The 131446-nt window shown below is 35.1% G+C and overlaps 1 protein-coding gene across 1 annotated transcript; it reads right to left on the bottom strand.

Moving 5' to 3' along the window:
* Nucleotides 1-875: 875 nt before the first annotated feature.
* Nucleotides 876-87316, bottom strand: LOC149780760 (uncharacterized). Its single transcript, XM_089936228.1, has 19 exons — nucleotides 87238-87316; nucleotides 86724-86838; nucleotides 78870-78938; nucleotides 61664-61752; nucleotides 61016-61211; nucleotides 59412-59644; nucleotides 51164-51316; nucleotides 45512-45712; nucleotides 43516-43680; nucleotides 41937-42215; nucleotides 37314-37425; nucleotides 36561-36742; nucleotides 36278-36382; nucleotides 33656-33786; nucleotides 31423-31540; nucleotides 30163-30292; nucleotides 23240-23437; nucleotides 19781-19938; nucleotides 876-6231 (listed from the first exon to the last, which is right to left on the bottom strand). The coding sequence occupies exons 1-19, from the start codon at nucleotides 87286-87288 to the stop codon at nucleotides 6046-6048; spliced, it is 2871 nt and encodes a 956-aa protein (XP_089792354.1). The 5' UTR covers nucleotides 87289-87316; the 3' UTR covers nucleotides 876-6045.
* Between the last annotated feature and the right edge of the window lie 44130 nt (nucleotides 87317-131446).

Raw genomic sequence — 131446 nt, forward strand, 5'->3', positions numbered from 1 at the left:
ATCTTGGATATCCTTCTGGGGAAAAAATAGCTTAATTCCTCCATGTAAAAGATAACCCATTCTCATAATTACAGAAACAACACAGCCAGGGATTCCTAGACTAGGGACTCTTATCTACGGTTGATAAGATGAAGATGAAATCTTACTTACAAATGTTTCACTGGTGAATCCAGCAAAGATAACAGGCTGTGTTAATTGATCTAGTTGGGTCTGGTGGCCTACTGTGTTGTTGCCACCTGCCTTATCAGATTCAAAGTTTGTCTTTGCGATGCTAAGTATTCAAGTTAAGAACTTTAGAAGGATGACTCTGCATGCCAGCCAACAGCTTGTACAATATCTCGGATCGAAATGTTTTGTTCAAATGTGAGGCTCACAGAGCTGGCTCTAATCTCATCAGCTGTATTCTTCATGAGGCAACTCTGATCTTGAAAGATCTTAGAGTACACGGAGCATACAACCTACTTCAGCCATGAAACAAGGACTTGAGTGGTGATGTCCTGTTTTCTGGCCTTCACCAGGAGAAAGAGGCATTTGTGTGTGCCATGACATGTCTCTGTACGTTTCAAGTAGTGCTTGAGAGCACAGACAGGATCTTGCATGGCTACTGCTCTCGACTTGTCTATGGAAGAGAGGGAGCAAATGACGACTATTTGGTTACCGATGGATGGTAACCAGTTTTTGCTACAAAACCTGGTTATGTCACTGAACCATTTGATATGAACTGAAGACAGCTATCTTACCCTGCATGCAGAAGCTAAAGCAGTCAGGAAACATGTCTTGTATGATAGTGACTTTAGTGAAATGTTGGCTAAGATGCTCAAACTTACCTGGGTTGAGCCATGTTAGAACCCAGGACAGATTCCACTTGGGAAACAGTGTTAGGGATTTCAGTCGATTGAGATCAAAACTGGCAAAAAAAATCTGCAAGGTCTTAATCATGCCCAATGTCATATCTGCCATGATATCAGAATGTGTCCAATATCATAGAATGGTAGCCTTTGATAGTGATGGGGGCCAACTGTTTTTCCTCAAAGAGCCAGAGAAAAATTGACCAGTTGATGATTGAGGCACTCAAAGGGATGATGTGATGGATCTGGCATCAGTCCCTAAAACATGCGCCACTTCCCTTTATAAACCTTTAGAGTGAAGGGTCTTCTTGCTCTGAAGTTTCACTCCATGATCAAAGGTTTAAATTGTTTGTCTTGCATGGTTGTCCTGGTAAGAGCCATGTGTGCAGAAGATGGTCTGGACAGGGATAGAACATCCTTGACCGTGGTTGCATAAGAAGATTCAGGTTGGCCGGGATCTTCCTGGGTAGATCTATCACCAAATCAAGTAGATCGGTGACCCAGGACCTGTCCCACCTGAGAGGGACAATAAGAATCATCTTGCAATTCTGATCCCGTAACTTCTGGAATACTTCTGGTATCAGGACTGTGAGAGGGTAGGCAAAGGCCCACAACCCCTCCAAACTGACTGACAGCGAATGCACAGCTCAGGCTTTTGGGTCTGGAAATGGAGAGACTAAGGTGGGTAACTTGTCATTCCACCTCATCGCAAAGTGGTCGATCATCCTGGTCCCCAAAGTGTGCAGATCTGAGTGAAGACCAATGGGTTGAGAGACCATTTTGTGTAAAGGTCTTGACCTCTCCTGGATAGAGTGTTGGCCAAGACATCAGGTCTGCTGGGAATGTTTCTGACTTATATGTTGATATGGAGACTGTCGCACCAATGTAGAAACTGCCAAATCAGGACACACAGGTGAGGTAATTTGGTGCCCACCCACCCCCAGTGGAGGAGATAGTTCATCACTACCAAGTTGTCAGACATAATGACAATCATTTTGCCTGAGAGTTGATCTTTCCAGAAGTGAAAGGCCTTGATGAAAGCTTTCATTTTGAGGAGAATGATGTGCACAGGCCGCTAACCCTAGCTTCCACATCCACTGACATTAGTGAAGTCCGGCAACAGGCTTGATCAAGGGTGCAACTTTGTCAGCAATGGCATCTGTAAGGGGTGCATAAAAAGGTGGCCAAGTGGGATCTGATGGTATATGCTAGTACAGCTGGACTGCTGGTGTTGGCTGGACATGTGATGTCGGGATGGCCAGTAATGGTACAGCAGTATTAAGAGTTGGATCCAATGAATCTGGCATGAACCCCATGTGCCCTGACTTTCAGGCCCTAAGGCCATGCTCAGACATGTGGAGGGACTTGTGGACTGCCTAAAATTGGGGAATACTCCACAATGAATCAGTATCGCCAACAATGAACCATTGGTTGTCTTCCTTGACTTAGTCCATCTTTCCTTATCTTCATAGCTAAAAGGACAATCGCTTGGAATGTGCATTCCATGTGTATAGTAAACAATCCTCCTGAACAATACAAGAAGAGAAAACAAAGCATAGATTAGTAGATTAGTATGTGGCTAACTATCAACTAGCATAAACTGGCAAATGACTAATTACCTAAAACAGAAACTGCGACTTCCACCAACTACATATTATAGACGCTGCATATCATAAAAGTGTAGACATATTATAATCAAAACAAGAGTCATGGTAGAATTCCATACTCTGAAGTTGCATATAAATCATTTAAATTGACATCTGCAGAAACGACACAAAAACACAAATTAAAGCAGAAACTAGTAACGTATTGAAATGACTAAGTCACTAAAACGCTGTCGTAACTAACACAGCAGTGAAAGTGTCCATGGTCCTGTTATGAACTTATGCACAATGCTTAGTTAATAATTAAACCATAATTTTATGAAAACAGCATGAAATATGAATAAACTAAGCATAAATATCAAACAGCACTTCAGAGTTTTGCCAAGAAAAGCTCCATAATGGATGGAGTACGCGAACACAGCCAAAGGTACGCTGACTCAGAATGACCTTGTATAAGATCAACAATAGCGTGGTGGGATGGTGGTCTTTAAAAAAAAGTCTCGAAATGTGTCAAAATCACACAAAAATTGGCAGAAATTGTAAAATAATGCATACAACATGCAGTAGATCGATAAATTCACACAATAAATCCAAAATGAACATTGGATGGTCCCATAGGGATACAAAAACGGCTGGATTGTTGGAGGATAACTGAATGATGTGTAATCTGTACAGCAGTGAAGCTAAAAACTGGTGACACCTGGTGGTATCAAGTGTAGGTAATGGGCAAGAGCTACTGCCCTTTGTCTATTTATAATAGGACAAGATGTTTTCTTCTTTTAGTATAGCTTGATTTGCGAGGTAGCAATCTAAGAATCTTAACGTAACATGATTGGGTAGTGTATTTGAAGGAGAAATTTTGGTTCATGTGTCACAAAGAAAAGCTATATAATGCTTCTTTTGATTTCCAATTCATCACAGGTTTCTCACTTAAACCGACTGTCCTTTGATGACAGCAAATAGAGCAATTGCCTGATCCAGATATTGTTTTTAATGCATGAGCAAACTAATATAGGTGTATATTTTAAGGCAGTGGTGATTTAATTTATAGTATGGAATCTGAGTGGGAACAATATACCTGTAATTAAAAATTTTGTTGCACAGTACACATGAAACAATCTTGACAATGAAATAATAATATTAATAATAATATAATAATAATAATAATATCTGGTTCATGGAATTTGCTCAAAAACTAATTTTAAAGGCAAACCTGTGCACATTGGTCACACATGTGCAAAGGCCAGTTTTGCCTCTTCGTATGGCTGTCCTATGGTGACAGGTTTGACTGAAATTCAATCGATCATACAAAAAAACAACTACCTAAACTATAAAAAAGTTACTAATAACCTGCATGTAAACCCTTTAAATTAGAAATATCTACACTTACTGTTTGGATTTACAAAATATGTATCATGTTAGCAGTTTTGAATTTGCCTACTGTAAAGAGAATTTGTTTTTGGTATAAATATGTAAATAGCAAGCCATAATTTTCTCAAAATTGGCAAATTTCCGGTCAATTTCAGTTATAGAATTACATATAGAATACTGCAAGTAGTAATTATATATCATATAATTTTAAATTATGAAAATGTAATGGCAAGAATTTTTTTATATACAAATATGACATGAAACAATTTGATTTTTAGTACATAAAATAACTTAACATATCACACAGTACTTCATATTCTATACAAGACAATACCCCACATGCCAAAGCTACCATGTATAAAGAAATTTCTTTGTAGCTTAATTTTTGCAATTTTTTGCAACCTTATCACAAATTGTACAATTTTAACTTAATGGAATGAATGAAATATCTGGAAAATTGCAAAATCACAAAAATTAAACAATAGTTTTTTTAAAATTCAAAATTGGAAATTTTTGCAAATTTAATCATGCAAACAAAGATCCATTTATAAGACTAACCGCTAATAAATATTCAGCAAAACAGTCAGTTTAGTCTGTGATCAAAGATCATAGTACATGTCACATGAATTATATTATCAACACAGTACATGTCACATGAATTAAATTAACACAGAACATATCACATGGATTATATTATCGACACAGTACATGTCACATGAATTGTATTATCAACACAGTACATGTCACATGAATTGTATTATCAACACAGTACATGTCACATGAATTATATTAACACAGTACATATCACATGAATTATATTACCAACACAGTACATGTCACATGAATTATATTAACACAGTACATGTAACATAAATTATATTATCAACACAGTACATGTCACATGAATTATATTTTTATCAACAAAGAACATATCACATGGATTATATTATCAATGATCACAGAACATATCACATGAATTATATTATCAATGCAGTACATGTCATATGAATTATATCGTCAACAGTACATGTCACATGAATTATATCAATCAACAGTACATGTCACATGAACTATATTATCTGTAAAATTCATTTTAAAAAATGGGCATGCGAGAATAAAGGTATGTAAAGTCATAATTTGTGCTGTAGTGATTGATGGAATAACATACATTCTTCAAACTGCTATGTATATTGTTCACAAATGCTGGTAAAAAGGAAGTAGTAAATTTTTCCTATTTTAGTTTTTACTTGATTTAGTAACCTAAGTAAACTCTTATAATAGTGCAGGTTAGTGTTTATTATTTATGAAAGAACAACACATATCAAAAGTAAAAACAAAATTAGCACATAAAAACCCACCATTTTATTGAAAGTAAACTTCCCTCTATTTCATTTTATTTTAAAATAAGATATTAGAAGCAGTGATAAAATAACACCGAAAATTCAACATAGATGTTCCTTGAACCAGGTTGCAGTTTTTAATTCCAAAATATGGTTGAAACTAATAGCATGAATTTATTACATTTTTATCCAACTTTCTGATAAGCAAAATTTAGTTTTTGGCAAATGACTCAAATGCTGATGTCACTTACCATTCAATAGGCTAAATAAGAGATTCATTTGACTATCTCATGACAAAAAGGAAAGGTAGGAATTTCTGGTTGTTAATGTTTTGCAGAAATAGTAGAACTGGCAAGTTTGAATGGGTGACATTTTGACTGCAAATTCCACATTGCAGAAAGAACTGTTCAGTAAAAATAACCTTAATCAGTATTGTGACCCAACATTAATTATCACATCTCCTTAAACCCAATGTTTATCTGGACCTTACTCTTATAAAGCTGTCCAGTACATTATAATTCACAAGAAATCTGCACACATAGTCCAAATGAGCCTGAAAAGCAAACAGAAAATGATTGCAGAAAGTAGGTTCAGTGAAACCTGACTTAACAGACACCTTTGTACAAAGGACATCCTTATGAAGCCTGTTATTTTCATTTCTGACCTCTTGAGTGTCCTTTATACACAAGCTTCACTGGAATCGGAACCTTCCCTTCCAACCAAGCTTCCATAGTGTTTTACAGTGTTTATCATGAAGTAAAAGTTCTTGCTCAGAAATTACGAAGTTACTCCTACATTCTTTCCTCATAAGTTATTATTTCTAGCCCAAAGTGGGTCTCATCAAAGTCCCAAAAGCCTAAATGTAAATCCTGCATCATGGACTCATTTCTTCCACCCAGGGGTGGATTTGTGCTGTGGAGTTGATGGTTTGCTGGAAGAAGAAGGGGTCTTTGGCAGATTCTGTGAGGTAATTCTGTGTGATATCGCCGGACAAGAGGTGTCTCTTTGTGGGGCAACTTTGTGAGGTGTACCAGGACCAGACGAGGACTTCTGTGGAGTCTTGTCAACCTGCATGAACAAAGAAAAAATATTAAAAACTAAAAATCTGCAAGTATCAGCCATTAAAATAAATATAAAATAGAAGTGCAAATAAAATAAAACTTGTTCAGCAGATTGAACAAACAACAAAAATATGCTTGAAAAACAAATGCACGTGCAAATGAAAGAAAGACCTAAAGTAAGATCAAACACAGGTATATGGGAAGTAGCCTACTGGCCAATAATATTTCCATATAAACAATGTGTGAAAAGAAAGAATTAGTGGAATGCAGCGGTGTTGCTAGATAATTGGAAAAATCTATTTGATTTTGGCTTATGATTTCAACCAAGAAATTAGCAATTAAAGAAAAAATCACTAAAAAAAAATAAAATTGAAAAAATATAAATGAACAGACATTGCATGATATTTGAAGCAAGTATTAAAATAGAAAAATTTGTCACATTGATTACTTAAATTTTTTAAAACAAAATAAGCAATTATAAATGAAAATATATCTGAATAATTCATGAATTTTAAGAATCATGTGCATAAAAAACTGAACGAGTTATATGCTATTTTTGTAGTTAAAGTACGATCTATTTATGTAAGTGAAATATAAAAGACCCATACAAAATTAGACCTGCCTACAAATGCAAATAAATAACCAAGGCAAAATCAAAACATCAATATTTAAATACTGGACAGCATGCAAAAAAAACAACAACTAGACAAACAGTAAAGCTGAATGAAAGCAAATCACAACTTACTAAAATACAAGCTTGAAAGCAAACTAAGAGGCATGCAGCTTAAACGTATAACTACAGCAGTATAGATGTTTATTTATAGGATGCTAAAACATAGATACCCAACATTGCTGTTGCCCTACCAATATGGAATAGCATCAATGTAAATTCTTTGAATCTAAGGACATACAATAAGCCGTTATATTATAATTAACATATGATGGTAAATGTAGTAATTCTGATTTATTTGTAAAATGCTGAATTCTGTAGCCAGAAAACATGAAAGCATTTGCTAAATAATGCAAATGTAACGCAACAGTCTAGGTCATACAAATATAATCAATTCTTAGGAATGTTATTCATCTGAGAATATTGTTGTTGTTGTTGTTGTGGGGTTTAACGCCATTTTTTAGCACATGATAGGCTATACATGGCGGCCAGTATTAATATTGGAGGAAGAACCCGGAAAAACCCAGGAAAGAACCACCAACCCACGAGAAGCTACTGGCAAGCTTTCTCACATACCCACATTGACCGAATCTGAGACTCAAACCCATGCAGAAAGAGGTGAGATGGCAGTGATCCATAACGGAGAGCGCTTCAGACCACTTGGCCACTCAGGGCCCCCATCTGAGAATAAGTGGGCTGGTTGAAGGGTAATGGTTAATAACTGACACAATATGTTCACTTCATTACCACTGACTACACAATATTAACACATTATATGGACAAATCCTGGATTCGGTTTATTTTTCATGTATTTCTAATCATGATATTTATCATTTGTACAGTTATTTCTAATCATGATAATTATAATTCCTAAAATTATTTTGATTTATGAGAATTATTATCTGTACTATTTCTAATCATGAGAATTATCATTTGTATTTATTTCTAAACATGAGAACTGTCATTTGTAGTTATATTCTAATCATGAGAATTGTCACTTGTACAGTTATTTCTAATCATGAGAATTATCATTTGTATAGTTATTTGTAATCATGAGAATTATCATTTATAGTTATTTCTAATCACAAGAATTGTCATTTGTACAGTTATTTGTAATCATGAGAAGTATAATTTGTAGTTATTCTCATCATGAGAACTGTCATTTGTACAGTTATTTCTAATCATGAGACTTGTCATTTGTAGTTATTTCTAATCATGACAATTGTCATTTGTAGTTATTTCTAATCACGATAATTGTCATTTGTAGTTTTTTCTAATCATGAGAATTATCATTTGTATAGTTATTTCTACTCATGAGAATTATCATTTGTATAATTATTTCTAAACATGAGAAATATAATTTGTAGCTATTTCTAATCATGAGACTAATAATTTGTATAGTTATTTCTACTCATGAGAATTATCATTTGTACAGTTATTTCTAATCATTAGATTTATAATTTGTAGTTCTTTCTAATCATGAGAATTGTCATTTGTACAGTTATTTCTAATCATGAGAATTATCATTTGTAAAGTTATGTCTAATCATGAGAATTATCATTTATAGTTATTTCTAATCATGAGAATTATCATTTGTACAGTTATTTCTAATCATGAGAATTATAATTTGTAGTTATTTCTAATCATGAGAATTGCCATTTGTACAGTTATTTCTAATCATGAGAATTATCATTTGCACAGTTATTTCTAATCATGAGAATTATCAAAATATAGTTATTTTTAATCATGAGAATTGTCATTTGTATGGTTATTTCTAATAATGAGAATCGTCATTTGTAGTTATTTTTAATCATGAGAATTGTCATTTACAGTTATTTCTAATCATGAAAATTGTCATTTGCATAGTTATTTCTAATCATGAGAACTGTCATTTGTATAGTTATTTCTAATCATGAGAATTATAATTTGTAGTTATTTCTAATAATGAGAATTATAATTTGTAGTTATTTCTAATTATGACAATTTTCATTTGTACAATTATTTCTATTCATGAGATTTGTCATTTGTACAGTTATTTCTAATCATGAGAATTATAATTGTAGTTATTTCTATTCATGAGAATTGCCATTTGTATATTTCTAAACATGAGAATTATCATTTGTATAGTTATTTCTAATCATGAGAATTGTCATTTGTATAGTTATTTCTAATCATGAGAACTATAATTTGTAGATATTTCTAATCATGAGACTAATAATTTGTAGTTATTTCTAATCGTGAGAATTGTCATTTGTATAGTTATTTCTAATCGTGAGAATTGTCATTTGTATAGTTATTTCTAATCATGAGAACTAAAATTTGTAGATATTTCTAATCATGAGACTAATAATTTGTAGTTATTTCTAATCGTGAGAATTGTCATTTGTATAGTTATTTCTAATCGTGAGAATTGTCATTTGTATAGTTATTTCTAATCATGAGAACTATAATTTGTAGATATTTCTAATCATGAGAATTGTCATTTGTATAGTTATTTCTAATCATGAGAATTATAATTTGTAGTTATTTCTAATAATGAGAATTATAATTTGTAGTTATTTCTAATTATGACAATTTTCATTTGTACAATTATTTCTATTCATGAGATTTGTCATTTGTACAGTTATTTCTAATCATGAGAATTATAATTGTAGTTATTTCTATTCATGAGAATTGCCATTTGTATATTTCTAAACATGAGAATTATCATTTGTATAGTTATTTCTAATCATGAGAATTTTCATTTGTATAGTTATTTCTAATCATGAGAACTATAATTTGTAGATATTTCTAATCATGAGACTAATAATTTGTAGTTATTTCTAATCGTGAGAATTGTCATTTGTATAGTTATTTCTAATCATGAGAACTATAATTTGTAGATATTTCTAATCATGAGACTAATAATTTGTAGTTATTTCTAATCGTGAGAATTGTCATTTGTATAGTTATTTCTAATCGTGAGAATTGTCATTTGTATAGTTATTTCTAATCATGAGAACTATAATTTGTAGTTATTTCTAATCATGAGAATTGTGATTTGCACATTATTTCTAATCATGAGAATTGTCATTTGTTTAGTTATTTCTAATCATGAGAATTATAATTTGCACAGTTATTTCGAAGCATCAGAATTGTCATTTGTAGTTATTTCTAATCATGAGAATTATCATTTGTACAGTTATTTCTAATAATGAGAATTGTCATTTGTACAGTTATTTCTAATCATGAGAATAGTCATTTGTTGTTGTTGTTATTGTTGCTGTAGGGTTTAACACCATTCTGCAGCACAAGATAGGCTATACATGGCGGCCAGTATAAATGGTGGAGGAAGAACCCGGGAAAGAACCACCAGCCCACAAGAAGCTACTGGCAAGCTTTCTCACATACCCAAATTGGTCGAACCCGAGACTCAAACCCACACAGATAGAGGTGATATGGCAACGATCTGTAACAGTGAGCGCTTTAGACCACTCTACCACTTGGGGCCCCCGAATAGTCATTTGTACAGTTATTTCTAATCATGAGAATTATCATATGTATAGTTAATCATGATCTCATTTAAAAGCCCATTGATAGTCCTTTAATTTTTGGATCTTCAAGTGGAGGTGTGTCATTATTTGAAAGTCCTCTAATATTTGGATCTTCAAGTGGAGGTGTGTCATCATTTGACAGTCCTCTAATTTTTAGATCTTCAGGTGGAGGTGTGTCATCATTTGATAGTCCTCTAATCTTTGGATCTTCAAGTGGAGGTGTGTCATCATTTGAAAGTCCTCTAATCTTTGGATCTTCAAGTGGAGGTGTGTCATTATTTGAAAGCCCTCTAATCTTTGGATCTTCAAGTGGAGGTGTGTCATCATTTGACAGTCCTCCAATTTTTGGATCTTCAGGAGGAGTTGTGTCATTATTTGAAAGTCCTCTAATCTTTGGATCTTCAAGTGGAGGTGTGTCATCATTTGATAGTCCTCTAATCTTTGGATCTTCAAGTGAAGGTGTGTCATCATTTGATAGTCCTCTAATCTTTGGATCTTCAAGTGGAGGTGTGTCATCATTTGACAGTCCTCTAATTTTTGGATCATCAAGTGGAGGTGTGTCATCATTTGACAGTCCTCTAATCTTTGGATCTTCAAGTGGAGGTGTGTCATCATTTAACAGTTCTCTAAAGGAAAACCATTTAATGAGGGGAAGGGCTGCAGTTTTTGTTCCAAACAAGGATAAAAAAAATTTATACCTCAAGATAGATCTTTTTACAAAAACTAATACGATGGATAGAATTACTTCCTTTTTCTACAAGCCTGAGCAAGAGTTCTTTTCAAGCTATATGGAAGCAAGAAGTTCTTTTACCGTAAAATATTCCCAGCCTGTCTCCCCTGCCCACCTCTAAAATTAAATGGCCAGTTTATGTGATCTAGCATTCAAGTCTGAATGCAGTTTCATCCCACTGCATCAGCTTTACCAAGAATCTCTTTTTCTGCATGGCACTAACAACTTAATGGGGACGATATTGTAGATGTGATTAATAAAAATTTAATATCTAACAATTTAAAGTTTTTTGTTTTAGCTTGTCCATATTAATGTACAAGTGAAGAAGGCAAGATAAAAAATCCACCTGAATATATCAAATTATATATCAGATCTGAATATTATAAATTGAAAGATAATCCCTACAAAGCCAAAATTTAGCATGTGATGGATTTTGCTTAGTTATATATTGTGTCAGATCGTTGCAGTATGCTAAGGATTGAAGCATTGGGCTGAGTACTGTTTAATATAGCCAGAAGGTTAGAGGAGAAACAGGAGATGCACCACTTACAACATGATGAGGAGCTACAGACTCCATCCCCCTTAACTCCGGCTGAAATTCAAACATTGTAAATGCGTAACTTAAGCAACTATAGTACGGTAACCTTCTCCCCCTCCAATTTATGCATATAATGCATTCCTGAGAAACTGCGCATATGTCAAATTTGTGTGACTTATTGTGAATTTTCCCATAGGAAAGATTAGAAAAGTGAGGGGTTGCAGTCCATAGACGTCACATTTCTGACACCAAAGGTACATTTCTGACACCAAAGGTACCAACATAAAACCTTTTTTTAGCCAATACTTTATTCATTAGGCCATCCAAAAAATACTTTTTTTTATATGTATGTTTGTTTACATTGTAAGAAATGCACACAAAAAACACAAAATGGACAATCTTCAATCCATCCATCAAGGAGAAGCCGAATCTTCATCCCAGTAAAAAAAATGGCAGTTCCAGCTTTGGATCCCATGATACACATTTGTGTATATACATGAATTTACACATGTCTAGGTGTGTATTTCTGTCTTTTGTGTTTATATTAATCTGAGTAAACGCGACACTTGGGTAAATTCGAATATGCGTAAATCGGGAGTTAACCTGTCTTTAAAGATCTCTGGTATGAGACAACAATGTCTTTAGAGACCTGATTTTCAGAATATAAATTTACTTATCATATAGTTTTATGACCTGTCATGAGAGACCACCTGTCCTGAGGGACTGATTTTTGGACAGAAGAGGTGATCGCCTGTCCTGAGGGACTGATTTTTGGACAGAAGAGGTGATTGATCAAAACAGGTTCTACAGCAGCATATGACTTAAAATTTCTCCTCAGCTTGGTGAAAGGACACAACACATAAAACATAAATGAAATGAAATAAAATTATGATTTTTTTTTATAGTCATGTAACATACATCATAACACTAATTTCAGGTCATGTAATGTATACCATAACACTGTTTCAAGTCATGTAACATTTATCATAACATTGTATTAAGGTAATGCGACATACGTATCATTGTAGTTAGGTTATGTAACATATATCATACTGGTAACACAGTTTTCAGGTTATGTAACATATATCATACTGGTAACACAGTTTTTCAGGTTATGTAACATATATCGTTATAGTTATTGTTGTTATTGTGGGGTTAATGTCATTTTTCAGCATAGGATAGGCTATACATGGTGGCCAGTATAACTGGTGGAGAAGAACCTGAAAAAACCCTAAAAAGAACCTCTGATGCACAGAAGCTACTGACAAGCTTTCTCACATACCCACATAAGTCAAGCCCAAGACTCAAACCCATGCAGACAAAGATGAGATGGGAGTGATGAGTAAAGGCAAGTGCTTTAGATCACTCAGCTAGCTGGGGTACCTACATACATCACAACACTATTTTCAGGTTATGTAACATTTATCATAACACTGTTTCCAGGTCAAGTAACATATAGCAATGTTTTCAGGTCATGTAACATAAATCACAACACCTTTTCAGGTCATGTAACGTACATCACAACACTGTTTTCAGGTCATGTAACATATCACATCACTACACTGTTTTCAGGTCATGTAAAATATATCACATCACTGTTTTCAGGTCATGTAACATACATCAGAACAGCTTTCAGGGAACAAAATGTAGTTTAATTAGATCTATTCTTCAACTGATAAGCCTGACTGGATGATAAGGACAATAAAAACATCGCTGATGATGATGATGATAATCTTGATTATGACGATGCACAGGATAAGCAGGACAAAAGTTAAAAAGACTGATTTTTTAAAAAGTCATAAATAGCTGATATCATGAAATGTGGCCCTGAAGCAAGTTATACTAATTAGATATGGCACTTTACAGGGAAACCAAGCTAAAACTTGCTTCATGTATTCAGTCCATATAACATGGTTATGGTCTTTACTCCAATTTCACTTTTTCAAATGCAACAGTGCTGGAAAGATTCTTTGACTTTGTTACTTTACAACTGCTCTGGTGGCCTAGTGGTTAGAGCATCCATCTTGGATATGGAAGGTTGTGGGTTCAAACCCCAGCTGAGTCATACCAAAAACACACTCACTTTAAAAATTTTTGAAACTATGCATACATATTTGAAAAATACACATTTTTACAGTCCTATAACCGATTCATGTAATGAAGTAGTCTTTCAAACTGTCGAATTATGAAATCAGAAAATGCTACTAGATGATACAGCTATCCATATCAGATTGTTGAGAAATGAACAGCTATGTATCATTCATTGGTACATTATAAAACTATATGAGGTGAGGACATTTTACTGATAACAGAGATTAGAGTACCCTAATATATAAAAAATTGTCAAATTAAACAGTGATTTAATTTTTTAAAGACTTTGATATTTGAACATTATGAGTTACTCAGGCCAAGAAAATCAATAAGCATATCATTCATGTGTTTTTTTGTGAAAAAAAGTAGTCCTCAGTCCTTGTGGCTGCTGTTGAATAGTGTGAAGTGATTTTAAGAATTACTGTAAATGTGGAATGCTTGTGGCTAAAGATGGAAGGGTAGGAATACACAATTTTTCTAGCTCAAACAGATTTCAAGTAGCTACTCTATGTATTGCAATAATGTGGGATTGAGTGCAACCCTTTTCTCTGTGGCAACAAAGCAGAAAATTCCATAGCATACTGGCAACAGTGACTTGAATGGTGCAGGATGTATCCAAAACTAGCTAAAATAAACTCAAAGCTGATGGCTAGCAGATCACATGGATGGCTTATTTATTGTCCATTAAGTCAAAAATTGACTACCAAAGTATTACATACATAGGGTATCCCCATAGTCAACTGACTACCAAAGTACTATATACATAGGGTCTCCCCATAGTCAATTGACTACCAAAGTACATACATAGGGTCTCCCCATAGTCAACTGACTACCAAAGTACTATATACATAGGGTCTCCCCATAGTCAATTGACTACCAAAGTACATACATAGGGTCTCCCCATAGTCAATTGACTACCAAAGTATTATATACATAGGGTCTCCCCATAGTCAATTGACTACCAAAGTACATACATAGGGTCTCCCCATGGTCAACTGACTACCAAAGTACTATATACACAGGGTCTCCCCATAGTCATTTGACTACCAAAGTACGTACATAGGGTCTCCTCATAATCAAATGACTACGAAAGTACTATTTACACAGGGTCTCCCCATAGTCAAGTTACTTGTTCAGAGCTGTGACTGTCATAGGTTTCAAAACAGGCCGTAATCTGCAACTGTGCAGCACTTGCCTTATTAGTGTTGTTTATTTCACTGTGGTGATAAAGGCAGCTATTGCTAGCTCACTCTGAACCCAAAGTAGGTGCTACATATTCTAGCTTTTTGTAAATCCGAATCATTTACAGTAAAGGTACATATGCTCTTTCTTTGCAATTGTTTGTGAAGTGTCAGTGAAAATGGTGATAACAGTGTCCATTCTGTTCATTTTGTACACGAACAACAATTTGATGATGATGAAGGGATAGAAACATACACAATTTCATGAAGCTCAGGACAAATAACAATTCATGGCAGGCAACTATTGCTCCGAATACAAAAGTCCATTCAGGCAACCAAAAGTAATATTAAAAAAGGATTATGTTAAAAATTAAAATGGAAATTTATATGTTTTCCAACAACAAACATTTTATCATTAAGCTGTCCTTACAAGAGGGTGCCCAAAAAATATCCATGTAATTCAGTTTCTGAGTGTTGGCCAATTGCTACTGGTAAAAAGTCACACTAATCCTTTTGTGTCAGATACTTATAATCTGTATCGTAGTTACCACAGTGAAAAAAGGAAATTGTTTGACTATCATCTAGTTCTGATTTTAAATAGATAAATGTTCCAACTTGTACTTTTAATTAGATGGACTGATGGCGAGTTATTAGAACTGTGTGCGATTTTGACCAACTATACATATGAAAAAGTTGAATAATTTTTAATACAGCAATTTTGAGGGAAACTGAAGTAGTTTACATCCTAAAATGAAAAAAAGTGTGTGCCAACCAAATCTTCAAAGCTGACTGCCCAGAGACAACTATGGATTTTTATAAATATTCTACCAATGTGACGATGGTTGTGGCAGTTGCATTGGTGAAGGTGGTAGTGCTTGATATAGTAGAAGGAGAAGAAGGCAGAAACTATAAAAATAAAGATAATGATCAAGGTAGCTTCTGGCTAGATGATGATGATGATGATGATGATGATGATGAAAGATCTAATGTACTTCTGGTAAGAACAAATCTAATCCACAACAAGGTGATTATAATTTAGAAGACATAAGGCTTCTGAATCTTTCTGATACGTAGGTGATTGATTGGGTGAAAATCCAGGATCAATAGCGGTGTTCCAAAACCTTTTGTATCAAACAAAAGTAGTTCATGGTAACCTCATTTTCCCTGTAACCAGAAGTATTACCTCCACAAAAAAATAAACGTAAATCAAGTTTTAAGAATGAGTATGCAACAGTCTTAGAGAAACTGAAATAATAATAAAAACTTGACATGGACACCAAAAACATCAAGGTTGTCAGAAAAGTAATGCCTATGTCTCACTTGTGCTTTGCAGGCAATACAATAATAATTGGGATGGGAGAGATATTTTCAGACTCCTTCCTGCAGCAAAATAACCCCAAAGATTTCTTCATTTGGTTAGAATTTGTTCCTCTTTACAACACTAAAGAATGGGTACTCAAGAAGAGAATTCCAATTGAAATAATTTTGACTCACTTCTAAGACACCCACAGACCCAGTTCCATTTTTTAAAGGCAATGAGTGTGATGAATGAAAACAAAATCTAGAATGAATGAATGAATGAATGAATGAATTATAAAATTCATGAATGAACAAATGATAAGTCTTCTGACAAAATGAATTATGGAGAACAAGCTAGTTAAATCTTCTACTCTCTGAGGGCTGAAAGACAAATACAATTTTTTAGTTTATAAAGGAAAGTTTTAGGTTGAAGGTTTTTGGTTCAAATGAAAATCCGTGTAACACAAGTATTCCACAAAATGTGCTTGCTCACTTGTGCACCATATTAAGATACATCCAACAGTATATGACTTGTAAAATTTTCATGTTGAGTCTTAATACTGACACTAGTGATGGGAATCAGTCAGAATTTCATAATCAATAATCGGTTCTTCTCAACGAACTGATAATCAATTATAATCAGCTACTATGAGCAGATTTAATTTTTGTTTGCTATAGTTATATCTTTGATCAAGAGTTCAAAATGTTAATAAATATACAGGAGTAATCTCTTTTAATGACATGAATATTTTAACCTGATTGTTATGTATATCTATATTTTTTTTGTAACTCCTGGTACATGATTTTATTTAATTTTTGTAATTGTTATTCATGGTTATAAACTGTATCGAATATCTTTTGCTATAATCTGTGTACATGACCTGGCTCTGTTAAAAATACAAATTGCAGCAGATCTATAAATAGATGTTTACGTATGTGTTTACAATGGATAATAATTTAAATAATAAGACTTTAAATGGCGCCTATGGCATAATTTCTCAGTAATGATGGGATTTTGATGTTTTGAGAATAATTCTGTAACTTACCATTGGGTGCATGGGGCCCCAAGTGTCCGAGTAGTCTAAAGCACTCATCATTACGAATCACTGCCATCTCACCTCTGTCTGTGTGGGTTCGAGTCTCGGGTTCGGCCAATGTGGGTATATGAGAAAGCTTGCCAGTAGCTTCTCATAGGTCGGTGGTTCTTTCCAGGGTTTTACCCGGATTCTTCCTTCACCATTTATACTGGCTGCCATGTATAACCTTTAATGTGCTGAAAATGGCATTAAACCATAAAACAACAACCATTGGTTGCACTAAGTCACATGAATAGGCCCAATTCGATGCAAAATAACTAGTGTATGCTGTCACATGGGGTATATTGTGAAATAAGTTGCAATATACTGTGTATATCAGGAGAAAATTAACATTTCAGATTTGTTCTAATTTTTGGAGTCATTCAAACTTATTGTGTTCCTGTTGCAAGTCTGCAGATGACTGAACAGCTTAATCATGTAATCAGGACTATATATTCCTAAATGTGAAAGGCTGCACGTATAGAATATGGCATGGTTTTGTATTTGTAAGTTGTGATGGGAATAAATAATTCAAATCAACTTTAATGGATTGGAAGACCTATTTAGCTTACCATATACACAGGAATTTTACCAACCTTTGTGTTTGCATGCAACAAAAAAGTAGTTTCCCTTTACATAAACCAATTATGGAGCTTCACAATGAATTATCTTATTGGTTGTCTCAACCAACCAATGATCGAAACAATCAATTATCTTATTGGTTCTCTCAACCAATCGATGATCAAATATAATCAGTAATTGGAACAACACTGACATTGCTTCCGCTGTTGCCAGTGATACATTGTATTTGTATCACATACCTCAATATAAGGTGGTCTCAGTAAAAAGTGCTATATTTTATGACAACATTATAATGAGTGAGTACTGTATCTCTTGTCCTGGATGTTGTTAATGACAACAAAACAAAAAGGACTAAAAGACTGGACAATATTCATTGCAGCCAATAACATACTTATTTGTTTTTGCTCCTTTTAAAGCACAGAACATCCTTCAACAGTCATAAATGAAATGGATTAAACAAAGTTTGAGAGTGTGAAAAGTGATAATGATGAACTCTTTTAATTACTCTAGGACATAATTCTGTACAGACAATGTTTAGCACTACAGCATCTTTATATGTACATTTCAACGCAATGACAAACAATCCAGGTTCAAGAGGTTAGCAACACAATTTTTTGCAGTCTAGCCATCAACTGGAGCAGATAACAGTTTGACAACAGGCAAAAGAAACAACTTTCAAAGCACAATACAAAATATTATAAAACCAGAAGACCATATTGAGTCCAAGATCAAATAAAAAAATATAACAACCAAAACCGTAACAAAATTGTAAACAATGATCTCACTGCTGCTGTATTCCATTAATGTGGGCTCAACATAAAAATACCATCATCTGCCCTATTCTTTTTATATGTTTTTCAAATATACATGTAAAATATGGCAAAAATCTCTGATCAATAAAAATGAACAATAAAAATAAAAAACAGAACCATAAAATCTACCTGAAAATTTCATTATTAGCATAAGAAAAGAAATCAGGAAGAACAGCTCCCTCATTTGTCAGTTAGGAAGCATTAATGTACCCAATATATGGATGGTATGTCTGATTGTTAAGTGATATAGAGTGTTAACATGGTGCAAGATGGTAACATCAACCAAGACAGATTAAGTATGATTTCCTGTAATAGCTCTCTATTTTCCTGCTATATATTCTTTTGCAGACATTCTGTCTCTTTTGGATCCTATTCAAACTGCAGGTATACTATATTTATATGTTTGCAGTTTTACAATACAAGAAAGAAAAAAAAACCATTTAGGTTTACAAGGATATGATCAGCACACAGATATGTCTGTTTACTGTTGATTCATTTATTTTTGTGGGTTTCATTTTCCCACATTTTGCTACCTTATCGGTATATACAATTTTTGACGCAACACTGAAAACAATCTTATCAAAGACAATGACATTTTACATTAGAGTGATAAATTAATTGTTCTGTAGTAATCATTAATTCCACAAAAAAGTATGTATGTACCATATATACTAACTTAGAAGTTGGGTCCAACGTAACAAAAACCAGACCTTGATCCACTGTTACATAATGCACCAGCAGATCAGGATCTATGTTGTTTGTTCTATTGATTACTTCTAACAAGCTGCATGAATTCAGATCTGCCAGCACATTATGGAATGGCTGGTTTGGGTCTATGTGGTCAGCAGTTGGATCTGACATCTACATGAGTATATACAATATCCCGAAAGATAATCCATGATATACATTTTTTTTGTTGAAATTTCTGAAAATTTCTTAACCCTTTCCTTTGTGGCCAAAGTCTTTATGCAAGGTAATGATTTCATGGGAGTTAGAAAACTTCTCTCTCTACCTGTTTCTCTTTAACCAACCTACCATCCTCACCTCTACATCACCGTTTTCCAACTTTTCCACCTTCCTAGTGGCTGCCCCTAGTTCCACATTCCTGACTCTCTGTGCAAAATTGAGGGAACAGATTGACTCCCCTTCATTCTTTCGTACTGGAGCAATTTGGACAAGCATCAGGGTCTTGCTGTCTCCACCTGAATGAAAAGAGTAAATTAAATCCTTTGAAGCATGTGGAAAATGTATTAATTTTTTTCCTGAATAACTTTCAAAAATTAACTTTTTCGAAGCAATAAGTATGACAATCACATAAATATTTTCAAACAAATAACATAAAAGTTCCTATCTTGTACATTTTTTTGTTTGCCTTTTATGTTCAATAGTATGTCCTATCTCAAAGATTTCAAAGTTATTTAATTTGGGACCTAAGTCAAATCATAACATATCTTTCAGATCTCTTTTTTTTTTTGACTGCTCCAGTGGCCTGGTGGTTATAGCGTCCGCCTCAGATGTGGGAGGTCGTGGGTTCAATCCCCAGTCAAGTCATACCAAACAAAAATGGTACTAACAGCTGCCTCACTGGGTGCTCAGCATTAAGAGGTTAGTGTTAGGACTGGTTGGCCTGGTGTTGGGATAATGTAATAGGTGGGACATCATGCTACATGTCTGCGGCATGATGCCCCAGTGCTAGACATCACTGTAAACAGCCACACTGCAGACATTGTAGCGATATGACTGAAAAATTGTTAAAGCTACGTTAAAAATCCAAATCACACACACACACACAGATCTCTTTTTAATAGTTGGTGATGCATAGAAAAGTCTTATAACATATATGCCAACCCTGCCACACATTCCTCCCCCCCCCCCGGGGTATAAGCGTAATTATTGCTATTATAAGTGGCAAAAAAACCGTAATTCAGGCCTAAAAAGTGTAATCTCTATATTACATGCCTGAATTATAGCTCATACAAATAATAGTCATTATACTACTAACCTACAATTGCAGCTGGTCAAAATTCTTGTCACAAAGGACAAAATTAATATGGATTAGAATCAGAATACAAGCACAAAATATACTGAAAAATTATTTATATACATCACTCAAAACTATTCTACATGTGTGAATTTCGTTGAATGATTGTGAACTGAAATCTACAATGAGGTCAGGTGCTCAGATTGCTGTCTTACATTACTCTCATATTCTTCTTTTAAAGTTTCTAAAGAGGTGTTGATTTGGTATTTTTTCTGATCTGACATGTTTGGAAGTTTGAAAAGATCCATCTGTTCTAACAATTTCCATCATATAACATCCACATCTCACACCCTAAAGCATTTCACTTTAACATCTGGCACCATTTTCTTTAAAAGTATAGACTGGTTCACAAGTTCCCTAGCTTATCACTACAATGAATCTGTGAGGCAGAGTTCACATTTGAAGAAACCCATCTGTTTTCTTGGAAATGGGTCATATACAGTTGCTATAAATAGCAAATAAGGAAAGTACATTTATGATATTCTCATGCAGGAGTCACCTTTTTAAGAATATTCTAAAATTTATATCAGTAAAATTTGATAATAATAAAAATGATAACTTTATTGCTTGATTTTCATTTAATTTTTTAATGTACCAAAAAGGTGTAATCTAAATACAGTCTAGTGTAATGCATAATTCAGTACATAAAAGTGTAATGATTGTGCCTAAAGAGTAATGGTTAGTATGTATGTAGTGATAATAACTTTAATATCAAATTATATAGATGATATAACATTTAGGTAGCAAATTAAGAATTATCTTGAAAAAATGTGAAACTAAACTCATATAATCTGAGGTCAATCAGAAAATGAAACTTAGAAATAGTTATTCTTCAGAAAATAGATAATTTTTAGTGAGAAAGTTGAATCAAAAGCATGTATTCATTTTTTATGTACCAATGAACTCACATCTAATAAACTCCAAGAAAGCCATGGTAGCTCAGTTTGGAAAGTGTTGCACTCATAATCCAAGGGTCATGGGTTGATACTAACCCTCACCACATGGGTTGGCTGCCTTGACATATCCTTAAGAAAGGCACTTAACGGCCATTTCCCAGCAGGATGCCAATAATTTGTTAAAAGTGTCATTAAAACCAAGAAAAACAAGACGAAATCCAAAGGACCAGAAAAATGTATTTGTCAAAGATTCTCTATAATATGAGTATTACCCTCACCATCTTGCACATCACCTTTTCTATTATGCTAAATAACCTTACAGTGCTGGAGCGCCGTAAAGCCACAATCAATCAATCAGTGTTTAATAAGAGGTCCAGAGAACCTAGTGTCTCACCTGAATACATATAGTTGTTAATACAAACCCTGTATCCAGCTTGCATGAACTCTCACACCCAAATATATCACTGTTAACCATAATGCTCATGTAGGTGGGGCAGACAAGATGGGAATTCCTCACGTATCAGTGTATCAACTTTAGACCTACTGTAATATACTAAAACTTCAGCTAAATGCTGCTAAAAAATGCAGAAGATAAGTAGCTTTCACAAAATTAAGCAAAAGACTTTAACATTGTTTTCAATAATTAATGAATCTTTCTGCAAAAGAAGCAAGTCAGAAACCCCAAGCATATCAGTGTATAGACCCATAGTAATATAATCCTAAAGTTTCAGTTGAATGCAGCCACTGATGTAGAAATAATGAAAATCATTAATATTCAGCAGGCAAGACAAGCAGGATAATAATTACAAGCATAAATCAGCATAAACTTTAGACCTATAGTGTTATTATCAATGAGCTTTACTTGAATTCAAGAACTCCTAGCACTACACAGCATAGACCTATAGTGTTATTATCAATGGGCTTTACTTGAATGCAAGAACTCCTAGCACTACACAGCATAGACCTATAGTGTTATTATCAATGGGCTTTACTTGAATGCAAGAACTCCTAGCACTACACAGCATAGACCTATAGTGTTATTATCAATGGGCTTTACTTGAATTCAAGAACTCCTAGCACTACACAGCATAGACCTATAGTGTTATTATCAATGGGCTTTACTTGAATACAAGAACTCCTAGCACTACACAGCATAGACCTATAGCAGTGGTTACCAACTCTGGTAGGTTGCCAGAATTTCTTTTCATAGTGGCAAAATATCAAAATTTAGAAATGTGGACATAAGGTTCAGAAAAATATTGTGTAGGGTTGCGGCTAAAAAAGGTTGTGAACACTGAGCTATAGTGTTATCATCAATGAGCTTAACTTGAATGCTGCAACTTATAAAGAAGATATCAACTTTCAAAAATTTGTATGTTTGATGCTCTAGCTGTGTCTTAAAACCACCAATACTCTAAGTCTGTCTTAAATCCATTCCACAGTATATGAAACAAATACAAAAAGCTGCCACATCAGCATGTTGAAGTCAACAGGTACATGATCACAAGACAAAGCATGTAGTAATGCATGAAAACAAATGACATCTTCTAATTGTTATACACTCACCAAGCGAGTCTTGCAGCAGATAGGTCAGTTTGGAGTTACGGTAAGGGATATAACTCTGTTTGGCTCTGAGAGCTTGTATGACATCTCCCAGGCATGCCAAGGACTTGTTGATGCTTTGAGCCTCTTTCAGCCTCGCACCATCTGCACCAGACTTGCTGACTCTTTCTGATCCAGCAAGATCTACCAGGTTCAATTTGCCTGATAAAGAGAAATAAAAATCTAGTTGGGCAGTCAAAAGAAAGACCGTAAATGTGATAACCTCCAAACATAAAATCTCGAATTATGTTAAAAAATATCGAAATATGAAACATCTGACATTTTTATTGGCATATCAATCTTTCTAATTTTTCCCACATTTAACAAGTATTAAGTATTAGCTTTTATGAAATTAATTGGCTGAGATGACCTGGATGTATTGGCAGGACTCAAAACCCTTACTCATCAACTCATTAATAACTGGTGGCAAAGAAAGGGCAAGATGTAGTTTTTGTTTGGAGATGTAATTTTTGTTTGGAGGGTTGGGTATAAAACTAATCTAGCTACTGATATTGCATAGCTGGTAGTTTTCTGGGTGGAAAATACCCCAACAATATGACAAAACTCTGCCCTCCCATCATCGTGAACCAGAGGATTTCAGAACACTGGATTGCCTCTGGGATACCCAACACACACTGCCAATGAATGCTGCCCTTCATTCTTTTCTTAAGAAATAGCCAAGCTTAGTGAGACATCAGTGCAGGAAGGGGGAGGGGATGGAATCTGGCATTAGTAACAGGTAAGTGTTACATCATTAAAATTAGTTCTACTTGCCCAATACATTGGAATATCAATAATACAATACCTGTTTCTATTGCATAACTGAATTTGCCAGTTTGGTGGAAGGCTGCTGGTTCTAAAACAGGCGAATGAAAACAAACACAAGGAATACACACCCTCACTGCAGAGTAGAAGACTACTACAGATGAAATCAGCATGGGTCACTTTTGAGTGATGAAGACTGGGTAAAGTTAGTTCACTTTGATGAGCTAACGAGTGAAGGTACAAGGAGGACAAAGAAGCATAAGAACGTCAAAATGTGGCTTTCATTACATCCTCCAAAGACGAATGGGTTAGAAAGGCACATGCAGCAATAGCTAGAACCTCATGGGCTATAATTTTCATGGCTGGCAAAGGAGAGAAACCAACTTAATTTCCATTGACCTGACACAGCCGAGCTCTACTGAAAGGGCATGAAGCTCACTCCTTTATTTCCCAGATATAAAGTAAAGCAAGAAAACCATTTTGCTGGTAAGGTTCTCAAAGGAAACTTCACCCAAAGTTTTGAGGATGGTTAATTGAGAGACGACATACCAAAAGAAAGATTTCATTTAGACATTAGAGAGTAAGACAATGGTCTTCTGCAGCTTGAAATAACTGTCAGGTCTGCTAAGTGAGAATCTGTCACAATGGTAGGACCTTTTGAAATTCTGAGTGTTGGAAAGGGATAGTCAAAAGCCTCAGTAGTGGAAACCAAATAATGTTTCTCTTCAAAAAAAAAGAGAAGAAAATCCACTACTGCACTCACAGGGGGACAACTCAAATTGACACAATTTCTACTACACCTATCACAAAAGATTCCCCATTTAAAATGTCAGTCTCCTCCGGGATTGAATGATGCACCTGGTAACTTTGATCAAAAACTTTCTTGTGGAGAGATCATTTGAGAGGAGCCAAGCATGAAGGTGGAGAAGCTGTTGACTGTTGAGTAGAAGAGACCCACTGTGTTTCAACAGAATGTCCCTCCTCTAAGATAAGGTCATGGGGTGGTCAAAAAGCAAATCAAGAAGACTGCTGAACCATGATTGCTGGGCCCATAGAGGATGGTCAAAATGAACTGAACTGTGGAGTGATGGGAATGCATAAGCAAACCAGATGATCCCACTTCAGTCTGAAAATGTCCACTGCCCAGGACCTCTTATAGGGGGCTCAGGAAACATGAAAGATGAGCTTGTTATTTAGCTTGGTGGCAAACAAGTCCTCTAAAGGAGTCCCCCAAAGTAGGACAGGGAGTCTGCTACAGAATGTGGAGCGATTGTTCTGTGAGGACTGTCTTCCCTTTCCTTAATGGACTGTCTACCAAAATATTCTTAATGCTGGGAATATGGTGAACTCAGAAGGTAAATCCTTCAGAAGCTGCCCAGCAAAGGAGCAGAGAAAATGTGTGCCTCCTTGTCTCCACAATACACTACCACCAACATGTATTCAGAGACCATCTTTCAGCAACCTCTTATATGGTGGATGCACCCCTGAAAGACTAAGAACTTTGCCATTATTTCCATTTCCAAACTGTTGATGTGGAGCATAGACTTTTCTCTGGACTATGAACTCAGAAGAATCAGTCCTTCCAGCTCTAGATGAGTGCCCCACTTGGAATCTGATGCATTCGTAAACAAATAAGAGTGGGATTCGGGGAGGGTGGGTTGGATGCATGGGAACTCTGACCTGAAACCAGTCCCAAGTTGTCCACCAAAATCAGATGATGGTGGAATCAATTAAGAGAAATTGGAGCAGTCAAAAGGTTCTCGTGTGGTGCAGTCTGCCTAGGAGAGCCAAGTTAGCTGAGGACTTTAAGGTCTTCAGCTAGGAGAGAAAAAAGATGGGTTTTACTCTTAGCATCCCTAAGTGAGACAAGATCTTGTTTACTCTGTCCTGAGGGACATAGACTAATCCTCTATCATAGAAAACAATTATCATTACATAGACAAAATTTTGTGATGGAGTGAGGATTGATTTTTAAAGGTTGGGTAAAAGATGCAGCCTGGTCACTATGGACCAACAGCAAGACAGAACAAGTCTGAGGGGCTCTAACTGGCCTTTGTTCATCAACCAACTGTCAAAATTTTGGAAGATAAGGTGACCTAAGATGGGCTGCAACTACTCCCATGACCCTGGTAAATGCTGTGTGTGTGGAAGCTATGTCAAACTGCAGAAATGGAAATTGGAAGACCTTCCCATGCAAGCAAAACCAGAGGTACTGCATGAAGGAAAGATAAGGCTGTGAAGGTATGCATTCCGAAGATCAATGGTGGAAGAAAATAGGAAAAGACAGTAGCCATCTTTTCAAGCCATGGACTGATATGCCAGACCAAGCTTCCGAAATGAGGTTTAGTTTGGCGCCAACAGGAACCAGTGGAAAAGGTACACTCTTGCAGGAACCAAAGTTACCACAGCTGTAAATCTTTGTCTTCATGAGAGGGGGAAATGCCCAAGAACTTCCTCCATGGGCCTTGCAGCACACCCTTCAAGGGTCCAACAGCCAAGGAGCTCTAAAATGAGGCTGTTAATTTGAGGATGATGGACCCTGAGGGTGATCAGGATGATTTTGCATCATGGCTGGTTTTGAAGAGCCAGGAGTCAATGCAAGGAACCGTGTCCTTGGTCTCTCAATCCTGCCTAACCATGGAGGGGATGAGCCTTCTGAACAGAGTCTCCACCTCCATTTGAGCCACACTAGCATCTGAAAAAGCAGTTTAGTGGACCTGGAAGGGATATTATCCTTAAAGCTTTAAGCAGATACTAAGGGTTGCAGTGCATGTATTTGTGAGGTGGGGGGAAAGACCATCCCATGTTGCCTAACAAAGTCATGGCCATTGCTAAACCTTTAAGAGAGCACCTTAACAGTAACCAAGTGAAGAAATAATGAGATCTAGTCAAGAATTTCCAACAGCAAGTTTGTCCAAACTTAAAAGAAACTTTAAAGTCATCAATACCTGAAAGTTTGGGGACACAAGCCACTTGGCAAGGCAGCAAAACTAGTGTACCACTTTTTTGAAAGACCAGCTTGCTTCCTCTGCTGCCTTAACAAACAAGTGAAAGGGGTCATGGGACCCAATGGATGAGGGTACAAAATCGGCCTGTTCTGTGTCAAACTCGTGTACAATGACAAAGACAGAAAGGAGGTCTTTGTCCTGCTGCCTCCTGGAAGGCAGAATTATGTGACCAATGTCTCTCTCTTCTTTGGAAGAGAAAAGTGAACCTCAATTCCTCCCATGGGTGAAGCTGTTCTTAGCAGTGGACTCAGCAGGTGGGTAAGGGTGACTCTCCACCTGTCTAGAGCATTTGGGGGAAGAAAGTCAATCTCCCACTCCCCATTTCATGACCCAACTTCATAAGAAAATTTAGGTCCATGGAACACACACACGACCTCACCACCATGCACCCAAGGTTCAGAAGTCAATGTCTGCATGTAGGGATGGGGCCAATCACTTTTGCAATGGAAGGTCCCACATCCCATATGGATTTAAATGGATAATAAGAAAAAGGTGATGCTGATCTGATCCCCTTTCCTAATTTGGCATTTTGTAAGCAGATTCACAGTCCTGCACAGGATGAAATAGCAGTCTGGAGGGGGGTCCCATCCTGATCCGTATTTTGCTGTCCTGGTGATCAGTATCAGGTCACCAATGAAGACCAGAAAGGCTACTCAGATTAGGAAGACCTTTCACCAGTCTGAAAGACCTAGATCTGAACTCTTCCTTTCCGAGGGGCACAATCGCCAACGATTGGCCCAAGGGACTGAAAGGTTGCTGTTGACCACTCATGGAGGGGTGCATCTCACTTTCAACCTGCACTAAGCTCTGGGCGACTAGTAAGTCAATGAATAAGCAGTTACAGTGAAGTTGTTGTGACTTAAAATAATCATATAATTTGGGGAAGTCAGATACACAAACGGTGCAAAAGTTATAAAAGCAATACACAAATATTTTTTATTGTGATTAAAACCTATTAAAAGATATATTAATGTTTAATATTTGGGTATTTTAATGTCCCCAAGTGAAGGGGACAACCTGGAACTTCAGTGTAACTAAAACATTACACAGGTTTAGATCCCATAATAAATAGTCAAATAAAGATTTATATGGTAATGTATCATAAGAATCTTTAATATCACCATGACTCTGTGACTATCATATAACAATGTAGTATGGCTGGATAGCAAAACAATTGCAAATTCTAAGGTATCTGGATATTTATGGTTTGATGGCCAAGGATAAAAACAAAGGAATGTCAACTACATGTCATTTTTATTCCCTTGGAAAGTAAACAGAACAAAACAAATGAATTCAGATTTTAAACTTGGTAGCATAGCGCATACACAAAAAGAATGGAAAACATCCAAATCATAAGCCAAAGGCTACAAAGGAAAATGGATTCAAATTTGAACAACCCAGCTGCAAGAAATGTCAAAATCAGTTTGGCAGCTATAAGTAATACACTGAATTCAATGTACATGTATTGAATTCAATAAGAAATAACACCACTGGGATATTTGCAGTATGAAAAGTTCAAGAGTGAGAATATAATGTCTTTCATGATTAAGTAAATGGTCTTGTTGTTGATATGGTTCTTGCTGTTAGGGGTTTAACACCATTTTCAGTACATGATAGGCTATAAATGGCGGCAAGTATATTTGGTGGAGGAAGAACCTGGCCATCTCCCCCGAAACAACCACTAACCCATGGGAAACTATTGGCAAGGTTTCTCACATACCCATGTTGGCTGAGACTGAGATTCAAACCAACATTGATAGAGGTGATATGTCACGATCTGAAAAGGCAAGCGCCCTAGACCACTCAGCCATTAGAGGCCCTCTAAATGGTTTGGTACCTGTAAGATAACGTCACAAAATTTGCAAAACTCTCCCTTGAGTGAAGCAGTGTAGAAACTCTTGTCACAATTATAATGGTGGCATGCCCTGTAAACACTGGATATTGATGGATGACTGGAACTTCAGGCATCAAAGGAAATAGCCTGAGGGAGACTTAAAGAATCTTGTTTTGATAAAAAGAGGTAATCAATTGTTTTGGAGTTCATTCTGAGATGTGAGACATGCTCAGTAGTAGGACACCAGCTTTCTACATGTTTTAGACTTTTGGTAAACAATCGTATTGTCTATCCTTAATGAGAACTGATTGTTGTCACTGTATTGTCTATCCTTAATGAGAACTGATTGGAGTCACTGTATTGTCTCCCCTGAATGAGAACTGTTGTTGTTGTTGATGTTGTTGATGATGTAGGGTTTAACGCCATTTTTCAGCAGAAGATAGGCTATACATGGCGGCCAGTATTAATGGTGGAGGAAGAACCCGGGAAAACCAGTGAAAGAACCACTGACCCACAAGAAGCTACAGGCAAGCTTTCTCACATACCCACATTGGCTGAATCCGAGACTCGAACCCACGCAGACAGAGGTGAGATGGCAGTGATCCATAAAAGAGAGCACTTTAGACCACTCGGCCACTCGGGGCCCTGAATGGGAACTGATTGGAGTCACTGTATTGTTTCCCTTAAATGAGAACTGATATCACTGTATTGTTCCACTGAAATGAGGACCAACTGGAATCACAATACTGTCTCCCCTGAATGAGAACTGATAGAAATCACTCTATTTTCTCCCACCAAAAGAGAACTAATTTTTGATTCAGTGTACTGTCTTTCTAGAATGAGAACTTAATGGAATTGGTGTATTGTCTTCTCTGAATGAAAACTGACTGGAATTGCTGAATCATCTACCCTGAATGAGAACTGATTGGAATGAGGCCTCAGCCTCTGTTGGCATAGCAAAATGTAAGCTTTAAACAATCATGGTCCTAACTTTGGTTTTGTTACTCTGGCTATGACTGTTGATCTGGTGATAAATTAAGAATATAAAGTTATTTGTGATAAACAGTGTGCATGGTTCAAAATTTAGTTCTCTTTCTATGTAATCAATCATACAACTTTTCAAAATACAGGTGCACAACTAGTTATTTATAGGCAACCCTTGCTGATCTGTTTATGTGCAAAGCCCCAAATGGGGTGCACAATATATGTGCATGCCCATGTATATCACACTCATTGCATGTAATGTCAAACAGAAATAATTCATTGTTCTGTATACATACCTGTTGTTCTAGTTTTGGTTGTCTTATTTTCTCCAGTAACAGTGACACATAAAAGTGCATGAGAACGGCTGGAGTGTTCATTCATGTTAGTTGTTGCTGTGGCTCTGTTTTTCTGACCTACTACAAATACCTGATGAAAGAAATATAGAGATATATAAAGAAATATTCTGAGGAAAGGTATCATTAAAATAATGGATATCAGAAAAAGACATAAAATAAAACACCTTGCTAGCGAATCTATTGGAACCCCACTGCCACATAATTACCTCACTGAATCAGTAATTTGTTATATTCTTGTCCACTCAAACACTTCAGGGAATATGCAAATTCACTTACCACTAATTGTAAATTTATTTTATCTATGTTAATACATAAAATTCACTAAGGGATGCTATGCACATTTGGGGTAAATATTCTGAAGCATTAATTATTTTCTTCTTTTCAGAATTTTGTAAACTGTAAAATAAACATTTAGAAATCTAAATATCCCCAGTAGAAAGTTAATGATATGGAAAGGAAACCACTTGAATATTATAAATTCATACAATGTGCTGAATTATTTGCAGCTTATTTTTTCTTGGGTTTTGAAAATACAATTCATGGGTTTAGTGTTGTTTTTAAAGCCGGTAAATTGGGATTTTAACCCTGCCTGTTGGCTTCAAACCCAGCTGCATTAGTGGAATCTTTTAATTCTGGACTATATTTCACCAACAAAACTTAGCTCAAGAATTAAATTTAAAGTTTAGAATCCAGTGATCTGATTGACTGAAGTATAAGTTAGTATTCCACAAAGGTTTGACAAAAAAGAGGCCGATTGTCACCCTTTGAAAACGTGGACCAAATAGTGTTATCATAATCAGCCAACCTCATAATAAAAAGAAATATCATTTGCAGTCAATTCTACATGCTACTTGAATGAAAAACCAAATAAATAACCATCTTTACTGTTGGATTTATCTTCAATGATGCCTGCAACTTTGTACTCTAACAGCATAGGAGACGTAAAATTATACACTTTTATTATGTCCCTCCATCATTACAGTCATCTGTCTTTGAGACATTTCAGCATTCAAGCAATTACTTGAAGCAAGATTGAGGTAATGTAATGCATAATGCAAGGGCAGATCACCATGCTGCTTGCTGTATTGATTACTCTTAATAAACTGCATAGACCCAGATCTGCTAATGCATCATACAAATGACAGATCAGAGTCTATGCAGCTTGCAGTTGAATCCAACATATATGCAAAATTATCCCACCTTGTTGACGTCCTCCACTGAGGCAACAGTAACATAGGAAAGGCCAGGAATGTACAATCCTCCCTCTGGGTTCATCTTTACTTCCATCTTGAATGAAATGTCATCCCCCAATAAATCCCTGAAAAATAAACAAACCAGAGGAATGATTCTATTTTCCATCTGTTATGAAATATTCGTCAAATCAAAACATACCTTCCAGAATTCAATCTGAATTAAACAGGTTCATAAGAAGAAATACAACAGAAAAGAATTTTTATTCAATTTCATTAAATGCTGTACACTATTAAGTTTGATAAATAGTTTTCTTTAAAAATTCAAAAATTTGATATATCATTAAAAGAGGACTTGATTAAAGGACAAGACCGTTCAAATCAATTATAGTTATGTGACATATGATCAACTAGATTAGAAAAAATATTTTACTCTGTTCATAATATCACAAAGTGGTATATAAGGGATAATTACACGAATGACAAAATGGTACACCTCTCCCTCGATAACTTGCGCACAACGGGCTCCACAAACATAGACCACACTATAAGTGAGGCGCAAGTTACTTAGTTACCTAGGACCTCCGAAAATTGAAAAGAAATCGCTTTGACATCAAGAAAACCGTGGTGGTGGTGGGGAGCGGCGTTAGTGAACTGGGCTGTTTATTGACTGAATCCTCATTTTACAATCAGGTCGATAATAATTTTTAATAACATGCTTTTTCTAATGAAGCTGTTCATTACTCTGTTTAAATAATAAATCTGTGTATTACGTCACTGGTTTTTTGTTTTCTTGATGAGTCTGATTCCCAAAATGGTGTTTAACATTATCCTGCCAAATCAGTACTCAAGAGAGCAGGGAACTAGATTAACTGTTGATACACCATCAAACCAGATATTTGTTCTTTTCTTCAAAAACATGCAACATTTATTTTGTGAGACAATTGTCTACATCGAAACTCAATTTTTGTATTGTTCAATTAGTACAATATTGATGTTGTGATTTCATTGGAAGTAATAATGAAACTTCTTATCATTCTTGAGGATACCTCTAAGTGCCAGTTCAAGAATTCTCTGAAAATCGCTTGCCCACAATGGCCCATATCTGTGAAATCAAGCTCTTTATTGTACGAAGTATTCATTTCGCTTGGCTGCCCTGTTATCTTTGATCACCATTATTAACGAGTCGGTTAATTTAAGGTAATTTATGTTACAAACACAATAACATTTATGTGTTCAATTGATCAAATGAAGTGAATTCACCTGACAAACGACCAGAGCCACTAGATTTTAAGTTTGTAGGATTTTTGTGCCTTTTAACTTTTCTTTTATTCCACCTCTTTCATTTGATTCAAAAGACATAATTAACATGGTAATACAAAGGAGACCAGCTTTTAATTCTGTGCAACAATACAACAAATACTTCCGGAAGTCAGTTATCAAAACACAGTTGGTACTTAATTAGGTTCTCAGAGAAACAGTCATGGACATAGCTGTTACGGTAGATTGACACATTTTACGTTTAATTACAAGACGACACATTGCATTTATGATCATTACATTTAAAAGGAACTAAAACATAGAACTAGGACACAAATCTCAATTGATAATTTTTTAAAATTTAATCTGTATTTATTTATTAAAGTACTGCCTCCACTCAGCATAAGAGACATTTTCATTGGTCAAAATTTCCTTACATATCGTTAATTGTGGTGTACTAGGAATGTCATTTGGAAAGTAAATGTAAAAAACTGTATGACCTATTTTTCAATTTGACATTTCAAAGTGTTGATTAACATTTCCAGGTCCTATCTACTGTTTTCGATGATAAAATGAGCGATACATCAAAGTTTCCGTTATCAATTTTGATTGCAATTTCCGTCAAGTTCAACAAATAGGGATCACTTTTTAGGGTATTTTCTGGTTTAAAAAATGGAAGCCATGCCTGACCTCGCATTGTAAGCAGGTGCGCAAATTATCAGGGCGCAAGTTATCGAGGGAGTGGTGTATATAGTGGATAATTATACAACAAAATTATATATAGTGGATAATTACACATGACAAATAGTATACTGCAGATAACTAAAATACTGCTGTTTGAAAACTGGGGAATGGAAAAAGTTATGTTAGAAAAAGTCAGCTTTATTACAAAACAAGGCAAACTTGGAAAAATTCATTTACATGTTCTCACAATAAAAATGCTAGATCATCTTTTCATAAATGTATATAAAACTGGTAAATACCTGATCATCTCATTGTAAATCTCTAGAACACTGACAGTCACTGTGTATTCCCAGTCCAGACCACGTTCTTCAATCACGTGAAATAGTTCTTGTAATGCTCTCTGATTTATCCCTGGATCTAAATGAGTCCCCTAAACAAAGTAAAATACATTTTTTATAGTATGAGTATAACCAAAAAAAATACATCTATTTTTAACATTTAACTAGAAATTTGGTATTTCAAGCAAAGTATTTTTTCCTCCTATAAATAATGCATTTAGGACATTTAACATGCAATGACTAGGATGATTCCCACCTAGTCACATTATCCTAACACTAGGCTGACTAGTCCTAACACCTCTTAAAGCTAGGCACTAAGCAAGGCAGCAGCTAGTACCATTTTATTAATTCTTTTGCATGACTTGAACACGCGACTTCCTGCATCCAAGGAAGATGCTCTAATCACTTAGGTCACCAGAGTGATCATTAAATATATTGAAGCATGCTAAGAATCATGCAAAAAACTTTCAAAGTAATAAAAGGAACACAGAAAACACTTAGATAAAGCAAGGAATGAGGAGATAAACATTCAATTGATGTAGATGAATGGCCTAAAAAAAATGAAAAGATAATAACAAAGGCTAATTTTGATAAACGATATAGCACATGTGTAGTTTGCACAAAGTCCAAGGAAAAATATGGGAAGATACTGTAAATTCTCGCTTATAAGTCAACCTTATTTTAACGAAAATTTGATTCATGCAGAGTACGGGTGATCTTATAAGCAGGAGGTATTTTAATTTGATAAATCCTGGGGTAATGTTTGAAACTTAATATTTGCATTATATCAAAATATTGTCAATTCAAACATTTTTACATTTTTTTTGTTTTTATGCCACTTTTCCTATTTACAAATGCATGTATATGGTAAGCACTGTGTTTATGACAGTATTATATACACAATACTTGTATCTATTTTATTTTAGATTTTAATAATTTCAAAATATTACCAGTAAATTAAATTCTACACATCACAAAGTAAAGTGTCTGTTAATGTTGTTTACCATGGGTGTTTACTAGCAAGTATATTGCTTCCATTTTCATGCAAGTCCAGACAACCTTTACTTATACTAATAACTGATTTGCTCTATAAACACACAGTTTGATGCAATAAGTTCACCCTCATATGACAGCGAAGCTGTGGAAACAGACAATATTCACAATGACTAGATGATAATGGAGGATTTCAGAACTATATCAGGCAATGAAGATGAGTTCTTAGACTTTGTACACATTAGATAGTGACATTTATAGAATACTGTGAATCACAAAAATTCAGACTTAACATTCGTTTGTTTATTTGCAAGACAAGAGGAATTCACATATTACAGGACATTATGAATTGGATTATTATGAACAACAATTTCTATACTGGTATGCGACTTATAACTGATTTCATGGACTTATCATATATATTGATTTAAAATGTCAAGCATTATGGATTTTATTACATAAAAAAGGACAAATCGTAAGTAGTCTTTATTAGTAACCTGTTCCACTTATTAACTGTATTTTACACTGGTTTTGTCTTTATTTTTCCTAACTATCTTGCAAAATATATTTTGATTTATAGGTGTATCAAAGAAAATTGGTTTTTGTAGCCCTAAAATGGGGGCAGGTTGACTTAGAAATGAGAATATACAGTATTCCATATGTTGGTTTTTGTAGCCCTAAAGTGGGGGCAGGTTGACGTAGAAATGAGTATATACAGTATTCCATATGTTGGTTTTTGCAGCCCTAAAGTGGGGGCAGGTTGACTTAGAAATGAGTATATACACTATTCCATATGTTGGTTTTTGTAGCCCTAAAACGGGGGCAGGTTGAGTTAGAAATGAGAATATACAGTATTCCATATGTTGGTTTTTGTAGCCCTAAAGTGGGGGCAGGTTGACTTAGAAATGATTATATACAGTATTCCATATGTTGGTTTTTGTAGCCCTAAAATGGTGGCAGGTTGACTTAGAAATGAGGATATACAGTATTCCATATGTTGGTTTTTGTAGCCCTAAAATGGGGGCAGGTTGACTTAGAAATGAGTATATACAGTATTCCATATGTTGGTTATGACTATGGAATCAGACTGAGATCATGTTCTTTTCAATCCTGGCCCTCCAGTACTTATTGGAGGAGGGAATAATTAGCATGGACTTGTGTCTTGATAAGCTTGAAAAGGAAAGCAAAATTAAGTAGTATATTAAATTACATTCAAGAAAAAAGTTGCTCTCAAATCCTAGCAACACAATGGGTCACAGTAACATATTTTGGACCTAAAAACATATATGACATCTTGGGAGATACACATATCTTGTGTGTGGTGAAAGTAATAATAACAATAAGTCAAGAGCTCTATAGTTTTAACTTTTGACTTTAATATTATTTAACATCCTCTAACTAGTAAAATAAAAACTACTCTAAAACACTGATAAAATTCATTTATTGATCTAGCTCTAATTTTATCCAAGATGCAAATATAAAATGTTAAGTACTTTAAATATCAACTCCTTGTACAGAATATGTGCTGTTTTGTATTGATAAACCTGCACAAGTCAAGATTATGCAAGTTTGAGACAGATAACCTCATACCTCCATAGTGTATGTTTTGCCTGAACCAGTCTGACCATAGGCAAATATGCAAACATTGAACCCATCTATACAGGAAATGGCCACAGACTTCACCTCATCAAACACCTGCAATTAAAAATATGAAAGTAAGGAAATCTTTAATTCGAGTGAAGTTCATATACATACATGTAGAAAAGTACTTAATAAATTCTTCTTATGCTCCTGACAAAAATGACTCTGAAGTCGACAAACATAAAGCTTAAATCTAAACTCATTCACAGTGGGATGTTAATTGGAGACTTACTTCAGTCTGTGTGCTGTTTTCAGAGAAGACACGATCCACCTCAAAGGTCTGGGATCGGCCCTTACTGTCAACATATATCAACCCATCATCATCTCTGTCAAAGGAAATAACATTATCTGCCTGGGAACCTGTTCCATCTTCTTTTATCTTTGGACGTACTCGACAGAAAACTCGAATGTTACCTGAAGAAGTTATTGTCTCATTTATACATCATTTTTAAATGAATGAAGATAAAAATGAAGATTGTTTTTCAGCAAGGTTATTATAGGTCAGATTTGAATCTCATAGGAAAAGTTCAGTGCTTAAAGGCACATCATTTAAATAAAGTCTATTATTACCATTAGCCCAGCAAAACTACACATGAGACTAATATAAAAAAAGAACAATTATATATTCAATTTGATTAACTTCAACTTTTTACTTGGAAAAAGATAGCTCATACAGGACCATACATTAAACTACAGTTTAGCATGGAGACAATGAGAACACTGCATCTTGTGAAAGAAGAACTCTTAAGTTGAAGAAAGAAAAAAAAACAATAATAAACCTGCAGAAAAACAGTTTGTCCACATATTTATTTTGTTCTTATCTTTGTTAACATAACCTAGTCCCATCTATCAGTTTAAGTGCATGATTCAGAATCTAAAACCATTGTGCATAATAACAAAAAACCACTTGAGTCTTATCGTAATCCTTGAAATCTCCGTATCAAGTAATTTAAGGGGATACCAGACTGATTTACATGCTCTTTACCTTTCAGCTCAACCAACTCATTGTGATACTTTTTGCGTAACTGCATTTCTCTGTGATACTTTCCCACAAGTTCCTGGTTGTATGTATCAATACCAGCTACAGCACTGCAAACCTTAACAGAGGGAAGAATCAATAAGTAACTGTAGTTGATGTGTTGACTATGAATAAGTAAAGAGAGTTGATATGTTCACAATGAATAAGTAAGTACAGTCGATATGTTCACTATCAGTAAATTTAGTTGATATGTTCACAATGAATAAGTAAACAGAGTTGATATGTTCACTATGAATAAGTAAATAGACTTGATATGTTCACTACGAATAAGTAAATAGAGTTGATATGTTCACTATGAATAAGTAAATAGAGTTGATATGTTCACAATGAATAAGTAAATAGAGTTATGTTCACTATGAATAAGCAAATATAGTTCATATGTTCACTATGAATGAGCAAATAGAGTTGATATGTTCACTATGAATAAGTAAACAGAGTTGATATGTTCACTATAAATAAGTAAATATAGCTGATATGTTCACTATGAATAAGTAAATATAGTTGATATGTTCACTATAAGTAAATATAGTTGATATGTTCACAATGAATAAGTAAATATAGTTGATATGTTCACTATAAGTAAACATAGTTGATATATTCACTTTGAATAAGTAAATATAGTTGATATGTTCACTTTGAATAAGTAAATATAGTTGATATATTCATTATGAATAAGTAAATATAGTTGATATGTTCACTATAAATGAGTAAATATAGCTGATACGCATAGCTGCCAACCTTCCAGGCTCACAATTAGTGAAAATAGGGATAAAAAGTCGTGAATTAGTGAAAAATACCATGACAATAACTCCATCTACTCTGACCGTCAACACATCACTATATCAAGATTGCATTATAAAATTAAAACACTACATATATGCAGAAATATTTATTTATCAAGACATGTTACTGTGGCAGACTTGAACTTCCTCAACTGCTTGATCATAAATTTGTTTTCTAAACAGTTCAGACTTCTTGCCTGCTGGTTGATCTTGGTGACTAAAATTGCTGACAAATTTTCTGCAGCTAAGGAGGCCCTAAAGTCTGTCTTATTTTTCCTCACTAGAGAAAATACTCTTTCGCTGTCACTGTTGCTATGAGGAATGCACAGGAGCTACAGCACTTTTGGTTCTTCCATAGGAAAATTTGGAAGTGATTTTTGAGTCCAGGAACATTTGTCGGAACAAATGTTTAGCATGGTCTCCAGCTGATAAAGGTAGATTGCGTTCAACAAGAAAAGTCACAAATAATGCTTCAGCGTTGGTAGCTTGCATGTCTTCCGCCGATGGCTTAAAATATTCCAGAGCTGAAATCTGCAAATTCTTAATTTTCCCAACTTCTACATGTTTTTTGCAACCGATGTGCTTCCTCACATTGTCTCTGCGATGGCACACTGAGTGCAAAAAGCATGATGAATATCAATGTTTAATGGCAGAATGCACAGCCAATTTTTTATATATTCCAAATTAAACTTCCCTTTTTGAGCAATACATTTCTTTTTCCTTGGAGGTGAAGACATTTTCAAGATCTTACATGCGATGCTGAATGGTAACTCAAATCAGTGTTGGTGACGCATGCGCGGAGCAAAATTCTGGTTAGGCCCCAGTTTCTCTCAAAAGCATTTGTAAAACTACTCTTATACATATAGAATAAAATAGGCTAAAATGCTTGCTACTGGGCCAATTGTACTAATCGGCTGTAGATCTACTAATATCGCGACCAGCAGTACCGGACCGTTTCAGTAACTGCCAATATCATGACTAGCGCTTAACGGAAAATCGGTTATTTTATTAAAGATTTAAAATAATTGAGAATTGGAGAATTAGTGAATTTTTGTCTTGCGGCGTGAATCCGTGAATCGCTGAAAAAGTCTTGAAATTCATGCCAAATTCGTGAGGGTTGGCAGCTATGGATATGTTCACTATGAATAAGTAAATATAGTTGATATGCTCATTATAAACAAATAAATGTAGTTGATATGTTCTCTATGAATAGGTAAATGTAGTTGATATGTTCACTTTCAATAAATAAATAAGGTCAGTATGTTCACTCTGAGTAAGTAAATGTTGACATGCTTACTATTAATAAGTAAATGTAGTCAATAAGTTCACTATCAATAATATATTTTCATAACCACAGATTGTATGTCATGTTAGCATAGAGAAACTAAATTTGTGTTTACATAACTTGAGTTAAGCAGGCTATATAGTATGGCAAGAACCCATTTTACTGTACTGGCTACATAGTATGGCAAGAACCCATTTTACTGTACTGGCTACATAGTATGGCAAGAACCCATTTTACTATACTGGCTATATAGTATGGCAAGAACCCATTTACTATACTGGCTATACAGTATGGCAAGAACCCATTTTACTGTACTGGCTATATAGTATGGCAAGAACCCATTTACTATACTGGCTATACAGTATGGCAAGAACCCATTTTACTTTACTGGCTATATAGTATGGCAAGAACCCATTTACTATACTGGCTATATAATATGGCAAGAACCCATTTTACTGTACTGGCTATATAGTATGGCAAGAACCCATTCTACTATACAGGCTGTATAGTATGGCAAGAACCCATTTACTATACTGGCTATATAGTATGGCAAGAACCCATTTTACTATACTGGCTATATAGTATGGCAAGAACCCATTTTACTATACTGGCTATATAGTATGGCAAGAACCCATTTACTATACAGGCTGTATAGTATGGCAAGAACCCATTTAACTATACTGGCTATATAGTATGGCAAGAACCCATTTTACTATACTGGCTATATAGTATGGCAAGAACCCATTTACTATACTGGCTATATAATATGGCAAGAACCCATTTAACTATACAGACTATATAATATGGCAAGAACCCATTTTACTATACAGACTATATAATATGGCAAGAACCCATTTACTATACCGGCTATATAGTATGGCAAGTACCCATTTTACTGTACTGGCTATATAGTATGGCAAGAACCCATTTACTATACTGGCTATATAGTATGGCAAGAACCCATTTTACTATACTGGCTATATGGTATGGCAAGAACCCATTTTACTGTACCGGCTATATAGTATGGCAAGAACCCATTTACTATACTGGCTATATAGTATGGCAAGAACCCATTTTACTGTACTGGCTATACAGTATGGCAAGAACCCATTTTACTGTACTGGCTATATAGTATGGCAAGAACCCATTTTACTGTACTGGCTATATAGTATGGCAAGAACCCATTTATTATACTGGCTATATAGTATGGCAAGAACCAATTTATTATACTGGCTATATAGTATGGCAAGAACCCATTTTACTGTACTGGCTATATAGTATGGCAAGAACCCATTTTACTATACTGGCTATATAGTATGGCAAGAACCCATTTACTATACAGACTATATAGTACGGCAAGAACCCATTTTACTGTACTGGCTATATAGTATGGCAAGAACCCATTTTACTGTACTGGCTATATAGTATGGCAAGAACCCATTTATTATACTGGCTATATAGTATGGCAAGAACCCATTTACTATACTGGCTATATAGTATGGCAAGAACCCATTTTACTATACTAGCTATATAGTATGGCAAGAACCCATTTGACTATACTTTGATATTCTACTATGCTTTGATATTCTACTATACTTTGATGTTCTTTCCAATAACAAAGACATTAATTAATATGAATAGATCTTGTTCATAATTAAACTCATCCATGATGATATGTGATACAAACCTATATAACAAGTTTTATCATTTCAAAGTTTTATCAAAACTTCAGCGTGATTACGAGTGATTTCAGGAAGACAGAAGGTGGACAATGACACAGGGCATATCATTAGAGTTGATTGGTCTCAAGGCCAGGTGATCTAAAAATTATCTGGCCAAGGACTACTGCTACTTATCATGTTGTTAACTATTAAAATTACTTATATCTAATTTGTAAAAAAAGTTTTATTCTGAGACAAATATACAGTGTTATCTTCCAGATAAATACATTACAGGATTTCTTCTGAATGCAATCATTCTCTTGCAAATAACCACTACATAATTTCTCTTGCAAATAACCATTACATAATTTCTCTTGCAAATAACCACTACATAATTTCTCTTGCAAATAACCATTACATAATTTCTCTTGCAAATAACCATTACATAATTTCTCTTGCAAATAACCACTACATAATTTCTCTTGCAAATAACCAGTATATGAGTTACATAATTTTCAAAAAGTTTAAAGACAGGGTTTGCAAACATGTAAGAAGCAGGTTGGCTTTCAAAACAATGAAGCACATGACTGACCAATCAGGTGCCTATTCAGAGGTCTGCTCACTCCCACTGTTGGAGATAAAATGCTAGAGCTGAGTGAATCTTCCTTTTATACCCCAACCCTGTCTTGTACAATCCTGTCTTGTACACAACCCTGTCTTGTACATAAACCTTTAAATGTTGACACTGCCACTTTTGCCATAAAGAAATACTTGTGTCTTGCTCTCCACTTATGTTGGTAAGGCAATAAATCTGTCTGTAAATAAATAAATAAATATTTACCTCCGTTTTCACCTGCGATACAGTAGACTTGATCATGTGTGGAAAACTGTTGGCCTTTTTCTGCAGGAGGATAAAACTTTCTACTAACTGTGAGAAAGAGTTGTTTGTGGTATCTAGCTTCTGACAGAAGGTGCTGTGATCTGCTCGCAGTCTGTCCACCTCTTGTTGTAACTCCTTACACGCCTCTGCAATAGCAATTTCCTTCTCGGCATGTGATTGATTCAATTTCTCCTGCAGTGAAGATGCCATGAGTTCAAAATCTGCTTGTGCCACTCTAAGCTGGAAATACATGAAACTGACCAATGAACAGCCAGCACCACATTATAGCATACTCTAGAGGAATATCAATATGAAACTGACCAATGAACAGCCAGCACCACATTATAGTATATTCTAGAGGAATATCAATATGAAACTGACCAATTAACAGCCAGCACCACATTATAGCATATTCTAGAGGAATATCAATATGAAACTGACCAATTAACAGCCAGCACCACATTATAGCATATTCTAGAGGAATATCAATATGAAACTGACCAATGAACAGCCAGCACCACATTATAGCATATTCTAGAGGAATATCAATATGAAACTGACCAATTAACAGACAGCACCACATTATAGCATATTCTAGAGGAATATCAATATGAACTGACCAATGAACAGACAGCACCACATTATAGCATATTCTAGAGGAATACCAATATGAAACTGACCAATTAACAACCAGCACCACATTATAGCATATTCTAGAGGAATATCAATATGAAACTGACCAATGAACAGCCAGCACCACATTATAGCATATTCTAGAGGAATATCAATATGAAACTGACCAATTAACAGCCAGCACCACATTATAGTATATTCTAGAGGAATATCAATATGAAACTGACCAATTAACAGCCAGCACCACATTATAGCATATTCTAGAGGAATATCAATATGAAACTGACCAATTAACAGCCAGCACCACATTATAGCATATTCTAGAGGAATATCAATATGAAACTGACCAATTAACAGCCAGCACCACATTATAGCATATTCTAGAGGAATATCAATATGAAACTGACCAATTAACAGCCAGCACCACATTATAGCATATTCTAGACCAAGTAGTAGTAGTTGACACCATGTCCCTTGCAGAAATACTTGCTTATTATTATCATTTTGCAATGAAAAAATCATAAAAAGGAATTGAAAAGAAAGAAATTTTAAGTCTGGAGTGTGCAGAACTAAAACTATAATTATTAACTTGTGATTTTGTTGGTTACAATTGAACACAAAATGATTGAAGCGACAGCTCAGAATGATGTTAACCCCAGGGTCAAACAGTTTGTGCAGACAGTGGCGTTGTGGAGCATTATGGTTTTGGTGCTGCAGCACTTTACATAAAAGACACTTATTAAATCTTCTTGCCCCTCACTATGATCATTTTGCAGAATTTTGTAAACTTAGTTTGGAATTTGGTTATAAGCCTGCAAAATATGCAATTTTTGGCATCTCTGCACATGAACAAGGCCAAGATAAATAGAGGTAAACTGTATCAAGTGCATTAATGTATCAAATGTACCTGTGTCTCCAACTCCACAACCCTATCATGGGCATGGCTCAGTTTGTTGTTGCCTTCTTCATTTATTTTTGTCAGCTCCTGGATTTGTTCCTGGCTCACTGCATATTTTGCCTTCAGTTCTTCTGACTCCACCTGGACCTCCACCTTCTTCACTTTTGTAATCACCTAATGAAAAACATTAGCCATGTAATATGATAGTTTGTATGGGAATATACCTACCAATGTATCATTAATACTTGTGTCTAAATGATACAAAGAGACACATTGCAAGGTGCTAATACAAGGAAAAATTTCCTACTTTTCAAGTACATGAATTAAATATAAAAATTCATTAAATAAACAAAAAGCCCAAGTGGGCTATATATCACTCACTTGGGTAAATGCCATGTGAGGCCTAAAAACTTAATATCTATGTTTCTAACGTCATGCGAGAAAAAATGGGTGGGTCGACCAGAAGAAATATCTTTTTATCTTCATTTTTTTAACCTTCATCTGCCAGTTATGAACTGAGGTTGCATTAAATTTTTTTTATTCCTTTGAGAAAAGACCGTGTAAGGTTTACTCGAAAACACGAAATAATAGAATAGTAAAGTATGCACCCTCCATACACATACTGAAATAATTTGTTTGAATTAACTTGCTGTACCTTTGACCTAATATTAGATCGCTCTGGTGGCCTAGTGGTTAGAAGTGTCTGCCTCGGAAGCGGGAGGTCATGGGTTCGAACCCCGGTTGAGTCATACCAAAGACTTACAAAAATGGTACTAACAGCTGCCTCGCTAGACGCTCAGCATTAAGAGGTTAGTGTTAGGACTGGTCAACCTGGTGTCAGAATAATGTGACTGGGTTGGACATCATACTACATGTCTGCAGCATGATGCCCCAGTGCTAGATATCACTATAAACTGCCCCACTGCATACATCGTAGCAATATGACTGAAAAATTGTTAAAGCTACGTTAAAAATCAAAATCACATACACACACCTAATATTAGTGAAGAGCATGCAAAGGTAGCCATTGTATGTTTGTGTGTGTGTGTGTGTGATTTGGATTTTTAATGTAGCTTTTTTTAACAAATAACAATTACAAGAGCAATTGTCCTTCTAATCAATAGACCATTTGTCACAAACAGTATAGATGCTCAAAACGGGACCACAACCAGAAATTCCTATGTACTGTTACACATTCATTTAGTTAGGTCTGCTGGCTTAGCGGAAGCTCCATAGGACTTTGTATGTGGCAGTCCAGAACGCTTCCATCAAAAAGTGTATTTATTCCACCACAAATATTCATCATAGATACAGTTTTGGATCTAGCAGAAAAAATACATTCAAGTTGTCGGATATTTCTTTGAAAGGTATATTACTGGATGCAGAAACTGTGCTGGATATAGAAGTACTGATAAGAATTGAGAAGATTTACCTGTGCTGATTTGCATTCATTTGGCTACAGTTATGAACTTATTAGATGGTTTTGTGACCAGCCAATCAGTAATAAAAGAGAATATTGCATAAGAATTTCATAGGTTTATTTGGACAAGTGTGTGTGCATGTTTTGGATCTTTAACGTAGCTATTACAATTTTTCAGTCATCACTATGATTTCTGCAGTGTGGCAGTTTCATAGTCAGGTCTAGCACTGGGGCATCATGCCGCAGGCATACAGCATGATGCCCCACCCAGTCACATTATCCTGTCACCAGGCCGACCAGTCCTAACACTAACTTCTTAATGCTGATCACCTAGCGAGGCAGCTGTTAGTACCATTTTTATAAGTCTCTGGTATGACTCAGCTAGGGTTCCAAGGCGGTTGCTCTAACCACTAGGCCGCCAGAGTAGTCATTATTTAGACCAATCAGAAACACATAAAGTGATATGTTAACATGTTGTAATATAAAAAATATTAAACTGAACAAACTTTATGTAAATTGTACCAACTATAGAAAAATTCAGAATACTGTACTTTTCATGGTGTCAATTATATTCAAATTCTGTACCTCTGGTTCTTTGGCCTGCAGAGCTGTAATTTGTGCCTGGAGTTCACATATTGTATGAAGGTTCTGTTGCTTCTCTGAGAGGAGCACAATCACCTGCTGTTCCTTTTCTTTCTTCTGTTGAATGGCTGCCTCCCTTTCCACAGCCTCTTTCTCTTGGTCATCCAACTTCTGCTTCAACCGCTTGACCTCATCCTCAAGTTGCTGTTAGCCAATAGATACATACAGGTGTAATGATTTTAATATTAAGTGCTATTCAAAAAATAAGTTTGGTTGGTTGGTTCTAATGGCACTAACACATCATTGGCTACATAATGATGTATACCATGGCAATGGGAGCTAAATGTTGTTCCTAAAAACAGCAGCAGACTCTGGCTGGCACAGGCAGGTATCAAACCCAGAACCCTATTGATTCTGAGGCCAAATAAGGCTGCAATGTTTATCAAACTGCCTAAATGTACCAGTATACCTGGTTTACAATAACTGAAATGATGCCATTTAAAACATTACCTCCATTACATCTTTTATAACAGGAATCATTTTGTAAGATACATCTTTATTGACTGTATCTGACATTACAGGAAAACAGCCCTAGGATTATACTGATGTTGTTTTCTACTTTTATGTATCTGTACATCATGAAAATATTGATGATAAAATCAGATCTACTTCTTAGACATGTAATCCTTTTGACTAAGATTCTATGCGACTGCTTATGGACTAGAAACAGTGTTTACTTAAAATCAAAGGTTTTGGTAAAGGTAAATACTGAAGTTTAAAGACATTTTTATCAGCATTATCAGTCAGTCAACTTGAGTGTAATGTTGTGTAATGTGTACTATATTACATTTTTGTCAACTTCTGCATTTTCCCTACCAATGCCACATCTGATGAGAAATCAACATCAAAATAAACAACCCCTTTAAGCAAAGATACGGAAATATATAATCCAGTTAGAATGGGTACATTTATATGTTTGCTGATTTTGTCAATGTTTACAGGCAGTGAACTAAACTAAGCCATTTGCATGTGTAAATGTTGCAGCCTTAACATCTTGGTGTCATCTTGTCATAAACCCTGGGATTCCAGCAAACCCATGCCACAGAAGCAGCATTGTACCATATAAGATGCAATGTTCACACTTATCTTAATTCAACTGCGCACACTATATGCAAAGGATGCAAAAAATACATGCCTTGCTAGTGGACTAGTCCAATATGGCTGTGCAGAGTTTGCATTGTTTCTCCTTGACAATAATATACTGTGAGCTGAATATAACAAAAGGCATCCAATTGCCAATTGACATCCAGAATGAGTCAAGGCATGCTGTTAAAAAGGTTTATTTCTTCAATAGATCATCCAGAAAATTATTATTTTCTCAGAAACACTTGATAATCACTATTTAAAACAAGGTTTCTAACACTCAGAAAAATGAATTCCTTTGTCATATAGATATATGGTATTAAGTACATCTGTGATTGCAGTGGCAATGGGAATTAACAGCCATGCAAAGATATATGCTATGACAGCTGTTTCAGGCTGGTCTGGACAGGATTTGAACCCTTTATCCAATGGTTGCATGTGTGTGTGATTTGGATTTTTAACGTAACTTTAACAATTTTTCAGTCATATTGCTATTATGTTTGCAGTGTTACAGTTTATAGTGATGTCCAGCACTGGGGTGTCATGCCACAGACATGTAGCATCATGTCCCACCCAGTCACAGTATCCTGACACCAGACCAACCAGTCCAATCACCAACCTCTTAATACTGAGCGCCAAGCAAGGCAACTGCTAGTACCATTTTTTATACATCTTTGGTATGACTTGGCCAGGGTTCAAACCTGTGAGCTACCACATCCGAGGCAGATGCTCTAACCACTTAGGCCAGCAGAGTGGTCCCCAATGGTTGTAAGTCTACACTGATGACTGAGACACAATATGTAACAATTTATCATTACTGCAATGCTCTTTAAGATCAATCAACACACAAACTTTCATCAGTGTAGGACTGACACAAAGTTTGATTTGTCTACACGTAAAAAAGCTTAAGTTACACAAGATGTAACAAAAAAATTACTGAAAATATAAACTGTCACTCAGGCATACTTAGGTCAAAATTATCTAGTTTTGATATGGCAGAGTTACTTTTGCCGAGATGCATTCACATAAAATTTTCATGAGTGAAAATACACACCCTAAATCTGATGCAAGTGGGGTTTGGAAGCATGCATGGGGACTCCATTCAAAAGCCAGGCCAGATTTGACTATCAAATCCAGACCTTGAGAAATCTGGGTATTTAGAGAGAGCCTTTGCAGTTTCCATTTCACCAAAATTTGAGAGGGTACAAGTAAGCTGCCATGTGGAACTGGATTCACTCACTGCAAAGTACAAGGTCCCCAGCAAAGGAAGAAAAGGATGAGCCAACAATGTGCTAATTGCTCTCAGCACCTCCAACAAGATCAGGATCTTGTCGACTCTGTCCTGAGGGACATAGATTAATCTTGTTGGTGAGGAAATTCATCCCAAGGTAGACAATATAAGCTTTGATTTCTCTAGGTTGGGTAAACGATCCAGCCTGGTCACTGTGGACCATCAGCAAGACAGATCTAGTCTGAGGTGTCTAGTCGGCCACAGTGGATCAACCAATCATTGAAATATTGGAAGACTGGGCTAATCAGTGATATTAAATGGTCTAAACATCGACAGCACTCTTCTAAAGAAGGTAATGCACCTCTTCCTTTAATTGTATCAGATTCAACTGGAAGGTTACATGGAACCTTACCCGAGAAGAAGGATCACAAAACCAAAGCTGATATCCACCATTATGAAAGGACCCAGGCATCAACCATTATGCCAGACCAAGCCTCCAAAGAAAACTTAAGCCTGGCACCTATGGGAACCAATGAAAGAGGAACATTCTGCAGGAGGGGAGTGAGTCCCTAGGGCGGTCCACCTTTGTCATTAGGACAAGGAGAAGGTCCTGCAAACTTCCTTCCTGGACTTTCTTGGCAAGCCTTTGTGGGACCTGGCTGCCAAAGGGAAGTTTGAAATTGGGTTAATGCTTTGGCTGGAGCTGGCTTTACATAACTTTACCAATGGATCCTGTGATCAGTCAGGATGATTAAGCTTCTTGGTCGGTTTGATGGGCCAGGAGCAGAGCTAATGGACTGTCCCTATAAACAGACTCAGCAGGTGGGGGACAGCAACTTTCTACTCTCCTGGAGCATTTGGGGTCAGAAGGCCCCCCATTCTTTTTCGACCCAAGGTCATAAGAGGAAGATGTAGATCCATCATCTGCAACTTCAATCTCTCTACCAAGCAATCAAGGTCCTGAAGTCCATGACTGCAAGCAATGAAAGGGACCATCACGTCCCTGTGGTGGAAGGTCAAACATTCTGTAAGAATTTAGAAGAATGATAGGAAATGTGTGTGGGGGGGATGACAATCAATCTGATCCTCTCCCCAAGTCTGTACACTGAATCCCAATTCCCAATGAGATGAAACTGTACTCTGGAGAGAGGGGGTGTCTCTTGACCCAATCCTTATCCCTGTATGATAGGGGCTCGACTGGTCAATGACCTGCGCCTGGTAAGCAGTCAAGGACTGGGGCCAGGTTAATGAATGGTCACATGACTCTGATGAGTAGGAAGCCTCTTTTCTATATCAAATAAACTTACCAAGTGGCTAGATCTTGTGGCAACAACAGAGGACTGAAAGAGTGCTGCTCACCACTTATGGTGGTGGTGAGGGACTCACAAACCCTGAGAGTCACTGGAGAGACTGGTAATTCTTATCTGAGACCAAAATTAATCAGACAAGGAAAACAGAAAATTCTGAGGAAGATAAGAGAGTACATCTTGTCTTCCTTTATAAGTACAACAAAGGTCACAGGCATCAACTGTACATAGGCTAATAAATGGAAAACCATTTGTCCTAGCTTTCCTTTGGCCACACCAACCCACACCTTCAGCCATTCCTGCAAGAAAATGCTGTAAAGAAGATTGCTTTAGAAACTAGTATACAAGTAAATGCCTAAATGTATTTGCATGGATTAAGTTTATGCTAATATGATAATAGGAAGAATTCACCTTATCAAGGCATTGTATCAGAGAATCAAAAACAATCACTGATGTTTCAGTGCAAACAGGAAGCAATACTAAGCTGAGAATGAAATGGAAATCCCAGGCTAAAAATAGCACAAGTCACATTTTAAAAAAATGTGAAAGATGAAGATTCATTGCAAAACAAATAAAATGGAATTAATAGGATTTTGAAGACGAAATAATTCAATTCTGCAGATCAGATTTGGCAAGAATAGGGATATTTACTTAATACCTACCAAAGCTAGAAATAAATTCTCAACAATAAAAGTTATGCTAAAACCCATAAGAACCTAAATGCAACATCATACCAAGCATAACAAGAATGAATGAGGTAAGAACCTAAATGTAAGACCATACCAAGCATAACAAGAATGAATGAGGTAAGAACCTAAATGTAAGATCATACCAAACATAACAAGAATGAATGGGGTAAGAACCTAAATGCAACATCATACCAAGCATAACAAGAATGAATGAGGTAAGAACCTAAATGTAAGACCATACCAAGCATAACAAGAATGAATGAGGTAAGAACCTAAATGTAAGATCATACCAAGCATAACAAGAATGAATGAGGTAAGAACCTAAATGTAAGATCATACCAAACATAACAAGAATGAATGGGGTAAGAACCTAAATGTAAGATCATACTAAACATAACAAGAATGAATGTGGTAAGAACCTAAATGTAAGATCATACCAAACATAACAAGAATGAAATGGGGTAAGAACCTAAATGTAAGATCATACCAAACATAACAAGAATGAATGGAGTAAGAACCTAAATGTAAGATCATACCAAACATAACAAGAATGAATGGGGTAAAAACCTAAATGTAAGATCATACCAAACATAACAAGAATGAAATGTGAACAATGAGAGAGAAAGAGGGAGGGAGAGAGAAAGAGAATTCAAACAAACAAAATAGCCAGCTGTGCAATAGCAACAGACTTTGTATTACTGATATTAAACTTCAGTATCACAAAAATGCATGGAATGTTTGCTATTCACCATTCTGAGTGGTCAAAATAAATATGTATTTCAAAAATAATAAATTATCATAATTTTGAACCTCCATCTTATTCAAGGGGACCCTGAGTGGCTGAGTGGTCTAAAGCGCTCTCCGTTACGGATCACTACCACCTCACCTGTCTGCGTGGGTTTGAGTCTAGGATTCAGCCAATGTGGGTATGTGAGAAAGCTTGCCAGTAGCTTCTCATGGGTCAGTGGTTCTTCCTGGGGGTTTCACGGGTTCTTCCTTCACCATTAATACTGGCTGCCATGCACAGCCTATCGTGTGCTGAAAAAAGGCGTTAAACCCCACAACAACAACAACAACAACCATCTTATTCAAGCATATATACATCTGACAGGATATTTACACTGAAATTTTTCTGACAAAATCAAACACTCCAAAATTTCCTATATGTACATTTCTTACTCTAAGACATTAAAATAAAATCCACACTTCTGGAATCAATTCTGACATAATTTCCCTTCTCAAAAAACCTCCAAAACAATAGATTGTTTTGCTTAGAAGATTGTACCTGTTGTCTGTGAGATGCAAGTTTGTAGACTGTAGCTTCCTTTGTCCTTGCTTTCTTCAGTTCTGCCAGCTCCTCTAGAAGCTGCTGTCTCTCTGTCTGTAACAACTCCACTTCTTTCTCTGTGTCTGTGCTACAAGGGTATGTAACTTCATCCTGCATCACAAACAACGCATACAAAATTGGTTATAATGCTCCTGAATCTGAGTATCTTAGTCTGTTATGCGAGGGGAGACAACTTCATCCTGAAACACACACTGAGCACAAAAATGGAGTTATACTGCTCTTGTATTTTAGGATCTTAGGTTGTGATGCAAGGGGAGGTCACTTCACTCTGCATCACAAATAGAGCACAAAAAATGGGTTAGATCGCTTAAGTGCATAGCAAAAGTATGGCCCTGTTTTTCACTGTAAATATACATGAATTCCGCTTAAATGTATACTCCGTTTATATGCACAGCTTGGGTCCGGTCCCGAGGCTATGCATATAAGCGGAGTTGACTGTATCTGACTCAGTGCTTTAAAGGGAGGTAACTTCACCCAGCATCATGATCATAACATTGCTGTAAAATGTGTGAACTTGACCCACATGTAAAATAGTTCAGTGAGCTCATAGCAAACAAAATGGTCTTAGCATCATAATGATTAATCCTAAGTATGAAGAAAATCATAAAGTGGTTTAAAGTAAATATAAGCAAAGGAAATGACTTAACGGAAACACTGACGCAAATTTTTTTATGAATGTGACCTTGTGACCTTGATCCAAAGATTAAATAGGCAAATGTTCATGGAGGGATGAGAGAAATTAGGCAAAAGAAAACCCAGGTAAATACTGCATAATTAAAATTAGTTTAACCCCTCAAAGCCATATTTTAACAACAGTAAAACTATACCTGCTGTTATTACACTGCTGACTTAACCAAACTGATGGGAAGTTGATAACCTAAAGATAAGCTGTCGGAGTGAACTTAGCATCTGTCAGTAGGGTTCTCTACTGCAGAATGAAGGATGACTTGACAACTTCCTGGACTCACACTATCTAGCGTATTGAGTAAATGCTATCTGTGTAATCCCAGTGATAGGAACACAAACTGTCTCTTGATTTGAGAGGAAACTAATATCCAGGAAAATAAAGGAATCAGATCTAACATCTTCTGGGGGGCCCCAAGTGGCCGAGTGGTCTAAAGCGCTCTCCATTACGGATCACTGCCACCTCACCTCTGTCTGCATGGGTTCGAGTCTTGGATTCGGCCAATGTGGGTATGTGAGATAGCTTTCCAGTAGGTTCTCAAGGGTTGATGGTTCTTTCCAGGGATTTCCCGGGTACTTCCCCCACCATTAATACTGGCCACCATGCATAGCCTATGTGTGCTGAAAAATGGCATTAAACCCTACAACAACAAAGACATCTTCTGGTTATGGATTAGCACCCAATGAGTCAATGTCTTTCAAAAGAGTGAAAGGTCCACTACTATGGCATGCCAGAGAATGCTGTCAATCAACCATTCATCAAAATACTTGATGATGGGAGCCCTTAAGTGAGCTCTTATTACACCCATCACTCTGGTAAAGGTTCTGGAAACAGAAGCCAGACCAAACTAAAGAACCCTAAATTCAAAGACCTCCTGACCCAGACAAAACCCAAGGAATTTCCTATGAGATGGAACAATAGAGGTCTATAAATACTTATCAGTCTTTCAACCTCTTCCTGGCTGATTAGGATATTTCCATTTCAATGAGTTCTTCAGGAAGGGAATTTGTGTACTGGGGAAAGAGCGATAATGAGTCAAAACTTTTCCACTTTCATCAAAGATCCAAGAATAGAATCCCGGATGTTGAATGATTGTCACCCTTGTTACCACCCCCTTCCTTAGAAGGGTGTATGCTGCTTCTCCTAGAAATTCCACTTTGGAATGCTGAAACCAAATATGTGTCCTTGACACTGGTGGAGGGTCTGGGAAGCAAAACAGTAACCATTTTTATTGTGAAAAATACTCATGCACCATCCATTATGTCTGACCAGGCCTCTGAAAAATGGCCTAATCCATACATGCTAACCCCTGGCAAAGAAAAAGTGTAATCCAAGTGGACAAAAAGAACAATCCAATAACATAGTAAAATTCAATGAGCATATGTACAAAATGATTTATTTACCCCTTCTGGCCTTTTGACATCAATTACTGCTTCAAATTTTCATATACAGCTCTTTGAGCTTTAAAAAGCAACAGTCTCTCATATTGCATTTCAAAACACTTTTTACCAGCTGAGATTATGAATGTTTTGCACACCAGTAGAGAACCAAGTGATTGGTTACAGAGCCTGGATCTGAATTCAATTTTATTTTTGCTAACAATACTGAACAATCTCTCACAGTCAGCATTAGAATGGTAAAGAACCAATATTTCTTTCATAACCTGAGAAAAAAGAGGAAATATATATCTTCCAGTTATTGGGTCTTTTAGCTGGGAAAGAAGGTCCCATTGCACATCAACTCTATCTGCATGAAGTACATTGTCAGGTAGAATGCCAACTTGGTACTTCAGGGGTTCTCATTCTAATTTATCGGCAGCCTTTCCTGCAGCAAGGTGCATCGTATGACAGGTACAACCTGATATGTACACTGATGGAGACATTTGTCAAAATATAGAATGCAACTCATTCATGAATTCCAGTCATCACTGATGCATTATCAGCTAAAAAAAAACATACAGTTCTGCCAACTTATGTTTATTCAAAGCATTATTAAGCAAATAAAAAAGGTTTTCTCCAGTGGAATCTACTGTTAATTCTGGTAATGAAAGAAGAGCACTCTGACATTTTCCTTTTCGATGTCAAAGTCTCTTACACAGACTGGGTACAACTTTTTGCCATCATAATCACTGCTCCTGTCTGTTGCAATACTATGAATGGTCCAATTTTCATGGCTTCTGCAATTTTAAGCGAATTATCTTCTACTAAACACCTAAGAATATTAGATGATTTTGTTCTTGCACATGCATATTTTCTGCAATTTTGGAATCAGGAAACATCCATTTGAACAAAGGACCAATGTAGTCTTCTACTGCTATGGGTAGTCCATGTTCTATTAAGAACTCGGTAAATAACGCCTCTGCATTTATTAGTTCTGCTTTAAAAAAGAAGTTACAAGTTACCTTAGTGTTGGAGTTAGTAAAACGAGCTAATTAAATGTTTATTTGTTTTACCATCATGACCAATATTAAAATCCTTTCCACACAGCCTGCAGTGGGTGTGAAGCAGCCCTAGAATGGAATGCTGTATTGTGTAATTCATGTATTCATCTTTGAATCAGTTTTTCATCTTTTACTAATCCATCTGTGAAATTATTTGAAAAACATTTTTGCTCTAATACACACATCTACTAGAATAAATCTGACTTGACTTTTAGCGCCAAATACCTACAGACTGGTTCTGTACCAGATATGAATTAGAACAAAGAATCTGCAAGCAAAGATTAAAAATTAGAAAACCAGTCTGTTCTCTCCTAATTAAGCGATACAGCTGCTATAAATAGAATCGGAGGTCAAAAGCTGCATGTTTCTTGGAAATGGGGCAGATGCTATAAATAGAACATAATCCTGTTAGAAAAGTACATGCAAGTCTACGAACAAGCGTAATCTTATGTTGTAGTTACGTAGAAGCTGTCTTTTCTAGAATATGGTCTGAAAAATTAAAGGGGTGTTAATAAAAATGAGAAAACAAATTATTAAATTTTTTGGGAGGGGGACATATCAAAAATGTGTAATTTGAATACGTTTATGCGTAAGGGGTAATTTAGTGAAAAAAAGCGTAATGATTATGCCAAAAGTGTAATGGTTGACATGTATGCTAATCTAGCACCTCCTGGCAACTCAAACAGCCAACTGCCTTCCTCCCTTAGGTAATCTATCAGGGAGGGGTCCTTGTTAAGTGGTGTGCTTGAGCAAAATCTTTAAACGTATCTAAGCTGGAATCCCTAAGGAGGTAGAGAAGCTCTGCAGAGAACACCATAGACATCGATACTGTGTCTCAATGTTATGGCAACAGCAACCACAAAGAAATTGGCATGGAAAGCTATGGTAACCAGCACACAAGTCTTGAGCTCCAATATTTCAAGACATTTTACAGGGCTACTGCCCAGATCTACACTGATATCCCCACAAGGTGAACAGACCCTGTAGCTTGAGGTGGAAACCTGGGTCCAAAGTACAGAAGAGTGGCCAGACCACAATTTCTGCTGTCTGGCCACCTCTTGGTATCATGACAATTTCTGTGATAACTTTCTAAACCATTGATGGGGGTAGGGGGAATAGAAGGTCTTTTTTTGATTGTGTCTCCAGATTCTGGGTCTAAAGACCCAGAACATTTTGGACACAGACCTGGGGGAAGGAAGCTGTAGACTTTATTTACTGCCTTGTCAAAAATCCAAACTTCCCCATTTTATATCACCTGACCCAGAAGGACAGACAGAGATGGGGATCCCAAAGGAGGAGAAAGACCTAGCATAAATCAGGTCCTCCTGGAACTCATCTGAACCTATCAGATTTGAGAGTTCATCATCCTGTCTTCCATCACGAGGCAATACAGGACTATCACATTTTTTCTTTCTCTGTGAAAAAGGGGACTGGCAATCAATTTTTGATGCAGTAGAGGAGGAGTGGATGATACCCTCCTTTTTTTTAATAATGAATCCAGAGAATGGGACAGGGATGGACCACAACCTTACTAGCCAACCACCCCATGGGAACTCATCCATGGAGGGTGGGGGCAGGAGCAGAGGAGACACTCAAGACTCACTACCATGTTGTGGAAGTCCCTAAGCCTGTAGGGACTGACCAAGAGTATAGGGATGCCAACCTGATCCCTTTCCCTAGACCAGTGATCTAAGCCTCTGGTGCCTGGTCCCCATAGGGACTGAAAGGTAACACTGAGAATAAGAAAGAGGTGTCAATCCTGAAACCCAGTCAGATGACCACTGATGGGTGTAAACCATGTGCCCAGTGACAGGCACTCAGCGACTGGTATTTATCACTCTACCTGTGACAGGAGCCCAGTGACTGGTGACCAGCCAATGAAGACTTGATATAGGGGGCGCTCACCAATTAATATGTACTTTAGAGAGAGAGTGACGTATGTAAGGTGAAGTAGTTCACATTTAAAACATGCACAATGGAGAGAATGTTGGCATACCTATATACTACAGTAATGTAATGTGGATGATATTTCTTTGGATATTGTATTTTTGGAAATTTTACATGATTTAAGCACACTGCTAACTAAAATGACTGCTCCCTTGTGTTAAAAAATCAGCCTGAATTAGTCTAAAGTACACTATACATAGCAGCTATTAAAATAGGTAAAATGAATTTTGCCAGACTAGACAATACCAGCTTCTGAAAGTGCAATGAATGAATTACCAAATATATAAAATGTAAAAAAAATTATCGGCTCTTTTTTATACAATTTACCTCTTAAGTTCAGGAAGTGAAAATGACCAAGTAGAGCTAGCACTTTTTTGAAAGGTGCACATTTGAAATAAGGCCAAGCTATATACTCTATAACCCATAGTACACCCATCAATCATACACCAAAATAACGGGAATTAAAGGTTCTTTTAATTATACCTAAGATATACAAGGTCTTTTTTTAAATAGCCAGTATAACCAGTGAGGAAAGCTGGGGAAATTCTTTTTTTTTAAAATCCTAACCCATGGAAAATACGAAACTGTAGAGCGCCACGATAGGTGTCTATATCCGGGGAACTTGACTCCAAAAATTGAGACCCTCTCAACTTAATGCACATGTCCACCTGAGTCAGAAGATGACCAAGCTTTTCTTGAGCTGTAAAGATGAGATCTCGTGACTTCCTTACACCAGAAAATTCCATTTACCCATTATGGTGGGGGTCTTCCTCAGAAGAGAGGGAATAACAGCACCCTTCTTCCTGCCTCTGTAGGAACAATGAATTTTTGCTACATGTAACTCCTTTATCTGACTATAATGCAAAGAAAGGACACTTGTCCAATAAAGATGTACCGATTAATCGGCCATACTTATAATCGGGCCAATTTTTGGAACAATCGGTATAATCGGTATCGGCAGAAATCATCAGTGCCGATGTAAACAAATTCCCAAAATATAAATTTAATCATAAGTCATCTTGACAGGGCTTGAATTTTAAATCAGAACTAAATAGTGAAAATTAAGGAATAAACATCTGATTTGGGGGTTAATTGAAAGAGAGTATACTTTTAAAAGTAAATACTTTTTAACACGCTTGCTGTAAACTACTGCTGATTGTCTGCTCACAACAAATTATCAATACCATGCATACACTCATCCCAATCACAGCAGCCAACCAGCCAATGAGGCCTCGTGTGGCTATTGAACTTCCAGCATACACAATACAGGGATGGTCCTGGCTTTTAAAAAGTTGTTGCCAACAAAAAAATCGCCAGTCTCAATATTTTGTTGCCAATTTTCAAAAAATGTTGCCAGAATAAGTAGTGAATATTTTCCCAAGAATATTAATGTAACAGGCAATGAAAATTGAAAAAGATGGGATAGTTATTACTTTACTGACAACAAGCAATACAGCCATGATATTACAAAATAAATCATTACATGATTGTTTTGCACTACTTCCGTGGTCTTTGCATTGCGCTTCACCGTTAATGCATAGGTCTAACTATTGTCACCTGAAATAAATGCATTATCAAATGTAAAATATCTACTTTCCTTCAGTCTCTCTTTTTTTAATAGAAACATCAGGTATTAAGCAAACCTATATTATGTGTATTATTTTCCAAATAATAGTTTTGTAACAAACTTTATTTAGATAATGACATTTTAATACTAAAACGCTATGATCATACTTTGCAATGTGAGATAAGTGACGTATAATGCGACCGTCAATTTCACACATTCAGGAATTAAATGCCCCCCTCCCCCCTTTTTATGGCTAGCTTCGCAAAGTACATCTCTGTCAACCAGGAGTTCAGAAATTTATTTTTGCCACACTTTACATGCTTTGCTTGTTAGTGAATTGCTTCCTAAATCCCAGGAATGATCACTGAATGCTGTAGATTTTTTTTCGACAAGCAAATTATGATTTCCATTCCCATCAATGAAACTTACATGAGTCAGCTTGACCTGGCATTACTGTACCGTATATATAAGCATTGATTACCATAATTAAATTAAAAGAAGGAATGAAGAAAAATGTCACAGAGCATATGTGCCCCCAAAAAACTAATTCGGAATAAATATGTTATTTAGTAAAGAGTTTTATTTGCATGTATGAGTTAGCAATAAAAAGTAAGGTGGGATATAAAATGTGGGAAGTAGTTATCACATGTCTGGTAGCTTGAGACCACTTTTCAACTGTTAACATAAATCCGATCCCATTTTAGGCATTGTTAGTTATAACACAAATAGGGCATGGTTTACTTGTCAATCAAAATGCTAGTGCTTTCACCAACTGTAGAACAGGCGGTTTCTTGAAATAATCGGTCTCATCATTGGTATCAGCAATTTAATAATTGGCTATATGTGGTATCGGCATAATCGGCAAAAAGTGACATCGGTACAGCTTTATTGTCCAAGTCAGCACATAGTTCATGCCAAGTGTGTGGTGAATGTCCAAGTAGCTTTTTATGACCACAATGGAGAATTTCTTACCCAACAACCAGGTATTAAAGGAAGAAATAAAATAAGAACACCACTTCCCTCATGAGTGCACAAAAAAACCTTAATATTAAAAAAATGACAGCAGTAAAATATGCAAGGACTGGGGAGAAAATGTCAAATGCATAACAAAAAGGTACAGAAATTAAAGCAATTATGCCAAAGAACACTTCAAATGGTCAAAATTATCACACTCTTAGAGACACATGATAACTACATGAAGTCCAAGGAAGAAACAGACAATACCAAATAACAGAAGTAAACAAAATGTCAGACTGGAACCCATTTGTTTTTGTTCGATGACCTCAACTTACTAATTGAAGGAATGAAATCACCCAGGAATAGGGTGCTAGGGCCAGAAAAAGAGACAACAATATAAAAATAGCAGGTAATATACTACAACTACTAAATTTTCATATTCAACTAATCAAATAGATAAACAAATTCATGTATATATTAGAAAGTTATTTTATGTCAGGATGGGGAAAAAAGGAAATGAAAGACACAAATTTCATCATGTGACTAATCTATGTTAAAAGAAGCAGACAATAGAAAAAAACAGTCTTACCTCTTGCGTTTTGTCTGGTTTTGACAAACTGTCATTATCATTCTCCAGCTTACTGATCTTGGTCTGCAAAGTCTGAATGATTTCATTACATGTCCTGACCTCTGTCTGAGCAGACGACAACTGGGAGGTCAACGTGAACTTGTCATTTTGTAACCTTTTCACCTCTTCTATCAGCTTCCTTGTAGCACCACTTGTTAGCTCCAGACAAGTGGTCTTCATTTCTTCATGACTCCCTGCAAAAAGATCAAATTATGGCTAAGGGATTATACTCTTTCAGGAAAGTTACCAGGTGTACTTTCAGGAAAGTTACCAGGTGTACTGTATACATGAGACAGAGAATAACACAGACTCAAAGAAACTCTGTCAACTCAGCAGATAGAATACTGGATTCATTACCAGAAGAGTGTGGGTTCAAATCGTGTCCAGACCAGGCTGGGTCAGCTACAGCGGTGTATCTCTGGGCAAGACCCTTTATTCCAATTGCCTCTTTATGTTTTTCATGTGTTGACATGCTTTCAAATACCATTCCATCAATACATTTATCTGTACAGAATTACTGTCAGACAGTGTAACAGCAGAGTCTATACTACTGTTCAACTTGTGATTTCAAGCAAACAGTTCACACTGTTTGATTGGTGGGTGCAATATACAAGGGATGATGGTGCACTTTTAGGGCTCCCCTGAAGATCATTTTAACAAGGGACCACTATATTTCAGTCTTACATCAGTTTGAATGCTTCTACTTTGTTACTTATTAATATCTAAGAAATTGTATATTTCAGTTATGATTAATTATGACACTCAATGGCATCATAACTGATCACGTCATTTGGAGCTGCGCAGTAAGAGTTGATTTTACAAAATCAGACAACCTTAACAAAGTGTATTATATAAATTATTTATGATTAATCTTCAGAAATTTTTTTTATATAAAGACTGTCTACTTAAATATTTATTTATCCACTGTACTTTTCATATATGTTTTAATATGGAATTACTTGAATATTTGTCAAATTTTTTATAGGAAGGTTAAAAACCCATCTATAAATAAAAATTGCTACAGTCTATTATGGCTAAAATTCTTCCAGGTCCATAAGTTTGCATGATTTCTAAGCCTCCTTCCACCGTCAATAAAAGAAGCCAGTAAAATAAAAAAAAAAGAAATCTCCATCTCTGATGAAACATGTACCCAGGATGAATTATGTGAATCAAGAGGACGCCTGATGAACATTAAGCTGAAACTGGAACCTTTCAAAATTAGAAGAAGCCAGAGAAATTATGTTTAAATGCGATCATAAAGTTTTCAAAACTTCAAGGTCTATAATGAACCTAAAACTCATGACTTCATAACCAGTGTTAATTTGACACTGATAATACGTCATATCAGAACAAAATCACCAAACTTCATGTTATCTCTGTTGACATAAGTTAGGAGGCAAGTACATACTGGCTTTCATTAGGCAGGGTATAACAATAACAAAGACTTTACCATTCTGTCATTCAATCATTCACCAAATTTGCAAGTTGCTAATAATTTAAAAATACAGAATTGTCAACGTTTAATGAAGCTAAAGTACTGTGATTTATAGCAGTTGAAAGTTTACCTCCAAGAAGTTTTTGTTCAAGTTCCAGGATTTTATTTTCCTGTTCCTCTGCAAGGCTTTGGAGATTACTGATGAGGTTGTCCTTTTCTTGTATTGTGATGTCATAGTTTTTCTTTAGAATCTTCAGCTGTTGGCGCTTGTTATTTTCCTCACGTTCTAGCTTACTTTTATACTGTCGAACTTTGTCACGGTGGCTCTGAAGGAGAAACATGATTCAACTCATGTTAGATACATCATACAGTATCTAGTAGGTAGAGCTGCAATACTATGCTATTCATATCAACGACTTTGATACAAAAGTAGAATAAACCACAATTAGTGCAAAACATGGATGCCAAGAATTTATGGTTAGTACCAGGTGAATTCTAATGTCCGATGAAGCATAATATACATGTTAATAAAGAGTTAAAATGAATCTCAGATATGAGAAATTACTTTGTAGTCCCTGTGAGGTTTATTCAGTTTTTATTTGCCATTTTTTTTCCTTCAATGTGCACGACACAATACACAAGTAACATAAATCAAAATTAAGTCTTACACTTGAAAGTACAACTCTACAACATCGTGACTTTTTAAAATTTAAATAAGCAGTAATGAATTTTAGCTATACTCCAAATACAGAGCTGCCGAGGACGAAATCATATCTACCTTGACAAGAAGAAGCAACTCGTCTCTCTGTGAATTTCTTTGCTCAAGTTGCTTCTGCAGTGAGATAACTTCAACCTTGGAAATATGTCCTGTAAAAAAAACCCACCTCATATGTATGATACTTATGTACATGTATTAATATAACCAGTACTGACCCAGCTTTCAGCAACATTTGTAAAGTTGTTGCATCAAATTAGACCTGAATGAAATCAATTCAAAACTATAGCAATACAATGCATAGGTAAAAGGAGAAGATGGTTCAAGAATGGCCTGCATTAATCCTATTCCTTGATACAGTAAAACCTGTCTTGAGAGACCACTGTGTCTGATGACCCCACCCCATCCCAAATGACATCTCACATAGGACATGTCAAAATACAGTTGCTAATGAGGGGTTCACAAGATTCACTTCCTTCAGTGCAATGAGTTGAGACTGCCAGAAAATGTTGAATAAACACTGATATGTAAGTCAAAGGGACCCAGTTTAGATCTGTGACAGAAATCTGTCCTAAAATGTGCCTCCAGTGCAAGTTTGGTGGCTATTGTTACAACTTTATAGCATTAAACAAAGTCACAGAAAAGAACAAAACCCAACGAGTTTTGTAAAATTCAACAAATTATTATTTACCTAGAGTACAAAGTGAAAATTTGAAAAGAACCTACAATATTGTGAATTAAATTGCAACAATAGTCCTAAAAGTTCTATCACAAATCCAATGTATGATGTTCCAACTGAATTCTAGTTGTATTCCAAAAAATTCCAATATTAAATGTGTTGTTGTGACTGTAGTCTCACGCATACTAATGTGTCCATTGCCTGGAATGTGATGATGTGCTAGCATTCTTTTGATGTACCACAATAAAAAATTCCAAAATGTTCTTGTCTAAATTAATTATAATTCCAAACTGAAGTTTTAGTCCAAGAATATTATTGAGCACTTTGTAATTCCAGTGAATAATAATTTGAATAAATAAATCCAAACAAACTAAAATCTAAACACAACAATAAGACTGATTCTGATTCAGATGTAAAGCCAAGAATGAGTGATTTTTGAATTAAACAACATTAATAGAAAATTTCCATTATGGAATTTTCTAAGTCCAGACTCAAGACTATCTTTAACTCAAATTGAAGTAAACATGTTTACTACTATTAATGATTTGAATACTTAATATACAATAATAGAAAAATATTACCCATTTATTATGTTATTTAAAAACTAAATGTCACTGGTCAGGTACACCAATAACTTGATTAGATTATGAACAAGGTCAAGTACAAAATACAGATGTACATTAACATATAATCATTAATAAATTAAAAATATTACACTACAGGTCAAAGGTAATGGAATTGGAGCCTGACAACAATTTTAAGCAGCAGTGAATAAACTCTAGAACATAAATCACAGTAGACTAGTTTTGGTGTAACAAAAATTTATCCCACACATAGACAAAATGAAGCCTGATTTCCGTCCACTTTTCCAAGCAGAGGTAATACAATGGCAATTTAAAATGGAGGCGTCATGGCTTAATTTATAAAACAGAACAGCATTTGCTGTACACCTCCACTGATAGACAACCATAGCCCTCTAGGTATACATTAGTATGGTATGGCTGAAAGATTACTGACAAAAGGGTCTCAATGACCTTGACCTCTGGGCAAACTATATGGTCTTGAACTAAACTTATGTAGAAACAATTATTTTCTTAATGGACTTAACATGGCAGACCTCTGACCTTTAGACCCCATAATCTATTTGTATCTTTATGACCTTAAGTTCAAGCCAGCCACACAGAATGGTCAAAGAACTTACTCTAGAATAAAAGTTATTCTAAAGCATTATTATTTGAGTCCCAATGACCACAACATTTGAAATTTTTACCCCAAAATCAATAGGTATCTTCCATACCTTAATTACACAAATTTTGGTCAAGGTATACAAAAAGCAGTTTTGGTTCTTTTAATCAATGACACTGACCTTTGACTCTAAAAGCAATTGGTTTCTGTCTTACCAAACATGTAAATCATCTGCAAACACTGGTGAAGGCAAATGGTTTATAACCGAAATTACATGCAGAAACCAGTTTTCCATTTTAAGCAACCATGACCAAAAATTTGAACCTTTGACCCAGAAATCAATAGTTGTTCCTTAACATAAGTGCAAGCCATCCAAAGAGTTTAGTTCTTCTGTCTGTTTGTCTGTCTGTCTGTTAAGTCAAGTATTTATGCTACAGTGGAGTGGCATTCATATTATATCAGCACATTTCTTGTCCCCTTCCCTGCAATTAATATCAGTAAAAGTTATTCATGCTCTCAAAAGGCGATCTGTGTGCAGCTGGCAGAGAATCTCATAGGAATGGATTGCACCCATATATGGATCCAATACAAGACCAGACAGTCTATGGCACAAGTGCCAATATTGATAATAATTTATTGCAAATTTCTTGCTGGCATTTGACTGTTGTAAAGGAATCGGGCCTGGCTTAAGAATTTGATGGTGGTTTAAAAATATTTACAACACTGTACATGATGAAATATGGAACTAATGATGTAACTTAGAAGCCAAGATTCTAAAACAGAATGTTGGAAACCATGGAAAGCAATCTGGATTTAGCTATGTGTTTCTGTATGAGGCTGTTAAAACATAACTAGTGCCATATGCCATAATAATTCCATTATTCAACATAACTAGTGCCATATGCCATAATAATTCCATTATTCATACTAATAGAAATCATTTTGATTCAGTATCAAATAACAAGTGAAGTGTAATCAATGTCATCCATTCACTTTATTATTCAATTTATGAAATTGCAAGGTTGCTTGGCTGTCACAACACAATGTGATGAAGTTAGGATTAGATCTGCTAGTTTTCTCTCTCATGACAGGTCAGAATAAAATATGATCAATAAATTGGTGCACTGAGAATCATGTCTCTTAAGACAGATGGTGTCTCACAGCAGTGGTATTTCAAAATAGGTTTTACTGTACAACAAAATATATATATAGGCTTGAAATTAATGTCAAAAATAAGATTCCATACTCCCATATGCTTCCCACTTGAATCTCTATTAAGGCTTTTAATATTTAAAGAATAATTATATCTGCTTTTGCAGACAATGAACACAAAGGATATATGTCACTTGCCAGGATATCTCTATACAAATGAAACTTGCATATGAAGGGTACATATTTAGAAATGGACACCTGCTAACAAAGGACAACATCTAACCTTTATTTAAATGATACCAGTCCACATTTGTTTGTCTTTAGAATGTTTTAAATTGACAAGTTTTACTGTATGATAGAACCTTGTGTTTCAATGACAGTTTTTACTGTATGGTAGAGCCTTGTTTTTCAAGGACAGGTTTTATTGAACAGTGGAACCTTGTCCTTCAGTAACTGGTTTTACTCTATGGTAGTACCTTGCTTTTCAAGGATAGGTTCTTCTGTATGGTAGAACCTTGTTTTTCTGACTCATGTTTCAAAGACAGGTTTTATTTTATGGTAAAACCTTACTTTTCAAGGGCACTTTTTACTGTACAGTAGAACCTTGTTTTTCAAGGGACAGATTTTACTGTATGATAGAACCTTGTTCTATTTACTTGTATTAATACTTTTTGTATAGCATATGTACTGTCCATTTATTTATTATGATGGGTATAGATTTTTTCATTCTTAGAAACATTATGTTTTCATTGGTAATTTATTTTTGTGGACAATGGAACAGCTCCAATTGTTTCCACAGAATAATCACTGTCCACTGAGTCTGTAATTTCCTAGTTGGTGGCAACGAAAAACTTTGAATTTACAGCATGTACCCAAAAACTATATATTCTACATAATCCAAACTTATGCATCCAAATTACTGTTTAATTCAATGTTTCTTAATATCTTATTTGATTTTTGGTATTCATTGGTGCAAAAACACTGTGTAATGGCCAACAAATGGCACTGAGCAGGGATACACCATGGCAGCCAACCAGTTTTATCCAGTCTTGGAAAAGGAACCTGCCATATTTAGTGCTACATAATGAAAATTCAAATTCCAACAACATGGAGTAAGTTCTGCTATCACATACTGAGCTGGCAGACAAGGATGAACTGCATAAATTATGATCCGCCGGAACAATACGCGATAGAAAAACGATATCGTTTTTCAGTATGATGAGCATTATTCATAAGTAAAGTAATTTCATTCCTGCAACATACTGACACAACATCAAAGCTGAAGCTGATGCTGACCTGGCATTCACAATATAACTCTGAAACACCAACTTATATTTTATGAAATTTTGAAAATGATCATAATATGTGCCATCAGTTAAATAATAATTGAAGAAAACAAAAAAAACAAAAACAAATCATAATAACAAGAAGGTAAGGACCTGCATGTTAAAAGCCCATAATCCAAGCACTGATGTAAATTGCATGACCTTGAACCCATAATCAAAGGGGAAAGCGCACCTGTCAGATATGAATCTTCTTTACTTCATAATAATTCATCCAAAGTAGGAAAGAAAATTCATCATGGGATTTGAAAAACCAAACAAATTAAAAGACTAAACAAAATCTTAACAAAAATTTCAATGATTGTGACCTTGACCTGAAGGTCTAAGGGGTGAGTGAGCATTAAGCAGAATGAATTGTCTTAGCTTCATAATGATACAACTAGATATGAAGAAAATCAATCAATAGGTTTGGGAAATACAAGTAAATGACAGAACTTTAACCAAAACCTTAACAGAAATATTTTGTGACTGTGACCATGACCCCAAGTTTCAAGATGAAAGCATGGATGTCACAGAATGAGTTGTCTAACCTTGATAATGATTCAATCCAAGTATGGAGAAACTCCATCATGGGCTTTAGTAAATCTAAGCAAATGAAACATATCTTTAACCATAACTCCATGGTTATAATGCCAAGCAAGGATCTTGAAGCATTAATTATCATCAGTTTCTTAATGATTCATCCCAAGTATGATGAGAATGTATCAAGGGGGTTCAAATGAAAACATTTTATCCAAAACCTTGATGCAAATTTTTCTGACTGTGACATTGAGTTAAACAGGGCCAGTAAGCATGTAATACAATAAATTGTCGTAGTGTCATAATGCTTGATGGTGTGTATGTTAAAATTGACATTTATTGACAACAACAAAAAAGACGGAAAACCGCTTCTGCACATGTATTATCCAACAGATCATTCGTGGAGACCTTACACGTAAACTGAATTTAATCGTAAACAGTAAATAAATGTCAAGGAAAACCTGAAACCAAAGCCTAAACAACTCCTGATGCCACCCGTGACAAAAAAGTGTCTTCCACTTCTAACTTCCCATTAATGTCGGCTTAATAAAAATAATAATTAGAGAAATTAATACTATTAGTAATAGTAATGATAGCAAATAAATAAGAATAATAATTTTGGTTCATAACAATGTTAGAAATCTTAGCCTTTTTACACAGTAAGTACTGTGTAAGAAAATTTAAACAGCTAACAGAATTTGTCCTATGTAAAATCAATAGTGTAGTACAACTTGCATGTGACACTCAGTGGATGAAGTATGAATAAGCAATAAATGAAAAGGCTTGACTATTACTACATCTGCATGAAGCCATGTGATCTAACCCATTACTAACCTGAATCTGAGGACTCAGAGGGTGGATCTACCCGACCAAAAATGTACAACCTCCTCTCTCTCACTGATGTGTGACAATACCTACATGCACATCTTGACCCAAACCATTGTGCAGTCGAAAAGAACATATCAGCTTACTGCAATGATGAGAGTTTTGTGTAAGACTACGTAATGTGTGCACATCAGGCAAATAATCAATGATTCCTAAAGAGTTGGGCCACAGCACCACACCAAACTTCCAGACAGAAAAGAATTACCTCAAAGCAATGATGCAATTCTCGGCTGAGGCTACTGCAGGAAATCAGTAGCATAATATAATATCCATTCAATGAAACACTAACTATTGGAAATAATGGTTTTCTTTAACACTTCCATTTTCATATAGATGCTCTACAACCTGATCAACTGTAGAAAATGGGTCTGGTAATGGTTTATTTATACATGTAATTGCCCCAACGAACCCCTCCATACTTCCCATGGATTTGATTACACTAAGAAAGTATGTACCAGTAATAGCCAGCCTTTCTGGTTAAATATCTGTATTAAGTGAACTAGTGGTCTGTGGAAATTAGAGACAGGCTGCTATATTACATATCTGTATTAAGTGAACTAGTGGTCTGTGGAAATTAGAGACAGGCTGCTATATTACATATCTGTACTAAGTGAACTAGTGGTCTGTGGAAATTAGAGACAGGCTGCTATATTACATATCTGCATTAAGTGAACTAGTGCTCTGTGGAAATTAGAGACAGGCTGCTATATTACATATCTGTATTAAGTGAACTAATGGTCTGTAGAAATTAGAGACAGGCTGCTATATTACATATCTGCATTAAGTGAACTAGTGGTCTGTAGAAATTAGAAACAGGCTGCTATATTACATATCTGCATTAAGTGAACTAGTGCTCTGTGGAAATTAGAGACAGGCTGCTATATTACATATCTGTATTAAGTGAACTAATGGTCTGTAGAAATTAGAGACAGGCTGCTATATTACATATCTGCATTAAGTGAACTAGTGGTCTGTAGAAATTAGAAACAGGCTGCTATATTACATATCTGCATTAAGTGAACTAGTGGTCTGTAGAAATTAGAGACAGGTTGCTATATTGCATATCTGCATTAAGTAAACTAGTGGTCTGTGGAAATTAGAGACAGGCCGCTATTAATAAAAACTGCACTTCATATTTTACAGGATTCATGATTTCATGAAACTTGAAAACCTATTACACACTGTAAAAGTAGCCAAAGCAAAGCTTCTACTGTCATCTTGTGTACGTACCAATTTCAACCTTCATGATGTCAGGAATCCTCGAAAATAGAAGCTGAAGTTTTATATTTACAATTGTCTTTAAAAAATAATGACAAATCTCAAGAAAAAAAATACCAGATTACATTTTACAAACTGTTTACAAATTTTGTTAAATCACACAAGGGTGCATGAATACATAAGTAGTTCCTTTCTGATACTATGAATAATAATTTCTAGTTTCTGCATCACATAATGCAAATTTTATCCAATCAAAATGCTTGTTACTGACATTAAACAATCACAAAACAATTTTAAAATGTTGATGTGATTTGGATTTTTAACGTAGCTTTAACAATTTTTCAGTCATATTGCTACGATGTCTGCAATGTGGCAGTTTATAGTGATGTCTAGCACTGGGGCATCATGCCGCAGACATGTAGCATGATGTCCCACCCAGTCACATTATCCTGACATCAGGCCGACCAGTCCTAACACTAACCTCTTAATGCTAAGTGCCAAGGAAGGCAGCTGTTAGTACCATTTTTGTAAGTCTTTGGTATGACTCGGTCGGGAATTGAACCCACAATTTTAAAAACATTAGTCATGGAGATTATGACACTGAGACCACTGAATACTGTACTCTACTTCAAAATATTGCAACGTTATTATGAATACATAATACAAACATCAAATATTACTTAAACAATATAGTATACAAGGATGCCTTAAAAATTAATTCAAATTTTCCGTATTTACAAATGCAGTTTGAAAGGAAAACGATATTTTATATTACATTACTGGGAAAGTTGATTCAAATTTTCAAGTAGCATGTTTGAATCAAGCTTAACCAGATGGATACATCTACCAGCAAACAAATTGACGGTAATATATTAATTTGGTTAACCTCAATTCTGTTATCATCAGTTTTAGGTTTCTGACCAACCAATAGGTTATACTTTTAAATGTATTGAACTGCAAAATACCAGCAATTCAATATTGGATAACTCATATAAATAGATGAATTTTGGTCACAAAATGTATGCACTTATGATACAATTTTTTATTATATGTAAATTAAAAAGTTTCTATTTCAAACAGCATGCTATAACTCTTACATTGAAAACATATACAAAATATGGAAATCAAACTCATTCAATTTCTTGCTAAAATAAAACTGTATTGATTGAAATCAAACATTTCTTGGCAAAACCATGTTCCAGGTACTTAAAGTAAAGTTGGGATAATGGTCATAAAGGGACAATAACACTGTAAATGATGATATGGAATGCTGAAAAAAAACTGAGTTATTTAGGGTCTTATTGAAATAAAACTGCACGCAAAATTTGTTTTGTAGAACTTTTTATCAATTTCACATTGGCAGGCTTATGCAGCATTGTTAGAACACAACCTAGGTAAACCATCTCCCAAACTTTATATCGCGTTGATTTCACTTATTTTACTATATCTTGCTACAGATCTTCCCAAATATAAAGGCATCAGTAATATATATATAATCCCTTTCTTATACTTGAAGTCATCCAGGATTTATAAAAGTTAAGATTACAAATGAAACTTTAATTTGTGGTCAACACATGTATTGAAGGTGTTATTCTGATATTTTTTTAATTAAAATCTAAAACTACAAAATATAAATTTTAAATAATTTGTGAGTATTGGTACTGAACATATGACATATCATAAAATAATGAACAATACATGTGATAGCATAAAAATGACAATGTTCCAGGTATTTTAACATGATACTCATGGCAACTGACACACTTTATTGTACCAAAGATATCAAATTTACTTCCCAATATTTAAAAATCTCAAATGCTGATATATTTTTAGAAATAGATCTCTGCAAATAAATTAAAACATTTGGACATTCATTTTACCAGAAATGTTTTTATTGGAGCAAAATCAATATTAGAAACAAAGCCACCAAGCTGACCTGATATTGCTCACCTGGTTTGAAAATTTGCACCAACTAACAACTATATCATCAAAACCCTTCATGCTCAAAGGAACCCAACCCCATGAGATGATGCACATGTCATGTGACTGGCCATGAAAGTGATGGTTATGTTTTCATGTTTCCAAGTCTGTGTGGTTCATGTTTCAGTCTAAATAATTTTCTCACATTTTAAAAACTCCTGTAACAGACAATAGGGTCCATCATTGAAAATGTAGTGAAAAAGCACAATAAAGACTATCAAAATGAATGGGACTGGATAAATTTGAGACTGTTCCTGTTGCTCATACTACACAGATTAAGGGTAATAATCACACAATTCATAACTGAAAAATTAAGGTCCATTTTTCACAGCTCAAACACCAATGAGTATTCTTTATACAAGTGAAACCTATTAATTTATACAAAAAAATCTCAATCTATTGAAATTATATTAATTTGTTTACATCTTACAAGGCACATTCATTGTTCTGCACTTACTTTTGTTTCTAGTGAAGATAAATGCTCACTTGTAAATAACCAATATGAAAGCTTCAATCTACAGCACAATTACTTTGATAGTAAGCCACAAGATATAATTGCATACAGGACATTAGTATCTTTCATTAGAGTCTATTGAAAGACACACAACAGCCCATTTGCCATTAATTTCTACATCACGCCAAAAAGGAACTGAATGTGCAAAACTTGCACATCACTTTTGCAACCCTGACCTTTTGTCACATTTCCCCTGTACATGTATTTAGACACCCCACCCCACCCACTTTTTATCAACTTGTGGGGGAATTGTCAGTTCCAGAACAGAGCCCATTTCAAAGAATATTCTAACCTAATTTTGCACATAATTGTGGTAGGGACTTCCAATTTGTTATAATGTTGTCAGATCAAAACTTTAACAGAAATATGGCAAAACCTGGGAAATCCCAGTGTTCCAACAAATCAATAAGCCCATGCAGACAATACAGTATTCCTCTGACAGTAGTGGAGGCTCCATTTGGGATAAAAATTGTAAAACCTCCCCTTGTATGGTCTTGTGTGTGTCTGCATTACCTGCTCATCATGACATGCCAGTTGTATATTTCACTTCCTGACATGTATTTCGACTTTGGCAAGAGATGATTTAATATTTTTGATGCATTGAGTATTCCACAATACTTCGCTAGCAATAGTGTATTGCTGTGGACTCAAACTATAAATAGAGTACAATAGCTGAATGAAACATCAAGTCAAATGATTTAAATTATCTGATATTGTGCACTGCTTTTTATCCTTCTGATAAAATTAACAACACAGCCACATAAACCATGCCAGCTATCTGTTTCCTTATGACTTCCACACCTACCTATGTAACTGCTATACAATCATGTACACAAAAAATTCCATTTTAAAAAGAACTGATCAGGTAAGTTTTGATTAAATTCTGTATAATAAAAAAAAAAAAATTGGGGTGGGGTGGGGTAAATTCACCCAATACATTTATTATTAAAATAACTCCTCTAAAGTGTTCTCTAAAGTGATTAATAGTAAAAGTATTTTAAATGAAAGACAGAAAAGAAAAAAAACCTTTCAATTTGTTCCTGTAAACAAGCATATTGTACACGAGATTCATGCATGGATATGCATGATGTTTGTTTGTGCAGTTTTTCAGGCAAAGTATCCAGAAGGATGGTGCCCCCAGTTGCTATGGATACACTTGTATTTTTTTTTTGCAGTTTATTTAAGCATGCAATACTATAATGATAAATATAATAATAATAATAATAATAATAATAATAATAATAATAATAATAATAATGAGGACTTTGTATAGCGCATAATCTTTAGAAGCTCTAAGCGCTTTGCAACATTAGACAACACCTATAAGATAAAAAACATAATATTATTACAAAAACAAACAACACGAAATTAGAAAACATTAAAAACTAAAAAACATGCTGAGAATATTTCAGGTAGGAAACATTATTAGGTCTTTAAGTTTGTTCTTGCAGTCGAAATAAGTGAGTTTTGAGAGCTCTCTTGAATGTGATCACTGTGTCTTTGTGTCTAAGTTCAGTGGGCAATTCATTCCACGTTGCTGGGCCCAGGTATGCAAAAGAACGCTGTCCATATGACTTTGTTTTCATAGTGGGAATAATGAGTATACAATTGTCAGAAGAGGAGTGTAAGTATCTTGCTGGTGTGTACACATGGGTGCGGTCAGATAGGTATGTTGGACTAGTGTCCGACAGTGAAATGTAGCACAGAGAACAAATTTTGTGTTTGATTCTGGATCAAATGGATAGCCAGTGTAGGATACAGAGCAGCAGGGAGGTGTGCTCTTATCATGGTACTCTAAGTATGATCCGAGCTGCTGTGTTTTGAACTTTTTGAAGTTTCTGGAGTAGATATTGAGATGAACCAGACAGAATTGAGTTACAATAGTCCAGTCTTGAAAGTACTAATGAACACACAAGTGTTTTAGTGCAATCAACTGAAAGATATTTGCGAATTGAGCTGATGCGTCTCAGCTCAAGATATGCAGCCTTGCATATGTTCTTGACATGTTGGTGCAATGTGAGAGTACTGTCCAGAGTAACATCTAGGTTTCATACTGATTGTGTGAATTTAATGTTGGCATTGCTGATATTTATTGTTTGAGGTAAAGGATGTGAATGAGAAAGTCTTTGTGTTGTGATCAGAATGGCCTCAGTTTTATTATCATTCATCTGCACCTTATTACAAGTTATCTATGATTTCACATCAGAAATGAACCTCTCTACACCTTGGATGGTAGCATCAACTTCAGTTGGGTGGCTAGATTTGTATATTTGGGTGTCATCAGCGTACAGTTGGTGGGACACTGGATGATGATCTATGACACTTGAGGGCGACTGGGTGTACAGAATGAAGAGAACAGGTCCAAGAACAGACCCCTGTGGAACACCACAACATAGATCAACTGGGCTGGAGTGTATTCCATTTCCTGATACAATTTGTGTCCTGTTGACCAAGTAGGACTTGAACCACAGTAAAGCTGCATCATGAATGCCAAATACATGCTGGAGACGGTGAAGTAATATATCATGGTCTATTGTGTCAAATGCTGCAGACAAATCAAGGAGGGTGAGGACTGTAATCTTTCCGCTATCCAAAGCAGAGAGAATGTCATTAACTACTTTTAGAAGAGTAGTTTCAGTACTGTGGCAAGGGCGATATGCAGATTGTACATTGCTAAATAGACTGTTTGAATTTAGATGAGATACAAGCTGGGATAGAACAACCTTTTCTAAGATTTTTTAAATGAATGGGAGATTAGAAACTGGGCAGTAGTTCTTTAAATCATTATGGTCTAGTGTTGGTTTTTTCAGCAGAGGCTTTACAATGGCAGTTTTGAAAAATGATGGGAATTCCCCAGATGAGAGAGAGGTATTAATAACATAAGTTAGTGAAGGCAATACTGGATCTAAGCAAACACAATGACTGTAATACGTATTGTGGTACAACATAGAGATGGCAACCTCGATGTTGATCTGATCTTATAAAGAAAATATTTTGATATTGTTTATATTTGTTAGAAATGACCACCACTCACTGTTGTCCAAGACCATTACCATGAGTACCCCTATAAAAACACCTCATCCCCATAAGACTAATTGGCTGTTCACACTGACTTCTTTATTTAAAACAACACACTCTGAATGATGATTATATTTGTTTCCAAGTCCTACTGCAAACAACATAGACCCTGAACTGCTTTATTGCAATATGCCAGCATATCACTGTTAATGTTGTGTGTTCTGCTAATTACTCCTAATAACTGTATTAGCATTTTATTATTCTAATTCTATCTTTCTTAGATAGAGGATCTCAAATGAGAAATAATTAAATATGATGCATAAAAAATGTGTTTCTAGTCAGCCGACCATGCCTGTTTCTCACTGCTGATCCTAGCACTTTTTTTCCCCAACTGGTAGAAGAAAACTTTTTTTAAAAAAAACAAACATTAAATACTGTATGCATAATGTATAAAAAATAGAAAAACTGGCCTTCCCTATTTTTAAATCAGTTTAATAGGAAACACACAGGTTTCTTTTTGCCTAACATTTACAAATTTGCTGAATAATTTCCAGTTTTTGCAAGGCTTGCAAAAGCTGGAAATTATTCAGCGAGTTTCATAACTTTACTATTAAATCATTACACATTTGAGATTCTGTTTATCAGATACACTTTATTTCAATGGAAATAGTTTAGACAGAAACAAGAAGAAATAGTTTCACTTATTCTGGCTCAGATGCTGCACCTTTCAATAGTCATACTTATAACAAAATAGTTCCAGATGCAAGTTGAATTAATAATGCATAGTTCTATAACCATTAACAATTAAAAGCAGGTTTTATTATAATACAAATTATAATTCAAGAAGTAACTGTCCTATCAAATAAATATAACAATTGACACAGATTTCATTTTTCAACTTTGGCTCTCTGATGGAAATTCCTATGTGATGTTGCAAGGTTCACTTGGGTTAGACGAGCCATATACATTGATTTCAGTGACAAGTTTACAAGTTTTCCACCAAAGTGTGTCAATTCCACTGCTATGGATTCTGTATTGTATATGGTTGAAAAAGTAGCATTCCAGTTGTTGGATATTCATGTGAAGGGATGATGACTGGATGCAGAAATTGTACTAAATCTACACTAAACATGATGAGTATAGAATTTCCAGACTTAATGTTTTAGTGTCTGGATATTTGTATTATTTGATTTCGAACAATGCTGGAGTTGGATAACATTGTCAGTTGGATAACATTGTCAGTTGGATAACATTGTCAGTTGGATAACATTGTCAGTTGGATAACATCGTCAGTTGGATAACATTGTCAGTTGGATAACATCGTCAGTTGGATAACATTCTGTCAGTATTCTCCACATTCTTATCTAAACAGAGGTGAGTTTATTTACAGGTTAATATATAAACCACGCTTGTCATGGGGGTATGCATGTTAAAGGGTTTATGCACCCTCAGCCCTCTATCCGTTGATGACCAATACCTTTAATTTTATTTGTAACGAGCCCCTGTAGGGTAAATTGGCCATATATCAACAGATGGAACCTTTTCTCCCCATGCCTCTTGGGCAATTGATTCGAAAATGGCTGCCAAAATATTCATACTACATGTAATAGTAAAAAAGTTCCAAAAGGCAAGGTAAAGAAAATTCCCAGTCATAACCAATCAGTAAAGAGAATACTGCACAACAATTCTTTGGCTTATTTTGGACGAATCAGATCTACATAAAGTAATATGTTACAATGATGACTTATAAAATAAATTAAATTGCACACACTTGATGTAAATTGTATCAAATATGTGATACAAAAATTATATAACTTTTCACTGCTCCTACTTTTTTATACCTGTCTTTGTGAAGATGTTGTAAGAATATACATTTTGTTACATGGTTCATTGCTTATTTATTTATTTCAGACCTGAATTGGAATGGAGCAGATAGTACATCAGTACTATCAAGCCTATCCAACACGCAACAACCACTTCTGAAATGTGATCCACAGTTGATTCCTCCTGAGATATTGGAAATAATATTTCATTATTTCTTCATTTATCGTGAATCTCTCTTAACTGGAACTAATCAGTGAAAAAAATTCCACCCCATGTTTTGTATATATTAATTTTGTTGGGTCACAGAAGGATTGATATATTCCAGTAAATCATGTATGGATTATTGATCACTAGAAAAGTGGACATTACATGACAGACATTGCTGACCAAGACAAAATGGACAACATTTGTTATCTGATACGAAGGGATTATATACTGTAATACATAATGCAACTTTTACATGACTTTTATTGCTTTATTTCTTGTTTTTATTAGAACCTGACTGTGATATGTTCACAACATGAAGAAGAAGCTAATAATTTATATCAATGTTTCTTAATACTATCTTCCACAATTTTCTCAGTATGACTGGTATACAGTTGTAATATTTACCTTTTCTGAGGTGAATATGAATTTTTGTGAACCAGTCGACCTTATACTGACTGACACAAAGCAGAGGTTAGTATGATAAGTTTATTGGTTTATAAAACATGTATTCACTGAAACATAGGTCTATAATTATTTTACTGATTTAGAGAAAAAACTCAAAAGTTAATTTGCTTTAGATATGTACAAATACCACAAATCAGAAAGATCAATGTTCAAAATCAAGGAGATTGGGTCAAATCAAGGAAATGTCAAAATGACATAGTTCTGTCATAAATTTAAGTGTGAAAGTGCACATCATACCTATGCTAACTAAATTAACTACAATGAATAATAGTTACTCAACTCTATTAATTTTCTTATATATTATTTTCACCATGCTTCCAATATTTAAATTTGTCTATCTAAGCACTGTTGAACTTGCAAACATTATTTTTTCTATGGCATATTTTCCTTTAAATCTGTTAGCATATATTTCAAAATGGTACCAAAATTATAATATTTCCAAAGAGGTCAAGAACTGTCTTTTATTTGTCAGGTTGACTATCAACAGTTATACATGAAATGTTACTCAATGCTGAAACATTGTAAGGTAGATAACAACTTGACTAACAGGTGATGATACTCATATACAGTGTACAGAATGTTCCTGAAACTGGAAATACCCTAGTCTGATTAATCAAACCCCCCCAACTGATGGACGATTTGTGGGTCTGATGTCACCTGTTCATTAAAATGCACAATTTTGCTGCTTGCAAATCTTTCCAGAACATGCCTACATACTCTTTAGACACATACCCATAATTGGCAACAACCATATCTAGTGCAAAATTCAAAATGGCCTCGGGACAGATGGTTGTGCTATTCCACGTGGATTTACAAGTCACCAAACAGACAGGGATGTATACTGTCACCTACATTCTTCAACATTTTCCTGGAAAGGATCATGGAGGATGCCTTGCATGACCACAAGGGCACTGTCAGCATCGGAGGAAGAACAATCACCAACCTTTGCTTCACAGATGATATTGATGGTTTAGCAGGAGATGAAAAAGAACTGGCTGACATGGTTGAGCACCTCGACAGCATACAGTATGGAGATTAGCGCCAAAACAAACCCAACTACCAAACTGATGACAAACAACACCAATGGTATCAGTGCAGAAATAAAGGTCAGTGAACAGAAGCTGGAAAGAGACACAAGCTTCAAGTACTTGGGATCAATTATCACAGATGAGCCAACCCAGAACTACTTTGTAGGATTGCCCAGACAATAGCAGCAATAACAAGGTTCAGACCAATACGGAGAGATACCAACATTGCTTTTGGTTCCAAAATAAGACTGATGCGCTCGATTGTCATATCTATCTTTCTGTACGCTTGTGAAACATGGATGCTCACATCACATGTACAAGGAAGGATTCAAACCTTTAAAATGAGATGCTACCGCAAGATCTTGGGCCACTGACCATGTAACCAATGAAGAAGTCTACAACAGGATCCAATGAGCCATTGAATCCTATGAAGACCTCTTGACCACTGTAAAAAAGCGCAAACTGAAGTGGTACAGCCATGTCTCAAGATCATCTGGACTGGCAAAAACAATCTTGCAAGGCACAGTGTGAGGGTGCAGAAGAAGAGGCAGTCAGAAAAAGAGGTGCGAAGACAACATTAAGGAGAGGACAGGCATGGGATTTGGAGATTCATAAAGAGCAGTAGAGAACAGGGAAAAATGGGGAGAATTGGTTGTAAAGTCAACTGTGGTGCCCCAGTGACCTCTTGGGTTAAGGGACTGATGATGATGATGATGATGATGATGACGATGATGATGAAACGTAGGGTTTGCTCTGGAAATATAATGTACATGTCACCAAAAGAACCCTTCAGTCAATGGTAGCTCCACAGCCACAAGAAATACCACTAAGTGTATAACTGGCTGCAGATTTTTGCATGTTTTAATGAACAGGTGATATCAGCCCCTAAACCAAAAATCAATATTATCATGGGAGAGGCAGATCTGTGATTTCAGGAAGTTTTTGTCAGCAAATCAGTAGATCAAAAGATTGGGGCCAAAATCGAAAGACTAATGGATAATCTAGGAGACTTGACATGTATGGATATTATGATGTTTATGTTGTGGTAGGAAAACCCTACAAGAAAAAAAATATTAAAGAATGTACTATGTGGATCAAAATCTGTAGGTGGTCTCTTAACACGTGGTGGCCTTCTGTCAAATGCCTCATTTGAAAAGGGTCAGTCTATCTATTAAATTAAATTCACCTTGACCAGTATTTGTAGCCTTGCAAAAAGAAAGGGTTGATTAATGCAAACTGATGATCTACTCACTGTTTACATCTTCTTCTACCTCATCTTCCTCTGAATTCTCATCAGAATCAGTTTGGGGTTCAGGGTCATCTGAAGAAGAAAAAGCAAAACTAGAACAAATGAAATTTTGTGCCATGCTTTTCACTACAAACTCCAATACCTTTCCCCATCTCCCCCTCCCCCAACTGTGACACAAGGTCAGGGTTCACAATGCAAAATCTATCATATACATGGTGTCTTCCACCTGTTTTGACTACATATATGTAGTTTGGTCAGAATATGTATGAAAATGTCATTATAAGCTTTTGTACATCTGATCTCTGACCCCCTCCCAGATACTCCACAGGCAGAAATCATGGATGACACCAGTCTTGTATATGATTACCACAAGAGCAGTATTCAATGAAACCCTGCTATAACATGTGTCATTATAACATGATTTTGGATTTAAAATGGTTGTGGTGTGACTCACAAAAAATTTCAAAAATTTCACCATTTTCTTCCAGTACTACAAAGTTTTACATCCATAATAAACATCACTTTAAATTAATAATTTGACAAGATGTGTTGTATTCATGTGACTTGGCCATGTTGTCAGATAATCATAACAACGACTCATTCTGAAAATCATATTGGCCAGCCCCACCCAAAAAAATTATTTCATTTGTTCTTTAACAACTATTCATAATGTAGTCTTAGGCACAAATAAAATGTGTTTCCAGTTAGCTGACAATCTCTTTTTGTCCCCAAGGTAAAAAATTTATAATAAAAACCAAAACAATTCCTGAAATTGATTTGTGCATCTAATTGAGCTGATTTTGCCCAATACTTGAAACACTTAGTATATTATATATGCTAATCATAAAAATAAATCTGTCTGTCTGTCTCTGTCTGTCTGTCTGTCTGTCTCTCTCTCTCTCTCTCTCTCTCTCTCTCTCTATATATATATATATATATATATATGTGATAATATGGAGTCTAGCAATGCAAGTTCTAACAGTTTGCAATTTATGCAGGCATTAATAAATGACCTTGACATGTACACATGCATATATATTGAACCATAAATGTTCTTTACCTTTCCTAACACTATTTTGGGATAATTTATGGTGAAATTACAAAGACTTGTGCTTCTTTGTCCATGCTGTATTTTCAGCAGAATTATAATGGATTCAATGTTTTGGATGCAATGAGATCATGTACATGTATCAATACTTGAACTATTGATGCTACACATGTATGTACCACTACTGGTTCCGTTACGGATCACTGCCATCTCACCTCTATCTGCGTCGGTTTGAGTCTCGAATTCAGCCAACGTGGGTATGTGAGAAAGCTTGCCAGTAGCTTCTCGTGGGTCGGTGGTTCTTTCCGGGGTTTTCCCGGGTTCTTCCTCCACCATTAATACTGGCCGCCATGTATAGCCTATCATGTGCTGAAAAATGGCATTAAACTCCACAACAACAACAACAACAACCACTACTGGTTCTCTGGTGAAAATATAATATTAAAATATTAAATATGCAATAACTATTTTCTTTTTATTTCTAGCTTAACATGCATTGATTTAAGATAGTAACTGTACCACTGACACATGAGGTTTAGACTTGTTGCGCTATTGCTCAATACACTCACAGCATGATGGTTACCACAAGATGGTTCATTTTGAAATATCCCAATTGAAAATTAGTAAGTCTTGCTTTCCAGAACTTTCCCTCATTCTATCCATAGGCATAACCTGTTACTAGATTGGAACCATGATTTTATCATTTCCATACCAAAATTCAACTTAATCATATCAAAGCTTAGCACTGCTGTTTAAGTACACTTAATCATAATAATTCAGAGCCCAAACTGGACCTCCCTACTACTAATTGGACAAAATCACCTCACTCTTGCCAGTTGATGAAAATACATGTAGGAAGAAATGTGTCTTGAAAGTTCAAAACAATTATTTTAAACCCATTTTTTCTTCTTCTGATTATTAAAAATGCTGATGAAATATTACAAATTTATTTTTTTGATAAATATTACAACTATTCTTGTTTTGTCTCACTACAGTTGTAATATAACATAAAATGGCAACATCAAAAATAAGTTAGTCAAAAATCAACAACAACGTCCATAGCAAAAATCCATTTTTCATATGAATGATAAAACATTGGATAAAACGGATCATTTTATTAGCAATGGGCCTGGATACATCAACTAAGTCATAAACTGTTACAGAATGAGCTACAAAAATTCCAATTTTCATTTGTTTCAAAGGATGTATGAATTTTCAGAGGGTATTCGATTGTTTGCAATTTCAATTCTGGTATCAAATGACAACCACAATTAACAGCAGAACATGAGATGTATTATTATATCTTCCACCATCCTTTTTCAAAGAAAAATTGACATAAAAGTGTATGTATTTTGACTATTAATGCACTGTATTGAAACAAAATGTGCAGGAGTAATTATTAATATCATGAAAACAATGTACAGCAGACTGAACGTATCTTCTGGAGTATGTTTAGGTGAAATGAAATACTCTAAGGTGAGTATTTTGCCTGAATCCCCCCCCCCCAACTGTGTACCCTGTAAATATCTGGAATATACAACATATAACAATACAGGCAGCTTCCCCTTTCCTGATATAGATGTTCCTTCCATAATTAGAATGATTGTTTTGACTAGTTGTTCATATAGTTGACGTTATAAATGGTCGATACACACATTTTGCACTTTAAATCAACGCATGGCCTGAGACTCATCTTCCAAGGTATGCTTTGAGTCACATGTCCTAGTGTGAAATGCTAAATGACTTTTTCTACTGCTTTACCGAATCATGTCAGTTTATGATATTCTACTTCACATATGTTTTGGTGAAAATGGAATATAGTTTAAAAAAATGTTTATTATTCTAATTTGCTGACCTTTCTGCTTAGAAAATATTCGTATTCTTTAAAGCACGGAACTTTAATACTATGTAAAGTGAACTATGATCCTACGACATCTTTATTCCAATAAAACCTGTAAGTAACAAACAGAATTATTACAAAGCAGCAATTATTTATGTGTGTGTGATTTAGCTTTTTAACATAGCTTTAAAAAATTTCCAGTCATATCGCTACAGTGTCTGCAGTGTGTCAGTTTAAGGTGATGTCTAGCACTGGGGCATCGTGCTGCAGACATGTAGCATGATGTCCGACCAAGTCACATTATCCTGACACCAGGCCGACCAGTCCTAACACTAACCTCTTAATGCTGAGCGCCCAGCGAGGCAGCTGTAAGTACCATTTTTAGAAGTCTTTGGCATGACTCAGTCTGGGTTCTAACCCACGACCTTTTGCATATGGGGCGGATGCTCTAACCACTAGGCCACTGGAGTGGTCCACAAAAATTTATATTACATTAGATGAATAAACAGATAAATTTGCAACATATTAGGGACTGATTATAAAAAGGCAACTTCTCTACAATTTAGAAACAAAGATACCTAACTGATTTTCCGTTATATCATTTTTTTAGCCTGCTATAAAGGAACACCTGAATATAAACTGCAACAAATATTATGAGTGATGTGGGTTACGAAGTAAGCATGTTTATTAAAGATTTCCCCAAATACTCATTATGCGATGAAACATTCCCCATCACTCAATGTGGACCCCAATGTTTTATTGATGGAATCATCCCTAAAAGGTATAGGTAAATATTGTGTTTAAAAAAGCATTCCTTTCTCTTCCTACTTCCAGGTTTTAAGACTTACCCTTATAATCAGGGTATATGCTATAATAGTATTGAATTATATCCTATTAACTCATGTGTTGACAGCAGATAGACTAAAAATTATAACAAATAGAAGTCAAACATTTTACATTAATCTGCACTGGCTGGACCTTCTTCACTTTGTTATAGCAATGTTTCACAATATCTATAAAGTTCTGAGAAATTTCAGCAAGCAGTTTAAGAGATATGACAAACAGACAGATGGGGAGGGGGTATCACGATATCAACAGTTCTTTTGTAAGAACAATAAGGATAACCAATCATTCCAAGCACAGATCCAGTAAGATTTTGAATAAATATCAAAATAAGTTTACTGTCTAACATATTAAAAATGGCTGAGATGGCAGCTGCAATGGGATGAATAACAACTCCTGGCTAAACAGGATCAATCAAGGCTGATTTGTTTTGGAAGAGATGAGGAAGACAAGCAAATCCTCTTATAAATATTTAAAATGTCCTCAGGAGCTAATGTGAAGCAAGCATGGATCTGATATAAATCAATTAGGTGACATAACAATAAAGAGCCTGATATGACTCACATTACATAACAATTGTGGGCCTGATATCACTCATATTACATAAAAATAGTGGCCCTGATATCACTCACTCACATTACAATAGTGGCCCTGATTTCACTCACATTACATAACAATTGTGGGCCTGATATCACTTACATTACATAATATTGGGCCTGATATCACTCACATTACACAGCAATAGTGGGCCTGATATCACTCACATTACATAGCAATAGTGGCCCTGATATCACTCACTTACATTACATAACAATAGTGGGCCTGATATCACTCACTCACTCACATTACATAACTAGAGTGGGTCTGATATCACTTACATTACATAACAATAGTGGCCTCATATCACTCACATTACATAACAATAGTGGACCTCACATCACTCACATGACATAACAATAGTGGACATTATATCACTCAGATATATAGTACAATAGTGGACTTCATATCACTCACATTACATAACAACACTGGACCTCATATCACTCACTCACTTTACATAACAAGAGTGGGTCTGATATTGCTTGCAGATTATATAACAGAAGTGGGTCTGATATCACCCACTTAGACTACATAGTGTAATATAATGTCCTTAGCTTTACTTCAGCACAAGGCCAGCTTTCAACTTGTGATTTGAATTACAAAACAGGAGATATGCATGTATTTAACAAACACTAGCAATAATAAGGATGAACTGTGCACTGTGTAAGAATAATTTAGAATAAAATTATCAATTCTTGACATTCCAGTCTATATTCTTTTGTTGTGAAATGGATCCAAATAAATTGATATAATTTATGTTCTCTTATTTATTACATTACATATAAAATTCTTCGTCTAGCTAAATGTAAATGTGTGGCTCAGTATTGATAGCTAGGATAACACATAAAAAGAATAACTGAAAATATGACCAATTTATTTCTCAAGAAAAAATGTAGAGAGTCATAAACTGAATATTAAACACCTGGAATTATGTGCATTCCCAAATGTATTTTGATCAAAAGACTTAAAATCCAGGAAGAAAATCATAGAATTTTCAGAGACAGAAATAAAACTGCATAGCTCTTTGTTATGTTCACAAATGCATTCATTCTTGAAATATAAATTTAGGAAATATGTGTTTCTTCCTTAAGCCATACGCCATAATTGTCTTTGGTCAGTAGCAACTATTGTATTCAGTTAAAGTACACATGAATGTCTAATTTTCCTTTAGCACTAAAGTTACCCCAGCAGATCAGTGACTTTATCTCTGTAAACACAGCTCACTGCTTATACAGAATACCTGCTTATTGTTGATCATTGTTTATTGATACATGGAAACAGATCACAGACAGGATTAGCGGCAGCATGTCTTTTGCACTTGCTGCTGCTTTCTGTAATCCATTAAAGTGCAGCCCAGAAGAAATAAATGTTCATTTGCATAATGTAGCCACAGTACAAATAAGGTCTATTCAAACAATTAAGTGTCAATTTCCAGTGAAATCAGATTTAAAACTTAGTTTAGTCTAATCAATATTTACAAGTGAATGAAGACAGTGAATCCCCCAGTGGAGATATCCAGGAAAAGGAAAGCTTATTTTGTCAACAGGATTGTGATTTTATGGGATTCATGGAGGAGGATGTTGAAAAGGTGCTATATGGACATTTTAACTTATCTGACAATTTTCGGCACTGGATAAAAATTTATGAGAACTGCCTCACTGTTGAATGTAAGAATCATGCTGACATTATCCAGTTCTTCCTACATGCCAAATGAACAATTTTAGAGTTTAAGGTATTTTTTTTTTGTTAATACTAATTTGTGACTAGTAGCACAATGTAACTGACCAAAACTGTGCATGAAAATCAGTCGCTTTTGCTGATCATTTCTTCATAACATTAAGAGTTGTACTTCATCGAAATAAGTAGGTCCACATTATACTTTGGACCGAAACTTATGCTCAGCATAACAGGGTTATCGACTTAACAGGGGTCAAGATAAGCAGAAAAAAATTAGCATAACAAAAAAGGATTTTTTGGGGGACCAGACCAAAATGCTTGCCATACATGGGATTTCAAGATAATCGAGGTCAAGATAAGTGGGTTTGACTGTACTAGATATCACTGCACTATACTGGATTTGCCGTAGTAAACATGCCATTGTCGCATTGAGTTGTAACGAGTCTTCAAGCTCATGTGTACACTGTCAGTCTGAATGCATTTACTATTATACCACACAAGAATGATATTTATACCCGAGACCCTTTGATCTTACACAGCGATAGACAGGAAAAAACGTGGTCATAAGCTCATGAGGAAACAACCAAGCGGTTCGAATGACACTTAACAACACCTTAGTAACATTCAAAAGTATGATGGCGGGCAGAATGTGATTGGCACCTACACATGCAGCTTGTCAGTGAAATAACTGGAGACTTTTTGTGCAGGTATTCACAACAGAACTTAACCATGTATCTCAAAAATAGAAATATTACACTAAATACTGTAAATGGACTTATAAGGGGTCAAAACATGATGACCAAAAAGACCAATCTTGGCCAACATTGACAACAAGAGACAAAACTGTACAAAGTGCCAATCACAAACACCCAAAATTAAAGTATATTAATCATTAAAAGTGACATAACGTGAATATATTAAACTATTTACATGGTTCTTTATTTTGCCTTGCAGCTACACAAGTCCATCATATCCCCATGTATGTATTCAATTTTATCCCCATATTATTGAACAGATCTTGCTCTTAATGAATACAATTCTGTATCTTAAGTTTTGACAAAAACCTTTTTTTAGGAAAAAGTTACAAAAGCATTGATAAGCTCATCCAATCCAATGTAATATCACCTCATCAATATGTAAGATCACCTCATCAATATGTAATATCACCTCATCAATATGTAAGATTACTTCATCAATATGTAATATCACTTCATCAATATGTAATATCACCTCATCAATATGTAATATCACTTCATCAATATGTAATATCACCTCATCAATATGTAATATCACCTCATCAATATGTAAGATCACCTCATCAATATGTAATATCACCTCATCAATATGTAATACCACCTAATCAATATGTAATATCACCTCATCAATATGTAATATCACCTAATCAATATGTAATATTGCCTAATCAATATGTGTTGACATTCCTCATTATTGTAATTGTATAAAATCTGAATGATTGAATCTTAGCTATACTGCAAGTCTGGTCAAAACCAGATCGGAAATAAGGCCTCCTAGTGGTAACAAGCTCAGCCAATTAGATGCAAGATTGAAAAATCACCTCATTAACTCTGCTAGTTTACTTTGTAATCCATCCAAGCTACTTTGGACAGAAGCTGAGAGTCCCAAATACTTCTGTCTTCCTTCTTGACACCCCTACTAATTCAAAATGTATGACAACCCACAATACTTTTAGTTATTAATTTATTTATCTAAGAGGAAAAATAATTTTAGTTTACATATAATGAAACAAGTACTCTCCCATGACTTAAAAAAATAAGAGAAAAAATAAGGAAACAATGCTACCACACAGTTATTATAACACTGAACTTACCATTTAAGCCAAGTTGCTGTTTCCATAAGTCTTGTCTTGAGGGCGATGGTACTGGCTTATTTCCCACTATCCTTGGACTGTATGTCATAGGAGTCTTGAAGACTGGAGAATGTTTCTGAAGAAAAGACATTTCAATCCTATTATCATTGCTATTTTTTGAACTCCCCACTTTCAGAATGACTAATACAACTGTGCCAAAAAATAATTGGTACCACTGGACAGGACTCTTGTTCCCAAATAAATTCTTGACATGAGATGTATGTATGAAAATAAACAAGTGTGACTATTTGACAGAAATATATTTTCGAACCAAATCTGAACTGATGTTCATACATTAGCAATCTTGATGTCCTATAACTTTGCTTTGACTGTGAAAGAGGTCTGAATCACAAATTATCTATATATTTGCTATATATTTAAAAATGGGAAAAATAAAAACACAAAAATACAGAATTTTGTAAGGTGCAAAATAAAATCAATGTTTACCCATTTTAGATTGTAAATACCAACTCACCTTGCTTAGCAAGTCAAACTTGGTTGGAGTGTGAAATTCAGATGCCATCATGAGTCAATGCTTGTTCTGAAAAAGGGATAGATAGCACAGGCTAGATTTTCCTTTTCAATCTTGTAACATAAAACTTATAACTATTAACCAGTGATTAAACATGGAAAATGTATCAAATCAGCACATTTGCAACATCAGATTTTGCAAAACAACATTGTCCATGCATATTATACCAAATACATTTTATGTTAATACCATTTTCAATTTGAGGTCTGACTGGTGTGGTTAGGCTCGAATTTTTCAATTTGAGGTCTGACTGGTGTGGTTATGCTTGACATTTTCAATTTGAGGTCTGACTGGTGTGGTTAGGCTTGACATTTTCAATTTGAGGTCTGACTGGTGTGGTTAGGCTCGACATTTTCAATTTGAGGTCTGACTGGTGTGGTTAGGCTCGACATGATTATCTCACGTAAATTGCATTGTTACATAAATGATGTAATTAGCACTAACAAACCAATTCCACGCTATGTTGCTTCATGAAATTCTTGGATGAAATAAACGAACCCCAGAAGTCGGGCATAAAGATGGCATGCTGTAAATCACGATATTCTGGCATCATAAAATAGTCACAAGGATTCATTACATCTGCACATGAAATAGTCATGAGGATTCATCACATCTGCACATAAAATAGTCATGAGTATTCATCACATCTGCACATAAAATAGTCATGAGGATTCATTACATCTGCAGTAAAACAATACTTAAAATTTGCTAATCAACAATATGAACATTGCATATTAATGTCATTATTACATGAACACCTCTCCGGTGGCCTAGTGGTTAGAGCGTCCGCCTGTGATGCAGTAGGTCGTGGGTTTGATCCCAGGCCAAGTCATACCAAAGATTTACAAAAATGGTACTAACAACTACCTCGCTTGGTGCTCAGCATTAAGAGGTTAGTGTTAGGACTGGTCGGCCTGGTGTCAGGATAATGTGACTGGGTGGGACGTCATTATACATGTCTGCGGCATGATGCCCCAGTGCTAGACATCACTATAAACTGTCACTCTGCAGACATCATAGCGATATGGCTGGAACATTGTTAAAGCTACATTAAAAACCCAGATCACACACACATTAACATGAACAATTAACCAGTTTACATGTACTTATTTTGATAAATTAAATACAATTCATGCTCTTGAAATTTTGTGTGATTTACAGTACCTCGTCAGAACATAATTTAATAACAAACAGTCTGAATCAATCTGTGATCTGAAATTATTGCACATAATAAGGGTCAGACTTACATATATTTAATTTCTATTATTTTTAGGCTTTTCAAAATGATTATATGTTATGTAAATCTGGATTCTTTATTTGACCTTGTCCAAAATCTAGTTCATATTGTACCTAACCAGTAACATTTATTTAGTAAACAACAGAATACATAGCTACAATTTTCTCCAGGATTGTGGATCAAATATTCAGATCATTATTAATGTTAAACATATTTATTTCAATTCGAGCTAAAGTTACAGTCTTGATTCTGAACATAGAAACTTTCAGAATGACAATGTCCTATTAGCTGATGAAGTAATTCTGACCTAGGTCAAGTAGAGGGGTATATAATCTTGTTTATCCAAAAATTATTCATTCTTGCTTTAGCATCTGAAACAGAATAAGTCTTTTTGTCATGTTCAGTTTTTAATTTGGGTGCATTTATTTAATTAAATTATTCACTTGAATTACAAAGTTATCAATAATATTCTTGGATAGAAACATTAATTTGGAATTATAGTGAACTGTGATACAACAAAAGACTGTTAGCACATAGCCACAGTCCAGGCCATTGGCACATTAGCACATTCAAGACTACAGGCACATCAACATATTCAATATTAGAATTTATTTGGAATACTATTAGAATTCAGGTGGAACTTCACATATTTGTACTTGTGACAGAACTTTTAAAACTGTGTGGAATTTCATTTGCAATACTATAAGTTCTATTATCACTTTTAATTTTAGGGAAATAAATTTGTTGAATTTTACGAATCTTGTTGTCTTTTGCTCTTTTCTGTTACTTAGTTAAAGACCATAGAGTTGTAACAACATTGTAAATGGAAATGTCTAAAATAAAATAAAAAATGTTTTATTATAATGGTGTTGGAAATGTGTTTTTATCTCATTCATTCTTCAAGCATTATACTTTAGATCTCCAGCACACAGGATAGACCCTGATCTGCTGGCACATTTAACTGTTCATTATACTTGTAATCTTCATCACACTTACTAATCTCCATCACATTTGTAGACCCTGATTTGCTGGCAATTTAACTGTTCATTATACTTGTAATCTTCATCACACTTGTAGACCCTGATATGCTGGCAATTTAATTGTTTATTAAACTACTAATCTCCATCACATTTGTAGACCCTGATATGCTGGTCATTTAACTGTTCATTATACTTCTAATCTTTAGCACACAGGATAGACCCTGATTTGCTGGCAATTTAACTGTTCATCATACTTCTAATCTTTAGCACACCTGTAGACCCTGATTTGCTGGCAATTTAACTGTTCATTATACTTCTAATCTTTAGCACACAGGATAGACCCTGATATGCTGGCCATTTAACTGTTCATTATACCTGTAATCTTTAGCACACAAGATAGACCCTGATTTCCTGGCAATTTAACTGTTCATTATACCTGTAATCTTTAGCACACAGGATAGACCCTGATTTGCTGGCAATTTTATTGTTCATTATACTTGTAATCTTCAGCACACCTGTAGACCCTGATTTGCTGGCAATTTAACTGTTCATTATACTTCTAATCTTTAGCACACAGGATAGACCCTGATTTGCTGGCAATTCAACTGTTCATTATACTTGTAATCTTCAGCACACTTGTTGACCCTGATTTGCTGGCAATTTAACTGTTCATTATACTTTTAATCTTCAGCACACAGGACAGACCCTGATCTGTCAGCACATAATGAGTTGAGATAGATAGATATAGATACAGATAGATTCTAATAATAAAGTAATGCCAGAATCATTGAGATTGGGCATATATATAAATAATAGCAACAGTATAAGGCACTTAAATTTGACATGTATATAGAGATACTAAAAATAGTATATTGCTTGTATCAATGAAATTTGGCATGTGTATAGAGAAACTAAAAATATTATATTGACTGTATCAATGAAATATGGCATGTATAGAGAGATACTAAAAATAGTATAATGCTTGTATCAATGAAATTTGGCATATGTATAGAGAAACTAAAAATATTATATTGCCTGTATCAATGAAATTTGGCATGTATATAGAGGTACTAAAACTAGTATAATGCAAAAATAACTGATTCTAAGCACAACATGAGCAAAGTCATACAACAAAAAAATCTGGAAGTCTGATCAGGAATTGTATTTTTGTGCTCATACAGTTCCATGACTATCAGGCCTGGAACCTAGAGATCATAAATATTTTGAGCTCAAGTTCAAATTTAAGATACTGAGACAGCCAGTTACAGAGGATTGACATTTACAGCATCAATTTTGGTTGAATGATACAAACTCCATTTAAGATCAAAGTTTTATGATGTCTGGATCGGGTCCCACGTTTATAAAGGTCTCAAGTCTGAGTTAAATCTCATCTCAGATTTCCAATGCTGATTATTTGCCAACTGACATAATGATTGTGTTAAACCAATTTTAAGATACAAACTGGCTATTTCGAGGGGTTTAACAAAATTCCAAGGTAAGTATATACCATATTCAGGACTAAAATCAAACCAATATTTCATTGTAGCCAGAAGATTTATATACACTTTGTATTAGTCCTGCTGAATGTTCATAAGCCCTAGTGACTCAGGCAACAACTAAAACTTTACTAGTCATGGGGCTACTGAAATTATGAAAACCCAGTCTGACATGAAATGTACAAGCCTTAGGCTGGCAGACTAATGCTGATTTCAAACCCTGATATTTACATATATGGTCAGACACCCAAAAAGTTGAGACAACGTAAATAATATTTTAAAAAGCAAATTTTTCAATGCAATTTAAGTTTTGAGACATATCAGTTCCATATTTTTCAAATATTTAACAGAAGTTTTTGCAGCATTTTTACTCAACTATCAACTTCTTCCTATGAACTTGATTTACTTGTTCAGTTAGCATCACTAATTGACACTATTACGGTTCCTGATTCTAAATCAAACTGAGAAGTTAACTATGAAAGTGAAGCCTGGTTCTACAATGCTCACAGCTAGGTGTGTTGTACAGGAGTAAATACAGGACCATAAAGTCATTGGAAACACTCGACCCTTTAAGAAAAGTAAGCCCAGAGAATTACCTTTCTTTGAAAGGATAGGCATATTTTTCACATGGCTGCAGCTCATATATCATAAATACAGTGCAAACCTATGGCAATTTTCCCATTTAATACTTCATTATGCATGCATAAATTAGTTCTTTCAGCATTGACAGCCAATGTGTTAGACCATTGAAAAATGAAGCGTGCATCATTTCACAATCTGAAGAATTAGGAAAATCACATTAGTTCCGAACAGATAAGGTATAGTTGTTGAAACCCTAAGCCTCTATCAATAACATCAAGTGGTTGTGAAATGGCTTGAAGTCAGTAAATTCCATCAAAGGATACATATACATAAACTGATACTTTCAAGAATCCACATGAAAACTCTTGTACAAAGGACATCTTTCCAATGTGGACAGAGAACACAGAAATTGGTTCAAAAGCAATGTATAAACACAAGAAATGAAGATGTAAGAAAACTAAAAAGCTCATCAGCACATAATCAGTACATAAATATTCAATTATGTATTTGTAATTTTTCAAGAAAATCAATATTAAGTGATAATGATGTTACCAAGTGGCTGATGTAGGTCACAATCACTTTGTTTTTGGTCAAATTTTGCTGAACATTTTTGGGAAAGTTATTTAAGGATGTCTATTTTTAGTAACGATGACCACATTCAATGACAAGTTGGCCCAAACTGCACAAAATTTAAAGGACTTGTAGCCAGGATGCTTTGCAAAATTTTTGTCCAGTTTTGTTGATTGGTTCTTGGGAAATTGTTCAAAGGTTTTCTGTGTAATGGAAGCCACATTTTATGGCAGATCAGCATCATTTGCACACAAAAAAAATAATGAAAGGCCTTGATGCTTTCCATAGAAAATGATCAAACTTTTCAGTGTTTATTTTTAATGAGTCATTTTAACATTTTAACTTTAGTGATGTCACAGGCTGATAATATAACACAATTTCTTTGCAGTTAGAAGGATGATTAGATTGCAAAATTTACTAGTTCTGCTGTATCTTAAATAGTCCTTCCCACAAAATGCTGACAGGTGGCAACTGAATCTTAACTAGTCCTTCCCACAAAATGCTGACAGATGGCAATTGAATCTTAACTAGTCCTTCCCACAAAATGCTGACAGGTGGCAACTGAAACTTAACCAGCCATCAGACTAGTGAAATTAAAAACTAATAAAAGTCTGACATGCAATTTACTAGCTTTAGGCTTGCAGAAAACCAAACATTTTGAGCCCTAATGGCAACCAATTTGATCAGCATTATTTGTGCAGACTTTAGTGACAAAGTCTGGATGCTGTTTTCGAGAGCAGGGTTCAAACAGAATTCTAAATGATACATTCAAAGACTTTTCCCAAAGACCACAAACATAGGTTTACAAGACCTATTTTTGCTAATATTTTGTATACATGCTATATGAGAAAACAACGAATGCAAAATACTACAATATTGTTTAATGATGAAATTCAAACTATAATTTCCTAAAATTGCTTTATAATGATCTGGAAGATAGGTTAACATTCATTGTCATTTCAGAAATATGTAACTTATGCATCAGATTTAATACAAAATAAATTGTTCTCTGAACAGACATCAGCACTGCTTTAAATGCATTATTATAGTTGCTGTTTTAAAAAATGTTTGGGTTTATTTCAATTTTCAAACCCTTTTAAAGACCTCGGGCTAATCTGCTCGATTTTCCCAAATTCTCAAGGTTTTGAAAATGCTACCTAATTTTTCCCAAACTCTCAAAAACCTTCAAAGACCGTAAGAACCCTGGAGAGTAAATAAGTTGACTTTTCAACTTTTATTAACAGCAGCTATATTTGACACAGATAAGCGTTATTGTAGAAATTTAAATGGCCTTCATGATAAGATGCCTTCTATCAATCTGTTTTCTTTGGACGAAGTCACATTAAAAGTGTACATGTACTTAAGTGAGAAAAGTAGGTCAAGGTGGGTTTACTTTTAGCACGAATGTGTACTACTTCTCAGGCTGCATGTACTCATTAACTTTCAAACCCTGGTCAAGTCATATCAAAGACTTATAAAAATGGTACTAACAGCTGCCTCGCATGGCGTTCAGCACTAAGAGCTTAGTGTTAGGACTGGTCAGCCTGGTGTCAGGGTAATGTGACTGGATGGGGCATCATGCTACGTGTCTGCAGCATGATGCCCCAGTGATAGACATCACTATCAACTGCCACACTGCAGACATCATAGTGATATGACTGAAAAATTGTTAAAGCTATGTTAAAAATCCAACACACACACATACGTACAATTATGAATGTGGGGCAATGGCATCGGAGATATTGCCTTAAACACAACTGGTGTTTTTTTTTTCTAAAGCCAATCTCATGCTGCCACCAAGACAGACTATGACACCAGAATTATAGCACATATTAAGTTCTATCGCACTTATTACAGGTGAGCCAACTATAATGCTACAGTAAGTTTGTAAAACACATATACCCCATTTTTATGCTCTTACCTCCACTCTAAAGCTTCTTGGGAAGATTGGTAAGAGTAAAGTCTCTCCAGAGTCAAATGTCGCCTGGTATGTGCATTTGTCCTTTCATGCCCAGTATACATATATAGGTTTATAGGATGCTATCTTGCTAGTTTCCAAGTTATAATCCTGGATCCCTGAGAGATGGATGACCCCTGAGGTCATTGTCAACTGCATGTAGAAATATTTCATGCTCAGTAAGTGTGTATCTGATTGTTCGGTGTGGTTCTAAATACTTTCTGGGAATAAGTTGCTGGGAGTAGGTAAAGACCCTGGGGCATCACCCAACAGTCTCAGACTGACATGAGCTGACACTCACATAGGTCAATGATCACATATACCAAATCTAAGATATAAAATTAAATTTATGCAAAGTTGCAACAACATGCCCACCTTGGACCCACCTCAGGGTGTCATCAAATTCCATAAGTGTTGGCACAATCGACACCCATAGGATTGGCCTGAGCAAAGTTGTATGGATCTCGCTTTAATGATGTGGGAGTTCAAGGACATTATGTACCACTGATACTACCAGACTTTATTGCGTTACCCCATGTCCCAATGAGTAATAATTTAAATTGATGCTGAATTCCAAATTTTACCAAATTAAATCACTCTTGATAGTTTTGTTCACAATTGGTCTGATTCTTTCCCCATGAATATGATAGCCCAAGACCGGTTCCAAATCACCCTGGAAATAATTCTAATTAAATGTGCATCATTAAGCAGTATCATACAAATCCTATCTTTTAATATGAAAAATGCTGGAATAATAAAAACTCTTTTAGAATTAAAGATCTGGGGAGCGAAATTCCCCTATCGCTTTGACAAAAAGATGGAAATTTTCAAAATAAAGGATTCATTTAATGAGAAATAAAGGTATTGTTTGCCAGTCTGATGTGCAATTTTTGTGCATTCATTTGATCTTTCAGAAAAATTTCTTTTACAAATTTTAGTGTGAATAGCAAATTCAAGAATAAACCCTGTAAATTAGGATTATGTTTGTACATGTTTGAAAACTAGAATTCGGTGTTTCATCACACCTCGAAGTTAGAGCCTCTCAGTTAGGTCCCTGGGGTAAGGACTAGCTCAGGGGAAATGTTAGTTTTGGTTATGTGCATTTGTCTTTTCATTGCACTAATTTATATATGTGGTGTTAAGGTGGGGAAGTCTCTTGGGGGTTAGGATGGACCCAAGAGCTAATGTCAGAAGCATGTATCAATTTTTTTTCATTCAGTTAGTGTAAAAATGGTAATTGAGTGGGGATTTCAACAGTTTACGAGTGATGGCCTGAAGCCAAGTCTATGGGGTTAGGAATGTGTAGATGAGATCTGCTTCACTGATCCAAGTTTGATATGTTTAGCATTAAGTACCATAAATACTTGCTATAAGTCAAGTGTCAACTGCATGGATCTAAATCTACCATCTGCCAGTACACAAGTTGCAAGCATGTTAAGGTCTATGTTGTTTGCAGTTGGATCAAATTTATCAGAGTATATATGGTACATTACACACAGATGTATGGACTCTAACACAATAGCATGTGATACTGTGGTGTAAATGACATACATTACACACAGATGTATGGACTCTAACACAATAGTCATGTGATACTGTGGTGTAAATGACATACATTACACACATATGTATGGACTCTAACACAATAGTAATGTGATACTGTGGTGTAAATGACATACATTACACACATATGTATGGACTCTAACACAATAGCATGTGATACTGTGGTGTAAATGACATACATTACACACATATGTATGGACTCTAACACAATAGCCATGTGATAATGAGGTGTAAATGATGTACATTACACACATGTATAGACTAACAACAGTCCTGTGCTTCTTTCATAATGTAATTATACATGTACATTACACACAGATGTACTGACTCTAACACAATAGCCTTGCACTTCTTTGATAGTGATGATACATTACACAGATGTATGGCTTCACAAAAGTCCTATGCTTCTTTGATAATGTGATGGTACATTACCAGGATTCATACAGAATTCTGAATGATAAATTTAAAGACTTTTCCCAAAGTTTCAAAGACCACAAACATTGATTGCCAAGACCTATATTCACTAACATTTTGTATGCAAGTTATGTTATATGAGAAAACAACGAATGCAAAATACTACAACACTGTTTAATGACGAAATTCAAATGCTCATTTGTTATTGTGGCAGCAATGAAACTGAACGGGTCATCAAAAGAAAGAAACCAGGAAAACTCTGCGACATCCAAATCTAACAACCTTGGAAAATATTATTTGTGATTATGGAAAGAAATTAAACTGTTTGGGTTTATTTCAATTTTCAAAGACTTTTAAAGACCTCAGGGTAATCTGCTCAATTTTCCCAAACTATCAAGGCCTTCAAAATACTACCTTATTTTTCCCAAACTCTCAAAGACATTCAGATACCATAGGAACCCTGATTAGATGTATGGATGTACAATAACCCTGTGTTTCTTTGATAGTGTAATGGTACTTGTACATTACACACAGATGTATGGACTCACAATAGCCCTGTGCTTCTTTACTAATGTAATGGTACTTGTACATTACACACTGATGCATGACTCGCAATAACCCTGTGCTTCTTTGATAATGTGATGGTACTTGTACATTACACACAGTTGTATGGTCTCGCAATAACCCTGTGCTTCTTTGATAATGTGATGGTACTTGTACATTACACACAGATGTATGGTCTCGCAATAACCCTGTGCTTCTTTGATAATGTGATGGTACTTGTACATTACACACAGATGTATGGACTCACAATAGCCCTGTGCTTCTTTGATAATGTGATGGTACTTGTATGATAATGTGATGGTACTTGTACATTACACACAGATGTATGGACTCACAATAGCCCTGTGCTTTTATGATAATGTAACGGTACATGTACATTACACACATATGAATGGACTCGCAAAAGCCCTGTGCTTCTTTGATAATGTAATGGTACTTGTACATTACACTGATGTATGGACTTGCAATAGCCCTGTGCTTTTTTGATAGTGTGAGGATAACTATTAAAAGTAATGCATGTATTCACAGCAGTAAAATTAACAATTTGGTAACTGCATTACTGTAAAACTGAGTGTACATGTACTGTCAGGCTGCTGTAAGTAAAATCCATTTCTTCTTTTCACTAACTCTGCATCACTTAATGAAACACTTATGAACTGGAAGGACAAACAAAAATAAAGCTACTTTGATGGCTTGCCATCACAAATTCCGCGATTTTTATTATCTGTTAGTGCATCCCCCACCTCCAACATCAATCTCTATTATCTACTGGTACATACTTCACCTCCAACATTAACCTCGATTATCTATTAGTGCACCCCCACCTCCGACATCAACCTCTATTTTCTACTGGTACATACTTCACTTCTGACATCAACCTGTTATCTATTGGCATATACTTCACCTCCAACATTAACCTCGAATATCTATTGGTACATACTTCACTTCTGACATCAACCTCTATTGTCTATTGGTATATACTTCACCTCCAACATTAACCTCGATTATCTATTAGTGCACCCCCACCTCCGACATCAACCTCTATTATCTATTGGTACATACTTCACTTCTGACATCAACCTCTATTATCTATTGGTATATACTTCACCTCCAACATAAACCTCGATTATCTATTAGTGCACCCCACCTCCAACATTAACCTCTATTATCTATTGGTATATACTTCACCTCCAACATTAACCTCGATTATCTATTAGTGCACCGCACCTCCAACATCAACCTCTATTATCTATTGGTACATAATTCACCTCCAACATTAACCTCGAATATCTATTAGTGCACCCCAACCTCCAACATCAACCTCTATTATCTATTGGTATATACTTCACCTCCAACATTAACCTCGATTATCTGTTAGTGCACCCCCACCTCCGACATCAACCTCTATTATCTACTGGTACATACTTCACTTCTGACATCAACCTCTATTATCTATTGGTATATACTTCACCTCCAACAGTAACCTCGATTATCTATTTGTGCACCCCCACCTCCAACATCAACCTCTATTATCTATTAGTGTATCCCCTGACCCCTACATCAATCCCAAAATCCAACATCAACATTTACCCCTGTAAAAGTGACCTATGTATTCGGGGTGAAATGATACATGTCTCTCACATATCGATACAACTCATGACACAGCCAATAATACAGTACATTATAGATACACATATCAACTTGGTCTTATCAACTTTACATGGTATGTCATTAGTAGGATGGTGCCATTTTATGTGTTGACATAATGGTTGTATTTCTAGCACGCAGATTCCAGACAGACCCAGACTTATCATCTATTCATATGCCATTCTTATCCTTGACAAGATAAATAAATGCCTCCAAACAGAGTACCTGTCAGGTGTCAGTGATTTTAATTCAACATTTTAGGCTCCATCTGATCTGATACAGGGTTCATCTTGGTCACCAGATTTCCTCATGCAAGGAAAATCATATCTAGAACATGTCGAAGTATGGGAGCAGAGATGACTAATGTAGCACTTTACACATCAAAACCTTCGTTTTATAGAATGCACTTGCCAAAAATGGCACACAAAGCCAAAGATCGCTGCTTAAGATTAAGTAACTTGTATACAATAAGTATCATTTTGTATCGATTCTTCACCACTTGTATCAATGAGTATCAACATAGACTAATACTGATTAATTTTTCACCCCTACTATAATATATCATAACCCAAAATAACTTATATACATATTTTGTCCTTATGTTATAACTGTATGCATAAATTTTGGTCAAGAAACGTTTAAAAATGTCATAGTAATTGAAATCTTTGTACATACTACTCTTGACGCATTTCCAAGGAACCCGAGGAATGGGCTGAAAATGGTACCACATCTTGCAATTGTTACCTTAAAGACGACTGATGCACAAAGTTTGATGAAACTCTGAATGGTGGTTAAAGAAGAGACTGAGCTATGAATGGAGTGATAGAGGAGATAATAAAATCCTTGATGCTAAAGCATGTACATTAAAAAATGAAATCATACTCAGGAGTCTTTCATGCTATACCTGTAAATGAGATCCACTTCACAAGGAAAGCTTAATTACCCTGACTGGCAAAATCCTCTCAATCCATTTCGAAGTCTTCCGACAAAATAAAAACACAACTGGAGCTGCAACAAGAAGTGTATTAATAATTAGTTTTATTAAAACCCTTTTCAAGATTTAAACTTGTGGAACTACAGGTGTCACAATGATTATGCAATTGACGCTTATCAATTAAGAACATGCTGTATATGTTTGAATAAAGGTCAGATCCAAATTGTATAATACACAGATCTGCTGCCTATGTTATTTGCAGTTGGAACTGGCATGTGAGTAATTATGATATGTAGGGATATAAAATACAGCTATAAAACATTTAAACTCCTCAAGACAAAATCTTTTCAGAAGGTAAATATTTACTGTATATTCTCACTTATAAGTAGTCAAAGATCCTGATATGCCATAACATAATGCATTGCAGATCAGGGTCTATGTTGTTTATTCAACTGATTACTCCTAACAAACTGCATTATTAGATGGCAGATCTGGGTCTGTGCAGTTTGCAGTTGTACTTGTCTTATAAGTGAGTATATACGGAAAGTAAAATGAAATTAAATATATATGTAATATTTGATCACTTTGATACACAACAAAATTAATAGGGTGTCAATGTTGTTAATAACTTCCTTTATTGACAAAAAGAGTGACACTGAAAGAAAAATCAAGAACACAGTAAAGTGACACTTGTAAGTAAATGATTCTGGAATGGGCAGACTGACACAGGTATTGAACGTTTTTTTCATAAATGAATACCTTCCTCTACATGCACAGTTAAACATCGCATTCGGATGTGTTAATGCCTAACTGTAAGTCAAAGGTTATCAAACTATCAATGAAAACACTGGAAGGGTTTTTGGACAAACCAACAAAAAAAAATCTTATTTAGCTCTAAAGTTATTTCAAAGATATTTTTAAATATACAAAAGAGATAAAGATAAAATTAATGCAGTAGAAATTGAAAATTAAATTGCAGTCTTTGAAAGTTTAATTCAAACTGTGTGTGGTGATCAAGTTCATCATACTGCAGCATATACTGAGTTACCGCATCTGCTTGAATAAAACTGGTCCAACTTCAAACAAAACAGACCATGATCTGACTGCCATCACATAATGCACTGGCACTTTGGTCCAACATTAAACAATACAGACCATGATTTGACTGCCATCACTGGCACTTTGGTCCAACTTCACACAACACAGACCATGATCTGACTGCCATCACATAATGCACTGGCACTTTGGTCCAACATTAAACAATACAGACCATGATTTGACTGCCATCACTGGCACTTTGGTCCAACTTCAAATAAAACTGACCTTGATCTGACTGCCATCACATAATGCACTGGCACTTTGGTCCCACATCAAACAACAAAGACCAAGATCTGAATACCATCACATAATGCACTGGCACTTTGGTCCAACTTCAAACAACCCAGACCAAGATATGACTGCCATCACATAATGCACTGGCATACCAAGGTCAAGGTTCTTTGTTCTACTGATTTAACCAGGCAATATGGTTGTACAGTGTATAGGAATTGTGCAAATCCAGGCTCAGACAAATATTGTGCCCTGAGTACAAGGGCTTCCCAAGCATTGGGTTTTTGCTTCAATATAATGAATTCAAGTAGCATTTTGATCTACTTACCCCACTCCATCCCATTAAAACATGTTTCTGCAAATCTGAATGATCCTATTTTTACTGGCCAAACCTATGTTCTTTCAACAATAAAATTTTGTTACAAGAGATTTCAGTTATTTTATATATATATATATATATATATATATATATATATATATATATATATATATATATACCATATGCACTAATCATATGAAGATGACATACAGTGTACTTTAAAATATAACTATAACATTTGTTCTGCATACCGGTGTCTCAACCGAATCAGCATGCTTGACAGTATAACCCCTATATCTGACTTTGAGAAACTTTTACACAATTTTATATTGTGTTATGCATATTTAATTTATATTGTGAGCTTGATCTTTCACTGTGATTGCTTGTTGATTTCTGTCCTATCTGACTATTGTCATTTTCTTTGAAGATGTTCATTTGAATTTGAATTCAGGACCTGGCCTTGATTTTGACCTTAGCATATTCTGGTGACAAATGTGTTTACATTTTTGATGGAGTTTTGCCATTTAATATGATCCACATCATGGGCAGTCTATTGTCTTAGTTCTGGTGAAATTAGCACATACAGGATGAGACAAACAATTGTTAATTCATATTTTAATATCAGTCTGTGGAATCACTTTCTGCTGTGTTCAGTTATAACTTGCACAAAATCATTTATTTAAATCATTCTTTGGAATTACAAAGTGCCCACTGACTTTTCAGGAATATTGAAGACTCATTCAAAGACTTTCTGGATTATATCATTGTGGTACATCAAGGCAATTGGTTCATCAGCGCATTCAAAACTATTGGCAATCCTTTGGAATATTCTATACATTTGGACTTGTGATAGAATATAGGATACAGTTCCTTTAAAATTTTCACTTTGTATTCTAAGGAAATACATGTTGAATTTTACAAAACTTGTTTGTTTTGTTTCTTTCTGTTGACCATAAGACCATAAAGACAAACAAATTGTTGACCATGATGCTGAAGTAGGTGAGCTAGGCAAGACAGGAACTCCTTGCACATTCATTCACAGTGATAGCATCCCACATTTTTGGCCAAAAACACCAAGCATTAAAAGAACACTTTAGATTGTGGAATGAAAATCGATTAATCAGCATGAAGAAAATCTACTTTTAATAAGCGAAAGTGAGTAAACTGATGTTCAAAGTTGATAGTCATTGTACAGAGAATAAAATGATATGATAGGCACCAAAATTTGTTGTATTTATTGTACCATACCTTATAAGATCAATGAAAGAAAATATTGAATTGAGAAAAAGAAAAAACATTAACCTTCTTAAAAATACTCCATGAATTAAATCCAGGAATACACAATATCATGATCATACATATATATAATTTGACATATCTAGCAATATTTTGCAGAATAAAGTTGAGAAAATTGACAATTATGAATATTTTCCAGAAAATAAAGCAATCTAATATGTGCAGATAAATTTAGGTTGTGCTATTGGTCAGTGTAGTTTACAGTTTGACTCAACTAATGAATGAGTATATACAGTAGAATAACGAAAGTCTTTTCAGCTAACAGTTTCACGCTGAAATACCTGCAGATTTCCCCGGATCATATCCCCAACTATTGATCTCTCTGCATACCTTGAGCATGCTTTTCTAACCATGACTTCTGATGCAAAGAATTATTCACATGACATGAGTGTGCTGTTCTAACCATGATTTCTGATGCAAAGAATTATTCACATGGGTGTGCTGTTGTAACCATGACTTCTGATGCAAAGAACTATTCACATAGGTGTTCTTTTGTAACCATGACTTCTGATGCAAAGAATTATTCACATGGGTGTTCGGTTGTAACCATGATTTCTGATGCAAAGAATTATTCACATGGGTGTGCTGTTGTAACCATGACTTCTGATACAAAGAATTATTCACATGACATGAGTGTGCTGTTCTAACCATGATTTCTGATGCAAAGAATTATTCACATGGGTGTGCTGTTGTAACCATGACTTCTGATACAAAGAATTATTCACATGACATGAGTGTGCTGTTCTAACCATGATTTCTGATGCAAAGAATTATTCACATGGGTGTGCTGTTGTAACCATGACTTCTGATACAAAGAATTATTCACATGACATGAGTGTGCTGTTCTAACCATGATTTCTGATGCAAATAATTATTCACATGGGTGTACTGTTGTAACCATGACTTCTGATGCAAAGAATTATTCACATGGATGTGCTGTTGTAACCATGACTTCTACTGCAGCAATTATTTTCCCTTTAAAATTCTGAGTGTTGTTGTTGTTGTTATTGTTGTTGTTATATGGGTTAATGTCATTTTTCAGCACAAGATTAGGCGATACATAGCGGCCAGTATAAATGAAGGATGAACCAGGGAAAACCCAGAAAGAACCACTGACCCACGAAAAGCTACTGGCAAGCTTTCTCACATAACCACAATGGCTGAGCCCAAGACTAAAACAAAATTCTGAGTGTCATCCAGATTTCAGTAACGGGAACAAATTGTCCCTAACTCACTGGATTCTAGGTGCAACAGTTAATACCTGCTCCATGCTGATAAACTTAAAAACTATTTAAAAACTATCATCACATAATGTGCCACCAGACCTGGGTCTATGTAGTTTATTAGTAAGAATAAGTAGAACAACCATTATACATCCTGAGCTGCCAGCACATTAAGCAACACCAAATCAGGAATAATGTTATATTGGAAGTTGGACCCAACCTATAGGTGAATACATACTGTAGATAACCCATTATTTTCCTGGCCTCCTGCCAAGCTACTTCTTATTTTAAAATGTGTCACTCAGAAATTCAATTACATAAAAAAAAGTTTATATTACATTATTCCTTTGATATAAAAGGTAATTTTAAGTTGTGCCTACTGACTTACTAATGACTGACGGTATTGGGTTGAGAGTGAACAAGTTGATCAAATATTTACAGTCCTTATGTATTACATGGGGACAGAGAAATCTAATTGGGGACATTAATGTATTCATTTTAATAGATTTTTCAATAAATTGTTGAAAATTTCAAAAAAAAGATTCATCTACCGCTAATAACTAGATAATTATTCTTCAACATGTGCATCATACATAACCTAAGATAAACTCCCTGAAATAGTTGAGAAGGGGTAATGTACGGTCAGACAATATGTATTTAGAATTGCATACATACATGCAAAAATTGATGCAAGTTATTATGTGTAGATTGATAGTCATAATTTTCCATCAAGCAAGATAACAGTTGTCCAACACAGTGAAAAATCTGGACAGCACTGAAAAAGGCTAACATTAGGTGACCTTAGGCTAGCACTAGTCAAATTTCCTACTGTATCGGCTGTTAATGAAAAGGCACCAGGTGGCAAAAAGTAACATACGAGATAGGTATCGCTATAACTATAAGCAATGAATGCAAAATTTTGTTTCATTCATAGAAGAGCTTGCCAACCAAAATATGTAAAAAGGGACTCAGAGAACCTAGATACAGGAATAATTTAACTTTATAGAGTTGTGCTAGTTCAGTTGGCAGAGTGCAGTATTCATAATAGCAGGGTTGTAGGGCTGATACCCACCCAGACCAGCGTGGGTCAGCTACCTCATTAAAACCAGCCAACAATAATTACTTTACATGTCATCCACCTGACAATATGCATTTAGATATGTTTACTTGTCGATCTTGACAAAATATGCATTTTTTTAGGACATGTTAATTTTATTTGTTAATCCTCAGAGAATATTGTCTACAAATCTGAAAATGCAATGCTATGCCAACTTGAAGCAAGCATTTATCCACCACACTGAAAATTCACACAAGAAGACCAGTTACTCAGCAGTGTCAACTAGCTTAATTGGTTCCTACAGTGTTTAATGCCATCCTAACCATCCCGTCTATAAAGCAATCTGATTAAAATTAAGATCTGTGTGTGTGTGTGTGTGATTTGGATTTTCACATTATCCTGACACCAGGCCGACCAGTCCTAACACTAACCTCTTAATGCTGTCTCAGCGCCAAGCAAGGCAGCTGTTAGTATAATTTTTTTGCAAGTCTTTGGTATGACTTGGCCAGCGATCGAACCCACGACCTTCTGCATCTGAGGCGGACACTCTAACCACTAGGTCAGTGGAGTGGTTAAATTAAGATCTAATTATAATAAAAGTTCTGCTTACTTTTGCAATTATTTTGAGTAATCTATCAAATAATGATAAATTGAGTTGTCATATGTAATTAAAACTCTATCAAGCTTAACTACAGCTCTACAGAAGCACTAAGCTTCGCACAAACATATAGACCAAAAATGGCAAGATTTTTGGAACTCCTCTACAAAAGGTAAAAAGCACCATGAAACCCAAAAAACTGTAGATAGGAATATACAGCTACCTAAGGGTACCAATTTAGAACAGAAAACCATAAACAGAATATACAGCTACATAAGGGTACCTATTTAGAACAGAAAACCATAAACAGGATAATAACTGGAAAAACTAAACTAGCAAGCAGTTTTGGAAAGTTTATAGGACCCAAACCAGCAACCATTAACTGCTTTAACTGCCACACCACCGAAGATCTATACCATTGTCTGCAGTGTGGCATTTTTTAGTGATGTCTAGCACTGAAGCATCATGCGGCAGATGTGTAGCATCATCTGCCACCCAGTCACATTATCATGACACCAGGCCAACCAGTCCAAGCACTAACCTCTTAGTGCTGAGTGCCAAGCAAGACATCTAGAAGTACCATTTTGATGTCTTTGATATAACCTGGCATCTGAGGCAGATGTTCTCAACACTAAGGGGTATATTTGCTAGCTGTACCTTTACTTCTTTGTCAAATACCTCATATACTTGGACATCTCACCCTTTTTTCAAATGGAGGTGGGGGATTTCACTATAAATTTTCAGTTCTAGAATAGAACCTGATTAGCGTTCATCAGGTCTCTTATGTCAGACTGGTCTCTAATGGACCATACAAATTTGTCCTTTATGGTCAAGTGTCCTTTAGATAGAGGTTAAATATGTCAAGGAAATGAAAAAGGGGCTCCTAAATATTGTCCTATATGAGTAGATATCTTTTTAAGGAGGTGTCATTAAAGGCAAGTGTCACTGCATTAGGTAATGTAGCGGAGTGACTAGGATATCATAAAGGAATGAATTAATCAATAATAAATTTGATAGCTATGTGCATACAAGGGAAGGTTTTATTTGTCAAATACCATGGAACAGAGCTAAGTGTCCTTAGGTATGACAAAAAACCTTGGCCAAATTTCATACATTTGCTATAAATCAAACTCGACAGGCACAAATTTCGGACTTTCAATAGACTGATGTGTGCAGTCTCAATACATCAAGCTATTCAAGTACAGTTTAATATGAATACAGAAACTGAAACTGTCATCGACTGTATTTCAACAAGACAGTATTTATCCTTGTAAATGTCCCCAGGGTGTAGGCATTATGAGAGAGTATTGAAAGTAAAAGAAACAAGGCATCATTTATCTTACTCCTAAAGTAGGACTATAGTTCAAGACTCAACTGATATCTGCATGTTCTTAATAAACCCCAGCTACACACACCTTAGACCAGTGACTATCATGTATCTTAAAATCTTAAATATAACAGCATAGAACCTAATCTGTCAGAACACTGTATGACAGATGATCTGTTCTTGGTTATGTATTGTACCAGGACAGATATGGTATTATGACAGCACTAATTGTACATTTAATAAAAGAGTCAGGGTAAGGTTAAATTCAAAAATATGTTGGGGCCATGCCATGGAAACACCTCATAGAAGACATTATGAACACATAATGATTTTGTTTTTGTAATGTCTTATCATGTTCTAAATCACCTATGATTTACAGATATATTCAAAATTTAATACATGGAAAAAAGAAAATAACTTATGTTTTTGTAATTATACATGTACCATGTTTCAGTACAGTATGTACTCATTTATAAGTCAAGTCCAACGGCAAATCAAGTTTATGTTGTTTGTTCTATTTGTTATGCATGCTAAGCTACATAGACCCTGATCTGCTGTTCTTGAGCTGTGCAATCTGCATTTGGAATTGACTTATAAACAAGTACATACTGTAGTTACTATTCTGTTATGTTCCACTTAAAATTGCTTCTTCATGTCTACCACAATATCATCCTTACGTTAACACCAAGAGACTATAGCTACAACACAGCAGCAACAATACCACCCTTACCTTAGCACTACCATACTATACATGCAAGTCCAAGGCTCGGCTAGTGTGGGTACGTGGGAAAGCCTTCCAGTAGCTTCTCGTGGGTCGGTGGTTCTTTCCTGGGTTTTCCAGGGTTCTTCCTCCACCAGTTATACTGGCCGCCATATATGGCCTATCTTGTGCTGAAAAATGGCGTTAAACCCTAGAACAACAACAACAACAACTATACATGCAACACACTAACCACAACACCATCCTTACTTTATCACTAACAGACTATACCTACAATACACTAGCCACAATACCTTACTTTATTTTAGCACTAACAGACTATACATACAACACACTAGCCACAACACCACCCTGACTTAAACACTAACAAACTACACATACAATGCACTAGCCACAATACCATCCTTACTTTATCACTAACAGACTATACATACAACACACTAGGCACAATATCACCCTTACTTAAGCACTAACAGACTATACATACAATACACTAGCCACAATACCACCCTAACTCAAGCACTAACAAACTATACATACAATACACTAGCCACAATACCACCCTAACTCAAGCACTAACAGACTATACATACAATACACTAGCCACAATACCACGCTGACTTAAATACTAACAAACTATACATACAATACACTAGCCACAATACCATCCTTACTTTATCATTAACAGACTATACATACAACACACTAGCCACAGTACCATCCTTACTTTATCACTAACAGACTATACAGGCATATACAGGGCATATAGTGCGCTACTAGGAGGGTAATGAGTACCTGTTTAGGGTCTTCACAGTTTGGACAATCAGAGGGTAACTGTCAATAAATGTAAATAACTTACCTAGTAATCTTGTTTTAACCACAACTGAGAACAATAGTGCAAGTCAAGCATCGGCTGACCTTAATGGAGCGATGACAGTTCTATTAACAGTTAAAGAATACCAGGTATGCCACTGTATAAATAGTATTTCATGTGGGGACTGAAGTTTATAGAAAACAGTTCAAACAAGGATAATTAAGACAGATTTAATTCTTAGCCAAAAATATACTTTTGTTAACAGCATTTCCTCAATAAAGACTCTAGGACACATCATGAATGAACTATGAGTATAGGAAAGTAATTACAAGCTTTTTGCAGTGATGATCAAGATTCGTTAAGAATATACACTTGTATCAATAGTGGAATTATTTTCACCCGATATTTTATTTCACAATTTTGTAAAGTTTTAAGCTTACCAAATACCTTTTTTTAATAAAAAAGACATGACCTGTACATTAAATCAAGCGATGAAAAAAGTTTCAAATACACTGATGTAGTCACAAGAATGCATACACACACACATAAATGTGTGTTTGTGATTTGGATTTTTAACGTAGCTTTAACAATTTTTCAGTCATATCGTTACGATGTCTGCATTGTGACAGTTTATTGTCATGTAGCATGATGTCCCACCCAGTCACATTATCCTGACACCAGGCTGACCAGTCCTAACACTAACCTCTTAATGCTGAGGACCAAGCGAGGCAGCTGTTAGAACCATTTTTTAAGTCTGGCATGAATTGGCCAGGGATCGAACCCACGACCTCCCGCATTCGAGGTGGATGCTCTAACCACTAGGTCACCGGAGCAGTCACACACGTGTTTGTGTTTTGACATTTATAACTGATAAATTAACTATTTGAATTTCACACATGTTAATGAACTAGTAAGTCAAAGGATTTAAAAAGTTGTCAAATGGACAACAACAAAAAGGGAAGGTCTTAATACTTAGAAATACCAGTAAAACATGTACAGAGTAGCATCTTGAGACCCAATTCAATTGACATTGTAATTTTGAAAAAAAGAACTGGAGCATCTCAAGCTGATATTCTCACCTGTCTGAGACAGAAATTCTCTCTAAGGGGCCAACGAAAACCCCTGAATTATAAAAATAAAAATTTGATTTTGGACACAGATGCCCCACCATACAAATGCCTGAAAACTTATTTAAATGCTAAAAGTATCCCAGCTGTGATGGATATTACTGCCCAACCACGTGTTGTCAGTTCTAAAAGCAAACATGGAGATAACCTACCTGGAATAATTACCAATCACCATTCAAAATCAATCCATGAGGGAAAAGGCACTATTTCAAAATTCTTCCAGCAGGTGTACAAAATTAATCCAAGACTGAGAATGACAAATCTGATCCATTTATCCAACAAATACTACACTAGTCACTGGTATTTAATATCCTTAAACTATTAGCTTACTCCACGGAAAAATCAATGTTATCTCTATTGAACAATTGACCAAGTCTCTATGGGCACAGTATTTGCACAACTCTCTGCATACATTAAGGCAATTAAAAATACTAGTATTGATTATTAATCAAGAAAAAAATCATACATGTACATATATGTAGCTCACATTCATTAAACATTCCAAGTCAGTGAATCTGTAGGGTTGAAAGTGGTCTGGCTAAATGCCTTTTAAGCTCTGACACCATAATCTATGAAGTCCCCATAAACCACCTGTAATTCTTTAGGGTTGTGACCCTTGAAGTGGGAGTGAACAACTGGGGTAAACAGTAGAATATTCAGGTGAGAAAAGTGCTTTGAAGTAGTTCTACTGTAACTTTGTGTGCTCTGTGTATTTAGTTTTGACATGCCCCTATTGTGTGTGCTCTGTCATAAAGATTACCAGCTGCAAGCAAATCAATAATTATGTCATGAAGTTTGACAGAGGCATTCCAAATCTACAGTCTGGAGTAATGCAAGCTGTAAAACAAAATACAGTTAAATAGCACCATTACCAGTATGCACAATATAAAATCATTAACAAAAAGGAAATAATAATAAAATAAATTGTGTAACTTGCTCTAAGAACCTTTTTTAAATTAAGCTGTGCAAGTTTGCAAACAAATTAAAGGAGGGTTACAAAGGAATTAATTTGACAATAATTTAACAAACATTACTTGATTCAAATATGAGAATTTATTATGTTCCCTATCTGCAGACTTTGGAAATTCCAGGTGAAATTGGTAACGGGTAGATGGGGAACAGTTTAAATGGCAAAAATAATTAGTGGACAAAAGAACAGTAATTACAGCCTGTATCTTACATGGAATATGTCTGTTTGCTTGCAAATAAGTTGATATGAAAATAAATTTAATATGCATTGAATCTTTCATTCTGCGCAGGTTTAATTGATATAATTTATGCATTTAATGATGAATACTGTGGACATAAATTACTTGCCCAATCAGACAGATTCAGTATAAACTACTTGCCCAATCAGACAGCTTCAGTATAAATTACTTGCCCAATCACAGAGATTTAATATATAAGAAAGCTGTATATAATTTAGACAAATTTACTTTATTTAAAGATTTATCTGAATATGAATTACAATGGAGACATTCTGAAACACATTTTAAAGTTTGCATTTAAAAGTAAAATCTTTATTACTAGAATACAAAAATGTATTTAAGTACATGAAAATAAAATATAAAAAAATAAAACAATCCTGTGATCATTTTAGTTATAAAATTAAAATATCTAATTGAAAGTAAAACACACACACACACATATATATATATATATATATATATATATATATATATATATATATATATATATATATATATATATATATAATTTACATATTTAAATTTACAGAAATTTGCACAAACAAATACATGCAATTTTTTAAAGAACTTTTACACAATAGGGTATAATTGAAAATACAAACTTGTACCAGTATATTTATGTAAGTCAAGTGGGCAAATTGGGATTATTATTTTCAAAAAGCGGGCAGATGGGATACAGAGAATTCTGTCTGAATCATGGTACACATGCAAGCACAATAAAGAAGTATCCAAGTCTGCAGTCCTCAATCTCACCAAAAATCCAGTAATAACGAAAACTTATTTTTTTGACATTTGTGAAACTCAGGTCAGATTGTTTAAGGTTTGTTTTTGTTGTTGTTTTTTAAAAATAATAAAGATCAAGAACAGAAAAAAAGCAGCAAACGAGTCAAAATTGTTCATGCATAAATGAAGACAATTCCATATCCTGTATTTTGCCCTACGGTCAGGTATTCATGAGAAACACAAGCCACCTTCACTGCTAATGAGTACTATAGAGTTCCAATGATTAGCCAAAGCCATCAGAGCTCAAGAAAAGACTGATAAATAAGGAACTTCACTCCCTGGTTTGAAACTACATGTAACTACGTGGTGATGGCGTATCTTGTGAACAACTTAAAACACAAAGATTCCAAACTTTGTCTTGATATTCAAGAAGTAAATAAGTTAATTATTACTTTGAGAATGTATTCAACGGCTTAGTCACTGGACTATTGTGGGGTCTTGGTTTCTTTTTAAAGATATGTTTTCTCTGTGATCAAGAACTATCATTTCAAACATGCACAGAACATCCAGGACTCACCCATATGGCAAAGTATGTATTGGTTGAATACGTCATCACAAACATGGAGCAATGTGACAATTCTGGAACATATTTTTGTCTTTTGTATGCATTTAAACATTAATCTCTTCATGAGTTTTTAGTCTATTTCTTTTTGCAAAGATGCTGCATTTCTAAAACTCTGGCAAATGATTAGAAAGCTTTATCAAATGACATCAACATTTACAAAGCACCAGTACCCCCTCAACATTTACAAAGCACAACACACCAACAATGCTTATCATGCTAGAAATACCATGCATGTATTACAAAGTGTTACAATTTCATACAAGTCAGCCTAGCTTTCCCTTTGATAAAATAAAATACAGAATGCTTTAAGGAAATTAAATTTTTAATTTTTCTGCAAATAAAGAACATGTCTTTTCTTTTAACCTTTATTTGCATATTAAAACCAACTCAATAACTGAAGTTATCAAAAAGATGAATGTAAATTGTTTGTACAGATAAATGTGTAGATGGGATGTGGATATAGTTAGAAGAGCAATGACATATACATGTATAGTGTATATAGACAGATAAATTAATACAGTTGTAGGTCGATAAGGGTCCTGAAAATAGCTAGATTATTAAGAAAGAGAGATGTTTAGGTAAAAGGCTTTTCACTGAAAAATAAAACAACCAATAACAGAACTTAATTTTAATCATGATTTAATATATTGTTTAATTTATCATGCAAATTTATGTAATTCATCCAGTAAGACAACAGGATTAAACTGAGTCCATTACAACTATTCAAATATCCTTTCACTCATTCCTTTTTTTCTCTCAGTGGAATGTTATGTCCACAAATATCTGCTTCCATCTTCGCTAGCCAAGGTTCTGATATTTTAATCCTATCCTCACCTTGGTGGATCACTCAGATATTTCTGTGCTTCAGGTCTGTGAATTTCATTGGATGTAGCGGCTTGCTGCCATATCCAAGCGAAATTAAGTTGTTCAAATTTAAACACTGTTCCTACATGATCGAAACAAGGGGAACACACAGCTAGAATGGACTCATAAATAAGCAACCTTCCACACTGCAGGTCTATGTTTGCACAAATACCTATCACTCAAATACACCTGTAATGGCTTCCCTCTGGTATATAGTCATGCTTTTGATGTTAAACTTACAAACTATCCTTTCAAACTCGATTTCCTCCAACATTTTCTGCCAATGCATAATGTACCACTGTTGCACACTACTAGTTAGTTGGCATTACATCCAAAGGGAGGCAACTCAAAATCCAACAGATGCTGCTCGGACAAAGCACTAAAATATCTGCTTGATCAACCAAGGTGTAGATTGGGTTAACATATCGGAACCTTGGCTAGCAAAGATGGTCTGCTTCTACATCATCCACTTTTTAATTTGTTTGTGGAAACTTTAAGTTTTTTGAAATGCTTAGATATGCAAGCAATCCCATCGCTTCAACTACATCAACAATAATGAAAGCTAGACATTTTATTTTGTAAATGATTTATTAATACTCACGAATGAATTTTTTGAAAACCCTTATTTCACCTATTTATAACACAATATTCAACTAGTCACCTTGAAATTAGCAAAATCCATGAACACAATCTTTGACATTATGACATTTTAGAATGATTAAAAATGCTTATTTTATCCATTTACTTAAAAATTGTCACCAAATCACCTTGCAATTAGTGACGTACATGAAAACAATTTTTAACACACTGACCTTTTAAAATGATTTGAGAACACTCATTGTTATCCATTTAATTTTTTGCTAAACAGTAAGTATGTACTGATCTCCAGTAATTAACACATAAACAATAGACGATAAACACTACTCATGGGTGCTGAATTTTCATTACATCGATCACACTTTTACAGAAAAATGGGTTGCTAAACTTCAGAGACAAGTATCTTTCTTCCCCCCAAATACATTAACACCACACATATCAAACAAATCTTACATTTTTTATTATTAATAATCCTTGCCTAGTCATCTTGAAATCAGAAACATGTATCAAAACAACATTTGACAAGCAATCTTTAAAGCTGACAAGCTCAGCATATTTCAGAGATGGCAATCAGACTGTGGCCAGAATAGGACTTCAAGGTCTGACTCCTACGTACATACAAATATTACAATTAAATTTAACTGATGAGTTAAACTATAAATATTCATTCCTTATCTGCCAAAACTTGAATTAAATAATAAATATCCACATGTTCAAGTCTACAGGAGAAAATGGAAGACTTACCATGCTGTTGACTACAAGATGGAAATGACAGACTTGGATAGTATATTGTGTGAAGTTGTTGAGTTGGTGTTTTATGGTACAGCAATGCAAGTACATCATTTAAGTTGTGTTATGTATATTTGATTTAATTTATATTTGATTTAATTTTTAGCTGTCTGTTAGTAAGTTTAAAAAAAATTCATTTCATTACATGTTAAGTAATGTAATTTTGTATACTTACTAGGAATTTGATATATACCAGAAATTAGTTTGACCTGACTGTTTTGTCAAAAACACTTAAAAATAGAACTTTGTATCCTTATGCTGACCTAGTTCCTGACCTTGATTAAGAATCAAGTAAACAACTTTTTTAATTGATTTTTATTGTGGGATACATATAGTGAGATTGAGGCTGTACTGGAATACGTGACCTTAGACATGTAAATAGCTTTTAAACTGTTCTGGAAGGTGATCACGTGACCCTCATACTGGTATCTATTTTGCATCTTACTTGACTGTATAACCTTTGTCTATAGAGAAATTAGTCAGTTGGGCTTTTACACTATAAAGTGTCTGTGACCAGTTTTGAGTCTAAATTTTATTTTATGGAATTATTAATTATTTTTCCTGCAAATATTTGAGTGCTCATACAGAATTCTTGGACAAAGACATTTCTTGAAATTTTATTCTGAAATTCAAACACCAGAATATTGTTTGTGAATCAACAAAGAACTGTAGACACATCCTTACTATAAAGGCTACAGTATACGTCATCGCTGGTCTAAAGTGCTCTCCGTTACTGATCACTGCCATCTCACCTCTGTTTGCATGGGTTCGAGTCTAGGATTTGGCCAATGTGGGTATGTGAGAAAGCTTGCCAGTAGCTTCTCATGGGTCGGTGGTTCTTCCCGGAGTTTTCCCGGGTTCTTCCTCCACCATTAATACTGGCCGCCATGCATAGCCTATCATGTGCTGAAAAATGGCATTAAACCCCACAACAACAACAAGAACAACATACGTCATTGCCTTCCATTTTGGGCTTTTTGTCGGGACTCAAACTTTAATTCATTAGAACATTTCATTTCTAGGACTTCTAAAATTTAATTTGTGGTTTATTCTTGGATTATTTTTGGATTGGATTCTTAAAACCATAAGTTCTTATTTTTTCATTTTTACATTCATTTTTACATTGTTTTTCTAGGGAAATAAATTATTTGTTACAAATTTCCCAGCCTGTTGTTTTCACTCTTTCTTTGTTACTGCCTAAAAACATAACATAAGAGCTTCTGATTTGGTGTTTTATGGTACAGCAATGCAAGCAGGTTATCTAGTACCAAGGCAATCGGAACAAACTGCCTTGCCCAAGGATATACCATGGTAGCCAATCCAAGCTGATCAAATGGTAAGATTCAAATCTGCACCCTTTCAGTTGTTAGTACAGCACGCTAGCCATGGAATGACACCGTTCCTAGTATATTGTGTAAAATAAAGGATTAACAGATGAAAGAAACTTAATAAAGTTATGTAATAGAATGCAGAACATATAAATATTAAAACAAGGCTCTGATATATGCACTATCGTGAAATCGCAGAGTTTAAAATTTGCAAAACAAAGCAATATAAACTAAATATGATCCCTCACTGTCTCAATTTTCATGACTTACCGATAAGCAAGTCCCATACATTGGGCAAGTGGATTTGTAATGCCCTGTACTGGGATGTTAAATCCTCTTCCAAAAGAATAAGTTAAACATCCCTTTATACACTCACTGCACTTGTTACAAAAGGTTTGACATGTTGCAGCATGTTCACTAATAAAACATTTGAATATTACCCGGTGACACGGATAGGGTAGGATAATAAGGACATGATTTTGGCGGCCTACATCAGTCAGGGGGAAGAAGAAGAGAAAAAAATTATTTTTTTAATTCATAGGGACCTAATGGAGAATTTTTCCTAGGGCTCAAAAAATATGTCCATGGTCCTAATATTACCGAAAGAATACCCGAATCTTCAAGCTTTGTTACAAATAATGCGAGACTGTTGATGACAATGATCTGATAGCTACATATATGTTCCATAAGAAAGTTTATCTGGGTTGTGTGAAAGTAAATGTATCGGCTAAAAATGAATGTGACTGAATAATTTTAATACATATATAACTGATTGACTATTTGTCAACATTACAATTCGGCGATGGTAGAAATGAGTCATGTAGAATTTGATCTTTCATTGTACTTAAGAGAAGTGGGATGATAGATGTGGGAGTGTATAGTAGTTCTCCTATTACAAGTCCATTGGTGGAGTTTTGTCATTTCTGTAACTATAGACATAGACTTATCAAGTGAACTTCATATTACATGACATAAATTTGCCTTAATTGTATAAGCAGGGATGGGCTTATGGGGAATTATGGGTACATAGGCTGGTGGGTTATTATGGATACACTGCTTTATGGAGAATTATGGGTACATGGACTTATGGGGAATTATGGGTGATGGGTACAAAGCACTACATGATCAAAACTACACCCCACCCCAGCCTCAAAAAGAAACATCAGATAAAATCATAAACATATGCAAAATAAATGGGAATGGCTGATTTCTCCCTACCCATCCCACCACTGTACATTAATTTCTCAAATCGCAACAAAAACAATCAACCATATATGGAGAAGTCAACCATCATTTTTGCAAGACCGGTCTTATTTACTTTCTTAAAATTCCCCAAAATTGCAAAATTTCTCACACCACTATTTCAAATGGCGAGGGAATTTTCCTCTAAATATTCTGGTCCTGAACAGACCCTGCTGCCCACAATGTAACACAGTACCATCCCATCTTGGTCCATAATACGGTAGATTATGTCATAAAACCAACTTGAATAAGCACAGGAAGGCTACCCATAATATGAAACAATAATGAGACCACCTGCCAAAAAGAGACCATTTCTTTAGTCAAGAGCTCTCAAGACAGATTACACTAAAGTGTATCTCTTTCATTACCTGTCCAAGTTGTCTATGTTAGTCACTCAAGATACAGAGTTAAAATAGACTTTATGGACAGGTGGTCTCTCTATACATGTAAAGCATGCATTAAATAAATAAAACTTATTGTATTTACCTTTTAAGAGGTGGGTGGTAAATACAGATGGCCAGTATAGATTGTTTGACTGTATGTAGCATTGCCAATATTGCAGATGTCATTGTAACACATAATTGGTGAATTTTGCATATGTTATTATATGGTTTAAAGTTTTTTAATTTTCATTCATGGCAACAAAGTGTAATGACATGTTTCTCAGCACACATCTCTGATTTAATGTTATTTTAAATAAAATGGGTTGTTTTGCTTCGTGTACTTTTCCTAATGAAGTAGCCCGGTGGACTTTCCCACAGCAGTGCTTCAAGCAATAGCAATTAATGTGTGAATATTTTTTCCCTTATCAAACAGAGTCAATACCTTTCAGTAAGATTTACTAGAAATCCTGATTTTATAAACATGACTTTATGTCAGGGGGTTTGGGAGTAACAAATGTTTTTCATGAGAAACACTGTGATCTAGAAAGTATGCATGGGTTTAAATAATGGTTACATGAAAAATCAACATGCATTTGAACCCACGACCTTCCACATCCAAGGCAGATGCTCAAACCACTAGGCCACTGGAGCAGTACCGAGTGGCATCTTTACATGAATCGTGCCATAAATAGGTAAAAAGAAAACAATTTGTATTAAAATTACTAAAATCAAAATTTATTTTAATTTTTATTACTAATCAAACATACAAATCGCGCATCTTCATGAGTATTTTGATAAAATATGTGATTTTAGGTGTACATGTAGTTCAGTTTTTGAGCAAATTTTGGTATTTCTAATTTTCTTTTAAATAATGCTAAAATATACTAATATTACAATGTGGTAAACAATACTTAAAATGGTCCACAATTATGAATCATTGAGCTTAATAATTAAAGTTTTGCCATCCACCATGGCAGTTCTGTGTTGTTATCTCAGTCAATTATGGAAGCCCTAACCAGAGCCTTCAGTTAGATTTAAAGATGGAGGATGAGTTGCCAAAGTAGGTTATGGGCGTATGAGGATACTGTCTTTTTTAAGTAGCTGGGTCTAAAGTAAAAGTAACCAGGTAAATCACCTAGCTCCCAGCTGATAAGGAAAACTCTGCTAATTGTACAGGTACATGTAAATAGTGCTCAACTGTATGATGCCTCACATAGTTGGTCTACTATATAAAAATATTTACCATGAACATAATGAACTACATTTAACAAGACTAGACTGTGCTTTTATGTCTTCAACAGATTTTAAGATACCTGAACAATAAAAATGTTAGCAGATTTGGGAAACCTAATTCTAATGTATGACCATTAAGCTAAAAGAGAATGAATCATTAAGGGCTATTGGTAACATGAACTGGCTTAACAGGTAGGTAGATGTGGTATAGTTAAATATCACGTACCATATGTAATGAGTTTAAATTTATATATCATTAACCAAAATCAAACTGTCATTTGAATCTGTTTTATGGAAAATGTTAGGGCATAACCGACTTTTGATCCGGAAATCGGATTCCACCGGATAGTATGAACTTCCGATTAATCGGAGTCGGACAAGGCAGGAACGACCGATTCGGATAATAAAATTTCTATAGCACCGTGTCTAACACTGCGTGTCATTCGATAGTGCGTTAATAAAGTTAAATAAGAAGTCAGAAAAGTCCAATATGGTCAACACAACGGGGTGAAACGATAATACTTGAGTTAGACCGAAAGATTTAAATTTATTAAAATATATAATACAGTCCTACCCGTTTATGTCAACATCCTCAATAATGAAGGCATAATATTGAATACATTGACACATGCTAATGAGGTATTAAAAGAAAATGATTCCGCAAGAGGCCAACTTTATAGGACCAAACAAAAGCCTGTTTTATTTTTATTTGACCGCGACATTAAAGCATGGCGGCAAGATCAACTAATTGTTGAATAAAGTACAGGATGGAACTGGCCGCTTGCCGACATAAATGATTAAGGCGGGAAAATAAAAGCCTGGCGGCAAAATCAACTAATTGTTGAACAAAGAATGGGGCGGAACTGGCAAAAAAAATAAAAAATTTCATGGATTCTTTGTGGCTTTGAACTTCGTTGCATTTTGCTATAGTCCTGCCATATCCTTCCCCTTGTGACATCGGTGTGATATGCAAAACGTGTGTAACATGGTTTAAAAAGTTAATTTGAAAAACCTTTTAATTTAGCATTTCCGATTAATTGAATCGTATCCGGAATCGGAAAAATTTCATGCCCAAAATCCGGAATCGGAAATCAGTAGAAAAATGCTAATCGGTTATGCCCTAGAAAATGTATTTATATGAGCTAAATTAAGTTGTTGTTCTTGTAGGGTTTAATGCCATTTTTCAGCACACGATAGGCAATACATGGCGGCCAGTATTAATGGTGGAGGAAGAACCCAGGTAAACACCGGAAAGAACCACCAACACACGAGAAGCTACTGATAAGCTTTCTCACATACCCACATTGGCTTAATCCGAGACTTGAACCCACGCAGACAGAGGTGAGATGGCAGTGATCCGTAACGGAGAGTGCTTTAGACCACTCGGGGCCCCGCTAAATTAAGTAATTTAATATTGTATTTTATGCACAATAGATCAAGGAATTGAGATAGCATTGAGCTAATGCATTGTAATTATCTTGTTTCATGAAGACTAAGCAAGATTCAACAAGCACTATATTTTCCATATACATTGAGCCTTGCATACAATACACATGGCAAACTTCACAGTGCCTGGTAATGGTGGCTGCCACATTGGTCTTCTTCCGATCAACCCAGTTCCTCGACTGACAGTCATATTAGTCATACCTGTAACCTGATGGCTATCAAACTATATTGAAAGTACAGTTGTGGTCAGTACTGATAATAGCAAAGAGAATTACAAAACATTCCTAAAATACAAACTATAAAATTACTTATTTGCTTGTTTATATTTTAGTTCTTCTCATCTCATCTGTCAACACATGCACTTCTCTAAGTATTAATCTGCCAAAGTTGATATCTTCAGGTATCATCAGTCTTTTATTCTTAATACCCGTCTAAAGATAATAAAAAGTACTTGTCATGAACTACTTATCCTAAATAAACCTCATATGCATGCATAAATTGGATACCAGGTATACGGAAGTTTTTGGTAAGTAAGAGAACTATGGTACTTGTGGTATGCATTTGCGCTAGTGTGTGAAAAGGCAATTTTCTAAAAACAGTAGTGTGATTCAAATTTTACAAAATGGCAAATTTTAAGAAAATTACACAATGATGAGGTATCAAGTACTGCATACTTTACAAGATGGTAGATGTCACCATTGTCACTAATCATGAATGTTAGTACAACATGTTCAATGACGGTAGATATTACATGTATTCATGTATATATCCATGTGCTTTTCTACATTTAATTCTACGGTGTGTTGAATAGGCCATGTAGAGGGAAGGAGTTGACACATATTGATACAATTTCTTATGTACATATTAGTAGTGATCTAGTGAAATTTTCTGTATCTATGATAACTAGTTCTTTATGTTTTTTGGTGTATGACATGTGAACACTGAATAAATTGAGTTTTATTGTTGTAGTGTCGTCATTTGCAAACCATGGCTGCCTTAGAAATCAGGATGCAAGGAGGCAGTTTAATGAAGCTAGTGGTCCACATAAAGAGAAAATATAAGACCAAAATTTTAGATATCATTCATTTTGCATTTAATGTTCCACTGTTAGAATACCAACATAGTGGTTAGAAATTTAAGCTCAAGACTTGTTGATTAATAATGTTTAGAAAACTGGGTTACTGACTGTGGTACAATAGATAGTTCAACATTTACAGAAAGATATGTGAGCAGAGAATATAAATATTCCAGACTCTTCATTTTAGGGATTATCAAAATGTTCGTGACTAAAATTGTGTACTTATCATAGTCATCAAAATAAATGGAGAACTGTGTGATTGTCTTGATCATAAAATGCTTCTTACGGCCAATACAGACCTTCATAACTTTTATTTTTAGTGAACTACTGTACAGTCAAGTTTGTTCAGCACTGACCGAAATCCATCTTATTTGCTTATGTTGTTGTTGTTGTAGGGTTTAACGCCATTTTTCAGCACACGATAGGCTATACATGTCAGCCAATATTAATGGTGGAGGAAGAACCTGGGAAAACCCTGGAAAGAGCCACCGACCCATGAGAACCTTCTGGCAAGCTTTCTCACATACCCACATTGGCCGAATCGGAGACTCGAACCCACGCAGACAGAGGTGAGATGGCAATGATCCGTAACGGAGAGCGCTTTAGATCACTCGAGGCCCCATCTTATTTGCAAACAGGATGTGCTGGAAAATAGCTCATGTTCAATTTCTCCAAGTTTTATACAAAATCCACTCCTCCTTGGCACTAAATGGATTATTCATAATTGTCAATAACATTTCATTTTTGCAACTTAGAGACTCCGTATAGTTCTACACTGTATCAAAGTCTGTAGACAAAAAGGTACAGAATATTTTTAAAAATTATAAGTTATTCTTTCATGCACTCACTGCAAAATGGTGCATGATACTAAAAGAAATGGGACATCACTACTACCATAAGTTTTAGCCATTTCTTCACAATTCGAGCACCGGCCCAACCGACCAGTTTTGAACTGTGCATTACCAATACGGCAAATTGGCAATAGCCCTAAACAGCACAACATAAGATCTGCTTTTGTCTTGATAAAAACCAACAAGTAGATGTCCGCATTTTTTCTGACATTTGGCTACCATAAATGTCACAAAAAACAAATCAACAAAACATAATTAACATGTGTCTGTGAATCGTCTTACATTGTAGGACTACTTGTTGGTCTAGACTCTAGTCCTACAGCGTAAGACGTATCAACAAAACATAATTAACATGTCATACGTCTTACACTGTAGGACCACTTGTTGGTCTAGTCCTACAACGTAAGGCGTATCAATAAAACATGATTACCATGTGATACGTCTTTGTAGGACGACTTGTTGGTCTATGCAGATCAGTCTCGATAAATAGGAAAACATTTCATACAAGATTTGATTACTATCCATTGTCATTGACCGAGTTCTTTGCTTTAAACACTAAATAATTATTTGAAAATGAATTAGACACATACTTGTAATACGAGTTGATGCGATCTTGTCTTTAAAACTTTTGAAATGTGTGTTTCTTTTCTGTCGGATTTCAATATTAAATTTCCCGCATTTGCACAAGACGTCATCAATCACTTGTGTACTAAACTAGGATTCAAACTATGAACCTACCCGGTCCTGGTAAATACCGCTAAGAACTAATAAGAGTAGTACAAGTACTAAGAGACACTTGAGCAGTCATCAAAACACTTATTAACACTTAATATGGAAAACTACAATGAAAATTGTTACTATTTTTTTTATTATGGATAAAATTCATTTTTATCAATCGTTTAAAAATTAAAGAAAGACAACTCCTTTGTATGCTGTGTGCTAAGACTCCAAGCATTACCGTTCATGATCTGTTGGAGTTCTATCAACACTATTTCTCATTGAAGAAGATTTTGGTTCATATTCTCCATAAATGCACAGTGGCAATTCGTGACCCAGCTACCTAGTCTCGTCCAAAATATTAGTTTACAGTGAATACTTAACGACCAAGACTATAAAAAACAAAGTAGAGTTTCAAAATATGTAAGATTTAATTCAGATATGAAAATGGTTGACAAAAACCAAAAGAGATAAAGTATAATTGGTTATACTCAGTGTGAACTGAAATGATGAAGTCATATTTTTTTTTACAGCAGTCTAATATAGCAATCCAAACAATGGTTTGGTGTTTTTTTTTTCGTTTTTTTAAAAAAAAAAGTCACTTGCGAGCTTTTCCGGCGTCTGTTCTGTATGTTAGACAGATTAAATGCCCTTTAATTTCAATCAAGGTGGTTTTCCACGGTATTATGACATTACTGAACATGATGAGTCACAACAAATATTATTTATATGGTTTAAGCAATCCTGATACGTATCTAAACATAATAATTATCTTTCCATCTTTTTATATAAAAAAATATTTTTATTAAATGTTAGAGATCGGAAAAATTAAATTTATATAAGCAGTCCTGACATCCCACAGTTTTGGACAGTTTTATACCGAGTTGCACGTCTATTAATTTATTTTCTTGTCGTTTTCGTTCCCAGACTTTATCACGCTTTTTTGTTCGGCTTTTTGGCGACGTTTTTGAACTTTTTCAGTATATAGTCCTTTGGAAGATGTAACATTCTAATGATTTTGTTTTCTTGTTTGAACAGCCAGGAATTTTGTAAAAGTATGCTTGTTTTTTAGCTTCAGATTTGGCATGTTACGCTGCCGGCGCCAGTTTATACTTGCCTAATCTTGGAGCCAAGTAAAAAAATGCCTGTGGCACGCCGCAAAGTTGTTATGTGGATTCGTACGACTTTGTAGAGCTCTAAAACAAAGATAGTCAGTTTTCTTGGGGTTCCATTTCATGGCAAATTTCAGCCGGTTATTTATGAACTCTTTATTATTATTAGTCTATAGCTAGTATTTGTTATCGATACAGTGGTAAGCAATTTATCTTTCTACGTAATTCTCGTAATTCTTAAGAACTTCTTCATTGTCTTTTCTTAATTTTTCCTTGAATATGCCGTTTCCTTTATCGATCTCCATGATACCGTTTGCATGTGCTACTCCTGATGGACCAAATACTTTTTGCAATTTATGTTCTTTCTTTGGTGGTTTTTCTTCTTTCGGGGTGGGGTAAATTTGTCAGTTATATGCCGTATAATGTTGTTCTTTACATGACTGGTACAGAGTTTCCTTTTCGCCTCGAAAAAAGTCAGATCAATGGCATTATTGGTCATGACTTTCTCGTCATCAGTACCAATAAACAATTCTATATTAGTAAATTCCAGTCCAAAATTTCCCTTCAGGTGTGCAGAAAACATGTAGTAAGACAAAGTTTCTACCGTCCCAATGTAACGCCACAATACTTTTTGTGGTTCCCCAGCATCTCTTTTAACAACCTTGTTGCTCTTATAGACAAAAGTCGTAATATAATACGGACCCAGCAAGAACGTTCGGTCGATTTAAAAAAAAAAACGCCAAAGCTAGCCACTGAGGGTAAATCTTTGCTGGCCTATCATTTTATCCAGATCCTCCTTGGACAGCCAATGTGTTATGTCAAACTGGTTTCTTCTAACTTTGTCCAGCACACACAATCCACCCCAGTTGAATCAAACATAATAATGCGATTGAAAGTGGAAACTCCTGCACTTACCAACCAGAGTGGTTCTTTCATCAGTCCAAAATGATATTCCACAACAAGATTTCCATGTAGCGTATCAACACTTGTAATATTTCCAGGACAGAAAATAGAAATTTCCAAGAAAGTCCTCAACTGGAAATTTCCTCAGCCACTACACACTTCATTAGAACTGTACCATGTAGACATATTGTACTGCACAATATCGTATTGTTGCCAACCATAAAACGTTTTCCAGATTAGAACTGATGACAGTTAAAATTAATCGTATAAAAGATATCAATTGTTTATTGTCAGTTTCATATGAATGACATCCATTGTTTAAATGTGATAATACAGAATTTTATGTTTCTTTTTCTCATGCGTAGAACTTGTTTACATGGGGTCGACAGATCACCGTATTGCCCTTATTAACATATTCGTCTTAATGTGCGTTTACAAAATATAAGCACGTGACTCGAGACGCTCATTGCGCAATAGTTGCATGACGTAACAATTAAAACGTTTTTCTTCCCTTGATTTTTTGTTTCTTTCTAAGAGCAGCATACATAGCTAGATTCTCCTTAGATAATTAATCATATTTTCATAAGAGAGCAAAACCTTTTGACCTTTATACAGAGTTAGAGGCAATAATCCGCTAATTATATTGCAAAAGTGCGGGTTATTTTAATTGAAAAAAACTGTGAGAACAATATTCTATGTTGGTGACTGTAACACGACAAGGAATTCCCAGACGTGGGGTTACAATTTTTTGTCTACCCCTTCGGCTATGTAACCCCTTGACTTGGATTTCCTTTTCTAGGTCCAAACCCTACATAAGATTCTATTAGTATCATTTTTATTTGCTATTACTTTGGGGATAGGATTTCGACATTCCTTCGGCACGTACCCACTCTCATGGTACCTTGTGCATGGGCGGTGGTAAATACATCCGCTGTACAAAGATTTCACAAGGAAACTCATCCCATAGAATAACGTGAGAAATTTGTTTTGCACCCCAAACTGTCATATTGACTATCAGTATTCCTGTAGTAATGGTGGGATAGCCCCAAAAGGTGGCTAGTTTCTCCATTTTAGTTATTACTCATAGTTTCTTTTCTAATTTAACTCTAAGTGCGGTATTTCAGGAGTGAGACCAGAAAAACTGGACATCAGCCACTGCTTGCTTAATGTCCTCTCTATCTTGGGGGTGGTGGAAGCCACTTTTATGATTTTCTCCTTTACTTCAATCAAGTTTTTCCCATTCTGGAGTATTAGTATCCGTTTCTTTGCAAGGAGGTAATACCTTACACTGCCTTTATTCTGGAAGGCGGCTATTTCTACTACAGCTGCCTCTTTGACTACTAGGTCTTGTATTGCGTCTGCTGGTCGGAGTTACTCTGCATCGGTTAAGTTCGTACAGTCAAGAAGGCGACATCCCAGTTTTCGGTGGGCCAGAAGAATTCTGTCTTCTCCCAACGTTTTGATCTCTGTATCGAAATAAACATCTAGTTTCCTTCCTAAGAGTGCATGTATTATTTAAAGTAAGGTTGAAAAGAGAATAACGAAAATAAACGGGAAAAAGCACAAATAAAAAAAAAGTTTAAACAGAAGAGGAATACAATCTGAGAACAAATAAATAGAAATGCAAAATATTTAATTGTAAATAAATTAAAACAAATTATACCTCTCCCTCGGCACGAGATGTTCGTACTAGAAGAAGGAGAGCTATATAAGCCCTGAATGAATTTCGTGCAATGCGATGCAATTCCCTTATGTTGGCATTTCGTACACCCGCTCCATCACAAGCTGGTTTGAAGTGAGAGATGACACCCCGTTTTCAAAAATGCTATATCGCGTATTCCGGTGCCCTCCCATAGAGGTGTAGTTGTGTATAAGAATATTAAAAAATAATTATTTAGGTAATTCAAATTTTGTCTGAGTTGATCTTTGTTCCATTAAGCCATATCGTGTGAGTTGTCCCTTACTTGCTTGGTTCTGTGCTTGTACTTCCTCCTCACTAGAGTCGGTGAGATGGTTTCCATACCCTGATCCTTGCAGGCTTGAACTTGGGTTCGTACTCTATTCTTTCTGGACACTAAACCATTGGTCAGGTTTCCGCACCCTTCCCGTGATATTGAGTTATGAGTATTATGTAGTGACTTTTGTCAGAGTCTTTTCATTTGTCCTCGTGTGGTGGGAGGACTGCACTTTTAGGTCAAGGTTTAAGTTGTTATCTAAGTCAGTTTTAATTTAAAATTTAATCGTGGCCTAAAATACTTACGTTTGCATACATTTTGATTAATTATAGTCCTAAATGGAATAATTTGGGCATTGGGGAAAATTTTGCAAATAAATCCAAAAAGTATTCATGGCAATCTCGATAACAATTCTTTCCAAAAGAATATAGCAAGAAGATATAACAATGTGTCTGAGTGCGGATGTTTATGTATGGTGTTTGCGTGACTGTATTTAGAATAGAAGAAGTGTTTGAAAACATTTTGAAAAGAGTTGAGTATTTAGTATTTTTTGTAAGGATTTAGATTCGTATTAAGTGAGTCCAGGTCTTTGTTAAATTGTTCTCACAAATAAAGTACATGCTTGTTTCTTCAAATGTATTATATAAGAAAGTAGATTATCCGGTCAATCGCTCGGACGTGAATGAAAACTATAACGCGCTTTAAGCTCCGTGCTGTATGAATGATTGTATTTTAGACATAGTAACCAAATCAGGAATAATCCATTTAGAACAGATCTATTTAGAATCAGTCATTGCTATATGAATAAAGTGTTTTAGACGTTATAAACCGTTAGAAGTGGCCCATTATAATTAACCCATTAAGCATTAATCGTCTGTCCATTTTTCATTTGGAATTAATCCATGGTATATCATTAAAGTTTTTTGTCGTTTTTTTTTGTGTGTATTTTATTCATTGGGTTAGATCCGTTATCATGAATCAATTAACATTTGGATTGTTTTGTCTTTTCCCTTGGAATCTAGTAAATAATTCCTATAAATTCTCTCACTACTGTTGAGTTTTAGGTTAATATTTTTTTCCCTTCTACTTTCGGTATCGATATGTAGTCTTCTCCATCATCTTGTAAACCCATAATTTGTTCTGTGCTAATTCCGCTTTGGACGACCGTGGCTTGCACATTTTCAGGTTTTGGTCTCTTCCCGATGAATTTAATCCTTTAGTGTAAATCCTTTATAGAGTATTTATCAAGTATTCCTTCATTTATGTTCTTCTCCGGTCTGTTTCCATTGTTTTAAGTTTTTCTTTTTATCACTCTTTGTGTTCTTTTACTTTTCTTTTATTAAGAGTACTTTTTTTCCTCTCTTGTGTTTTTGCTGGTATATTTGTGTTTTCTGGAATTATTCCTCTTTCTTCTGTTACTGTTTGTGTATTTGGGTTTTCTGGTTGATTTTGAGTTTGTAACTCTTCGCTTGGTTGTGTATCAATGTTTCTTTCCGTGTGCACTTTGTCTGTTTCTTTTACTTCTTGTAGTTGTGTGTCGTTGTTCTTTTCCGCGTGTACTTGGTTTGTTTCCTTAAATTGTAGTCTTCCTGTTGCATGCTCTCTTACGTTTGAGTGTACGAAATCTGGATTTGGACATTTTCTTGCGGCCTGTCCAGCTTAGGCACACTTGTGGCAACATTTATCATAAATGCATCCTCTATGCCATGTTCAAACTTTGAATTCAAAATTCATGTAAAGAGCAAAAAATGGAAGTGTTCTTGCCGTCTCTTTTTATCTAAAAAAGTATAACTCCTCTTTGAACATGTTTAACTTCCTTTAAATGAGCCGTTCTGCTGCTCTTCACTTGGGTACCAAATTTCTTTTCAAAAGACTGTTGTTTTCATAGGAATTTCGATTGGTACTCCTGATATGTGAACCTAGGTGTGGTTAGATTTCACAAATCTTGGCAGTACCGGTTGAAAATTTATAATTCCTTTGTGTCCTTTCACAGTTTTTTCTTCCATATTTAGTAGTTTTTCAGACCCTTTTGGGTAGAAGGTGTAGACACCGTTACACAAAGTTGTTGTTGTTGTTGTTGTTGTGGGGCCCAACGCCATTTTTCAGCACACGATAGGCTATACATGGCGGCCAGTATTACACAAAGTAAGTGCATGGATATCATCAATATTGACTACTTTTGTCTTAATAGCCTGTATTACTTCCCTAGGTTGTGGCTTTTCTCCTTGAAAGGAAATTTCCTGGGCTCCTTTTCTTCGTTCAACTTTCAGGAATATTTGTCCTTCATCTTCTTTTGTGTAAGTTTTAAAATGGTTTTTGATAACCAGCATTTTGATTTTTATGGGGATAAGTTTATGCATTGTATTTCTGTTGAGAAATTTATATATTTAATAATCTGTTATGAATTTAATAGTAGATCCAATTGGAAAGATTGCGATTCACTCTCGTGGTTCATTTTTGGCGGAATAATCCGTTTGCTTCCTCCGTTACCGCTCCCAGACATGCTTACTATTTCTTCTGTTCGAATAACGGATGCAAATAGTTACAGTAAGCGATGATCAAGCTACACATTTGTCGGTGATGCTAGTTTTATTCTCAGCTGTTGTTTCTTTGTCAATTAACAATAAATTGACCAACATCAAAAGAAAAGTGAATGCAATTAAAAAAATTACCCCACTTTAAGTACGTTTGCAAACAGTTTTGTTTGGTTTCTCAAACTGAGTAACCAAAACAATTTTCCAGTCTTTATTGTAATAATTCATTTTACTTTATTATTTCATCATTATGAGATCCTTGAGCAAAACAGATTTGATCGGCATGTAATTAAATAGGAATGCCAGCATTTATAATATGACTCTTAACAGGTTTAAAGGATTTCCGGCACAAAGTGACAAACAACAATACCGGTTTGATTGCCCTTGATAATATGGGTGTCATTATCAAGATGGGCTTATAAGTCATACCTCTGACAACGGGGACAAAGACGCTGGAGTTCAGTAATGCTTCTGATCATGATGGAAATGCTTAATTATCATGGTCATCAATAAGATGATGGTAATGCTTAATTATCATTGTCATCAATAAGATGATGGTAATGCTTAATTATCATTGTCTTCAATAACATGATGGTAATGCTTAATTATCATGGTCATCAATAGCATGATTGTAATGCTTAATTATCATGGTCATCAAAACATGATGGTAAACATGATGGTAATGCTTAATTATCATTGTCATCAATAACATGATGGTAATGCTTAATTATCATGGTCATCAATAACATGATGGTAATGCTTACTTATCATGGTCATCAATAACATGATGGTAATGCTTAATTATCATGGTCATCAATAACATGATGATAATGCTTACTTATCATGGTCATCAGTAACATGATGGTAATGCTTAACTATCATGGTCATCAAAAACATGATGATTAAGGATAAATTCCTAAAAATATTTCATTTTGGAATAATACATAATCAACTTCATCCATTATTGTTTATTCAACATGATTATTTTTCATCAAATACGACGCCTATGAATATTCGATTGATTAATATTTGACCAGTTCTGATGGTTTTGAATTAAATTTGAATTGTATGCTTTTTTAGAATACCTACGGGGGGGGATAAATATAGAATAGTTATTTCGCCTTCTTACCAAATATTTATATATTTTAACTGTAATTTCTTATAAATTGGCTATTTTATTTTCCTAACAACTATTGTCTAATTTAAAAAAAAATATCTCGTTTATTTGTAAAGATTGTGATAAAAGAAAACGGGTTTGCTTTTTTTAATCACTGGTATTGAAATCCAAGAAAGGCAAGCCACCGCATCAGATCAAAATTATGTTGTTCAAATTTGAACACTCTTCCTACATGATCGAAACAAGGAGAGCACACAACGTGAATGGACTGATAAATAAGTAAGTTTCCACTGCCGGTCCATGTTTGTATAAATACCTTGGACTCAAATACACCTGTAATGGCTTCCCTTTGGTACGTAGTCGTACTTTCGATGTTACACTTACAAAGTATCCTTTTTAGGTCAATTGCCTCTACCATTTTTTGGCCGATGTACAACGCACCGCTGTTACACGTTATTGGTTAGTTGGAATTACGTACTAAGGGAGGTAACTCATGAAATTCAATAGATGTAGACAGGACAAAATACTAAGACATCTGTTTGATCCACCAAAGCGTTGATAGGGTTTTCATATCGGAACCTTGGCTAGTATCCCTGAACATAATATGGTTATTCATGACAATTAACAGTGATTAACGGGAATTTGTACTGGATTTTCTTTAATAAGTGCTTTGATGACTACTTAATGCCACTTTGTAGCACATAGAACATAGCTCATAACGCTTCAAAGTGTTTCTTACAATGCTTTTGGTTGTTCTTGGCGCATTCAGCACATTCAGGAGGCATCAGGGGTCGAAATGGAATCATAACATCTTTAAAAAAAATTTACTTTATTTCTTTATATATAAGGAAACATTAAGGATTTCACACAGCAGGTGAAAATAATCTTGTGGAATGACTTCAAAATAATAATAAATTTCCTTTGCTATTTGTTTAAAAAATATCTTTCAAAAGTTTTTTTCTGGAACATCTTGCGATAAGTTCAAAAATACCAATTTTGAAATATTACCCCATAAAAGCACCATTTTATTTTGAATTTAAAACATTATAATTTTAACATCAGCGATCTCTCTAAATATTTATGTTCTGGTAATTGCAGAAAATATTCTGCACTTTGAACATTTCTTTGACAGATATTATACCTCGGAGGTACCGGTTGACGTCGTCAACTTTAATACCACATTCAAAAGCTCATGAAATTTCCCCTCGATAAATAACAAATGTGGACATATATCGACCAGTGCTATAACTTCATTTTTTCTTCAGAAAAGTTGCTTTCATGAAACCTCAGTATAAGTTTAAACTTTTTAATATTCCCGTTTTGAAATATCCATTACACCAGAACAAATTTTTTTCGCATCACTGCATTCATTTTTTTTTTCTACACAGAGGACGGTTTGTTGCTCTATCTCCTAATGTAATAAATACACTTTAAAAATTAATAAATTTAAATACACTTGGAATATTTATTTTATATTTTAAATCTTATGAGAGTAATATCAAGTGCATGCAAACCTTATTTAATTTTTGTTTTTATTTTAATTCGTAACTAAATTCTTCAGCTGGTCACATCTATTTTTATCGAATAGTATAATGTAAGGTGATATTCATTATTGTAACATAAGTTTTCTTAATCTTCAGAAAGTGGCATATTGGCAACGCAAGCAGATGTTCCAGAAGGAATCAGTCTAGA

The sequence above is a fragment of the Sinohyriopsis cumingii genome, chromosome 16 (genome assembly GCF_028554795.1).
Source record: "Sinohyriopsis cumingii isolate HCF-2022 chromosome 16, ASM2855479v2, whole genome shotgun sequence".
Lineage (NCBI taxonomy): Eukaryota > Metazoa > Mollusca > Bivalvia > Unionida > Unionidae > Sinohyriopsis > Sinohyriopsis cumingii.

What these genes read in the sequence shown, in the direction of transcription:
- LOC149780760 (XM_089936228.1), bottom strand. Translation starts at nt 87,288, where the DNA reads ATGATGGCATCTGAATTTCACACTCCAACCAAGTTTGACTTGCTAAGC. An exon ending in AGTTGCTTCTTCTTGTCAAG is followed by an intron (nt 61,212 to 61,663) that starts GTAGATATGATT and finishes TTTCTCCTTCAG; the next exon opens with AGCCACCGTGACAAAGTTCG. An exon ending in TGCAGGCCAAAGAACCAGAG is followed by an intron (nt 43,681 to 45,511) that starts GTACAGAATTTG and finishes GTTTTTCATTAG; the next exon opens with GTGATTACAAAAGTGAAGAA.